Source organism: Parus major, chromosome 1 (genome assembly GCF_001522545.3).
Source record: "Parus major isolate Abel chromosome 1, Parus_major1.1, whole genome shotgun sequence".
In the NCBI taxonomy this organism is placed as follows: domain Eukaryota; kingdom Metazoa; phylum Chordata; class Aves; order Passeriformes; family Paridae; genus Parus; species Parus major.
The window spans coordinates 8361799-8487497 of record NC_031768.1 but is presented as its reverse complement, the minus strand read 5'-3'; the positions used below and the strand labels follow the sequence as shown (position 1 = coordinate 8487497).

Sequence of the window (125699 nt, the reverse complement as noted above, 5' to 3'; positions counted from 1 at the left end):
TTTTTTTTTTTTTTTTCCAGTGACCTCTGCAGTATTTTTGTGGGCTAAGCTAGAGATGAAATTGCATGCTGGCTTTCAGTGAAATAAAAACCATTGGAAGCATTTGTTGTACATGCATTGGCGTCCTGTAGACAAAGGTACCAGTGCTTAAATAACTTATCCTTGCATCCTGTGGACTTTTTTATCCTTTGTATCCCTCAGAGATCTCACATCTTTATATCTGTATCTTTAGATGCAGTATAGTATCAAAGGAAAATAGTTCCTAGGCTGTTTTTCTGTTCTGTTTAGAAATATTCAAAGAAATATATTTTTTTAAAATATTAGCAATAATTATGTCACTGAATTACATGGAAAATAAAAAGGGTTCCTAAATAACTGATGAATGTGTGTGTGTATGTATGTGAGTGTTTGTAGGTTCTAATGCAAAGAAAATTACTTACCCTCCCTCTCCAGCTACCCTTTGCAGATAGGAGGATAGCAGGAGGTGCAAGGAAATGCTGAGTCCATCAGGCTCAGCTCAACATCCAGAGAGCCACTAGAAAATTAACAAAATGACAAAACAATATTAACCCAGGAAGTGTTTACAAATAAACATCAGCATCGCCCATGAGCATCCGACACAGATGTGTCAGACAATCTGATTTTATTCTTTGGCAGGACAGCTGGTTTAATGGATGAAGAGGAAATGCAGAATAGGTGTGTTATTTTGTAGTAAATTTGTCTTTTTTGCTCTCCCACATAAGAATACGTAATCTGTGGAAAAACTAACCAATCAATCCTAATAAAGGTTTAAAAAAGTAGGAGGAATAAATGCAAGAAGATGGGTGGGTTTTTGCTCTACAGGCTAATTCGTATTAGTCACAATAACTTGAATAATGGAATAAAAAGGTGCTTATAAAAGCTTGTTATTGACAGCATGTTGAAAGAAGTTGCAAGCATGCTGAATGACAGGATCAAAACTAAAAATACTGAATAGGTTGGAGAAAACAACAACAAGAGATTTCATAAAAATCAGGACATCAAATACACAACTACAAAATGGGGCCTGATTTTCTAGGCAGCAGTGCTGCAGAGAAAAATAAGTAATTATAACAAATAGGAACCCAGGTATGAAGCCAACTAAATAAATTGAAGGATACCATGAAGGGCACAGAAAGCAGTCATTTTGTTCTGCTTGGTGTTTATCAGGCACTGAATGTAACTCTCAGCCCAGTGTGATGGTGGGATAGACAGAAGAGTAATTCTTCCTGAAGGCAGCACCAAAAGGAAGCTTAGAAAATGTGATTTGTGGAGGAACTGCATTTATTTTATCACCCTTTCCCAGACTTCTTTATAGATGTCTCTGACTGCATTGTGATTTATTGGAAAAGGTGATTAATGAGCCAATGTGTGATGAAAGGTAGAACTAGAAATAATGCCTATAATTAGAACTCAGGGAGATTTATGTTAAGTATTAAGAGAAAAAAAAATCAACGGAAAAGAATAATAAAGCACTGAAGCAGACCTGCTTTTGAAATCACCTCCTCTGGATCAACAACATATTGTTAACATATGCCAAGCATCTAGGTGGCCTTTAGAAGAGGAAGTATTAAATAATGCTTGAGCTAATTTTAGATACAGATTTGTTCAACTTTCACAAGTATCGAGGAGTTATTTTCCTTTCCTAATAAATTCACTATTTTTTATCTAAATTCAATTACCTAATTCACCTTTTTTTTATCTTTTTTTTTTGTTATTTTTTTTTTCCTGAGAGTGACTAATGCTCTTAGTGATTTCACAAGAGAAACACAAAATTTTAATAAGGAGCTAGCACACTTCTTTTCAGGAGGAGTTACCTGATAACATTGCTTAATTCTTTATTATACTATTGCAAATTGCAAACTGGAAAATGTGAATGGGTGGCAGTATAATCAATTCTGAGAACTGTGATAGGAAATGTGAAAAGTGCTGAAAGTGGTGGCTCAGAAATACAACCCTAAATGTGAAAGAACTGTGGGCTTTCATCTTTCAAATGCACAACAGGAGCTTTTAACAAGAACAAACAGTGAGGCTGAAATTACCTGTTGATTAAAAAGCAAATATTTGAAGAGGATTTGGTGCTCTGGAGAGGTGGCAGTCTGTGCAGGCTGTGCAGATCCTACGCTGCCTGAGCGCAGCCAGGAAAAATTGTGAATACTAAAGCAGCTAAAATCGTCTGCCTCCCGTCTGGATTTATCCCTTACATTGTAGGAAACATTTAAACCTCCACATCCACGTTAAACTGTGGCATACAAAATCAGTAGAATTCTGTTCAATTTCTCTTACTTAGTTCCTGAGTTGCACGTGGCTGGATGCTGGAGGAAGAATCACAGAGTGCTGCTCTTGTTCTTGCTCTCTTCCTACACTCACTGCTCACTACCACAGGGATTGGAACAGGGGGCTGGATGGACTCTAGGGATAATCTATAAGGCACCTCTTTTGCTGGCCAGATCAGGGATGCTTGATCCCAGCAGAAAGTTTATTTGCTTTTCTGAGTTTTGGGTTTGTTTTTCTTTCCTTAGAGTTATTTTAATGCTAGTGCAGTGATTTGCTAGAAGCTCTGTGAAGAGCTGAATGGCCACCAAACCATTGTTTAAAAAAATTCTTGGTTCTAACACAGCAAGTCAGAAGCGCTATTGCTACACAACATGAAAACTCAAACAGAAACCACTGAGCTGGGAGGGGGTGAAGAGCACAGCCTCCTTCACTTCCTAAGCTTTGAAACTTGCTTTAGTAGGGAGCAGATGGAGCAGTGTCTTGTCCTTGTGTCAAACCATACAAACATACTGGGACATACAATATGTACAAACACTTGGGATAAAAGATGTTCAACACTTAAAATTTCTACTTAATGGGAAATGCAGACATTTCAGATCTTTGGGTTTCAGCAGAAATTTGAATGCAATGCTGGCTGTGGGAACTGCTCACCTGCTCTCCAAAGGCAAGATGTTTGTTGTGACTTTCATGACAGAACAAAACAAGCCATGATAACAATTTGCACTCTTTCCACTGTGTGCACACCCTGGAGCTAGAGCCACCTGCCAGCAACAAGCAAATATGGCAATGAAGAAGAAGTCTTTGATGAAGGTAGGACAAGGCACTGGCAAGATGTAGAAAGAAATTGTCTAAAGAACTGATTGCTGCTGTGCATGGCAGTGATTAACCAGTGCAATGAACGACCTCAGGAGAAGCTGTTACTTGTCCTTAAGGATGTTTTCAGGATTTTCATGTTCATATAAACTTCCAGAACCTACAAAACTAAAACTGAAGAGGGAAAAAAGAGGGAAGGATATGAGGAAGAGCTGTCCTGGGAACCAGCTCTGCATTATTTACCTTAGCACCAAACAGAAGAAAATTTAGTGACATATCTAGTCAATCCTTCCAGTTTTTAAATGTTACCCAGGCTTAACTTTACTCCTAATTCCTCTGCCTCCTCCCCTCTTGAGCAGCACAAGGCAGGGAATAGGGGCTGGACCACTCTGTCTGTTGGCACTGAGCTTCCACATCAGCTCAGTTTCTTGTGGTCTTTGCTCCACCTTAAAAATAACCCATGTTTGGTGTTTTTCCAAAACCACAAGAAAAAAATGAAATCACCAAATTTTAAGTGCATCCACATAACATTCTTGCCAGTTTTTTATTCAGCATCTAATGGTATGGCATTTTGTATCAGTTGTAGCCAGGAAATGTCAGAAGGGCATCCCCGTCCTGCAATGGTTATTTCCACATCAGTAAAGCAAATAACAGTGTATAAGATCAGTGCACTGGTCATTGTAAAGAGCAACATGTTTTATTTCATTTTCATGCAATTAAAGTCTTACATTCCAGAAAAAGATGGCAGTGTGCCTGTTTTTAATGTTGATAATGAAGCATTTCTAAATTATAAAAGACTGAGATGAAGACTAAGATGTTTTTATGCACAGCACACTGTAGCAAAATTCACAGGCTGGATGTTTTTAAACAAAATCTTTTAAAAACAGTTCCTATTTTCACTTAAATGTTTATACATCATGAAATCTGTCGTCTTCAAACACACATGTTGTGGGAGTATTTGGGCACAAACTCTCAAAATTTATAATTTTACAACAGCATTATGATGACTGCTTAAATAACATTTAAAACAAAACCACATTCCATGTATTTAAAGATATTATTTAATATTATTTACCAGAAGCAAATGAAGAGTTACAATCATGTGAATAGGCTGTCTTGGTACATTTTGATGTTTGCACAAAAAGGTCACTGAAGGTTATTTTCTTTACCACACATGAGTATTTACAGAAATCTTGACAAATGAAACAGTTGCGTCAGAACTCATTCAAATTTCTGAGCCTCCGTAGTCATATGAATATCCTCAATAAGACTTATTTCTGACTTGGTTTTCTGACTGGGGAGGCTACTCTTATATTTAATTAAATAAAATAAATTTAGATTTTAATATGGAGATCACGTATTGTTCCTGAACCATCTGTGATGAATTTTGATTTGAGGGATTAAGTAATTCATTACATTTTGAACAAATAGATCTTGAGCTCTTCTCAGTTGAAATCAGCTAATTTCTTCATTTAAAAAAAAAAAAAAAAGTATAGACTCATGGAATTGATTTGCTTTAAGACTATTTTTAAATTTTGATCACTAGAAATTCCCACTGAATTGCTTTGCACATTGCTTTGCTAATGGCTTTGGAAAAACAAAATATATTCTCTAGCACTCATTTGAACTCCTTGGGAAATAAAGGGGAAATAAAGTCTTTTCCAGCCACACATACAATCATATATTTAGTTTCTGAATCCCAAGTTACAGCTATAATTGGTCCAAAATTGTTAATGCACTATACTTTATCATAGATGTAAAATCCAGTAATATGTCCTAAACGCAGTGTCCCTTGCCTTGGTTAGATATATTCTCATTTTTTTAATCTTACTGGGACAAAGATGTGGCTTTCAGAAAAAACCCAAGCAATAGCATGGAGAATGCCTATTGCTGTGATATGTGCTAGGCTTTTCCTCCAGCATTCTGCTCCTGAGCTCTTCCTGCTCTGTATTTACCACATCGTGGGGAAAACGACTGAAGTGGAGCAAATGACAAACAATGCATCTTCCTCTCCTGCTCCAATCAAGTTGATATTCAAAGGCCTTCAAGTAATACCTGCCAGCCTGCTGCCTTTTTTGTGTCTCTAATTGCTGAGTATCAGTGAACAAAGTGATGCTGGCAGCCGGCAGGTTGGAGCAAAGTGCTGCTCTCAGCTGTGATGTGCAGAGGGAGCTGTGATCCCGGTGAGCTGGGTTCAGACAGCAGCTTGGCCCATGGGCCCAGCCTCGGGCACTGCTGGATCCATGGCCAAGGAAGATGTTGGGCACTGCTGGATCCAGTTCCAAGGAAGATGGAACCAGCTGTGCCTGATGTGGAGGCAGCTTCTAGTGTCTTCTCACGGAGCCCACTCCTGCAGCCCCCCAGCCACTGCCTGCACATCATCCTGCAAACTCAGCACAGAAGGTTTGTGCCATTGCTTGGTACCTCTATGCCAGCACAGGAGGGAGCAAAGTGGGAAATCAGATCCCTGTGCTAAGCCATACATCTGTTGTTCTCTCTGTAGGCAAGAGTTTGCCTATTTCCTAAAAGCAACAGACAGAAATAAAGTCTCTCTCAAGGAGCACCACTGACAGGATCAACTAGCCTAAGACCCTCTGTGTCTTTATTTGAGGCTAACATCAGAGCCCCTTCTAAGTTTACAGATTTTCTCTTAGCAATAATCACCTCATAAGAGTATTACTGTAAGAGCATTTAGCAAAAACATCATGCAAATGAAATAGAAACAAATTAGAGACTTTTTCCATGTCATTGAGCTTTCTAAATGGTGAAGAATTATTTTATAAAATAAATGGAAGTACTTTTTGCTGTGCAGATGTAAGTTTGTCACCCTAGTTATTTCCCCAAACCCTGTTTTAAATGCAGAATGCAGCTTCTCTGTTCCTAAGCCGTGTTTCTTGTCAAGGACAAGTTGAACCAATTTGTTTAAACTAAAATGTCCTTTCAGTTTCTGACCAGAATGAGAAGCACTGATGAATAAATCCTGTCTTAACTGTCTGTTGCTGGTGTTAACAAGTACCTTTGCTTGCAGCAGGATAATTCCATAGAAAGACAAATTTGAGGATCAAAGAGATGGTACACCACGTTAATTCAATAAAACCCTGCTTTATAGACCCCTTTTCTGGCTGGCTTATACCAAAGTATTGCAGTGAGTCAGGATGATGCAAAGACATTGGTGACATATCTTGATTTTAGAGTAGTTCTGTGGCAGCAAACAGAGGAAAAGGATAGTTTTGCCCAAATCCCCAGAAATTTTTGCAATCCATATATTACTGACAGGATCTAAGGGTCCGTGTCTGCATTTTCAGCAAATTAACTGTAGTCATCTTGTAGAGTTTTAGGGGAGTTCTGTTAGAAGAAATGCCATAACTCTTCACCAGTCCAACAAAATTGTTGAGGTTAAGTGTAAAAAAAAATAATTAGGGAGCTAAGAGAAGACTGCTTCTTTTTATTCTCTATTGTGTGGAATTTTAGGAGTGTTCTGAGGTTTTTTTCCTCTGCATTTTCTAAAAAATCCTAAGTCTTGTCAATTGACAATTGGTTAGAAGATGACTAACATTTCATTCTCTTGAACTCTATTCTTGATGAACCTTCCAAATTTTATATGTAGGAAATCAGGTTTCATTAAACAATTCTGAAGTTTGTAGAGGCTATTAAAATTAATTGCAATAAAACATTTGTGAAAACCACAATTATTTTACTGATTAATTTGCTAATTAGTTAAATTGTAGCTAGCTATTTTGAAGTAAAGTTCAAAAAAGTACTTTGGTACATTTAGGATGAAATTATATGTTTGGATCCCAGTCTATGCTTTGCAGGTGCATCATAAATGTTCAAGTTCTTTCAATGTTTTTTTCAGTGTTGCCTGGAGAAATATTTTTCAACATGGAACAACAGGTACCTGGATAATAACTGAACCCTTCTTTATGCAGCACTTCATTCTACAGCTCTGACTCACTTTGCACTGTTCTTTCTTTTGCAAAAAATGGCATAGCTGCCACCAAAATAATTGTTTAAATAAATAGTACACACAGTAATGGGGTTTGTAAGAGCATTCCCTTAGCTTGCATGAGTCCATTCTAGGCAGTAATCAAATACTGGCTTCATACAGTGAGGCACTAATTAGGGCCTTCTCTTATTCTTCTTCTTTTAAATGTACTAAAGAAAAGCAGGAAAGAGTAAATAGATTCCTCATTTTATGCTGTGAGAAAGGGAAATATAAATGTGTTGCTGCATTTGATATTTCTGAGTCTGCTTTTAACTTCTCCTTTGAAAGGAAGAGGAGATGCTGTAATTACTCAGAAAAGCTTTTTGTAAATACCTTCTTTTCTACATCTTTTCAGGGGCTGAAACAGAAATGGCCTTGTCTCAAAAGAGCTAATGTCACCAGTTCTCCCTTCTACATTTCTAAGTCTGTCACATACAATTTTTCTGTTGGTGTAGTAACTAACATTAAAGAAAACCTTTGCAAAGTGTTGCCCTCTTGTACAAGAGGCTTTATTCTTCTTGTATAACATTTCCTGCATCTTGGTTTTGACAATACTTAGAATGGAGAGGAAGAGAAGTCTGAGATCACAGTAAACAACTGGAATGAAGCTCAGAAAATGCCACATTTCTCTCAGAGGGAAGCTTGGCTGTGTGATAAGAAAACCTTTTCATGTCATGTGAGTAAAAACAGTGGCTCAAATAAGCTCAGGGACAAGAACCTCTGACTTGCAGCCCAGTGCCATTGCTACAAAGACAAAATCCAAGTCCTAAGAAAAGCAGGTGGGTCTGGATCACAATTCTACTTGGTTGTACTGATCACATGAAGATTCATAATGTGCACTGAAAAGAAGATTGCTGGGGCTACATCAAATTCTAACAAACCCTGTATGTCACACACTCACCAAGCAGGAATTGTGAAGGAACAGTCTCAAAATAAAGTTAAATTAATTCAGCAGGCATAATAATATTGATGAAATTAAATTGGCTTTTTCCAAGAAGGAGCTCTGAGTAAACTGATGAGTGGTCTGAAGAAGCATGGTGCTATTGCTCCTGAAGCACTTACTGTATTTCTTTTTGAAATATTATCTTGCCTTTTTATTAATTACTGCATCAAACAAGTCATTTTTTTCTAAACATAAATTTGAGGTTTTTTCCCCTTTCAGCTGGAAGCGCAAAGAAGCTTATCAGTATCACAGGCCAAATTAAAATTTTAACAGAGAGTCTTTTTACAGAAATGCCAAAAAGTCCTTAATTTAAAATGCAGAACATACAAGATCTCAAACCACTGGAAAAATCAACCCCAAAAAACAAAACCACAGAAAGAGGACACTTTCTGTGAAATATCTTCCTTAATTTTTTGACTGCTAGATGGTACTTCTGAGGTCTCAGTTTTTCATTAATACCTCCAGGAAATGATAGCTCAAAACCCTGAGCACAGAGTTGGCAAAATACACAATCCTCTCTGCATGATGGCTGCAATTACACTTTTGGAATATAGCCCAGGGAGTGTTCAACTGGACAATGAGAACTTGCATATCTCAGCTTCTTCCACAATGGGTTTTGTTGGTTTTTTTTTTTATTTATTTTTTTTTAATTTTCAAATTCTGCTCCTAGCACATGTATTATCCAGGAGAAAAATGTAAATAGCTGTTCCAGAGTAGCTCTCCCTCTTAACAGGTATGGGTGTTTTTCAAAAATCTCTTTTCTATTTCATGGTGCATGATCTCTTACTCAAAACCTTTAAGTTTAGAAAATTGCTTCAATAGCCTATTTTTCTGATATTTACTGGCAGATTAAGTGCAGAGCACTCAATGCTACCTGAAATGGAAATAAACTAGGTTTTGTTCATTCATGTTATTGAGCTGACCTGTGAGTAATTTGCACAAGTTCTTCCCATTTGGAAGAATTTGTGGCTGGGTGAGCCAGGATATCAATAAATGATGAAGTTTCTTGATCTCTGGTGTATGGAATTAGCAGTTCTGTATCCAGAGAAGAAAACTGACTGCAAAACCTCTGTCCCAGAGGACAAGAGAGTTGTCACAGTACTCCAGAAAAGGGCCACAAGCACTGCAATTCATCCTTAATGAAGCTGCAGTCTGGGACCACAATTGGCTAATTACTGCAATGCAAGTGTTACTGATGGAGATTGGAGTCACCAAAGAAATAGCAACAAGAACTCTTACCTTTGTTCTAAATAGGCCACAGATTTGTGAAATCCTGGTTAACAAACCCCTTGGTTCATGTGGTCTGTTATGGATCACAAAGGGTGATTAATAAATATGGGCTGATATGGGCAATGCCACCTAAATTATATGGGGCCTCCAGTTTCTATGAGTGGCTGCATTCTGTCTCAAGAGAAACACAACAGGTCTGTGATGTTTCCCAGAAATTCTCCTTGTACTTGGATATCTGGTTGGCAATGCTGTACCTGAGCTCTTGATGTGCAAATAGCAGTGAGCCCTTCCTTTCACCAGCTGCCCAAATAACATTTGTAAGGTGAAACTGTAAAAAACCCCATGTAAATCTGGAGCTGGTTTTTTAATACTTTAAATGAAATCTTGTATTACAGAATATATTCACTTGGGTAGCTTTTTAAATAATGATTCACACTGTTATAGAGAGCAATATGTTATTCCAGTAATTGCAGGCAGAGGATGTACCTGAGCATTTAATTTACAGCAGGTCCCTTCAATAACTTCCCCTGAACAAGTCAAAAAACAATTTTATGAGTATCACATGTATCAAACTGAAATTATGTTCCAAAGGTAGTGTATTTTTATACTAGCCAAGTAAATATTGTACCTCTTAATAATAAATTTTTTTCAACATATGCATTATTTGGGAGAACACAAACCCAGTGTTTTTTTTTTAAAATAGTTTGTGGGTAATGAGTAACTTTACACTGCTACTGTACATAAATTGCAAATTTCATGCTATTTTTTTTTATGTGAAAGCTGAGCATGAGATTCTGGTTGCATGCATCAGAAATTTTTGAAAGTTATAAAATTTCACAGCTATGAAAAAGAAAGGCTCAACTATTTTCATGTGGCCTATCTCTGTTTATTCCACCAATTTCAGAATAGTATTTTAACATATAAGGAAGTGCATGTAAGTGCTAAATTAGTTTCCTTATCTTTTTTAGGTGCCTGCTGTGTGAGCTCTTCAGGTACCTGAGGCGAATGAATCATCCAATTCATCTGGATTCATCGAGATGAGGTTTTTACTGTGTTGTTTTGAATTTTGGAATATTTTGTAATACTTTGAGTTGTTTGACAAATCCAGCTCACTTGAACCATTGGAAGTGATGGTCACAAAGTTTAATAAGTGTTGCCTATAGGTGTATGAAGGGCAGCTATGTTGAGTGCTTTTTATTATACTCTTAAATACAGTTCTACCCTTTGGACACTTCCCTCAGGTGCAGATACACCTGTTATTTAATAAAGATTGAAAAAATAAAACTGTAAAGTAAATGCCATTTCTTTTCCCATTCCAAGCCCTTTCTGAGAAATCACAGAATCGCCCCCTGAGCTGCCAGCTCTGCACTACGAAATCCCCTCTGAAAACTAGGAGATGATCCTAAAGGGAATCGCATCCTTCCCAACCCCGTCGGAAAGATGGGGTGACTTGACCTGGGTCCCCACTGTCCCCCCTGCATGGGACGGCAGTGGCACCCGGGGCGGGCGGGGAAGGGGGAGAGGGAAGGGAGATGACAAGAGAGGGACGGGAGAGGGAGGAGAGGGGAGAAGGAGGAGAAGGAGGGAGAGGTGCCGCTGCGAAGGCGCTCCTGCCCTGCCCCGCTCTGCCGGCTGCTCCGCTCCCTCCGCATCCCTGCCTGGCTCCTGCCCTCATCCCTGCCCGGCTCCTGTCCTCATCCCTGCCCGGCTCCTGTCCGCATCCCTGCCCGGCTTCCTCCGGCATCCCGACCCGGCTCCCTCCCGCATCCCTGCCCAGCTCCTGTCCGCATCCCTGCCCGGCTCCTGTCCGCATCCCTGCCCGGCTTCCTGCCCGCATCCCTGACCGGCTCCTGCCCGCATCCCGACCTGGTTCCCAGCCGGCGAGAGGCGCTGCGGGAGCGCGGCTGCGGGGCCGGATCGGCAGCGGGAGAGGTGCGGGGGGACGTGGTGGAGGCGGCTCCGCTCCCGGCGGGGCGGCTGGGCTGGAGCCACCCCCGGGAGCCGCGGGAGGAGCGCGGTGGCGGAGGGGTGACAGGCTGGCTGTCGCGGGGTCGCTGCGAGCCTGCCCCGTGTGAGAGCGGGGCTGTCCGGGCTCCGTGCGGGCTGTGAGCCCCGCTCCAGGAGCCCAGCCCGCGGCAGAGGGACTTCACCTCCCGGCCCCTCAGGGCTGCGGAGCCGGCAGCAGCAGCAGCCCTCGGCGGCGGCAGCGATGCTGCTGCTCGTACGTGATTTGCCTCTCCTGCCGAGGTTCCTGGTGAGTCCGTCATTCTTAATAGCAGCTGTTTCGGGGGGTGCTTTGGTTTTGTTCTCTTTTTTTCCCTTTTCTTTACCCCGAGAGCAGAAGCCGAGGGGGGAGCGGTGCCGGTGGAGACCCTTCTGGAGAACCTCCCGCCGGAGCCTTGCCCCTAGCGGGCAGCGCTGGCCCGGCTCCCCCCGCCGACACACGGTGCTTTGGTGCTGATAACTTGGTAGGGGATGCCTGCATATTTGGTTGGGGGGTTATTTTTGAACTATGCTTCCTACAAGGTGTTACTGTGAAAACCCGAGGTGGTGGATCTTGCCCGTCAGTGATGCCGTCTGGGGTTGTTGTACCGTGGGAGGGATGATAAAGAACGGGCTCGCAGTTGTTCTTTTCGCCACTGGGCAGGTGAGTGGCTCTGTGGCGCCCAGGTGAAGATCTGCCCTTGCTGTATGCTGCCTAAATTTTTCTTCCTCTGAAAAGTATAGTTACTTACTCTTAAATACAATAATATATAACTTCGGTTTTGTTTTACGGCTATACAACAAAAAGAATAAATGATGGAGGCTGAGAACCAATTAGACAGTAGTTTTGGATGCCTGGCAGCTCCTGAATGCAGCTAACCACCACTCATTTCAGTATTTCAAGTGTGGAGTCATAGCATGGGAACAGTTAGGGACTCTGCACCACAGAGTCAGTGATTATTGGAAAGCCTTGGCAGGAAACATTTAAAGTGATTGCTGGGGAAGTAGCCCTTTCAATGAATTTGAGAAGATAGAGGAGCAGGTGGGACAATAACTCCTGAAGAGCACGTGTGTTAATACTTTGCTGTGTGCACTTCAGCTGAGAGATTTGTTCAAGGTGCAGCCCAGTAAGCATTTTAAAGACCCTTGCAGTAGAGATGCTTGGGGCATTTTCTGGTGTTGGTGGATCCAAAAGGAAGATGTGGTTGGATCCTTGCCTAAAAAGGCTGAGGTGAGGGATGACCTCTTTAGTTAAGAAAACAAGGTTTAAGAACAGCCAGTGCTGGAAATTTGAAGTTGGACTTCCTGAGGCTAGACAGAGAAGGCAGTTTTTAAAAATAAAAGAACTCATTAGACTAAGAAGTTCTTAGAGGGCTTTCATGACTAAAAAAACTAAACCAGGGATATTTTCTCTAAAGGTAGGTTTATTTCTAGCAGGACTTAGTATGGGTAAATCTTATGGGCTATATGTCAGGGAGGCCAGAACAAGTGATCATAATGAACCCTTATTGCCTCGATTAATGTACCATCAGGAAAACCCCACCAGCTCTGGGAACATACTCTCCATGCATTCTCTTTCCTTCACTTCCTGACTTCCCTGATGTAAAAGGGCTGAATAATCATTAGAGCAGCTCTGAGGAGAAGAATTTGAGGGTGTTGGTTGATGGGAAGCTCAGCATGACCTGGCCATGTGCCCTTGAATCCCACAAAGCCAAACATGTCCTGGGCTCCATCAGCAGCAGGGTGGGCAGCAGGTCTGGGGGGAATTCTGCCCTTCTGCTCTGGTGAGACCCCACCTGCAGAACTGTCCCAGCCCTGGAGCCCCCAGCATGGGAAGAATGTAAACCTGCTGTGAGTCCAGAGGAGACCACAAAGATAATCAGGGGGCTGGAGCACCTCTGCTATCAGGACAGGCTGAAAGGGTTGGGGTTTTTCAGCCTGGAGAAGGCTCTGGGGAAGACCTTGTAGCACCTTTCACTACCTAGAGGGGACTACAAGAAAGTTGGAGGGGGACTTTGGACAAGGAGATAGAGTGATAGGACAAGGGGTAATGCCTTTAAGCTGAAAGAGGGTTGATTTAGATTGAATATTAGGAAGAAATTCTTCATCATAAGGTTGGTGAGGTACTGGAGCAGATTGCCAGAGACACTGTGAATGACCCATTCCTGGAAGTGTTGAAGGCCATGCTGGGTGGGGCTTTGATCAGAACCTGACCAGTGGGAGGAGGGATGGAAGCAGATGAACTTCTAGGTCCCTTCCAACCCCAGCTATTCTGTGTTTCTGTGACATCAATGGTTAGACTTTCCCTATGGTTTTTTTTGTGTATCTTTAATATAAATTATTCCCCAAGGACAATTAGACCCAGGGGGCTCCATGTTTCTGTTTTCCATCTAAGCAATTACGGAAGAGGAGAGTTGCTATTCATAGATCTGAGTAAGATTTGAGGAATGTGGTTTGTAAGGTTCAGGTGTGGGTACAATTCCCAGACACAATCAAAGTGTTTAAACATTTGAAATTGTTTAACATGTTAACATTTCTAAGCAGCTTTCAGCACTATGTTTACACTTAAGAAATACTTAGTAGGGTGTTTGACTTTTTTCAATTTCATGGCAGTTGAAATCTGAAGTTCTTTAGGGATGAAGAAATGCTTGTTTAACCAAAATTCTATGTGAACTTTTGCTTGTAGCTGTACTTTTTACAGTGGCAAGACAGTAGCCATGAGGAATCTTATTAAACAATTTTCAGTGTGATGGTGTAGTCACCTGTTTTTTGCCTGTCTGCAAAACATGTTTGTATTACATAATGTTCTAAATCTCCTTATCAAGAGAGATAAATTTAATATCTGATGATTAACTACCATCCCTTACTAAGACATTTGGTCTTGTGGGGTGGAGGCAGGAAGGGAATCTGTTTTCTAGAATGATGGCTGAAGACATCTGCAGTGCAGGACTATGCTGTGACTGAGCACTCTTTCCTGGTGTTTTATTGCTGTTTGTCTTGCCTTGCCTTCATTTACTCTGCCTTCTAATCAAAATTTGTTCATAGCAGGGATGAGCATGCTCGTGTGTTTCTTGTCCCAGAGCCTGGAAATGTAGGAAAGCAGAATAGTCAAGCACAGTGGGAAGAACAAACCTTGAAGACCAACATGGATTTGGTTCCAAGGGTGGTAGGTAGGGGGTAATTTCTGGTAGGCACTGGAAGCTCTTATGTGTGTATTTCTTTCAATTTCACAGTAACTCTTCTCAACTCTTAATATTGAAGGAATGCATAAATATATATATACAGTATATAACACTGAAGTTTTCTGCATTCTTTCTGTTCTAAACACTCTGGTGTTGTTGGAAAAAAAACCAGAACTGTTTTAAGCTCATCTCTTAGTCTGTGCTAGGTGTGACTGAGTGATCCTGTTTTGTGGGGCTTTTTATATGCTGGGGCACAGCTTCAGGACAGAATCAATTGCTTGAGAACTGAATTTGTCTGGCTTTTGTTTTGTTTGTTTTTAATATCTCTCTGCCTGAAATTTCTATATTCAATTACTCTAATCTAGACCTTTTTATTTTCCCCATAACTTTTCCCTGGGTATGCTTTTTGTATTGCTTAGAAACAGAAATGGAATCAGAAATGAAACAAAATTCCATTGTGGTTTGAACTATATTCCTCAAATGACTATTAACAGGAAGCTCCTTAAAATGAGCATTTTATTTATTTTGAAGAGAGTTGCTCTGCACCTCCACTTAAATGCACCTCTGGAATACTGAAATTACCTGGGGCATCCCTCAATGTTGACATATCATTTTTTTGTGTGTGTGTGAGAGAGTACCTTTCACCACAGCCTGTTCTCTTTAGGAGTGGTTGTGTTCTGTGTGGAGATGACTTGTGACCTGCATGCAGCTGGACATATTTGTGTCTCTGACCTGGGGCTCCAGTGACTTTTGGGTCACTCTGCCACCTTTCCCCTGTATGAGCCATCCCTGGCAAGCTGTGTAAGCAGCAGTGCATCCACAGGTGGGAGGAAAACACAGCATGAGGGTCTCCAAGTTTTTATATAATTTATAAAATATGTACAGAGATGGAGACAATATAGGAATTGTGTACGGCACCAATATTTTTCCAGGGCTTGAACAGGATTGGAGCTTGGAGGAGATGTTTGGGATTTTTTTATGTGTATAATAAAAGAAGTTGCAAGTGTTGTCTGAATAATGTGGAAGCAAACATCTGTGACCACTGAATATCTGGGAAAAAGTAGTGTTTGAAAGCAAGCCATTTGTCACTTGGAGATTATATTTTTCATTTGCAGTTACTGCATGACACAGCTGAGGACTTTTTGAGCAGTTTTCTGTGCTTTGAATCTGAGCTTGCCTTCTTACTTCTGCAGCCACTGCAGAGCTCTAGAGAAGGTCAGTCTTGGGCAGAGTTCTACTTATTGGTTCTGAAACCTCATTCATTTTCCTGAATCTTTGCACAAAATCCCTGGTGCCTTGTGAGTCAGGGAAGAGAAGAATGAAGGAAATAAGGATCCAAATCCCCATTCTCGCAACATTAAGAAAATAAATAGGCTAATAATGCCAAGATTAACAGGTGCAAATCCATGTAAATTTGCAAGGCTTCAGTTAAATAAATATTCAATTAATTTAACATATGGTCTAGGAATTAGCATCCATTCACTGTAGGTATTAGTGCAGCAATGGGAGTTGTTGCATCATGAGCTGTATTAACATCAACAGCCAAGAACCTGAGATATGCGTGGGGAATGGAGGGTCTTCATCCTGCCTAAAATAATCCAGAATGCTGAAATATGAGGAAAGTGAGTGTTCTTGAAGCCTGTAGGTTTGAAACATATTTGAGTTTTGCACTGAAGATTAATAGCAAACAAACAAAAGCAACACAGCTGCTTGCATGGAAATATTGCACTGCAGAACCCACTTTTTCTAACAGTGCTTTTTAAACTAGCTGTTGTTTCTGTGATGTTTTTCACAGTTGCCAGCTATAAAACAGCTTCCTTGACTCTAGTCATGTCTGGAGTAGAAGTATTTTTGTCTCTCAGTGAGAATTTCTATTCCTTTTTATTCTACAGATGCATTTTAAACCTTTCAAATATTTTAAAATTCAGATGCTGCATTAGTGAAATTGTTGGCATCTTTATGTGGATTAGAGCTCTCTTTATTTTTACTACCTATGTGAAGGTTTAGAGGGGAAAAAAATAATGAGTTTTTAATGGGAATGTAGTTCTTAACTCCATCTAGCTTTGAAACTCTCCCTGTCAGTACAATATGGATGAGTAGGAAGCAGTTAGGAGCAGAACAGCAATTAATGCACTGAAGAATAATGATTTATTAGGTAAGACTGAAAATTAAATTTATTAGGTAAGACTGAAAATGACTGCTAGGGAATTATGGCAGCAAAGAAAGGTGGAGAAGTTTGAGAAACCTGTGCAAACACAAGAGTCACCTGGCTGGTGAGGGATAAGTGAGGAGTGCCCTGGGAGGGGGTGGGAATTCTGTGTGCCATGTGTGATTGTAAACCCTGTGCTTCCATTAGGGAGTGTTTGTTTGGCTTTGACCCTCCTCCATGCAGATGCAGAACCCGACTGGAGTTTATTGATGCCAATTTAACCATGAATTCTCACAGCTGGGCTCTCAGCTTTGGCCACTAGAAATAATATTCCTTTGGATTTCCTGTTTTTCCTGGATGTATTTTGGCAGGGGTTTGTTTTGGTTATGATTGTGAGAACCTTTAATGGAATTATTTAAATTGTATAATCCATGATAAAGTAGAGTCCCTCTTGATCAAGTTTTTTTCTCACAAACTCTTTTTGAGAACACCTCTGATTTTGCAGGAATTTCCTGTTTGCCATGACATCACTTTAAACCACAACCTTGCCAGTGACATTTCATATTTATTGTGGAAGAGAGCAGAAACACATCAAAATGATTTGTGGTACACCGGTTTTGAAAGTGCACATTCTCAATTAAGTGTCTAAATAATTAATGTCATAATTGTTATATTTGAATTGAAATTATGAACTCGCTTCTGATGAATTTTGTGAAAACATTTTAATATTTGGTTGCCACGCCATGTTTCCTAATATGAGAAGACTGTGTTTGGGAGCAAAAGCAGTTAAGAATTCAGTGTCAGGCTTGGTGAAGACATTGATACCTGTAAAAGTTCTCCCTCTGAAAATGCAGTCTGTCTTCTGTCCCATTCCTGTGCCTGTTGAACCTGAAGGTTCTGGATTTCAGTCATTGAACCTCGGCATTCATTCACATCTTGGTTTCTGGTGGGATTGTTCTGAGCCAGCTCTGTTACTAAAGACAGAATAATTTCATTAAATTCATTTTAAACATACTGTAGATTGATTCAGAGGCTCACTATGTCTATAGTGGATCACCTTAAAATGCACAGCAATATCACAAATAATGTGTTTTTTCCTGACTTTTCTCTGTTTAATTGAAAAAAAAAAATGTTTTAACAGCAATAACTGTTTCTTAACTTTAAATCTGTGTGATATTATATTTGATTTGATACCAAAACCAGCCATCAGACAATATGTCATGGATGAGTGCAAGTTAGTTTGGGGTGTGCCATTGTGTACCACTAGCACACCAGCAGCTGATCTCCACTATAAAAACCCCATGAGCTCATGAAAAGTGAGGCACTTTAATTGCACAAGTTAGAATAGTTTTTTTGAACATGCTGTGTGTAGCTCATGTTTTTTTTATTGCTCAAGGATAAAAAGCTAAAAGTATTCCAAGTCTTTTTTGATACTCTTTCCTTTTGATTTGATATGATTCTGCTGATTCTCCTTGGCAGCAGACCACTCCTCATGTATAAACTTGCACTTTTTTTCAAACTGAGTTTGCCTCTGGCATTCTCAAAAAAGCCCCTTTTGAAATTCTGGTTTTTATTAATGTGGAGGGAATGAGACCAGGTTCAAAGTTTTCTCTGTGACATTCAAGGAACAGAGGAATTGCAAGAGGGGCAGGATAATGTATCATCATGTGGCATCCTCACACAGAATCTGAGATTTTTGTTTTGGGTTGTTTTTTTTTTGTCATTGCTGTTGTTTAATTGGTAATTCTAATAACAAAATAAACATAATAAGCAGAAGGCCAGTGACAATTAGCAACCTGTGCCTGTGGTTTAGAAAGAGTTTATTTGCTCCCACTGTATTTCTGCTGAGTTTTGAAGGACCTTGTATATCTGATCAGTTTGTGGTTCATTTTAAAAGCATAGAGAGAAACTTGCTCTTTTGAAAGAGTACATAAAAATAGCAGTGGAAAATACCTCTAATATTGAAATGTATTCCCTGTGGTTTGATGTATTTTGTTTACCAGTGACTATGGATGGTGTAAAAAGAAAATAGGCCAACAGCAATCTAAAAATGAGAATCTTTCAATCTGTCAGTCACTAGTCAAGCAAATGTTTCTGAATTAGCTGAATGTGATTTCTTCTTGTACTATAAAATGTCTATGTCCTGAAATTAAGAGCCTATGACTATATTCTTTGACCATTAATACATTACGAGTTTTCTGCCCTTATTTAAGGGATTCCATGGTGTTGATCCACTCAGCTTATTACTTCTGAATCTCCAGTGAAACCTGATGGAATCTGAGGATGGTGATTTGGTAAATACACAGTATGGTACAGAACAATTTTGGCTTTCTGTCTGATTTTTCTGTTTGGTTTTGTGCACTGCAGTATATAATCCTCAGTAGCAGAGGTTGACTTCTCCCATTGTGTTTTGTAGCCCTGGCATAAAATTAAACATAAATAGAAGATCAGCATGATCATGATGGTGTCATAATGAAATGCTGTGTGGTACTTGAGATGTTTTGGATTCTTTAGAAATAAATATAAATTCTACAAATTATGCTTTTTGGATGAAAATGTGTCCAGTGATTCCACCAAAGGAAGAGTGTACTTTAATGTGCTCAGGGGCTGTGCTCAATTTACTGCAGTTCCCTGGACAACTGAGACCTTTTGGTTTTTCTCCAACAGCTGCAACACACAATTCTATTAAAAGTGTTGGGTTTGAGGGAAACTAAAAATGGAGCTGAAGCCAACTGAACAATATAATGACAATTCAATTTGTTCAGCAGAGCTGTATCAGTTTATATTACCAGAGAGGTTGGATCTCTGCATTTAAAGCAGTTCAAACTGGGCTCTTGTTTCTTGTGGCCAATTCTATCTGGCACAATGGATGGGGAGAGTCCTTTTAGTGTCCTTCCAGACACGAATTTAAATGGTTCATTCCTCACACGTGGACACTCAGTTATATGTGGGAACCCCTGCACATCTGGAAATCTGCTGGAGGCTGAAAGAAGAACTGGGGGCTGGTAATTCTCAATCTTTAATGAAAACCCAAAACTGAGATGTGCATATTCAAGGGGGCAGATTTTTATGTCAATCTTGACAATCAAATTAGGCTTTCTAAGGTTTATGGCAATTCTGCATTGGAAAAACATCTAAATTGGATTGACTTGAGTAGGTTTTAGTCTAGACTGAATGTGAACAGAATGATTGTTGCAGTCATGATGGCTGAAACACAAAGGAAATAGCTTTGAGCTCTAGCAAAACCAGATGGTTTTTCACAGGTCTAATTATTTCACCCTCAGAGTCTCTTTTCCTACCCCTGGTACAATTGCTCTTCAATTTTTTATTCCTGTGGAGCACTAAAGACAGAGTGACTATTTTGCCAAAATACTGTTCCACCTTCCCCACATTAAATGACTTTAATTATTCATGTGTCTAGAGACCTCAGGTAGGGTGGGGGTGAGAGAAGCTGCTACAAAATGGAAATAAACCCCCAAAAATGGAAAAGCAGGCAAGTGGAAAACAGAAAAATAGTATTTAAGGCTCACAACCATTAACTGTAATACGTTTCAATGATGTTTCATGCCCTGTGATAGTGCAGTTTTTCTTGCTCTCTGAGACCAAAACATAAAAGCATTTGCATTATGCCAGAAAGTACAAGAGGAGTGGAGCAAATACCAAGGAATACTTTCATTTTCCATTCTACAATTGTCCATAAATCAAAACTTAAATGAAAGTATGCCTCTATGCTTATTTAATTAAATTTGTGTCTGGATTGATGTAATTACCAGAGCTGATAGTCTAAAAATCAAAGCCAGCTTTCTAAATTCTGTGAAATCTCCAAACTGAGTTGTTTCTATACTGATGCCCCAAGGTATTAGTCTTAGGTTTCAGCGCCTTGTTCTTTCAATCTACAGTTTAATTAACTTTTGCACCATTTATAGTATTGGTTTAGATGAGAAAGTAATCAAAGAAATTTTTTGTTTTGGTGCATAGTGTTCCTTCTTCTAACTAAGTAAATAGTCTCAGCTCTCAGCTCTTCCAGAAGTCTGAATTTCTTTGTTTAAGGATTGAAAAGATGGTTATAGAAGTCTTAAAAGGACCTCCCTTCTGTTAGGAGTGGGGACAGGAGAGCAGGTGGAATTAACTGTTTTGGATGCACGATAAGTGGCATAACCAGCAATTCTTATAGATCAGGTTGCCTGATGCATCTTGCACATAATATATTTTTCACTTTGTATTTATTTTATTTTGTGATTGTGTTTGATTTTTGTTTATTTTTCTTCATATTATTCCAAAATTTCCTGAATTTGACCATTGGGAACTTTGTCTTCATGTACTTGGTAGACTTTGCAAGACTTTTTGAACTTGTATGAGTTATGCCTTCCTCCACAAGCTTAAAACATGGTTTTGACCAAATAAATTTTAACAGCATCTGCAAAAAAATATTCCCTGACAGAAAATGTTTCCCATCCTTTTAATTCTGAAGTCCCTAAGACCTGTGTATGAATTTTTGAGACTGGAAACGGTGTGCATCTATGACAAAGTAAAGCAATGTGGAGGGTTTACTTTTCTGCTCTTTTCAGAATGTTCTTTTAGAATATATCCCTAAGCATTAGTGTGAGTATTTAAAAAAAACCTAATTTTTGATGGGCAACATGGCAAAGTTATTAGGAAATTGGTGTTTCATAATGGAAAAAAACCTGTTAGTTTTTAATGGAGAAGCTTCCTGGCCCACCTGATGTTATATGCCAGGCAGGAAAGGAGGGATCCTATTTGCCACAGAAAATAAAAGGAGAATTTTAGCAATTTGATACAATGTGTGCATTTTAGTGCAATGTCTGGTATACCCATAATATCAGTGAGCCTCGTGGCCCTGGATGTGTTTTTCCTTGCCATAACCCCTTGGAGTTCTCCCTGTGCTGGCTGCAAGCAGAAGCAGAAAGAAGAAAGAGATTGGCAGTGTTTCCTTCTTTGTACCAGCCTGCTGCTCCTCCTGGAGGATTATCCCTTTCCATATTTTTGCATGGGTTTAGGAGTTCTCAGGAGCAGTGGTGAACTGATAATTTGCATCACAAAATATCAGAGAACAAAAGCATTCAAGAAACTTCCCAAGAATTTGGGGGTTTTATAATAGCTTACATGAAAATTACTTGTATAGATAGAACTTTAATTTTAGAAATCTCTGTAATAAATTACTGAGGAGACACAATCCAACTGAAGAGTTGGAGAGAGCCAAGTAATACTAAAACTGCCTTTAAATACCTTTAAATGAATTGTAGTGAGCTTTGCCTGCTACCACAGCAGAAGTGAATAGGTGAAAAGCTGATGAAAATTTCAGAGCTTAGTACAAGAAAGATGTCAGCAGGTAAATTGGTGCATGGATTTTGAGAATAGTTTCATGGGATATTATATATATATATACAAACACATATGAAATATTGTGTAGTCCCCAAAATTCTGCTGACTCTGACAGTCTAAATCCTTCTTACCCAATTCTGTGCCAGCAGGAAAAAGTGAAGTCTGAGTAATCTGTGTCAAAGTGATCAGCTAATCTTCCTTCTGCAGGCTGGAGAGAATGTTCCAGTATCTAGAAGCATTTGTACACTTCATATCCAATCATATCTTCCCTTTGTCTCCACAGCAGGCCATGAGTAATCTTCTTGTCAACTGGTTTTAACAGCAATAAGGCCTGCACTTAGTACATCTAGGAGCAATGAATTAATTTATTAAATCAATTTTAGCCCACACCTAGAGACCTGGAAATCTAATTGTGCCTCTCCTTTTGCCTTCACTGGTAGGACGTCCCTGTTCCCAAACATTTGGACAGTGTATAAGTAATTAACCTTTTTATTATTTTTTTTTTAATTCAAACAGAATATTTTTGAGTATCCTGGCTTACTCACTTCACAAACAATTGAGGAGAACATCCCACATGTGAGATCATCTCCCATTGAGCTCCTCAGTTAGACAGAGACAGCCTCTCCTTTATCTGCCAAGACTCCCAGGGAGTTTCTAATCTGGAAAATCAGATTTTGTTCACTTGTGGGCAAGGTATCCTTGGCCCACACCATCCCCAACCCTCTTGTTTCTCTTCCCCTGATGTGCAGATTGTATCCCTTGCTGTGTCATGGGAACACCTCTGCCCTGAGCTGTGGGATGGGTGCTTGCCAGGAATTTGGCTCCCTGGTGGGCTGCAACCAGGAGAGATGTTAAGGTGTGGTGCTACACAGCAGATTTTATCCTCATCTCATCTGACAGATGTGTGGTGAGCTGACCAGATGTGTTTGCTCACAAACAAAAAAAGGGAAAAGCACTTGGGTTGCTGTGAGGGAGACTGAACATTAAAGCAGCTTAAGGTGGGAGCTGGGTGAATTTAATAGATGAGATTTGACAGCTCTGCATCTCTGATGGTAAAATTCTTCTTAGAAAGGAAAAGTGCAATGTTGAGATATGAAGTCATTTCTATAGTGTGTCTGTTTATTAGTTTGCCAAACCCACTCAGTAACATTAGCAAAATATGTCAAAGTTGGTCATGTCTTGGTTGGGAAATCAATGACCTAAATGATCTTTTCTGTAGAAAAGCACAGCTCAACCTTCAACTATTTTACCTTGCCTTTCCCTTTTGTTACCTCCCCCCCAAAAAAAAAAGTGCTTAAACTCTATTTTAATTCAAGGAAAGCTCAAAATTTTGGCATTGTTAAAGGAGTGTTGCTCCCTGCTTGAACACTCATGTTTCCTTATGGCAGGAGAGCTCACTGAGGATGCTGTGTGCAAACAGCTCAGCATCCTGGGGTCTCTCTGTGAGTGAGGGCTGGAGTTCATACTGTGCTTGACCTACGGGCTGGCAGAGCTGTGCCATCAAACAGGCTGCTAAACAATGCTGAGTTCAACCAGAAAGTTCTTCCATCTGCCATCCTGAATTGCTTCATAATGCACAGTGCTTCTCTTTATAAGAGGCTATGCAGAAATGCTACAGGTAGTTTATTTTTAAATAAAAGAGATGAAGGAGTGGAGGGAGAGGCTGAGAGTCTGAATACATTTGCTAAAAAGTGGCTTGGAGTTTCTAGGACTTATTATTTCAGAGAAGTAACTGCCCTTTCTAAGGGTGATCTGTTATTTCAGAAATGTCTTGCACTTTTCTCAGTAACAAATTAAAATACTGAAGACAATGTTGTCTTCAGATATTTTCAACAAATATTTAACACTGAATTACCCCTATAGAGAGATTGCAGGTTGATAAAGGGATAAGGTTGGCCTCTCATGTTTTGGGGTTGGTCTGTAGGTTTTTGGGGTAAATTTCAAGCAGTTGAGAAACTTCAGTGATCTGTTTCCAAGTACAATCCCCTCACACTGGAGGAGGATGTTTTGTTCTTTCAATCTGCTTTTCATAGCCTGAGGTGTGTTCTTTACAAAGCTGTGCTTCTCATTCAATAAATCACATGTGGCAAAGACAAAGCTACTTTAGTTATGTTCATTGTTATATTTTCAGCTTTTGAACAGCAGGTTCATCCTACATTTTTTGATGTAGGATTTTCCTGGATTTTACTGCTTCTTCTTGTTCATTGTGGAGCCCTAATTACATTCTAACTTCAACTTTTTTTGTTTCACTTTTGCATCTTTTCTAAATCTTACACAAGGAAAAGCTTATAGAAGTATGAGTCCTGTAGTGTCTTCTAAGAAGATGCTGTCTCACAGCTGGAAAGGAGATTTAGCTTATGTGACAGACTTTCTCAGTGTCTCTTGCCATCCTTCTGTGTGGGAATTATTATATTTAGAATAGTGCTGATGCTTTTAAACAAAGGTTACAGAGAAGTTTCAGATTTCCAGTAGATTTTAGATGCTCTGTTGAATAGGAATATGGAAATATAATCTTGTAACTTTGTAAACTTGTAACTGGTTTTCCAGTTTATCAGTTTTCCTCTTCACAATCACTTTTTATTAAACACAGTCTGCTCTACAGTTCTGCACTGGTGTGCATCTAAAAAAAAATGAAGCAGATAAATCTGGGGGATTCCTCCTTAAAAAAATAGGTTTTGTGGCTTTTTGGAGGGGGAAGTATTTGTAGGGGAGGAGGAGGATAAGTGAAGGATTTCTGTTCTCTATAACAAGGTGAAGAATTTTGTACTTCAGGGCATAACACTCAAACTGCTGTGTGTCCATGAGTTTCTTAAAAATAATATAGGGTTATGGATACATTATATACTTGAAAAATCAGGCTGTCTGAAAATGAAGTGTCCAGGCATCAAGATATTTTTGATTACCAAAGTGTTTCCCTTCCTGTCCTGCTGTTAACTTATAGGATTTTGGTTTTCTAAATAAAAATTAATATATAAAATTAGTTATATAAGGATCAGTGTTTGTAAGGTACTTGGATACATGTGTACAAGTATGATATAAAAACTCAAGTCTTCTATTAATTCTGTATTCAGGAGTGAGAAAATGCACCACTAATGAGACATGGGCTATATGCTGAATGGTGGAACTTGGAAGAAATTTTGGGCAGCTGCCTTGCCATTATCTTTCCTGATTGTTGAATGGAACAGAAATCCTGTGGAAAACAAGATTTGTGGTTGTGCACTTTTAAAATCTTTTCATATTGCCAAGTGAACTGAATAAAAATTGGCACATTTTTAAGGTGTTGAACAGTTGAAAGCCTGATGTATTATCAAAAGCTGTACCTAAGACCTTGTGACTTACAGGTTTTGTTTTGTTTCCTGAAGAATTCCAGGAATATCATTCACAATAGAGCAACAGTTGCTTAGGGAGATTGTGCACACACACACAAGCTTAACTGCAGAGGGTTGGAATATTACTGATATTCACAAGTGGTAAAGGTAGGAGTTACTATTGACTTACACACTTATCACTTAGGATGATCAGAAAGAGTTTTTGTTAAGATGCCTTTTTTGTTCGTGTTTATTTACTCTGGTTTCTGGAAACATTCCTGTAGGGACTTTAAATTAAAGAGGAAAAGTGTGTTTGAGTTGCTGTTTTGCAGTAATCATAAAGGAAAGACTAAATATGTAGATAGAGTCAAAACCATGAGCTTTTTTAAAACTGGGGAGGCTTATTCTTCAGTCATAAAATAACAGACTTCTAGTCCTGACAGGTTCTTCCCCTTCAGACTGAGGGGACCCACACGCTTGTCTGTCCCCAAAAGGCTGCATGCAGGAACACAAGGCAGTATCCACTTGGGAGCAGTGTTCTAAGACCAACAGACTGGAAAGAACACTTGATCTACTATGGAATAAATCACAAAAAAATCAGGTTTCCCGCCCTTCCTTAGTCATCTCAATTTATCGTTTAAGGAGGTTTTGTGGTTTTTTTTCCCAGAGTATCTTGGAATACAAGGTAATCTGCCTCTGACAAGATGTACTTAGGAATCCTTTTGAGAGGAATCCCTGCTAGGCTGAGAGCAGGAGCTGTGTCCAGCAGCAAGCTGATACACTCACTGGTGTGGGGAAAATAACAAAACCTACCCTAAACCTCTGCTCTGAGTGAGTCAGTGATGGAATAGATAAATCTTATTAACCTTTAGCCCCTAGTTAAAATTTGTGTCCTTATCACTCCTAAGTACTCCCCGAGGGCACCTATTAAGCTATAGCTGCTGCACATGGTATGTAAGGAGAAGTGCTCAGCTGTGGAACATGGTTATCTAGCATTGGATCACTGGAAAAAATGTACTTCTATTCACACTGAAAATTATTAACCAGGCTTCCATAAATATATCCTGGTCACTTAAAACATGTACTGGTAAATGTGAAACTTGGCTTTACAGTCAAGTTGTGATGGCATGACTGCTGTGGGGTAGCAAGAGGCAGCACCAATGCAAGAGACACCACTCTTAGCAGCTTCTGACTGTGTCCTGACTGTCCTGGAGGTGTTCTTTCCAGGTGAGGACATGGGGCCACCACCCCTTCTGGGCTGGCAGACTTTGGTTGCCTTCTCTGTGCACACTGACTGTCTCAGAGAACTTGTTCTGTTCTGCAAGATTTTTCATAGATCTTCTACAGGAAGGGTGCATCCACTGTGTTTTCTGTCTCACACCCTGACTGCTGAGTACTTTGACCCTCACATAATGATCAATTTTTGTATAATTTCAAGTGGCATAAACTGTCTGTATTGCAAATGTAATTAAAAAGCTGAAACACTTATTATGCAGATAGCTGCAGTAAATCTTGTCCAAAAAGAAGCAGAAAGATGCTGCAGAAAGGTCAAGTTGTGATTAATATCCTATGAATGCAGGTTTGTGCAGTCTTTCTCCTGAATTATTTATCTTTTCCCATTTCACCTAAAAGGTGGTGTCCCAGTGTCATGTTGCCTGTGCCCAGCACTTGTTCTGGAAATTTGGACAAGTAGCTCTAGGATGGGCAGGCAGTCTGGAAGTTCACTTCTAGGTTCTTGAACTCTTTTGTTTCTGGTGCCACTGGAATTACACATCTAGCTGGAAAGAGAGAGATATATATGGCATGTATGCTATGGTAACAAAGGGAACATGTAGTGAAGAAATATGATTAAAGGTGTGCCTGTGCTGGAGTAGGACTCTCTTCTTGAGAGCTTCTGTACCTTCCTGCTGTTTGTACAGCACCCACTACCATTATATTATGGAATTGCCTTGGCAGATCATAACCAGAAGGGTAAATGAGAAAGCTTGTGATCCTTTATTGCAGTTATCTAAAACTGTCACAATATCATGTATATTAGATGCCATTTGTCTGAAAAATTCAGATTGCTGGCAAGGACTGGCCTCAGGTCTTATAAGTTATTTCTGCAATGGACATCTGGCATCTTCTGTCATGCTCTGTAAAATAATGTTTAGCAGTTGCACCCAGGTCCTTCTGGTTTGGAGCACTTCCCCCACAGTGATCCCTTGTGCAGCTTTGAACTTCACTCCTCTGGCGTTGTCCTTGGCTGCTGCTCAGTGACCACTGCTGGAGACTGTGCTGCTGAAGAGCTGTGGTTGTTTTTTGTGCAAAGTAGACCAGAAGCCAGTCTGTTCAGCACTGTCAGCTTCAGCTGTGTGCCCTTGCCTCAGGAGACATCCATCTGAGACACTGGATGGGCTGCACTGCAAGGGCAGAGTTTTAAAATGGCAATGAGAGCCATCCCAGATGCTCATCTGGTTTGAATAAAAATATTTTCAGAGGAATCTGCCACTTCTCTTTGTCATACAGTGTGTGAAAAAGGATGCTGATCCTGTGCTGCTGCTGGCAGACAGTCCATATGGGCTTTTGCTGAAAGGGCTCCTTGGATTCATTGGGGCCCTGAGGAGATCCAGCTGCAGAGTTCAGCTCCTTTCTCAGTGATCTGTCTCTGCACCTCGGCCATAAACAGCACATGGCTGCTCCCCACAGACCATCTCCTGTTACTTTGGGCTGTTCTGGGTAGACATTGTTACAAAGCTCACCTTGGAAAGCAATAGGAAGGCTCCACATAGTCCAGATGTGGATCTGGATCTATTCCTCTGCCCTGCTGGAAGGGATCCTCAGGGCTCTGACAGCTGATGCACAGCCCAGACTTCAGACAGACAGCAGTGTAACCTGTGAGAATACATTTCCTAACTAGGTGTTGGTGGGTTTTTTCCCCTGCCTGCCACAAGAATTTTGGGAAATTATATTCTTATATATGCAGACTTTCAAACCATGTTCATTTTGAGGCAGATACTCTGGAGGAACACATGGATGCATTTAATGGAAGATTTAACAGACCTGTTAGCTTTATTTGCTGTTTGTAGAAAAAGCTTTGTAGCACTGTATTTATTGGAAAACAAAACAAGACAGCACTCCAAGCTCATCCCACTCTCTGATTAAGCTGTTTATATCCTCTGGTAGGTTTCTGGATGAGTGTCCTTGTGGCCAGCCCGTTTTATGCTGGAAATGAGAAGTAGGACACATTTGTTCACATGTTTTGCATGCCTGAGTTTGAGGTAGTCATGCTTCATCCCCTTCACAGTCAGTGGAGAGAAATGGATGCTACCAGACAAGGGCTCCTCTGACCTTTATTAAAATGTTCCTATCAAGATAAGGTGAGTCATGCCCTGGAAATGCCTGTTTCTCTCTGCTGCTTGTGGAGAGGGACTGGAATGATTAGGTCAGAAGAAATAACAGAAATTATAGAATAGAGTTATGGTTTGAATTAGAAGGGACATTTAAAGATTACCCTAGTCCAAAGTCCACAAACAATCCTGATCTCCACCTCTACCCTGTGCAGGTGAATCTCATAAAGATTTTCATACCTCTGTAGAGAGAAGTCGTAATGTATGATGTGATACCTTTGGCATGCATGAAGATCAAACATTTCTTTACATTAAAATGTAAATCCTGTTGCTTTGTTAAGTCAAATAGAAAGTCATTATCAAGAATAGTGGACAATGAGTGTTACTGCTCCACAGTGTTGTGGCAGAGAGGAAAACAAGCTGAAATAATGGGGGAGGGTTCTCATCTCCTACAGACACACACCACATGCACCTGTCCTCATTCAAAGCACTCACACAAGGTTTGTATTCCCTTCTCCCCAAGCCCACAGAAGATTTCACTGGCTTGGTGGGTGCTTTCCCAAATGAGTCCTTCTCTAGGTGTTACTTCCCTCTTCTCTGACTCTGCAGCAGTTCCTCAGCAGTCTTCCTGCAGCCCTTTTGCAGAGCTCAGAGAGAATCTCATTTTGGTTTGTTCATGAAGAAAGCAAAATCAATGACAGATTTTTTTCAAGTGGACTAAACCTCAGATGAGTCATGAGTTTTTCTGCAAAATGAAATGTTTGATGAAGTGAAGGCACTTCCTTTGGAGTACTCTCAGTTCAGCAAATTAGTGGAAATATTTGAATTTGAAGATGCAAATACATTTCTATTGTGTTTGAAGAGTCCTCATCCATTTCTGTCCAACATATCTGCTGCTGGTTCTCTGGTGAGAAAATTCAGCTGGGGGAAAAAAAGCATTTTCTACTTCATCACAGATGAGGCACCTGTAACAGTGCTGCAGTACAGAAGGGATCTCATAACGTGAGACAGTGGTTGCAGCCTCAAGTCCCAGTGGAGACCTTGAGGAGGATGAATAGAGGTTGTGACCAGATCTGACCCGGAATCCACATGAGAGGGGATTTGGGGTGTCCTGTGTGAGCTGCTCCATTCCTGTGTATCCTGGTGTCAGCTCCAACCATGTCATAACACAATATCTATCAATTTAATTTTTAACCTTGTTGATATTATAAAGAGACATTAGTGGTTAGAAAGAAGAATTAGGAATCTTGCTGGCATTGTACTTGCTTTCAATTTCTAAAAGAATTCAGGGCCAAGAAATGATTTCTTGCTCCCAAAACACCATGTCTATTGTAATGTGGGGAAAGGGTACTGCAAATCTTTAGAAGAATTGATAAACTTTCTTCAACTTTTCTTAGTCAAATTTCATAGTGGTGAGCCTTGGTTAAATTCATAATTTATGCAGGTATTAAGCAAAATGTGTAAGGTTGATACTAGAATTTGTTTTACAACTGTGTAAAATCCATTCTATTCTAGACCTCAGTTTACTGCTTTTCTTTCCATTTCATCACAGAAAGTGTAATGATGCAGGGATTAACTTAAGTATATGAAAGCAAAGTTCAGTGCTGAATGATTTGCTGCCGTCACACACACTGTGACTAAGACTGAGATGACTCAAGCCCTAACTCATATTTTCATGGCTGATTTAATGTTGCACAGATGCTATTTGCTTAACAATAGGAGAAATATTCTTCCTTCATTCATTCTTTGATTCAGATCTGTTTGGTTTCTTTGATTTGGCAAACTGATGCATTGACTTTTCTTTCCATTCTTGCCCTGGGAAGTGTCTTCTTTTCTGGCTAAATACTCTGCCAGAAAGGTAAACCATATTTACCCAATGAGGAGCAAAACAAAAGAAACAGGTTCCCACCCTATAATATCATTCTTCCTACTCCTTGCCTCCTGTTTGTAAATAAATTATCTTAAACATGACAGATTCTCCTGAATCCTCTCTTAACACAGAAAAGATTCTGAGATATGTTTATTCCAAAGCATCTCTGAAGGAGTTAAATTCTTCCATTGTTGTAGGATCTGTAGGGAGCTTGGGCTCACAAACAAACTGCCTGGTGTTCCCTCTACCTCTGGTCTGTTCTGCACTTGATCCCCTGCTGGAATGCCTGCTGTGTTTTTCCCAGTTTGGAAAATAAGCCAAGCTGCTTGGGGTGGCAGCCAGCAGTGTCTCTGTAGAGAGCTTTCTCTGGGCAGTGCTGTTCCCTGCTCCTGAGGGCTGTAACCTGACTGCACAGTTGCATGAGCCTAAATTTCTACAGAAAATGTAATTTATTTTTTAAATGCCTTTTTTTTGTGTTACTTAATGCTTTTTATGAGGGCTGAAAAACAAGCAGAGGGAGACCTGTACAAGGAGCAATGTTTAATGAATGCTCAGGCTGTCAGTGCTCAGCTTAGTCCTACTCTCTTATTTGTACAATCAGGCAAGTTAATTTACTGCTTTCTTACACAGCAAGGTCTGCTCTGTAGACTTAATGAGCTTTAAGTTTATTACTGTAGTCTTTAAACACTCATGATTTTGGTTTTGAAATATTATTACAGTAATTGTAGAAATTAGCTATAGCTGGCAGGCGTTGACTGTGGTTGGAGAGATCTGCAGTCCTGTAGGAAGGTACACAGCAGCTCTACCAGACAGCTGGAACTGTGCCCAGCCGAAAAAATGAACTGCTTCTGAGTCCACTGCCTTTGTTTGATTAACAAATCTGAGTTTTTCTAATTACTCTGAAGTCAAACACACTCATACTACACTAGTTAGAAAGCAGTAGACAGAAGGAATCATATTTTCAGCTTTTCTCTCAGCCTGCAATCACTCCAGTGCACTGACACCTATTTGTGTGTGCTTTGAATGACTCTTCAAACAACGTTGCTCTCACTCATACATGATCCTTTCTTTATTGCAGTACATGACTTCCCAGTTCATAAATCTTCCAGCTCTTACATCTAAGGGTCTTTGAAATTCTTAACCAAAGAATCTGCTTACTGTTTACATTGTACTACTGACCAGAGTTCTCACTCAGCCTAATCCACGTGCAATTAACCAAGTGTGGTTGGTTTTCCTTCCTTGCCTCTTGACTTTGGTGTCTTGACTGGCTCTTTCTCACCTCACAAATTTGTTGATTTTGTGCAACAAGCATTTCCTGGTCCTTCAGGACCTGCTGACGCCTGGTTTGCTCACCTGGGTGTGTGCCCTCTGCAAACACACTGCTGGGAAGTGAAGCTGGTCTTTCTTGCTCCTGTTCATGGCATTCTGCAAGCAGCATTCTTAAGGGAGAGCAGGAGGAGAACCAAGCTGGCTGCTACAGCTTCAGCATGGTAAGATTTACATTTGTGCATTTTTACATCTTCCTGCTGTTTTATTAGAATTAATGTGGGAAGCCCTTCCCCTCCTTCCCCCATCATTGGCTTAAATATGGCTGTGGGCCTCAGAAAAAAGAAAAATAGCTGTGGATGTGGACCATGCTTTGGTGGCTACCTACTGATGCCATCTTAGTTTTGAATTTTACTTCAGACCCCCATGTGAATGAACTCAATGTACAGAGAATTTGTGTTTTTAGGCAGCACATATATGATATGTGTCTCTTTTCATGTGAGTATTGAAGCTGTGTGCACTGGATTTAGATTCACCCTGCTGTGATCTACAGTGCCAGCACTGAGCTGGGAGGTGGAACCTGTGGCTTCCTGAAGCATAGGGAAGAGTCAGTAAAGCCATTAATCCTGTTCCTGCAGAGTTTCCAGCTAGGCTGCTGTACCTCATGCAGCTTTGGTTCAAGCTGTGATTGGTGCCTTTTCAGGAGATCATCTATCCCAGCTTCTCAGGTGGCAAAAGTCAATTACAGCCCCCACACCATGCTGCATTCGGCTGCTCTTGTTAGGAATTTCCTTACCAGTATGAAAATACAGTTTATGCCTGTCCTAAATACACCCATGCTAGTAAATATACATAGTGCAAACAGCATTTTTCTGCTGGCAAAGGATTTCCTGCCAGCAGTAGGTGGAGGCTCTGTCACTCAAGCAATGTGAGGCAATGCTGTGGTTCCTGTACCACTGCAGTCAGTGCATGTGGAAAATGTTGCCTCTGTTGCTGAGTCACTAAATTGTTCCATGTCCTGCCTTCCAGCTAAGTAAACCTAATGGTTCAGCAGTGGGAGCAATTTCTTGCATCAGGCAATTTGATGACAGAGCCATTGAAGCAAAGAGGATAATTCCTCTCCCTTCATCTTGCTTCCTTTCAGCTTTGTCTCTAGAGAGCAGGATGCTTCTCCTCCTTCCCAGGAAGATGGGGGAGAGATGAAGCAGAAGTGTTTTGGAGTGCAGATGACTGTTGTCTTGCTGGGCTCGGGAGGATGCCCATGGCAGGAACATTCATGGTCACTGTGCCTGTGGTGACTGCAAACATCACTGACTGCAGTGGATTCACCACAATTCCTGTGGCTCTGGACTGATGTCCCTCCGGGAGGTTCAGTTTTGGGGTGCTGTAATTGTCACAAGCAGATGTGTGGCTAGAGTTAGCAAAAACAAATTGTGTGTTCTTCCACACTGTAATGCTTTTTATTTGCTCCTTTTTTGTTTAGTAGTTGTTGTTCACTTTTAGGCAATCCTTAATTATTTTGTCATGGGAGGGTGAGCAAGTGCTCTCTGGACAGACACAGTACCTGTGTGCAGTGGATGCAGTTATATTTTATATTAATAAGTGTGTGTTATTTCTAATGTATCCTCCCACAACAATAGCTTCAGGGAGTAAAACTCCATTCTAGAGACACATTTCTGTGGGGGTAAGAGAAGTGGCAAAAGCATGGGTGATAGTCTCACTGAGCATCTTTTCTACCCTTCCCTTGAGGCAAGGGAAAACAACCACCTACTTGAGAAGCTCGATTACACACAGCCTTGGGATTATGTCACAGTGGAGCAGGAATGAATGAAGTGTCTCCTTCCTCTGCAAGTCTGATATCAGATCGTTCCTTTAATCTGGTTTAAGAAATTAATGTTCTGTCTACATACTGAATGTAGATTAGAACAAAACCCATCCTTTCAAGGGAGTTTTGCATTTTTCCCAGTGTCCTAACTCATGTTTTAGTGCTCCTCAAATGCTCTGTTATGTGAAATCTTCACTCACTTTAGGATGAAAACAACTACATTTCCTAATCAGCCCCAGGGCTGCTTAATAAAACATCAGAAGTCTGTTAAAAGGAGCATTATCACCTTTTAAAGGCTGGCTGGCTGGTTTTGTTTTTAAACTCTAGGTTGATTAATGACTCAGCTTTTGTCAGCTAATTTATTCTGGACCATTTAGAGAGAGAGCAAAAGTAGCACGGGAAAGGAGAAGAGCAAATTTTCCTATTAAGTCTTAATTTAAAATACAGGCCTGGTCTCTAATAATGTGTTGTCTAAAGCAGGGAAGTTTTAAGTGGTAAGTTATTAAAAACAGCATCTCTTTACTCGTAAGTCTCCTTAACTACAGAGCAAATGTTGCTGCAGGTTGTGATGTCATTGCTCTCCTGTTTAACAACTGTGTGTGCCACAGAAATGCCCAGCACTGACCACAAAGGGCAGGGGGCCAAACCTGGTGTTTCCTTCTGTGAGGTGGGGGATGTTTTGGCACATCTTGTCCCAGCACAAGGCAGAGCAAGCAGCAGTCTTTAGAGCTTCAACACAGAATCTGTCTAACAGGCAGGACTGATGTAGGGTGGAGGACCAAGGATTTTTTACTATATCTGCTTCCAGAGGGGTAAAGATATCTGCAGTATCTTCAGTCCCAAAAGTTAACCTGGCAAGGGTAACATTACCTAAGAATTATAAAAGAATTGGGAAAGCCTGTTTTATGCAGAGTTAACTACTGCCACTACTTCAGCTAGCCTGGGGTACAGAATATGACCTAGGCAGAGATCATGAGTCTAACATGTTTAGAAGGAAGCTTGTCTGAGCAAAGAGGAGTTTCTCTTGAGATATTTCCTGAAGCTTCCTCAAGGAGAGAGTATCTGGTTAGGAAATGGTATTTTTGAGTGGCAATTTCATAGTGCAGCAGATCTGGAAGATGAGGTGAGTCTGGACCTTACTGTCAATTATCTGGTAGGGTAGGTGCACATGTGTTGGACAGGTGGAGGACAGGAAAACTGGGCTGTTTCTCCATCAGGTCTGTTACTGCAGGCTGAGCACAAAACCTGCATTGCTGATGTGCTCAGTGTGCCAGAGCTGTTCCCCCACCAAAGCAATAAGGTAATAGGAGGATGCTGCTTTTTAAGACTCTCATTGGTGAGGTTTACATCTTGCTAATGCTGGGTATGAGACCATTAAACAGGCAGCCATCCTGGTTCTGTAGGAGGATTCTGCTGCTAACTGACAATGTATTTTAATCTACATAAAACTGGTTGAACGCATAAGCAGGTAAAATTGTATTTCCTGGTAGCTGCCAAATCCCTCAGTTAGGTGAAAAGGACAGTTAAAATCCACAAGATTTTTGTCATAGAAGGGACTGAAGGATAAATTCCAAGGAATGTTCAGTAAAAATAGTAAGAAAACCACACAAACCATTGTGAATAAAATTAAACTTCAGTTCATTTTAGTCATTCTACTAGAATAGAATCTACTACATACATATTTTTGTTAATGTGGGTAATATGAATGTAATTTATGTATTTATTATGTTCAGATATTAGTAGTAGTAGTATGTACAGATATAATGTAATTGTCTGTCCATCTGGTAAACTTCATAATGCTCTGCATTATTCTCTGTGTTGCAAACACTGACGTAGTTTCTGTTTGTCTTTACAAACAAGACTGTAATGATTTCTAGTCAAGATTTGCAAAGTTCACCATAATTCAGTTGCCAGCAAGAGATACCAGAATTTTGTTGAATAGACCACTGTGGTTTAGGATTTCATCCCTGTAAGAAACTGAATGATCTTTCAGGTGAATTACATCTGGCACAGGAGTGTGTAGCACTCTCTGAGATTTTGTCTGACTTACCTGGCAGTTTGTGGTCTCATCACTCTTACCAGTGCTTAGTTCTGCTCTGGGCTCTGTGTATTTGATCCTCCAGGTGGCAAATGAAATAACTGGATTCCCATTTGTGGCTTAAAAAACTTTAGATGTCATATGTGCCTCCCTGCATTGAGAGAAAAATCTCCCAGGACATTCAAGGATCAGCAACACATTTAGTCAAAGGGAATGTTTGGGGCTTGTGTATGGTCTTGTAGGAGCACTAATCTCTTTAGAGTTAAAAGAAAAGCTGAGAAGAAATTACCAGATGTCAAGTTAACCTTATCAAGTAGTTTTTCTCTTTCCCTGAATTCCCAGTGCCAGGACATCTCACAAGGTAGAGTGTTCTTGGCATCCTGCTTGCACTGTGGTTGTGCAAGAAGCCCTGGTTACCTGTAGCACATCATCAACCCAATAATGCTACTATCAGAGACAATTTTTAACAAATTAAAAATTTTGTTGTCCTGAATTTCTGATTGTTTCACTCAATCTTTCCCCTTTACCTCTTGGCTTTCCATTTCCAATAAAACCTGGTCCTTTTTTCCCCAGTTAAAAACAATAAATGCTCATGGGAGTAATGCTTCATGTCACCCATGCTACCCCTGCAAGGAAAATCAGCAAACAGAATTTCAGGGCACCTTGACTAGAGATGCAATGACCCAGTGAGATTTGTGCTGATGCCCCATTCTCCCCAGTCTGCTGCTGTTAGGATCTGGTTGGGTTAAAGGTACTGCTTTCACTTTTTCTAGGCAGTTCAAGGAAGAACCTGACCTCATTAATAACAAAGAACAGTTCACATCTTGGATTTCTTCCTTTTGTTTACAAGTAGTTTGGTCTTTTGGTATGAATAGAATTAAATTTTTCAAGAACTGAAGAGCAAACTTAATGGTCCAGCATTGGGTTGTTTTTGGGTTGTTTATTTTGGTGGGGGGCTGGGGTTGAAGTGTGATGTTTTTTCCTATTAAAATAAATGCAGAGAATCAAAGTATTGTTTTCTCTACCTGTGTTTTTATTACTAAGTGGTTGTATGTCTAAGGCAGAAATCTAACCAAAAATAGTTGTCTACAGTTTGCTGGTTTCCCAATTTTCAGCAATAAGAAACTTATAACTAGCACTCCTGGCTTGTATTTCTGCCTTGCATTGACTTGTTGTGTGTTTCAATTTGTGTATCACCTTCCTGTCCCATTTTCTTACTTGATGAAAGCGACCTGATAGTTGGATCTGTACTGCAGAAACAATGAGATTTTTTTCTCTTTTCTTAGGAAGAAATACCAAACTCTTTATGTTTATGTGTGTAAGTAGCCCTTGAGATAACCTGGTAAGTCTGTAGGCCGTTCCTCAGTGGCTTCCAAACCATTATTAGATTTAGCTTTTGTCAAATCTGGTGGTAAATTTGACTTTTGACTGATGGTAATTTCAAAAGTCACCCAGACATGTTTGTTTTGACTTTCAGGTAGTTTGATATAAATATACCCAGTGATTTTGTGGCTCCAAACTACAATTATTCAGGAAACTGATTCTGCACCTGTGGATGCAATCTGAAGGCTTGCAGTGAGCATTGGTCAGGACCCAAGGGCATTCAATAACCTGGAAAATGACTGCCTTTCCCAAGGAGGAAGCAAAGGAGAAACCTTCATTTCTTGTATAGCTGGAAGGAAAAGCAAAACAATCTTGACAGACAGTTAATTTAAAAAAACATTTTTCAAAATACCTCTTGACTGTGTGGATCTTGTAACTCTGACACAAACGTGCCTTTGGACTTGTGCAAATAAATAATTCAAGTATTGATTGGGCAAAGTGGTCATTGATAGAGTGACTGAAGGATCATGACGAAGCACCTGGAGATCATCAATTTGTCATTTTTGCTGGAGCACGAAAGGGAAACAATATTGGGAGTATTGAAGAGAGATGAGTACTTGAAAAAAGTTGAAGATAAAAGAATAAGGTAACCCTTTTTGTTATTGCTTATAATTATATGGTTGGTAGATATTTTTGTGGTACCCAGCAAAAGTTTCTATATGTCTCACATGAGGATGGATGCTGAGAGATGACACAGTTAATTGTGAGTTCAAGTAAATTGTGTTAAAAAGAAAATTGATTGCTAGTATGGTTCTCAGAAAAAAAACCAAAACATGTCTATTGCTTAAAGAGAAAAGTATAAGAAAGATAGCAAGTGCAAAAACACTCAGGAGTGTGTTTTAAATTTCAGATTCTGTAGATTTAGTCTGGTTTGGCTGAATTTCCCCCTGTAAATGGAAAGCTTTAGTAAGGCACTTGAACTCTCTTCCTCTGAGGGGAGCTGCACACAGATCCTGCCTTCAGAGCTGACTGAGGGAGAGAAGTTTGGAAAGATGTCAGAGGGACAGAAAGCTGGCACCTGCCTCTGTTCAGGACCTCCTACAGTGTGGGACAAATGCACGATGGTGTCCTCCCTTCTGTTGTGGTGCTTACAGAACAGGGAGGAGGGACACCTCATTTTGCAAGTGACTTGGATTTACTAATAAATAAAATTTAAAATACCAGGTATTTATCTCAAAAGTCACTGATGGGAGAAATGCTCGTTATTAGTAAAGTCCATGTGCTTTTTTCAACTCAGAAAAGTAAAAATTGAAGTTCAGAGGACAATGTGAGGAGGCAGGCTGAGTCAGCAGTTTTAGAAGGCTCAGTTCGAGTTAGTTCAGCTAAGTATCAGTTCTGGAAAGGTCCCTATGCTTTTCAAAGATAGTTTTTCTGCTTCATTTCACTTCCCCCCACTGCTCTTGTAGTTTCCCACAGTGTTGGTTCTGAGAAAGAAGCTTGGTGTGGATGGATGCAGCACTGGGGGCTGGCGAGGCTGCTGAATATAATGAATGTCAGAGGGAAAATTTCCTGCCCTTGCTGGTTTCTGTCCATGAATCCCAAGGCCAGGCTGTATTGCTCTTCCCTTTGACTTTCTACAAGCATTTTAGACATTGCAAAGGTGTATGCTCAGCACCTGCTGAAGCTTCCACTGTGTAAAACAAATTATCTGTAGATTTATGCAGAGTTAGCCACAGGCTTTGAAAGCTTCTCTCCTCCAGCTGAAGCCAGTGTAAGTGCAATGCCCCTGTGGTGTGCAGCACACTCACCTGGGGAGCACAGTGGCTCACCTAAAAGGAGGGGGTGAAAACTGGCTGCTGCTGCTGCTGCCAGACTGGAAGGAAAGGTGTTTCTTTAAGGTGGTGTGGGAAAATTAATCATTTTGTCTCCTAAATGATTTGTGAGATGAAGAAGAAAACAGATGGAGCACTGTTTGTTCCAGGCATTCTGCTCTATTTAGTAATAAATTAAAAATTTCAAATAAAGTATTTTGGTTTCCTGAGGTGGTGGCCTTGGAAATGTGTGATGTGCCAATAATCATCTGTCAAAGCATCAGTATTGGAGTGCATCAGATCCCCAGATTCCTCTAGCCCCTGAAAGCTTTTTTCTACTATTGTCATTTCCCAATCTCAAATGGAAATTTGAAACTTCTGAGGTTTTGTTGGGTTTTTGTTTCATTTGGTTAGGTTGGGGTTTCTTTTGTTCCTGTTTATTTTTTTTTAAATATGATGGCTTAACTCCCCAGATTTTCTCCTTTTTATGGCATTGTTGGAATTCACTCTGCCAAATCTGCTAAGTCTGGGAACTTTTAGCACCCCTGGAGGGTACAGTTCAGCACAGTCCAGTGAAGTTGCAGTGGTATTGGCTTATTTGGTAAAAATGGAAGAAGCACCCTAAGAAAATACTCAAAATGAAATTCATCTGAAATACAATGTTAATAAGAATAATTAATGATGCAATGTGGTGCTTATGCATACTTCTAGAACCTGTGTACAAACCAATTGGCTTCATATTTATTGTCATGAGACCTTACTTTGCCTGATAACAGTGGAATGTGGTCTATAAAAGATTTCCAGAATATAAAAACTATAAAGAATTTGATGGTTAACTGCTTCCTAGGAGACTTTTTAATTTTTCTTTCTTAGTACAACTTGGCAAGGATCTATAATCATGGCTTATAAGCACACTTCAGAGGAACATTTGTTGTCTTTAAAATTCCATTTAGTACAATCTGTTATATACTTTAGTGAAGTACTTTGCAAAAGAGCAAGTCCCTTTTTATTTGTTTTTGAGGCATTTTCCACTCTGGGAAGATGCTTACTTGTACATTGTATTGTAGAATTCTTATTTTCCTGTTCCATTCTTTCTGAGTCTATCTTGATAATTGTTTTTTTTCTCTTCCTATTAGTTTTCAAATGCCCTTGTAACTTAAAAAGACCTTTCTATTCATTATGAAAGCAATGGGTAAATGTGGGAGGATGTTCTAATAATGAAATTGTTAAGGGTTGTTTTTACTATCTCTTGTGCTTGTATTCTGGAGTGCAGGTGGCTCTTCTTATATTTTTGTTTGATGCACAATTATTTCACCCACATGAGAGAGAAACACAGAAGTCATCAAGTTCTTTTTCTGAGGTCTAGTTTTGATAATACAGATAATCAATCTCCTTAATAAAGATTATGATTTATGTTCTTAATTCTAAGTGTGCACCTTGCATGAGATGGATAAAACTGAAAGTTTTATTTGAATATTGATTTGAAGCTGCTAATAGATTACTTGTAGAAATAACCTACAGTGTTCTAAACATTGCTTTATGATGTGATTTTTTTGTCAGTTGAATTACCATCATGTTTTTTTTCAATTGCTAAGATTATTTGAGTAAAATCATCCATTCTTACCTTAATTATTTTGTTAGGGTGCAAAATGCAAAGTTCCTTTCCATTCTTTATGGAGCACAGCTATGAATGCCGTGTTTTTAGAGGAGACAGAGTAATAATTGCTGTGCTGAGAAAGCAAAGAAGGAACTTGCCAGTTTTGTCCAAGAAAAAGGCTTTAATGGGTTGTTGCTTGAACCTCTCCGATGGCATTTCTGTTGCCAGAAGCTGAGTAAGAAAAGCCCCAGATCTGTATTGACAAGGAAAGTTAGCATTCCTGTCTTTTCATCTGACTAAAATGGCATCTTCTCATCAGTCCAAAGGGATCCATGGGAATAATTTAGGGTACTAACTTCATTATAATATAGGAGAAATTGTTAGCGTGGATACCACCACGTGGTAGCTGCAGGCAAGTACTTTAGGAAAGCAGAAGTTTGAGGACTGGGAATGGGAAGTGACTTATCTGAGTATCCATTTGGGCTTGTTTATAAGCACAAAAAGGTTGCAGGATAACATATGTAATATGGTGCATGGTCTGTGTTTCTGTATATATATAAATATAAATGTATATAAAGGAGAGAGCCCTCGTGTTAAAGAACATTGGCCATCTGCACCTGGAAGTTGCAGAGTTCCTGTCTGGCAGCTCAGACATTTGTGAGGTGTATTTAACACAGCTTAAGACATTGCTGCTTTTTGAATCAAAGACTTTTCCATCAAGGGTAGTTACTATTGCCAGTACACTTGTTTTGCTGTCCTGTGTTCTTTGAGAACCACAATCCTGCAGTGATGAAAGAACTTCTCATGGTGACTAATCTCCATATTCTGGCTGCCATCAGTTTTATTGAGGACTAGCAAGAAACCAACAGTGTTTTGTCTCTTTTTTTTTCAATCTTAATAACCATCTTTATTTGAGAGGGTGAGTGAGTTATCCAGAAAAGGTTTCATCTATGGAAGTTTGTCATCATTATGATATCCAGTATAATTTCAGTTCCCATGCCTCCTTTCCTTCTTTCCACTGGGCTCTGTTCTGCCATTCCTTATGCCAGATCTCTTTTTCTTCGCAAATTTATTCTTTGTTTGTTTCCTTATCAAATTGATTTTGTATTGATTTATATTTTATACATTGATGTTGTCATCAATGTTCTTCCATACTTGGGTGTTCTTAACACAGTTTTTATCACATTGACCTGCTACATAAACAAAATGTGAAAACCTGTGCTTATTAAATAAGAAATACTTCAGGTATTCATATTTTACAGTCCAAGGAGATCTCAAAGGAAGTTTTTAATAGCCCAGTTCTTTTTGTGAACTCTCAGTAATATTTGCTGTTATTTTCAGCATACTGTGCCAGACAGAGAAGGGAATTTGGCTGAGTTTGGAGAAGGTACTTAGGATCAGTCTGGAATGAAAACTGCCTTTCCTCTTCATACTCAAGTATGTGGATGCAGCTCATGCACAGAAAAGTTCTCTAGTATCTAAGTTAGCAGCTGCACAGGTTCAGAACAAGGATGTTTCTATTCATTTGTGCAAAAGAAATTAATTTATTTTTCCTGATAAACTCCTTCATTATAATTGAGGAGGGAGAGGGTTGCCCTTTTTATTTTTAATTAATTTTTTTTGACTTTTTGAACTCTGGAAATTTAGAATGGCAAAATAAAATTAGGTATACTTGGATTATGCTGCTCTACATCTTCAGAGGAAAAAGGAAAATGGGGAGAAAGAAGACCCAGGAGAAATTTGAAAATCAAACTCAGGAATGATGTATGTTATTACATCTAGCAGTTTGAGTGGCTTTTTTAATGGAGAGGAGATGAGGTAGAAAAAAATTCAAAGTACATCGCTTTCTAAAATCCTACTGAAATAGAAAAAAACCTATCCAAACCAATCAGTTTGGTATTAAAAGTTACCTAACTTAATTTAAGTGGATATAGTGCTTACAGAGTTAAAGGAAATTATGGCATTCATTTAAGTAAATGACTTGGGCAAAGAATGTCTTGCCTCTTGCAGCAATATAGCTATTATACTTTTGAGGGATAAATATTCTCTAGAGTAAAGCTTATTTTTAATAAAAAATGGATCTGTTAAGGCTTCTCATTGCTTCCTCTTTGCAGTATTATAGAGATTTGAGAATATCTCATCTCTTGAGGCTGCATTTGTGAACGAACAAGGACCTTTGCCTCATCGCTTTCGGCATCCATAGGGAAGGACCTGATTTCTTTGGGGGTTCCTGTGCCTCAGGTGGGCAACTCTGCCAAGAGCTATGAATTCTGGAGCTGGTTTATTTGGTTGGGTTTTTTGTTTTATTTCCTGCTGTATTTTACATGGGCCTTTTAGACCACCTTTGGAAAGGCTCAGGTTAAGACATGCCAGTGTTACCTGGAATAATGGTTGCAACAGAACTCATCTCCAATGTGCTTAACATATTTTCTCAGACAGTAGAAAGATCTTAATATAAATTCATAGTCTGGAAAAATGGCTACATATTCTGTTATACTTGGCAGAATCAAATTTATTTTTAACAGCTATCTTCCATCAAACAGCCATTGTAATGAAAGGTTTAGAAACTTCAATGAATGATAGGATTCTTCTTCTCCAGAAGCCTATTAAATTGGCTTCTGCTGAGTTTTATTTTCCTTTTCATATTACTAGGAGAAGATTGATAAAGATTAATTCTTGTTTAATATTTGCGATTAAAAATGCCTAACTCCATCTTTAAATGTATACCTTTAAATTATGGAGCATGCAAATGTTAGACTGGCACCAGGAAATTGGGTGTTTGTAATTCAGCTGGTTCCTGCCCTGGGAAATAAATGTAGTGGTAAATCCATGCAGCTACAGGCTGCACTTGTTATCCCTTTTCAGTGCAGTGTCAGCACTGCAGCTCAGCTGTGCTGGCTTAGGGACTGTGCTGATGATGGATTTTTTCAGATGACTCACCCACCTCCTCCTGCTCTTCCTGCCCCTTCAGACAGTTCATTTTTTATTTTCTTAAGATATGAATGTATTTGTTGCTGTCAATCAGGAGTTCAGCTCAACAAATTATAATCTCAAATGGAAGTTCATATCCATTGTATCTGTCTGTGCACTCCTTGCTTTTTAATTTTTCTTTCTTATGTGTTTGAGTGGAGAAACTCTGGGTTGATTTATTTTCTCTCAGTTCCCTGGACGTCATCAAAGGCAATTTATATTCAAAAATAAGAAAACACTTTTCAGAATTTATACTGTTAGCAGATCAGCTATCACCTGATAAGAATTTTAGATTGTGTTACACATAAACAGTAGGAAATACTGTTGTAATCACACTACTGAATAGTAGGAATAATGTGTTTTTAATGTCACAAGGACATTAATAAGTTTTTCAACATGTTGATCTCTAAGCAAACTTCTAAAAGAAAAAAAGCTGTTTATTGTTTTGGGCCTATAGACATTTCCTAATTTTAAATTGGAACTATTTAAAACAGATTTTGTGCCCAATAATACTTTAAACTAAGCTCAAAAGGGCCTGAAAGTTTCAGTGGGGAGGGAGAAGGCTGGAGTGGAAGGAGTTCAGTGGAGGCTGTGTTTCACACCAGACACCTGGATGTGGTGCACAGGACACTGATTATTGCCAAAAAGATGGCAACTACCAATAACTGCGTGTCAAGTTCCTGAAATGCAAAGAGTCATGATAAATTTAAGTTTTTTCAGTAAAAATAAGCCACTGGAAATAAATCCATTATGAAAAATAAACCTTTGCTAGTGCACTAGTATTCTAACCCTTTTGAGATTTGAGGATTAATAATATTCATCCTCTCAGTTACTCTGACACCTGGTAAGGGTTAGGTGCCTGGTTTGCATGCAGACACTCAAGTGCCAAATGAAACTAGAACTGAATTTTTTGTGTCTTTTTAGTTCTTGGGTACGTGATCGACCAAACTTTTACAAACCTGAATAAAAACTAAAAATGCAGTTGTGTCTCAAAAACTCTCTGTTAAACATTCCCTGGTGGTTCTGATGTATAAAAAGTCACAGGTTTGGTGGGAGACCACGGAAAAGATGGGATAGAGAGAGAACGACCAGTGATGAAGTAGAGAACTGGTGGTCAAGTTTGGCAAACAGATTAGGTGAGATTAGCAGGAGAACATTGTGGCAGAGAAAATGGGGGCTACAGGAAGGCAAGGAAAAGTGTGGGTCTGCTGGAACAGAAGACTTGGTGCCAAAGCATGTGGGAAAGGCCAGTGTGCACAACCCTGGCCTCAGTCCTTACAGGCTTGCCAGGTCTTTGGGAATTCCAGCTCCTGAGGTCATTGCAAAAGTCCAGGGCAAGGTGAATTTGAACCTGGAAAGTGCTGCAATACCTCTCACTGTGTGAAAGCACAATCAATCTTAACAAATCAATCTGAACAAATTTCTCTAAGGTCAGCTGGTACTCCAAGCAACCAGGTAGCACAGCACTTTATCTCTGACAGCTTCACATTGCTGGAGGGGTGACAGCAAATCATTAAACTTTTGTGAATATTGTTTGATGTTTGATGTTTAGTGAGATATGTTTATATGTATAAACTTGGTATAAACTTGGTGGAAATTGGGTGTCTTCAAAAGCACCTAAAGGTGTATTTGTTATTCAAGGGGTGTCTTTTGAAAATGGTGTGGTCAGGAGCATTCTGGTGGTGGTGGGTTGCCTTTAGTTCTCAGTCCAGAAGAAGCAGATGAGTTCTTTTTTGGTGTTTGAAGGCAGACTTGCTTGGAAGATGGATCCAAGGATGGGAATTCCAAAAATAAAGATCATCCCCCTTCTCTGTGCACAGTGGCAATACCCAGCACCACTGGCAGTTCTCACAGCATAAGTCACCTGTTTGCATTGGAGCTGACTCACAGAAAGAAAAGAACACATGCCTGCAACCAAAAGCATCTCTGCAGGAAGTGGGGAGATGTAAGATGCAATCAATAAAGTACAAGAAGAGTTAACAAATACCAAGAAGGCATGTGAAGCCTGGGCAGACTTTTGAAGGCTCAGGCATGAAAGGCTGTTTGGATTGCATGTGGGAGAAAGGTCTAAAGCTGGATGAAAAACTCACTTTTGGATAGAGGCCAGCAGAGGAAAACCCTTGACTGGGATTTGCAGTTGTTGCCTGGAGGGATTGGACGTGCCCTTTTTGTAAAGCTGTCAGAGGCTGAGCATCAGGTCAGGTGGCTGCAGAGCAGCTGCTGTTCATGGGATCCCAGTGGGAAGCAAAATGCTAGCCAACCTTTTAGCAAGGCAGTGTTATCCACAAATAACCTAATTCTGTCAGAGCTGTTTCCCTGGTGGCCCAAGCAATGTTCCTGGCCTCCTTTACTAGGCTGCAACCTGCAATCTTTTATTGGTTTTATCTTCCATGTGGTTTTCTTCTGACACATTTTTACTGATCTCTAGGTGCAGGTTTTTAAATCCCCCCTCAAGCATCTATGAGATCATACAGAGACAGTGATTTCAGTGAGCTGGATTGCTTCATGACTGAGAGACTTTGGGGGCCTGATGATGGGCATGAAAGTCAGCATAGGGAAGGGTGGGGTAATGGGGACACAGCAACACCCAGGCATGTAAAATGGAAAGAATTTAGCAGCCACTGAGCTTAGTTACATCTCAGGGTTATTTCCTTGTTAAGGACCTGACCCATTGGCTGTTGAAACTTCAGACTTCAAAATTAAATCTTAAACATGAATATTTTATTCTGTAGAGTCAGAGTGGTAGAACTGGTAGGATCTACAAGTCATACTATTTCAACTGGCATTCTCCTTTTATACTTTGATTGTGGCATCATAATCAAAGTGTAAAAAGCATAACACCACTTCTATTTAGATCTTTTGGTTTGGGCTCTTTTAAGGCTTTGAATAACTGGTGCAGTATTGTATATGTACTCCTAGCTAACTCTGCACTGGTATATTATTTAATGCACACTAATTGCAGAAAATGTTTTCCTCTTTTCCCTCTGTGCATGCACTGGATAGTCTCAGTTCTGAGCTGCTGTCAACCTGGGCTCAGCATGACTTGAATTATTGATAAGGGGCAAGCAAAGATGGTTTATCAGTTGTCCAGAACTGCTCAGCTATCTGCAGTTACTTATGGTCATCTACCAGATTTTCCTCTTGACTGCATGTCTGGCAGCTGGAAGATAGACTTGTTCTGTGTCATGTGTGTGTCAAGAAATACAGCAAATACAACCAAAAAAATTGCACTTACTTATGTCTTGTATTTTTAACACACAGTCTTAATCTGTTAATAAGTTCTAGCAGATCAATTAGTTGAATCTCCAAATTAAAATATTTTATTTTTTTACTTCTAGGAAATTGAAGAATGAGCTTCTGGAAGTGAAAAGGAAAGGCAGAAACCGCCACTCTCAGCAGGAAAACAGCAGGGTCTGTGCTCGCTGCCAGAAAAGCCTGGGCTTCATCTTTGACAGGGGAGACCTGTGCCAGAGCTGCAAACTCCGAGTCTGCAGCATGTGCCGTGTGCTGGGAGCTGATGGGCACTGGAAGTGCTCGCTGTGCGCCAAGATCGCGTAAGTTGGGTGCTTTTTATAACCACTGGTGCCACCATTGTACATCCCCTCAGCACAGAGGAACATGCACAGGCAGCACACAAGGGAGAGCCTTCTCTTGGGGTTTTATTTGCTGGGCTATCTCTTTCCCCAGTTCCAGGCCAGTTTCAACTAGTTTGTTTCCCAAAGACTTGGAAGAATAATTCACTTGATTAGTTCTGTAATATGGGATTTTTTTAGCTTGACTTGATAAGATAACCATGAAGGAAAGGAAAAATGTGTTGGGCAACAAAATTCAGTTATGTATCCTGAGTATACATATAAGGATGATGTAAGGGTAGAGATGTGATAAAAAAGAGAATTGGAGAGATTTTTTAAAACAGGCTTTCAAACTAACAAGATGAGAAATGGAAGGCTTTCTGTAAATTGTTTCAGGAAGTGAACCCAGATCATTAGTTCTGTCAAGAGTTTGGCTACCTAGACAGTTAGTGAAAAATTAATACAGCAGGGCATAGTGTTTAGAGCTTGTGTCTTCTAATTTAGCTTTAGAAAGTTGCATCCATTTTTAAGTAGATGCCTTAACCTCCTCTGCATCCAGTGGGGCACATCCAAAGGACAGTGTCTCACCCTTTAAGATGAAAAATCTTTAAGTGTTTGATTTGTGAAATGGTTTTAAATTGGTAGGGGCCTGGCTGAGCTCCTTGTATTTTGCCTCAGGCAGCTCCTGAGATGATGTCAGTGCTGTGCCTTTCAGAAGTGATGGGGTGCAGGTGAGGTGACAGCATGGAGAACAGCAAACACAGTGCTACCCTTTAAAAATGAAGAAAAGAACAAGGGATTTGTTGACCCTGCCACACTACCTCTAATTTGTCTAAAAACACTGAAAATAATGGTAGCTGTGTTGTTTGAAAGCCGAGACAAGGTGACAGGATGGTAAGTAAGAGGTGGCTCAAGAACAAATAATGTCAAAACCAATTTAATTTCCACCTTTGATAGGTGACAGAGGAGGATCTGTTGCTGTCTCATAACTTGGCTAAAATTAACCTTTTGATATTTTTTCTTGTTCCTTTCTAATAGCCTCACAGATTAGGGTAGCTGTGCCCTGGAATAAATTCTGCCAGTGTGATTGCAGACCTGCCTGGAAAACTGTAAAACTCTGTTCTCAGCATGGTTATGGATATTTCATTGTCAAAAAAACCTCAAGGAAACAAAGCCCAAAAAACCCCCAAAAATGCACCACACATACAAACCAAAAAAACTTTTTTTAAACCCCAGTGATTTAGAGCAGAATATTTCCCGGCTTGTTACTGTTAAAGATTTTAGTTAAGGACCTTCATGCAGCAGATGAATTTTCCAGTTACACCTGCAGGAGACATAAAACTGAGAGGTGCTCCAGGCATGCTGAAGGACAGGATTGGGTTTCAAAGTGATGCTTAGAATTTAGAGAAGTGGTTTGAAGGTAAAGGAAGTGATGGCTCCCTATGGGCATGTGGAAGTACTACATTTGGGAAAAAATGCAGCTGCAGAAATATAAAATGAGGATAAAAACAGCTTCTGCAGCTGTTCCTTGGAAAGGATCTGGGTATTGTACTGGATAAAAGCTGAACATGAATCAACAGAATTTTCCACTGCAGAAAAATTGAGCATCACACAATGATGTACCAGCCAAACTATGGCCTGTAAAACACATGATAAAATTCTATTTTATATAGAGTACCTACCCATTTCTGTGTATCAGAATTCATATTAGCACCTGGAGAAAGTTCAGCAGAAAATTATGCAATTTAGAACACATGATGTCCAGAGCAATAGAAGGAGTTACTAATGTTCAGCCTAGGCAAGAGAAGACTGAAAATACCTGAGTTTTAAATCTACAGAAAGTGGCTTACAGGCTGTTCTATGACCCCTCTTTGGGTAAGAAAAGTAATGTGATACTTAAATTGCAGTGAAAGGATGTAATTTAGGTGGAATGAACATTGGCATAACTTGGAAGGGTTGCAGAAGGTTGTTTTGCAACAGGTTGGCTAAACCTCTCTTGGGGATGATGACATCAGTAAAGATGGTCCTGTTCTGGGGCTGAGAGATGAGTGAGGCAACTTCTCCAAACAGATGTGACCTCTGCTCCTCCTGATTGTGCTGCATTTCTGTGTGCCAAGCAGTGGTCTCAGCAGTCACCTTGACAATTAATTCTGGGTGAAGTCTGCCTCCAGGTTGTTACAAAGCATGGTGTAATTTGTTTATAAAGTGCTAAACTTTCCAAATGCTGGTGTTCTGTCCAGGTTGAGTATCTTTATTAGATTGAAAGCTCTCTCTCCCCTTGCTTTTTGCTCGTATGAAGTGTTTCTGCAAGACTTCATGACAGTTAATGATGTGTAAAATGTCTTTTGTTGCTGGGAGTACACAGAGAGATTATCTTCTGTGTGGGCAGTATGGAGATGGAAGTTTGGGAAAGGCATTTCAGTTACATCATTTTACATAGTTCTCATTTAAGTCATTTCAGTTCTGTTTTTCTACCAAGTAAGAAATGCTGGGGAAACCAGGATTTTTAGTCTTTTTTAATCACAGTTGATGGAGGGGCTGATTAAGTTAATAGGGCCTTTGACAAGATGAAAAGGCAGAAGGCAAGGAAAAGAAAATAATCCAGTGTTAAGAGACTTTTATGCTTTATAAGTAGCAAACAAAAGGCAGGAAGAGGAGAAAAAATATTTTAGCTCTGTAGCACTGACCTGCAGACAGTGTTTTTGTCTGTCAAATTGAACTGGTTTACCATGCTTTCCAAAGAGTCTTGGAAAACTTTTATATTTTTCCCTGTCCTTTGTCCCTCTTTTAGCAGCCTTTGATTATGCTGGTACCTGCATAGACTCTAGTCCCTGCTGAGCTGTTCCATTAGCAGAGCCAGGTTAAACTCTTGTTGTGATATGTCTGCTGTCATATAGACTGTGAGACCCTTAAAAATCAGGGAGAGGTGTTTATGGCCTTTGTGAACCCTTAACAGTTTTGGTGCTGTACTAGCTCATGGCTGAGCTCCCCAAAATGTGCTCCAGAGTGACTTTTAAGTGCTATTTAAGGTGATAGCTATAGCAGTAGCTTGTACAAGCCCTCTTCCTTAGTCATGAATTACACCTGCAGGAATATGTCCAGAAGGGTTTCAGAGCTCTTGGAAATCCCAATTAGTACATTTGGTGTGAGAGAAGAAGGTCTGGTACTGGCTGGGGAATGTGCTCATTCAAAGAGACAACTACTGCACAAATTACTGCAGAAATACCTGAATTACACAGGTATTACAAAGTGGTTGCAGAAACAAATAACTTGTTGTGTCAGTAAAAAGGTCGAAGGTAATATCAGCCAATATCTGCCTGTTGCTTCATTTAATACATTTTGACATTTCTCTCCTTAGGAGGTTTTTGAGTCCTGCCTGTCCAATCCTAATGCTGGAGTTTGGGATGCTTTCAGTACAGTGAAAGGGCATTTTGTCAAATGGCTAGGGTCAAATATTGTTGCTTTAAGAGTTATGGTGGATTTATGTCCAGCTACAAAAAAAAAAGTGGCAAACTGCAAGCATGCTCATTTTGATTTGAAGATTTGAAGAGCAGTAATTTCAAGACCAATTTTATAAATATGTGGTAAAGTATAATATTATTGTCTGAACAAATGAAAAAACCCCATGCATGACATAGTAACATGATGGTGGGTGTAGGGGTGAGATACCAGTTCATTTAATAATACAGTCTCTTTGTTCATCTGTCAATCAACTGGCAACAAGAGAATCTGATTTCTATAAAATAATATTTAGAGCATTTCATCTGCCATTTCTCCAGAGACAGACTTGCCTGAAAAATAGCTTATGGTGATGGGGAAGCTCGTTAAAATACATTAATTACATTCTGAAAAGCTTCCCAAAAAAGAGATTTAGTGAATTTGAGGAAAGACATTTGAATGTGAATAGTGAGAGAGGTTCATCAGTATTTTTAAGTATAACAAACAGATTTACATGTAATTTGCCTTACAGTTTACAGTTACTGTCAGAGGATATCAGAATTACATCACTCAGTTGGATTTTGCCCCTCATGGGTGTTATTACCAGGTAAAATATAAAGTCTCAAGAGAAAGCATTTACAGGTCAAGAAGGATTAGAGCTGTTTTCAGCTAGACCATTAGTTCTCCAGCTAAGGTCAGAGAACAAGACAGTCCTTACCCATGTGATTGTGTTTGATAGTTGTGTTGTTGCACTCTTTAATGAGCCCATATGTAGTGATGCACTTGAAAGAGGAATCTTTCTGTTCTGCATACAAAGCACTGAGGTCATCAGGAGCTTTCAAACGTGGGTGTTAAAAGAGAAACTTTCCATTAAAGTCTCTTTTCTTCCCCCTGCATCTTCTTAAATTATGACCAGTTTCTGTTCTAAATTTGGCAGACAAAATGATCAATAGATAGTATATCAAGGAAATAAAGTTCTTCCAGCTGTCTTCTGAAAGGCAGATTTCACACCTTGATACTGTCTGTATTTCTTATTGCAAGTGTGTCTAGGTATCTGAGAGCACTGCCTTTATATATCAAATGCCTAGGTAGCCCAAGTTATTACAGCAGAACAAAGCAGTAATGGAAAATTTGTGTTAATCTCTGAAATAATTATGCTGTCTTAACATGTCTTGAAAATTCATCAGTATCTCTTAGTAACATTTATTCCCATTAGGAGCCTAAAAATAGAGGCATTTCCAATGTTTTAGTATGCAAATGATTTTCAAATTTCTTATAATTTTAGTAACTTCAGGCAAGTTTGCCTTCTTTTCACAGGGTCAAAAAATCTGTTTAACAGCCTCAGAGCATAATAAAACTTAGAGTGGAATTAATTTATGTTGTAGAAAATATTCTGTGGAATTGAGTACATAGAAAGATGAGGGTATGTGAGGGTGTATGATGAGGGCTTTGGTGTTTTCAAACACAGGCTGCATTTTACCCTGCCTTTGGTTTTGCCTTTTTTCCCACATTTTCTTCCTGAGGAAGTAAAATAACTTGAGGGGATAGAAAGGAAAGTAGGCTGAATCTTTTGTTTCTGCTGTGATTGTGAGTTAGGATGATCAAATGGAAATGAAACTGTTTTACTAATGTGGGGCTTTTCCCTAAAGAAATAATTGAAAGTAACAATTGGATCTGTCCTTCTTAAGTGGTTTTTTTATTATTATTAACTGGGGCATTTAACCATGAAGTGCCTCATAAAAATGAGAGTGGAAAATCTGAATTTTTGACAGGGTCAGGCCTGCCATAGCATAGGTTATGTTCTGTTTTCAAGCAGCATGTCATTAATTTGCTTAGTAGGAGATCACAGAGGGGGAAGAAGCATGGAACCATATCCTGCTCCCTCTCACATGATGATGTGAGTAGGTGGATCAGTAATAACGTAGAAGGACTTTAGCAGATACCTGAAGTATTTGTACTCAATTTAACTGTTTGAATGTTAATTTTCCTAGCTCTTCTGAGCGTAGGAAAGAGCAATCATGCAAAAATTGCTTTTATTACAATTTTTAACACAGTTTTCCTTCTTTCTAGAACTACTCACTTCAGCATCTGTTGAACACCTCAGAAGGCCAGGCTAAATCCTATTTTGGTAGAAATTATACATGTTGTTTACATCATGGGCTACATCTACCTGGGAAAGTAAAGAAAATGCACACACATACCATAATCTGCAGTCAGTATGGACCTTGGGCCCATTTTGCAAACAACAAAGCCAAACCTGCAAACACTGATTCAATGTACTATTGTGCAAAGCTCTTGTTTCTTTTCACCTGAAACAGTTCTTTAGACAGAAAGGGTTCATTTAAATGCTGCATCTGAAATAGTGCATCTTTCTTCTAACTCAGTAGGAGAGACTCCCATTGTCATAATTGCATGAAAATAACATTATTATTATTATAAAACTGTTTAGGTCTTGCTCTTCAATTCTTTGATTCAGAATGTCAAATGCAATTATTAAATTCAAACTTCAAGTCAGAGACTTAGGCAATCATTTGATGTGAAGTAATTTATATTTATGAGTAGTACAAAAAATCTTTTAATAGGTACTCCTGACATGTATGAGTGATAAAGATAACATGAACACTAGTCTTTGTATGAATTGTTCAGCATACATGGAAAATACATCCAGTACTAGTGCACTGGAAATTCAAAGCTGCAAAGCTTGGGGATTTTCCCTTTATTTCATTAGAAAGTGATATTTTTGTAGAAATTATCTGTTGTGTAAGGCAAATTTTGCAAAAAAAAAGGTCTGCAAGCTGAAGTCAGGATCTCAAGACAGTCTTGAAGCTCTGAAGTGAGTGTTGAGGGCTCTCATTTCATGCAGCACTTGCTGGCTGTCAGTGCCTGTTGCTTTTCCCCTTTCCCTGTGGATAGACAGGGCTGGCCAGAGGGGTGAAGCACCTGAATAGAACAAGTGCTCTTCTGCTATATTATTATATTCTGTGCTGTTCTATTATAATATAGCAAGTGCTATTCTCCCTCTGTTAGCCATGCTTTGTGCCTCTGTTGAGGGAGCTGTCTGTGTTTTGCCTCAGACCTCATTCTTCTGGTGAAGTCAGAGCAGAATGGATGTGAGTCTCTTCAGAGTATCCCTGCCAAGGAGCTGGCACCTCATTAAAAACGTGGATCTTAATAACATCAGTCTGATGAAGAGGATGGGCATTCAGTTTGCTGTCATTACCTGAATGGACCCACGGTTCAGCCCTGTCAGTGTAGTGCCTGTCACACCCCTTCACCTGCTCAGCCCTGAAAAAGGGATTTGTACCTTCCTCTTTCCTTGGGACCCAATTTGTGTTTGGCAGCAGCAAATTCCTGGAAATTCCCTTGCTAAGCAAGAGGGCACAAGCTGTGTAATTTGGGGCTGTGTGGTGGGGGCAGGTTGCAGATAGCAGAGTGAGATTAGTAAAAGTAGATTTCTTAGTTCTCCTTTGCCAGAAGATAAAAGAATCAAGTGTTGTTGCCCAAATAAACTAATTTATCCCTTTCCTGCAAAGCTTGTGCTTGGAGGAAGATGAGTATTGGGTCAGTGGTTACACAGGAATGGCAAGAGGAAGGGAAAGTCCTTGTGCACAGCGGTCCTTCCTCACTCCCAGCCTGGTGCCAGCCTTTCCCATCTTGGCTGCTTCACTGCCAGAGAGAGAAGCAGCAGAGGTTGTTCAGAGGGCGTGGGATGGAGTGGGGACACAGAGAGGGAGACTGATGGTGAGCTCTAAGGTCCCATACCACAGTGGAATGGAGGAGAGAAGGGTTTTCTCCAGGGATGGATGCTGAGGGAGGATCTGCCTCCACCAGCAGCACCACTGCTGATCCTTCCTGGCACAGTCCTCCACCTGCCTCCTTCCCAGTCCCCTTCCACAGCTGCCCCAAGCATCCCTCCCTTGTCTGCAGCTCCTTTGGTCTCTCCAGCCCCTGTAGATCTCCCTGAGCTCCTGGTCCTGCTATTGCAGGATCAAATCTCCACATCAGATCACAAAACTACTGGACAGTAAAACAAGCAGATGCTCTGCTCTCAGCCACCCTTCCACCCTGGATAAAAGCCCCTGGGCACCTGTGATGCACCAGAGAGGTTTTCTCTCCCTCATCACTATTCACATCTGGCCAGAAAATGTAGGGACTGGCTCTCCAGGAGCTCTGTGGCAAAGAGCTGCCCCTCCATGAGCCACAGCAACCCAGGTGGGTGTCACTGTCAGGGCTGTGTGTGAAAATAATTGCAAGGTTTGGTTGTAAAAGCCTGGAGCTTTGTGTGAGGCAGCCTCCAACTCTGCTGAAACCCTGGGTGAAGGTCACAGCTCCTTTAGGCTGTCAGAGCTGGGAGAAGGGTGAAGATGCTCCTCTGGGTATGGATGTGGGCAGTGTTCTGTCTGACCTTGATCAAGTTAAGTATTTCTGGTAAGATATCAGGTGAAATCTCCATCCAAGGGGAAAGCAGCGCTTGTGGAGTTTCATGGTCAAACTTGAAAATAACTGAGGAAAAAAATGAATTAACTAAATAGATCATACTGCAATGTGATATGTCACTCACATTGCAATGGAATTCGATGGTGTAATGAAAGGATGGTTTGATATAAAACATTAAACATGCCAGAAGTCTTGGAATAAAATAACTGCACAGAGAAGTGTGTGCTGTGAGGGAATTGTGAAAATACCCGGTCAGAGAAAAATAAAATTTTTCACACCAACAAGGCCAGGCATATTTTTTAATGAAGTGAATCCTTTTCAGTGTTTGGAACCAACAGAAGTAATTTAAAAATTCTTGGTTGAAGCATAAAGATTTTATTTAATACCCTTCATAATGACTGAGTGATTGTGATGATGAATTATGGAGGGCTTTTTCACAAGGAGTCTGCAGCACCAAGATAAGGCAAAAACCCATTTCTATGCTTGTGGACATGTATTTAGGATTTTGATTTTTCTAATTTTTTTTTAGTGAGTCATGAAAGATGCATGATTCATTAACAGGTGAGGACAAACTGATAATATTAGGTTTTTTCACCAGTGTCAGGATGTTATTCTGTAATTTTTAGTATTTTCTGAAGTAAGACTCCATTCAGGCATGACTCAGAAATAACTTAATAGTGAAGATATTGATCAGTGCTCTAAATCCATCTGTAGTAATTTTCATGCCCAAGAGACTGGATGATTTATTTTCCGGTAGAGGTTTGAAAGTAAGTTTTCTTATTGAACAGGAAGCAGGAACATATCTGGAGCTAAATCAGTTTTAAATGTTTGGGGGTTATTAGTTTGTTTATTTGCTTTTTATGAGAGTATTCATGATTATTAGCTTTTTGCCATCAATTGTGTGTAGCGAGGCAGTAGAAATGGTGATGCTGTGCCATAGTGAAACTAATTCAGGAAAAGTCTAACAACCAACACAAAAATATACCCAGCAAAAAAACAGCAATGCCAGTACAGGTTTTGTTTAATTGCTAGTATAGGTAAAAGAATTTGAAGCCAGAAAAAGCAGCATTATCCAGACCAGCAGCAAAGACAAATTTTCATTGTTCTGAGCCACTGACACGCAGCTGACTCACGGCAGCATTGCCATGAGAAGAAACTGCATATAGTGTCAGCATATAAAACCAAAAATGAAAAATACTTATGCACTTGCAGCAGGCTGTCTATAACCACATGGGGTCCATGAACTGCTGACTCATCCAGCAGGAGCTTTGGTGGGGGATCTTTTCCCTCAATCTACTGTTGCTGTTTCTATGTCTCGTCATTTTGGAGATATTGAAAACTGACCCTGAGTAGTTCAAAAAAGACTGGGATGACAGAATGTTCTTTGTTTTTTCACAGTAATCTTGTAAATGTGGTTGAAACACTTCTTTGCCAAGTAAATTTCCATCTACTAAAAATCCCTTTCCATTCTCAAAGTAAGGTGGTATTTTACTGCTAAGTGTCCTATTATTCCAAGCTTTATAGTCAATCTCTTTACATTTTATTTTGAACTGTCAAATGTTGTCCAGAATTGATGAGCCTGGCAGTTGATTGCTGAACTGCAGTAGCTTTGCTTGGCTAAGTTTGTTAATGTGCATGTATCCCTGGCTTTTTTTAATTTTCCTTGTACAGAGAGCTACGGATAGTGACAGGAGAATGGTTTTTTGAGGAGAGATCAAAGCGCTTCAAACAATCAAATCTTGGAACTGATGTTGTCAGACAGTCAATCCTTCACAAATTCCCAGGTAGGGACCTCAAGAGGGAGATTTGCTTGTGCTTTGTAAGTTCAAAACATTGTTTCTTGTGTGTTTGACTTGTATTTTTTGTATTCCAGATTGAAGTATTTTAATTTTTTTATTTGTGCCTATACAGTGATTTATGAATGATGAATATTCAGGAAAGGCCAATATGAAAGAAGTATCTCTGTGGAGATAGGGAGCTGCTGAAAAGCTCACTTTCCAAACAGGTGGACAGTGTTCAGCTGCAAAGCCCAGCAGCAGAGACTCTCAAAGTTCATTCTCAGTTCCTGCCAGGAAGTTTGGCTGTATGGAGAGATCTCAGCCTGGTCATTTTTTTTTTTGGCCTTAGATTCTCTTAGTTGTGATAGTGGTGTGTAAAAATCACTCAAATTTTCTTTTTCAACTGAAGAAGAAAGGTAAATGTGAGCTGCTGTGCTGTCTGCTGGAGCATGGGTTATATCCAGGTTACCTGGTATTCAGACTTTCCTTTTGCCCAGGTATCAAAACAAGCTGCACCTGTAGATTTTAGGTACAGAAAATTGTCTGTCTGTCTTGGCCAAGCACAGCCTGGTGTGTGTGAGCTGCTCTGGTGCCTTGCAGCTACCCCAGGAGTGAGAAATAGGAGTTTTTGCTGAGTGCTGATGGTTTGTACTCAAGCCCTTCACTCTGAACACAGAAGCTGTTAGGTAATCTCTTTCACATGTAGCATTTATTCCCAGTTTTGTCCCCTAGCTTGTAAGGAGAGGGACTGGTTTACTGCCACCAGAAAAAATACATGGTGCAAACCTTCTCCTTGGAAAATACAGACCTTGCCAATATCACCGGGCTTCAGAAGCTATAAAACTGGCAAGTATGTAAATTCTTGATATTATGTCAGTGGTCAAACTGGGTATTTCATTATTTGTTACTTAATAGATATATTGAAAAATATATTTAAGCCATTTTTCCCATACTTTGCTCCTAGTGGAACAAATATTTTAATTATGAAAAGATTCTTTCATTCAACACAGAATATATTGTACATTTGAAAATTAAATTTCAGGTCCTTTGGTTATTAAATATTGTCATTAATAATACAGAAATGTAGTTTAATACAAGAGCTGATAATGAGGAACATTTCAAGCTAAAGTTTTATTTTATTACCAAGATCCCCCAAGGTTTTTTCATTATCTGTTTTTGTATGTTGTTTGACATGTGCTGTGTTTTTTGTGCAGAAATTCACTTTTTATTTTCTTTCCCCTCTACTGCAGACACAGTTTCCAATGCAGATGAAAAAAGACCATTCAAAGATCAACCCCAAGAGAATGAAGAAAAAAAGCCAGATGTACCAGTCTGCTCCTCAAATGGGCACAAATCTGTTTTTAGCAGACCTAGAAAGATTGGGTAAATCCTTTGGTTTTGTTGTTGGCTTTTGTTTTGGTTCCTGGAGGTTTTTTTGAACAGTGATAAATCTAAAAGCAGCTGTATATGGTTGGATAGATTTTATTCTGAGCTTTTCCAGTCTTCCACATCAGCCTCAAACTTCCTGGGATTAGAAAAAGCCTACAATAAGCATATTTATTGTAATTAGATTGTTGTTTCCTAGTAAATGCAGCAGTAATTATCCTTCAGCTATAAAGGAAGAAGAGAAAAAGTCAATTTTCCTTTTGGAATTTTCTTGTTTCTACTTAAAAGTAACAGAGTGTCTTTAAAGACACGCTTGTCAGAGAAACAAATGGAAAAAAAAGTATTTGTAGGACCTGGTTTTTATGTATACTGGTCAGTTTGACTCACAAAACAAGTTTTCCTTTGAACTTCCAGCTGTGAAAGTACAGCCTGAGACTGTCTGTGTGACAGTGAATAAAGAGAGCTGCTGCTGCTCATCTTGCAGGGTTTACCCCAGTTTGGCTGTGCCCTTTGAGGGGCACTCAGTCTCCAGGGACAAAGGTGTGTGTGTGTGCCCAAGTGGTGTCTGGACCTAGCTTGAAGCTATTGGGTGAATGGGAAGAAAATCTGGCTGGAAGTTCATATCATGGCTGGAGCCTCCATGGTATTTGGAAAACTGTTTGTTTGAAAGGAAGAACACATTTTTAGAAGGGATCCTAAATACAGGGCAGGGGGATGCTCTCCATGGGATTTTTACATCTGAGGAGAGATGAGAATGGAATTACCTGATCCAGTGACTCCAGAAACTAACAGAAGTTATTTATCTCTCTTTAATATAAGGGGAAAGAGCATCAGAGCACCTCTGGGCTCTCAGGTTACAGTGAAGAAAGAACCAGCCTAGGGAATCCTTTATAATAGACATAGATTTTGCTCTGAGTCATGCTAAGTGGTAGCCAGAGTAAGAGGGCATCAAAGTTTACTTTTCTAATTCTCCTTCCATTTAAATCCTTTAAGCAAACCAATTAGTCATATTCCCTTACAAGAAACAATTGTTTTTATAATTGTTATTTATTTTAGTGGTGCTGTTTATGTTTGTGGACAGAAGTGTTTTCACTGGTGACATTCCCCATAACAGAAATTTAACCTTACAAGAATTTGGCTTGTTTTCCTGGTATATTTGGTGGCCTCTTTTAGAAAGATTTCATTATTGTTCCTCTTCCTTGCTTATTTCTTCCTCCCTCATGTTTCACGGTCGTGTATGTCGTGAGTGGGTTTGTTGTAGCAAGGTTTTTTGGGGTCAGCTGTGACTGACCATGTAATGAGATAACTTATCAGTCTATTGTGGTGTGTAAGGTCATGAGGAATACTATTACTCTGCAAAATTTCATTTTATTCATTTCTGTCCCATTAGGCCATGTTTTGCAGGGAAAGGGGATGATGCTATGTTTTTTTAGAGATGTCATGTTTGGGGCATTTGATGCATATAATTCTAGAAATATCTAAAGAGAAAGTACATATAGCATAATTTTCTAAAGGAAAATATACACACCTAGTCAAACATACTTTGCTTAGTATTAACTAGTCCCCCAGAAAAAGACATTAATTTTCACAAAAGGCAGCTCTGGTTCTAAGCTCAAATAGAAGGAATGTTTTATTTTTTTTGGTGTCTTAAAATGCAGTTTGTAGTAAATATGATGTTTTTATCCCCAGGAACCAGTTTCATAACCAGATTTGGTGCTCTATTGACCTTTATATCCAGAGTTGTCCATAGTTTAGATGAAATTAATGGACTGTGCGCATGACAACTTTGAAAATCTTTTATTCCCTGCTTTCAATAGGAGGGTTATCAGGGCAGTTACCAAAGGAGAAATTTCTTATGGGGAAGATGAAGGTGAAAGGAACCCAGGCTCAGAGGCTGAGAGCCCAAGTCTGCGTGGTGGCAGATCAGCCCTGTGCTCTGAGAGGTGAGCTGGGGTCTGGGACAGCTCCTGCTGGGACCGACCTGGGATGGGCCAGTGCCCTGGGCTGCTTTGTCTCTTTGGATTCTCAGCACAAATGCTGTCTGAGAAACAGAATTTATGTTCATAAAACTAACAAAAAACACCCAACAAACCAAAAAATTATCTCCACTCATATAATTTTACTGTCCTCGTGTTCAGCTGGTGACCAAGGTCAGTATGTTGTTTTTGTTTTCTGGCTTTCAACTGGTGAGTTGTGTTCATGTTACAGAACTGAGGTTCTTTGTTTTTTTCTTTACTAATGAAATTTTAATTAATCATAATTTATGTTTTCTTTTCCAAAGGCTGTTTGCCCTTCTCTTTCCATGATTATTGTCCCAGCTATTTTATCATTCTTCTGGGCTTAAGCGATCTCTGCTGTTGCCTCTGATGTCATTATAAAATTCCAAGAGCAACATTCCTTTCACGTCCTATATTCAAACTGAAGCCAAAAGCAGCTCACTTTTCCCTTGTTCAGTTGGATAGCCTACACTGGATATAGACCCACATTCTTTGATCAGGTGCACACACCTAGAAATTTTACAATTTGGATTGAAAAAATACTAACAAATTTCTGTAAGTTCTAATACCAATTTCCTGTCTCTGAGCTTGTGTTTCTGAGAGACTCCAAAGAGATATGCAGGAACAAAGGATAACAGGTAAAAGAACCATCATGGAGTTTAGTTTGCACATAGATAAACCTTCTTTTTTAAGCAAGAACTTGCTTCTCTTTGTTACCTATAATTCAAATCCTAATTTCTAGATGTTCTGCAATATGCTTTAAGCTGATATTGGTAATATTCATGACAGTTTGATTTCTTTTTTTTTTCCACTGGGTGCTGCAGTACCTACCAGCCAATCCATCTTTCAAGCTAGTTGTTTTCTTTAATCCATCCAGTTCACTATCTTTTTTCACAAAGCTTATTGGGCCTTCTGTATCTCACCAGACTCATACCTGGCTTCTATGAGACCAGAAGTAGAATTTTTACTGGTTTTCTGCATTTTCATTAAATAGAGTAGAGATGAGTGAGGGATCTAAGAGACAAAACCTGAGGCATCTGGTGTCTGTGCTGCTTAATACTGAGGTTATGCAATGTTAGTAGCTTTCTCTGAGAGTTTATCAGGGTAAGGACAAAGGGATGCTTGTGAAAGGTCTGTCCAGCTCTCTTTGTGTGCCAAACTACAAGAAAGTTATCATGCAATTAACCATAAATGAAGCAAAAAAAATTTGTTTGGGTGGTGGAATTCAGCTCCTGGTAAACTCTCTGTATGGATTTAGGAGTGAAGTAGTCGGTAAAGACAGCTTTTATGTTTGATTGCCCTGCTTCACTTTCACATAAATCATCATTTTCTAGCTGTTTCTCAGAGCCAGAGTGCAAGACTTGTTAAATTAGGGGTATTGAGTCACTATGACAACTTCTTCTCTCCTTGTCATCTCATTCTCACCTGGTGAAATTGGTGTCCTGTGCCAAAGTCCAGAGTAACATTGTCAAAAATTTTACCTACCAGCAGGGAAATCAAGAGAGAATTCTTTTTAAACATTTCTGTTTATGAGAAGGTGTTTTGAGCTGGGAACAGGGAAACCCAGGCCATAAATTCACCTCTTCTACTGGTTTGTTTCTAGTCCAGCAAAGATGTTTACTGCTGAATGCTGTAAATGTTTTTGCTGCTGAATGAAATGAGAGGCTGCATCAAGTCAGGATACTTCTAGGAGAAATAGTGTGGGAATTTCAGGCTCATTTACACAGGCACTCCACCCCACTGCACTCAGGTCTTGTCTATCACAAGGAGAAGCCTGGCACAGTCACAACACCATTTTTCTGTTGTCTACTTAACATGTATAAAATGTGTCAAATCTCTAATAGCAGACTGAAATAAGAACTAAGGACACATTTTAAAATAATTTTCATTGTTTAAAAATGTTTAAAAAGTGCAACAGATTACCCTTTCTAACCCTCAGTGTTCATATGAGTTTACCAGTATTTTCTAACAGAAAATGTTCCATGGAAAAAATTTCACCTGTTTTGATGTTAGCAGCTGGGGCCTGGTGTGCTGGTCACAGATGATTTTTTGTCACTTTTACTAATGTGAAACCTCCAAGAAGACCTATCCAGCCTTTCTAAATTTCTACATTGGTTGAAAGAATCAACCAGTTTGGGTCTAGAGTCATAGCTGCAACATGAACAGGACAGTGAACAAGTTGGTGCTTTTCTGGAGGTAGATGGATAGATAGAGGAAAACACACACACACACACAAGGATTTTAGAGTTTCTGGAGATAGTGCTAGCATTAAACAGGCTGTAGAAGTGTCCAGAAGTGTCATGTTACTGTAGTTTCCCTTTACACCAGTGGAAGAGCCTGGCAGGAATGTTTGATGAGTTGTCCCTCCTCTTGCTGGATGTGGGTGCAGTGTGGGTTGAACAAGGACAAACACAGCATCTGCAGCCTGGACAAGAGCTGCCTGCTTGGGCCATCTGCAGTTCTGGTAGACAATACTTGTGTGACTTGTACTTGCAAAGCAATTGTAATTCATCTCTGCCTATGTTTTTCCTTCCAGGTGATCCCCCAGCTCCCCAGGGCTCTGTTACTCTGGCAAAGTTAGCCCAGCGCTTTTCTTGCAGCGGGGTGCTAGATGAGCTGCCTAGGTGGGCTCACAGCAATAACCCTTCCCTCCTCCTGTCTCCACTGCAGAGGGAGCACTCTTTCCCTGGCCAGCAGCGGTGCAGGAGCTGCTGCAGGACATGCAAGATGCAGAGGCAGCGCTCCCAAGGCTTCCCTGGCGCGCTCTGCGGCGCTCGGTGCGCGCAGCAGGACCGTGGATTGCAGTGGGGTAAGGACAGGGCTGGGCACTGCCCAAGGACAGCTGGCACCAAACCTGGCACTGGGCTGGCTCCTGCCCTGCTGGGGGGGTTTGCAGCACAGCAAGGACCAGCCTGACAGGGAGAATCTGATTTCTCCCCCAGCTCTGCTGGGGCCTGTGGAGAGCTCTGCTAGAGCAGCAGAGCTTGTCATGCTCTTATCAGCCATGTGGTTTTTGGTTTGGCACGCGTTTCTCTTACATCTGAAAAATGCTGTGGATATCCAGCATTAGATAATGAGTTACAGATTCTGAACTGAGAGACACAAGGGATGGGAATAAGCATTTTTTTGGCACTTTAGAGACTTGAGTAAGTGCTATGAAATAAGGATGTGACTTCCAAGCATGCACAATCCAGCATTTTCCCACTGACTCCTAAGGGAAAATCTGCAAGTCCAGCACTTGCAGAAAATCAGGCCAAACTGATTTTAGTGTTTTTTCTGGATTTGGACACTGGGCTCTGCATAAATTATTCGATAATGCAAAATGTGTGATAGGCACGTTATCAGAGCAATTCCTCTTGTGCTATTAGGCCTCTTGGGAGGTATTTACCATTAATGTTTGGAAAAAAGGTTGATGAGTGTTTCAATCAGAGCCCTGTTGAACGCATCAATTTTCTTTCTAACTTCCAGATACTTGGTCTAATATGTTGTCTTTGCAAGTAAAAAAATGTTAGTGTCTATGAAGAGGAGTTTTGGAAGCTGTATATAAGTGAATGGTTGTTTTATTTATTTTCTTGTTGGCGCAAAGACTGACTTGTTTTCCAGTGCATTACATTTGTTTGAAAAATCCATTTAATTTAGATGGAGTTATGTTATTAGCTTTTCTTTCATAGGCAGGCAAGAGGTCATAATGATATCAGGGATATTTGCTTTATTTAAGGTGTTATACTGGCATAATTTAATTAGTTCAAGTGCATTTGGTTTTGCTGTGGCTGAAATCATTATGCTAGTACAAAAAACATAAGTTTTTGTCTTTTGCATTTCTTTTTTTTTTTTCTGAATTCTGAGTTGAGCTTCTAATAGATTTGAGTGTTTCCTTTCCCTGATACTTACTTTGATTCTTCAGCTGCAAACTCAGAATGTAAGCTAGAATTGCATCTTTGTGCAAATTTTATGTATCATCCATGCTAAGCAAAGCAGATTAGACTGGAATCTAAATATATTCAGTAATAGATTGGATGTTAAAGGAGCTTTGGAGTTCTGGAATCTAATAGAAATTATGTTTTTATAAATTAATAATGAGTGAACATTGGTTTTGTGTTTATGGCATGTGCATTTTTCCTATTGGGCAGGACACTGACTTGGAAAATGGCATGATTATTCCAGCAAGTGAAAGTGTACCTGAGGATTTAGTAAAGAGGCACCGCAGGAAACCATCTGGAACACCTTCCATTGCAGTTTCCAGGGTATCTTTGTCATCAGGCAAGTATTAAGTCTGTTCCTTCTTTCTCACAGCCTTTATTATCAGAGGATTGTGCCCATTCTTGTGACTCTGCTCCTTTTGTTCTTAAAACCTGTTGAAATACCAAATGTAAGTTTCATAAACTTGTTCATTCTGAAAACACTTCCTTTTCAGTAATCAAGTTCATGCCCCTTCACAAGTTTTTCATTAAAAAATGGGGATACTTACCCCAGAAACTTTGGTACAATGTTATTGTTAGGTAAATCACATGCTCTTAGAGTTGTTTCAAGATTTCATCCACAACAGCCTGTTGTTCAATCATTCTCTGTCTGCCCCCCTGTATGAAATACTACCTGTATATAAAATTACTCTGCTGCTGCCATTACATTTCACACCCACTTTGCCCACAAACAAATTTGAGAAACAATGAGTGATCAGAGAACAAGCCCCTCTCAGACTTCTCATCTGTTCATTTTTATATGTGATGCTCTGAACCAGTCAATCCATCTATAATTTGCCTCATTTCTTTGGAGGCTGGAAGGTAGAAAGGGCCTGCACAGGAAGGTGCTGTCACAGCCACTTTGCAATAATGGATGGAGATGCTCTTTTTCCTCTCTGAAATGGGAGGCAGGAGCATCCTGCACTGTTCTGCTTCCCCCAGGCACTCAGGCAGCTTCCTACAGGGCTGATGGAGCAGGTTTGGGTTTGCAGGCTTCTCTCTGAAACACAGCAGGACTCACTTTATTGTAGCTGGATTTAGCCCAAAGCAGAAACCTGGTGGTGTATTCCACAGAGCTAATCCAAAGAGGGACTGTTCTTTACCTCAGACATTCCTGCTTGAAAGCTTCGGTTTCTTTGAGAATATTGTTCAGGGCAACTCCAGGCAGAGGTGTTGCAGATGGCTACTTAGGAAGTAAAAAATGTCCCGTTCCTGCTACCTTACAAAATAAAGGCTTTCCTGGGAGATTAGAACTGACCTCATGTTACCAGAGCAGATGGATGCTGAGGAAACCTGTAGGCAACTTGGGAGCAGGCCTCAGACTCTGCATTGTGTCCTCAGCAGATCTCAAAGAACATTAATCTCAGGAGAGTGACCTCTCCTGCCACATCAGCTGTAGACCAGGTGGAAAATGAACAGTTAAAAACCTTTCAGATTCCTATGTGCAGGATCTAAAAGTACTCTCTTCCCCCTTTTCTTTCCAAATACATTGAAACAGTCCAAAAGAAGATTTATATGGGGAGGACAAAGAGGCCTTGAAGAAAGATTTTTTTATTTTTTTTTTCCCTATGTCTTATGCTACAGAGTGGATGAGAGACCTGTAGGACTGAGAGAAACTGCTGGAGCTCTTGAGACTATTTGTTTCCTCATAATTTCTGCACAAGGAACACTGTTAATGACAGAAGTACTTTCTACATCCATCTGTATCCCCAGTTGCTTGATTCTGATGCAGGTGCTGGGGAGGTTTTGGTGGTGGTGGTGGATGTGACAATCACTGTGAACACTTGGACAGGGAGCTTTGCAATATTCCAGGCTGGCAGGATGAAAGTCAAAATCTTGATGACCTATGATATCATCCACAGAAGACAATCACAGTAGATAAATAAATAGTACAGGGGTAAAATTATTGACCAGAAGGCTGAGCAGCATCAGAAAGCATATTTGTCCATTTATCATAATGATGTTCAGTTGTCACAGTTTTTGACAGATAACTAAAATATTGTTTTAAATTTTTTGTTAAAAAACCAATGGGGTTGGGACAATACTTGTACAGAAGTGAGATGGAATATATCTGTACAAACTATAGCAAACATTGGAATTGTTTTTGTTTCCCAGACCGTAGCCGATCTGAGATAGATTTGAGTGAATCATTCTCTGAAGGAAATGAGGATACCCTGAGCATAAGAAGCAAATCTGTACCTAGTGCCTTAGATCAGGAACTGGTGAGTTATAAATATGTAAATGTTCATCTGGTAGAAATTCTGTTTGTTTGGACATGTGAAATCAGGACTGTATGTGTATCTATATAAAGTATGGGTAAGGCAGAACATTCTTCCAGGGATATTTAAAGAGTTTTTTAATAGTGTCATCTTCTGAGTATGTTTGCTATAGAGTGATTTTAATGAAGAGTCATGGCTCCAGTTTGTTGTTAATTTGCTGGGTGTTTGAGTTCACAGATGAAACAAACCTAGCCTGTAAATAAGTTCCAGGCACTAAAACACACATGCTCCAAAATTCTGTTAATGCACATTTTCATAAGTTTAAATTTTGAGGCTGAGAAAGTTCATAGTTTAAAGGCTTTAATATTTGTCTGGTTTGGTTTTCCACTTATCTGTATTTTTAGCAGGAAGGCCCAGCTTTCTGTTCAGGCAATGTTGCTTGCCTCATCTTCCTGTTGACTCTTCCATACATCTCCATGTCTTTTTTTGTGTATTCTATGGACTGCTTTTCCTGTAGTGATTCACAACTTCCATCTCCTCTTCTGCACATATCCAATTTGTAGATGTGCACCAATGCTATAAAAGGATATCCAAGCCTATTAAATATTCATGGGGAGGGATGTTATTTTAATAATTCTTTGTCTAATCACAATTTATTCTAAAATTTCCAAATGTGTGCCTGTAGCTTATGCTTTTTGCCTGTTGTCACAGTCCCACCCTTCCATCTGCTCTTTCCTGAAGAACATTGGCCATGGCAGATGTCTCCCCTTCCTGTAGTGTTGAAATTTTAGTCCTGGTGGAAAATCATGTGTTGGGATTTCCATCTTTTCTTGGACTTGTAGCAGTCAGAGAATGTGCCTGCAGCATTGATTTGGGTTAATTTTTGAGGAATTAACAAAAGACCTTCCTGTGTGTCAAGTGTTGGTGGAAGAAAACCTTCAAAAATTAGTGGCTTATTTATAAATTGTAATAAAGAAAAAGGATCTGTTCCTTATTAAGAAGCCAGAAAATAATGCAAAAGAAAAGTTCAAAATTAAAAATGCAGATTTTATATTCCTTGATAACTGTTCTCTGCTCTAATTGACAGCTACAACATAGATATTTCTCTGAGGCAGCTGCCAGAGATAACAAATCCAGAGAGGTTTTCTGTTCTTTGATTTTTGTGTTCTTAATCAGAGATTTTGTTTCGTATTTTTTTCTTGCTGACTCTGAATGAAATTTCAGATTGCATCTCTGCAACTCTCCAGCTCCTTTGCTAGCACAGGACTCCTCTCCTGTGGCATAACCTTGATTTAGATGCTCTGGAGTCTGGTGTTAATCCCCATTTAAAATGAATTCATAGCAGGAGTCACAAATCTCTGATTTTACCCATATCCTCGCTTTCTATGCCTTATGAAATGGACTGATTGCATTCATCAGCTTTTGTGTTACCATATTCATTTAGGGTAGTTTGTCTCTCAGGAGTCCTTCAGAGTCTTGTCCCATACTCATTATGGATGCAGTGTTTTGAGATGAAAGCTGTATTCCTGCTGGAATTTAGTTTATTTGATGCTAGACACAAAAAGAAAGGTATCTGATGATGGCAACAACAGTTCCTGCAGCCTGAGAAAAGATGGAATTTTACCTCCTTTCCTTCTAGCTGAGGTCCTTCATTCTCTTATTCCTTGGTGATGGGAGCTGACAGCAGTGGTATGGGAGCTGCCACGTGTCAAAAGGACGTGCAGGTTGCTGGAATTTATCAGCAGAAAGGATGGGAAAAGGCTTTTATCTACTTTGGTCCCACCTTCATCAGGGAAACCCATTACCCATACAGAGAAATCAGATGGAAAATGGAATGGATATATTGCTTCTCTAACTTAGTATTGCTTTTGATAGTGAAAAGGGATGAGCCCCAAAACTCACAATTTGTGGTACAGACTTATCAAGGAGCACAGGGAACCAGATAAATCCAGTGTTATGTTCAAGTGTGAGCACATTTTCTAGACAGGTGTGTGTTGAATTCCTGACCAAGTAGTGTTCATTACATGCTCAGCTGCTTTTTTAGGAATAATTGGATGATGTGCATTTCATAGCCCCCACTGGAGCACATGAGATTAATATCCTACTAGCTCTAACTTTAATAAGCTAATAACACCAACCAATTACATAGTTGCAATTCTGTAACACCTCCTGAGAAATATAATCATTGTGGTGCAAAATAAATTAAGAGTGTAAGTTAAATATTAATATTTTTTTTAAGTTTTAAATTTCTGCTTGCAGACAAAAATTGATATTCAGCAGTTGCAAGGACTCTGTGAAGCAATGTCAGTATTTGAGTGTCTATACCCGAAACACCCCAGTCTGAAGATGTTGCCTCACCTTTTTTCCCCCCTGTGTTTTGCCCCATTTGCTACTGTGGGCAAGAAAGTAAACTGTGTTCTTGTTCCAAATTTAAAACTAGACTACATCACCTGGCTTCTGATCTCAGTGAGGGGAGTAGAATGGGTGGAGTGGTTTTTTTGTTGTTGTTTTATTTCAGTTTTTTGTGAGGTTTCACTTTTGAATGATTCAGCTGTCTGTCTCCCTGAAATGGTTTGCTCTGTTGTGCCTAGGTCTCCAAGGATTTTTTCTTTCATTTATTTTAAGGTATCTGTTACTTCCTTGTTTTTTTCTTTGGGGTGCTAACAGTGCCTTCAACAGATTAGAAAGATAAGAGACCAGCAGAGCAAGCTCATGGTAAGGGCTTGAAACTAAGTTTTCTTCAGTATGTAAATTTTGGTGATAGCTTCTTCTGATTTCCCTCTGCTCAACATTCCATATGCAGTAACAATTGGAAAGCAGTAATAGAAAATCACTTTTAGGTGATTTCATACCAGCTCAGTCACTGGAGCAAAGGAGATGAAACACAGAAACCAGTTTTATCTACAGTATGGCAAATGTGCTGCAAATTTTTTTATGTAAACTGTGAATTCAGCTCTCACAGCACTTCCTGCTGTGTTTGCAGATCAGCACAGAAGTCTTTGAGACTCCTGAACTTGAATACAGTTTTCTCTGTTTAGTTTCAGAGTGAGAGCAACTAAGAGCAATAAGCAATAAAGAATGAGGTAGCATCCCTGTTGGAAATAAGCAGTAGAGAATGAGGTAGGTCAAAAGGGGAGGTTTTTATAGCTGCAAAGCAGTTATAAGGAAGTTGAAAATTTGACTTCCATTAAAATTAAAAGCAAAGTTTTTCAAAATTGGCCTGACATAAGGCTTATGGAAACACTGAGATTTCCAAGCTATGCCTAATAAGATTATAATTGTCGTCTGGCACTTTTTTCATATCATTTTAAGTAAAGTAAGTAAGTATTTTAAGAGTCCCATTAGGATCATCAATCACATCTAAAGATTTGGTTTCGATTTTACTTTATTCCTATGTTTAAACAATTAAAATTATTTTTTTCTGTATATAGGTAAAGTTGTTAAACTTCAGTCTTGCTTATTAAAACTCAAAAACCTATATGAAGCTGTGCAATTACTGATTTTCCACGTTTTTATTATTAATACAATACAGTAATTTAATTATTTTTAAAAATGTTTATCAACTGGCTTGATATAAGACATGAAATGTTTGTGTCAAGATTTTCAGTTCCTAAACAGCTGAATCCTGAAACCACTGCTGTCTCCTGCTCTTACACTCTGTGTCTGTGCAGAGATGTGGAAAATGTGAATCAAAATTCCTCTACAGAACAGAATTTGAGAGTACATCATACCATCTTCCTAAAGTGCAAAACTTGTGAAACAAAACTAAGTGACAGAAGCTGACCAAATACAGTGAGGAACAAGACATGACAACTAAAAGCCTGTTTGTCATTTAGGGCTATCTGGAGGAAACAGAAGAAGATATTGATGACATAGTGGCCTCTTGTTATCCAAGAACACATGAACATATGACAAGTGGATTATCAACAGTAAGATCTTGAGTAGAAAACGTGCATTTTCCTTCAACAAAAGACCATATTTCCTCCAGAAAGGAATTTATTTCATGTCATTTATCACATTCATCTTTCATTCTACACTTGAGGAATATCTTTTAGCATTCATCTTGATGCTGAGAAACATCTTTTAGCATAAGATAGACTTTCTGTTATTAATGCTGTTCAAAGCTAAAATGCTGTTCTCTGCAGGGCATGGAAAGAAAACTATTTTGCATACTCATTAGCAGACTTCCTCATATGCTCGGGTTATTATCAAGCTCACATGTGGAGAAGGCAAACCAGAGGTGTTTGCAGTGTGTGACTGCTCAGCTTTGCACAGGAGCACTTGGTCTTAATTAAATTGAAACAAAGAGAGCGAGGCTGTGGGGAGAATTTTCCTTCTCAAACTGCTTTCTGAATTTTTAGGTTCTTGGGACACAAATATTTGTCTATGGGTTTGCATACATTCCACTTCCATGGAATCATTGTCCATCCCCAAAATCAGCTCCTCTCATTCTTCATGCCACCCACATCTGGAGAGTATTTCTCTTTACTGCAGGAGAGAGGTGCTTGGGGATTAGGTTGCTGACAATAAAAGGGATAGCTGCACCTGATGGTAGCAACAAAATTGGTATAAGAAGCCTTATGCTGTTCATTATGCAGTTTGTTATTCACTGGGGGAAAAAAAAGATATAATAAAAGCAGCCTTTAACATGTTTAATTTATTATTATCTGCTGTATACTTCATTTTTGGGATCTGTGGTCAGCTGATAATATCTTCAGGGAGCCCTCTCTGGCCACTCTTCTTCATAGCTTGTGTCCAAAAATAGCTGTGGACAAAGCTGCAACAAACTCTATGTAGAGTGTGTGAGTACTGAAGAGGATGAAGAAGGATGAGCCTAAATACTAAAAGGGAGGAGAAATGGTCTATGACAATAACCAGGGAACTGTCCTTTCTAGATTGCACCCCCATTAGTCTCTGTGCAAGCAGCAAGCAAGGCCAAAGGAATCCCCAATAAATCTCCTGATCACAAAAGATGGAGTTGACTGAATTAAAGCTTGGCCTACATGGGGAGGAGAAAGAGCTGAGAATATTAACATCACAGAGCACTTTGATCTCTTAGATCTGGCCATGTCAGACCATTTCTCCCATTGATTTTTGTAGTTCACAGAAACAGACACAGCAGAGAGTGGGACTCTTCACATCAGACTTGAGCACCTGTAGCCTGTGGACACTGGACTAATTACAGCCACTGAGCCAAGGCTGGCAGTGACTCACAGCCTCCAAGGCCTGCTGCTCCCAGGGATTTTGTAGACAGAATAGTTTTCATTTCCTCTGAATGTTGATAGAACGTTGCAGAGGCTTAAATATTTTCTCTGTTAGGTCACTCAGTAATTAAGGAACTGCATTTAGAGATCCTGCCCTCTGTGCTTAAGGCAGCATTCTGTCCATGGGTTGGGTTTTGTCCTCTGCTGTAGATTTCTGACCTTTCTCTTAAGCAAAGTGAAGCTTCTCCAGTGCTCTAGGTTTGAGTTAATCTCACATCTCAATGCTCCCATTTCTCCTTATTCACCATGACATAATTTTTAATGTCACTGCATGCAATGTAAATGGCAAAGTTGTGAATTGCCAGCTGCTTCTCCCTGCAAGAGCAGGGCAATTTTACAGGTTCATTTCTTTATTCCCCTTAAGTGTATTGATAACATTTCCCCATCATATTTTTATCTTCACTTTTTGAGCCTTCTCACACAGTATGTTTTTTTTATCCTGTGCTGTCAAATGACTGTTAACTATTAAATCACATTGATATAATATTATTAATGAACAGTAGACTCAGAACTGTATGATCCTTTCCCTTTCCCTTTCCCTTTCCCTGCCATGAATATTTGAGGAAAAGAAAGAAATATTACAGAGGGTAAAAGACACTTGAAATCTACCTGCAACATGAATGAGCAAAAATGGAATTGGAAAGTGGCACTGAAGAGAAACTGTACCTCAGTGTTAGTCTTCTATTTTGTGTTTTCCCAATACTATTGCATCAACTGTGAGTTTTCTCTTCATCCTTCATCCTCCACATATTTATGTGGTGTTGTCAAGACCTACCACATCAGTGAGACTAAAATATTCCAGTGCCTTACTGCAGTGATACGATGCAAAACAAATATAATTCTTAGTGAAGTATCAAAATGAGATTGCATCCTTCATAAGTTGTTTTCTACTTACTAAACAGGAATATGAGTATTTTTCTTTGGGATTTTACATTTAGTGTATGCAATGTCCAGTGTAAATGCTGCAGAACAGAGTCTAGGGGTGGGGGATAAAAAGTGAAGTGTATCAAATTTACTAAATTTATATAATTTTCTTTGTGGTTTGCAAGCAATTCAGAAATTGTGTTTACATAAAGTCAAGGGTCAGGGGCCATCTATTTGTTTTGGATCTTCTGTTATTTTATTTTTTTTTCCTAGTCATTTATCCCTTGCTGCCTGCTTACATAAAGACTGAGGAAAAAAAGTATTTAGATTAGAGACAGAAGTGTTTGGAGCAGAAAACAACTCATCCACTTCCTTGTATTGGTATAACCTTGGGTTTTTTTTCTGAAGTGGGTGTACAAATTGTTGCAGGGATAATTTAGGCATTTTTTTAGCACATACTGGACTGGTTAAATTCCCTAAGAGTGTAATGGGATATTTTCTTGTATTTTAGAGGTGGAAATGTATAAATAGTAAATGGAATTCAGCTCAAGGCATGTTAGAAATTGGAGGAAATATGCCACATTGGTTGTTTGTGTTGATAATTCTCCAGTAATTTTAACTAGTCCAGTTAATGGAATTTCAGACTATTATAAAAAGGATATAAAAAAGGACAATTTTAAAATGCATTTTTCTTTTTCTTTCTTTTTTCTTTTTCTTAATTAAGAATAAAGCCAGCCATCAGAAATACATCAAAACCACCTTTTTATTTTTCCTACACGGGGTATAAAATTTAATTTCTGGGTAATAATCACTCACACAAATAACACTTTTTCCTGTCTGTTGTTGTTCACCACATTGACACAGGACTGTTTATCCCTTGAGCCCCCTGTGCTGCAGGGCCCTTGGGCAGGGTGCTTGGAGAGCTGGGTTTTGTCACACACCAATTCTTTCTGTGTGGCCTTTTCCCTGGGCTGTGCTCTTCCCTGCTGCTTGCAAGGAAGGAGAAGGATGAAGACACAGCTCAGAGATCCTGCTCTGGCAAGCAGAGGAGGGAAAATGTGTCCCCCAGTAATGAATTACTGTACTTTTTTCCCCCAGAAAGTGACACATTTCAACATTTTAGTGCAGTTGTCATCTATTCTTATGAGCTCCACAGAGAAACTGCCATTTCTTACAAAGGCAATGATGCTGCAAATAGAGGAATGCTGAGTTTTTGACTGGCTTCAGGGAGGATTGACATGCTCATGCACATGTAAACAAAAATAAATCCAAATGTAATCTAGTATGAATCCAAACCTGCTGAGCTACTGTTCTAAAATATAATTTGTTTATTTTGATACGTAGGTTACCTCATTTTTATGTAATTACTTTGAACCATCCTTCAGCACTTGAAGTGTATGGAAAACACAGAATTTCTCTGATTTTGTGCTACCTTTTTCTTTCTTTATTTCTTTCTTTCTCTCTATGGCTTTGCAATACAAACTTCTTTTACCTTTCTATATAGATAATGACTTCTCACTGCACTTATTCTTTCTTATTGCAGCAGTCTAATGCTCTTTTTTCTTGATCTTTTGCACTGCCTTTTTTAAAGAACTCCCCAGAAGGCTCTGAGAGAAAATGGACATATTTAAATGTTCCTGAAGCAGATGGTGATACTGTGAGTTCTCCTGAATCCTCTGCTCTAGCTTACTCTAAAGGTTTCTCTCTCCTTTCTCCCTTTTTGTTGAAGACTGTACCTGTGTGTCTTGCAAGGTTCCTAAGTGTCAGAATTTAGATGGTTATATATGTTCTGGAGTGATCGTGTTCAGTGACTCAAAAGGAAATGTGTGCCAGATTTCTCAAATGCTTTTGGTTCTGGCAGTGTGCATATTTCTTCAGTTTTCTTTAAAAAATATTCAGTTATTTCCTAAATGTAAACTTTTGGAAGAGGGAATCCTCATAGCAGTAATCTGCAATTTATGAGTGTGAAGGAAGAAGGATCGAGGGATGATTTATTATACTGCAGTGGAAAAACTTGTGGTATTATTGAGAAACTTCTTGACTTTACAAAATTTGTAGCAATGAATTAGGGATTGAATTTTGCTCCTTATTTTAGAATTGTTAATGAGAGACATGTGCTACTTCAGATAAATATGGTTTTATACTATCTCCATTATGGGAAGCATCCTTGTAAGTTTTCCTGAGGGCTCTGTCAGCAGTTGTCCTGTGAGACTCAGTAAAAATGAGGTGACCAGCTCAGCCACAGAAGCGATTTTTTACTTTTTTTTTTTTCTGCTTGGAACTTACATGAGCTTACAATTTATGTAGCCTGTCTGCTCTTCAGTTCATACATTAATTAAAAGGTGGTAATTTAGATTTAGTCATGTTTATAAATAGGTTTGAGTCTTGTAGGGAAAAACATCTGTCTAGACATTTAAACTACTAATAACTACATTTTTTATTCCCTTTACATCAAATCTTGGCAATTCTATTCTATGATCTATCTGTTTCCATAGCAAGTCCTAAAAAAACGTGACAATATTGCAAGGCTGTAGCTTTATGAAAAAGAAAACAACAAAAAACCCCAAGAGATTTTGGAAAAGAATAATGTGTTTCAGCCTCTGAGGCCTCTTTCTGCTCCCCTCCAGACGAGCATTAACAGCATGACGAGTGTGTACAGTGAAACTGGTGACTATGGCAATGTGAAGGTCAGCGGTGAAATCCTCCTCAATATCAGCTACATCTACAAAACGGGTGCCCTCAACATCCTGGTGAGGAGCTGCAGAAACCTGGCCATTGCAGATGAGAGGAAGCAAAGAACCGACCCGTAAGCACAGAGAAGAATTTCCTTGAGCTCTGCTGGGGGTGATCCCCACCACATCCTTCCCTGCCTCTAACCAGGGGCTGGGATTTGAGCCTGGGAATTCCCAGGATCCAGTTGGTACAAGCAGCATTTTGGTGATGGTTTAGTTTGGGTTCCCTGTGGGAAGGGCATTTTCTGTGTGCTTCTTAGGGCAGCATGTACCTGCTCTGGGGGAAAAATAGGATTATTTAAATTACCAATCTGTTTGATAGTAAAAGGGAAAAAAAAAAAAAAAAAAGAAGGAATAGGCAGGCAGGATTGAGTTTCTTTTACTTCTATAATCAAAACTGAAGTATATGAGAGGAGTCATGTTCTGGAGGCAAGGATTAATGGAAATAACTGTCTTCATGAGCCCATATACTCACTTTGCAATTACCATGTTTTCTGAGTTTCTCATCATAGTTTTCAGTATAATGTGTAAACTCTCTCATCAGAAGGTAACTATTAGTGTCTCTAATTGTAATTAATCTATGGTATATAAATGATGAAGCTTTTAATTCTCTTGTATTTTTAGTGTATATTTTATCATATATGACCAGTTGGTAATCATATATGGCAAAAGGGAAATGGTAAGGAAAGCTTGTTGCATTTCTGAGGATAAATAAATTAATTTAGCTCTGCCCTTGTTTATTGATCTTACCTGACTTACACCACCATGTTTGTAGGTGAGGGCCATACCTCTCCATGTTTTGCATATTCTCTGTTACATGTTTACACTCTTTACACTGTGAAAATGAATTTCCTCATATGTTACTGATGCAGCAAAGTCAGGTCTTTGCTCAAACTGTTCATTTTTTATTCTTTGCTAATCCTTTGCTCCTTGCTCTGCAGATATGTCAAAGCCTACCTTCTGCCTGATAAGTCCCGCCAAAGTAAGCGCAAGACCAAAATTAAAAGTAACAGCACCAACCCAGAATTTAATGAGACACTGAAGGTGAGAACAGTTTCTCTGTCAGGCTCTGATGAATGTTTCACTTGTGCTCACAGGTATTTTCTATATGTGCTTCAGTACAGGGATTAGAACTTGGGAGAAATGCCTCAAAAGGGAAGGTGTTTAAGCAAAAGCATCTAGAAAACATATGAGTTTCTATTTCTGGCTTTCAGCATTAAGGAAGGGGTTCTGTTTGGTTCTCCCCTTTACAATTAAAAATTCCATTAGTTTCCATAGATTTGTTTCAAAACTGTTGATGTTCCCAGCTAGCCTGAGCTTAGAGTTGTTAAAGGCACCTTAAAGATTTTATATGCCTGCTCTGAAATAAAGCTGCAGTAGAAGTTCCCATCTAAGTGATTTAGAAGAGAAAATAACATTCTGCAGTAAGATCTGGATTCTTCTGGAAACTTTAACTTATTTCTGAAGCAGAACTAACTTTGATAAGAAAATGTCAGCAACTGCTTCACTATTTGTCTTCTTGAAAACCTGTGGTGAGTTTAATTTTCTATTGCAATGGACTTGAGGACACAGTGCCCACAGCTCTCTCCTTCCTTGCCCTCTACCCATCCCCAGCAGAGAGGATGAGCTCTTCTGAGCCCCTTCTGCACCTCCCTGGCTCTGTGGTGCAGGGGGGAATGCTGGGGCTGCTGTCCCGGCTGTGGTGTCACTGCCAGGGGAATGCTGGGGCTGCTGCCTCTTCACTGCCTCTCTGGCATCTTGACCTCAAGGCTCCTGATGATTCTCTTTCCTGCCAGTTGAAAGGAGGTATCCAGCAGGCTACTTCCTTTTAAGTTTCTCCTGAATTTTTATTTTTTAAATTTCTATTACATTTTAAGTAAATTTCCTATAATAGATGCAAATATATGTTCCATGGCTTGGCTTAGCCTGGCTACAAAACCATTTTGCAGGCGCACACACTCGGTCTGGCCATGCTGCTTGCCAAGGGAGAGCCTTTTTATAGCCTCATTTTTAAATGGTATAGAGTGAATCAAGGCTTGCCTGAACTTGGAAATAAAAAAAAGTATTAGACTTTATTTATCAAGTAATATAGCATTAATATAACTGCTGTGTAAAGATAGGACATAGAAGTTTCTCAAAAATACAAATTGTAACAAAAGGAAGTTACTTGAAATGTGTGTAGATAAGGAAGAGTTGTCATCCCAACTGAAAATCCTGTTAAAAAAAAAGAAAATAAAAAGAATAAAATCTGTCTTGTATCTTCCCTCTTTGATTTTTACTCTGTTGTTGCAGAATATGAGGTTTCTCACAGTGGAACAGTTGGCACTGAGGGTTAGGCATTGTAGATATATCTGTACATAATTAGCCAACTGACTTGACTGTTTCAGCTTTTGGAGAGTGTTTATCCACATCCAAATATTGTTCCTGATACAAAAATAAGACATCTGGGTGTCTTCAGCTAACACTAGAAGGGTGAATGGCAGGGAAATAATGGGCTTTTGTTAAAAAGAGAGTGTGAAGAGCCAGAATTCCAGATGTTTATAATTTTCTGTGCATTTGCTAGACTGCAATGTGAGTTTTTTAATAGTTTGATATATTAATAGCTAGAGATGATTTTTTTTCGTTTTCAAACTCAACAATGGTTTCTGATAGACTCCATGCATGCCTTGCAGATGCTGCTGTACATGTTTTTAGAAGAATTTTTTTGTAAGCTACAAAGAAAAAATTGGAAATGAGAGGATGCTTTCTGGAAAACAGTGTTCAGCAGACTCTCTTTAGGGATAAAAGAACCAGTGGGGTTTCTTTTTATCAACCTAGATGTTGATCTGCTTCTTTTATATAAATTTGTAGGGAATTAACAGGATCATTTTTTTAAGCGTCATAATTTACTATATAGTCATAAATACCCAGTAAATAATAATAATTTTAAAAAGCCACAATAGTGAAAGTGACATAAATTATCACTGAATGTATGCAGCAAAAAAAGATTTCACATTAACATTATGATCTTTCTGGCTAGATCAATCTTGTTTGCAAGGAAAACAAATCTTTCTTTCATGCTCCATTTGTTAAGTGCTGTGGGCTTGGTGAAACTGAGCTAGAGCCATAAAAGGCTCAGTGGAAAATATTATTTCTGCTTATTCTGAGAGTTTCTTTTTGTCTTTTTCTGTTGGTAGTATGTCATCAGTCAGTCACAGCTGGAAACCAGGACCCTGCAGATTTCTGTCTGGCACTATGACAGGTTTGGGCGTAACAGCTTCCTTGGGGAAGTGGAAATTCCATTTGATTCCTGGAACTTTGAAAATCAGGGCGATGAGTGGTTTGTGCTCCAGCCCAAGGTAAGCGTTTCCAGGACTGGTGAAAGTGCTGTGAAGCAAATTTAGCAATAGTTAGTTATTTTTTCCTTTGGAATTTGTTTATAAAGCAGGACTTCATAAGTGTCTAATATGACAATATAAAATATTACTTGTTCTTAATTCAGTAAAAGCCTACTGGTTTTAAAGTATTCATGAAAATTTCACATATGAAGTTATTACTACTTAAAAACAATTTAAAAAAAGCTTTGCAATAAACTGTAAGTTCATCCTGCAATAAACTCCAATAAAAAAATTACTTAGTAAATCCATTAATTTTTTAAAATAGCACTTTCCTACCATTCCCCTCTACCCAACCTTTAAGAGGTTATTAAAGAAATAAGCCTTATTTTTTTCTGTTCAAAATAATAATGTGACAAAACAACTTAATCTCTCATTCACCTTAACTAGAAGGGCACAAGATAAGGCTTCTCAGCCAGAAAATTAACTGAAACAGAGCCCTGTATTTAGTGAAGGATAAGGTGACCTCTGTGCCCAGGGCTCCCCTGCTTTGGCAAAGGTGTTAACTTTTGGAAGAGATTCAAAGAGCTGTTCTAAACTAGAGGATTAAAGGCCTCTGTCTTGCTTGCCTCTGCAGCAGCTGTAATCCCCAGGAATTCCAGGGGTTTAGACTGACATTAAAGAAAGTGTATTTTTCTAGTTAAAAAAAAATAAGGTGTCCAGCTAATATTGTCAAGATTGATTACATGATTTGGTTTTTCTATGTTCATTATATTTAAGGAAATCATATTATCTTTTGAGTTTCAGAAGAGTGTGTTTAATTTTTACCTTTCTGTCAGGTGGGAGATGGATCTGTTTGCTCTGAAATTAATTTCTAGGTAATTTCTTTTAATCCTAATGGGAAAATAACCAAAAAAGTTATGAAGCTGTCCTGCTCAGGAAAATAAGTAATGAGGCATTAAGCATTTCAGCCAGTCCAGCTGGAAAGTGGTATCTGATTATTTCCAAACCCATTAAAGGATTTTTAAATTACTTCTTTTACTGTCAAAGAAAGCAAACACAGAATTGGTCTTGTCTGCCTCCTAAGCTGTTGCCAATAATGTTTCTAAACTTAAAACACTGCTAAGGTTTTTGATCAGCAAGGATGATATTTTAAAAAAAATCAGTTATTGCTTTTTGAATTAACAAAAATGAGACACTGGTTAATATCCACACAAAATACACACTGTTCTCCTATACGGACTGTCTGATGGAGACAGGAATGAAGGAATGGCAATAAAACATTTTCTGGGATTTATTACAGTGCTTTGTTTGTTTTATAAATCATTTAGCTGCTTTAGTGAAAAGGTTGGAGACTTGAAGACATGTTTCTTCTATGAGCATTGAGAGATCTGTTCTCCAGAGGAGTGTGGTTAAGTCAGAAAAAGTAGAGAAAATAGTTCTGTGGCAAAAGAGGGGACAGAGTATATAGTCATGTTATATGTGGGTTTGGGGGACAGGCTGACAAATTTTTTCTGACATTAGGACTTAGACCATTGCTTGTTCACTGGTTGAACTAAACACAAAATAACCTTTGATGCCTTTATGGGAAGCTTGATCCTAAACTTGCTTAGTTTAGGCCATAAGTGAGCTGCCTGACTGGCAAAATGTAGATGTGTAAATTATTCCACAGCCATTTACTACAGGTTTTCTTTAGTCCTTTGTTGTAGCAGCTGGCACTGGACACTGGTGTGAGACAGGACTGTTTTTCTGTCAGTGCAGCAGTGCCTCTGTGCCTCTAAAAATGCTTCAAAGTCTCAAAAGGGCCCTGTTGCTATGACTAAAGTTGTTTTGTTCTCTGTCCTATCCTTGGGTACAGATTTAGCCCCAGTGAACGTGGTCAGTGTCTCAGCCTGGAGTCTGAGGTGAAGGCAATGCTGACCCTCTGCATACACCTTAGGAATTCCTGGTGGGGTTTTTTTGCTTGCTTTCTCTTGGTAATAGAATTTGACCTTCGTGGAGTGTCAGGAAAAAAGCTGAATATGTCTCAGAGTAATACATTCACAGATTAGACATTCCTCCATAAACAGTTCTTTAAAGGCTTCTGTGGTGCCTCTCCCTTTATCCTTGTCCTTTGTCCCTCTAAAGAAATCAGGAAGGATTTGTTCATTTGTACCCAAACCTAAGCACTGAAGCATGTAGAGAAATCATATTTGAAGGGTTGAAGGGGCCTTAGAGATCATCCTGTTCTGATCCCCTGCCATGGGCAGGGACAGCTCTCACCAGAGCAGGCTGCTGAGAGCATCTGAATAGTCCCACCTCCAGCAGTGAAGTTAGATCTCTCTGTGTACCATCCAGTGTTTTTAAAATGCAGTTTCCAACTTCCTACAATGTGAATGGAAGTTCAGTGCCCTGCCAATGAAGGACTAATATTATTTTAGCAAGGATAGACTGAAGAGCATCGATTGCATTTCTCTGGGTAAGATTAAAGCATTTATAAAAAAAAAAAAAAAAAAGTAGAAATTCAGAAACACTAGCTGTGTAGAAAAGGAAAAGGATACTGGAAATAACAGTTTTTAAAATTTTTTCTGTTTCAAAGCTGCACTCTGCTCTCCCTCACCTTTGTTCCCTACACATCTATTCAGAGTGACTCAGGAATTACTTCTCTAAAATGCATGAAACTAACTACTTTCTAAATGCTGACTGGTGAAAATAAGGGCTGACTATCAGCATAAATCAGTTACAGTTTATATACTCAGAAATAAGTCTGAGAGGTTTTTGCTGTTGTTTTTTTTTTTTCACTTACTCATGCTAGGTAACTCTCTTCTCTGTGTGTTCACTGAACAGTGTCTAGTGCCACATGGGTTTATTTTTCTGAGAGCTTGTATTCCCTAGCTCAGACAGCTTTCTAAAATGTGATTGCCTCCAATTTGGAATGCCTAATTATCTGAAGTGGGCTGGTACATCTTGATGGGTTTACAAAGTGTTTAAAACACTACATGGATGCGTTGATATTTTTCAACAGAACTAAAATCAAAAGAAGAAGTTGAATGATTAACCTTGGCTGGATTTCTGGTTGGTTTGTTTGCTTTCTCTTCAGATGGAGGTTGTGACAGATTTTGGGCTTCAATACAAGGGAGAACTGACAGTGGTTTTACGTTATATTCCTCCAGATAGAAACCTAATGCTTCCTCTGGGGCAGTTTCAAGGTAAAACAAACATTAGTAATGATTTTAAAAATCATATGATGATGTTATATTAAAAATCCTTACTTAGAAATGACTTACCAAATAATGGTACTGGTGAAGATTGAAATCATACTTTAATAGGCTTGTTCTTAGAACCACAGAATGTTAAGGGGTTGGAATAGACCTGAAACATCATCTAGTCCCAACCTCCCTGCCATGAGCAGGGACAACTTCCATTAGACCAGGTTGCTCAAGGCCTTATTCAACCTGGCTTCAATACTTACATGAGAAAATTCTGAACCACATGAATGTTTCTTTTGCTTCATCCTTTTCTGTAACACTGAACTTAAGGAGAGAGAAAGGAAGAGGAATATGCAGTCAGTGGTTGATGCAAGGCTCTGACTTACATTTTAAAAAAAATTCAGACATTAGGTAACGTGATCAAGGGCAGCCACTGAGAAATAAATTGTCTGCATTGTAGCCAGAGAGTTCTTTTTTCAGCCAGTCATATACAGTGTTTAGCTGATCAAGTAATAGACTTCACTTAGTTCTTCATGCTTAATTCACCTTAATGTGCCTCCTCATTTTCACCCTTTTTTCACACTGCTCTTCCTCTGCTCAGTCTTACTGTATTACTGCTGCAATTTAGTCCTGTAAAATAGTATTTGAGTTCTTTAGGGTGAGCAATTATTTTCATCAGCAGTGAACAAGGGAAAAGAGCTACTATCTCTTTGCATTGTATTAGCATGAGGAACATCAATCCTTTGGAGTGAGAGCAATCACTGGGTAGCACCTGAGTGCACATGGATATACCAGATGCAGGTAAATCACTGCCTTCATGACAGCATTGCTTGTTAGCATTTGCATTTGATAGATCAGATTTCTTTCTTTCTCTTCTTTTTTTTATGACAGATGATATTCCCTCTACCAGTAGTAAGGTTTACTCAAGGTTGGCTCTCTAAAAGCTCATTGTTGTCAGCTCAGTCCAGATGCAGTCTGCATTTTTTAAAATTAGTACATTTTAACATCACTCCTGATTTTCTTTCCCCTATGTTTTCAGCCTGAATTAGTGTGTACAATCTCTGCTGCCGCCTTAACATCAGCACTGGAAGTGGATTCTGAAAAGAAGGCAGGATTTACTGGGCATGAAATTTTCATGTTCAGCATAGAAACCCTCAAATACTTATACTGGGACAGGAGTTCAGATAGAACATGTTGTTGTGTCCTGCAAGGATTAGCTAGCTAGTCCTTGGTCGAGTTCTTTATCAAATATGGAGTGATTTTCTGCCCTGTCTTAATAAGGAATTCTTTAATCCCATTGCAATAAATTACTTTTAAAAATTTAGCCAATTTACATTTCCAAACCAGTCTTACAGTGTATATATAATTTCTGACTGTAATTTTGCAACATTGTTCTATGCTTAGGAAAGAGAGGCTTCAAAAAAGGAAAAAAAGGAGATTCTCATCTGCCATCTGGAGGCATATTAGAAGTCCTCATCAAAGAAGCAAAGAATTTAACAGCAGTGAAATCAGGAGGCACATCTGATACTTTTGTGAAAGGGTTTGTGGGTTTTTTCCTCTCCTTTTTTAAATGATTGCACTGGATCTAATTTAAGATATGTGTCACATGCATATAAGCATGGGGGTACACAAAAAATTTACATAGTATGACAATATTTTGTTTTTGGTTTTAGATACACAGCATTTTGTGTTGGACACTCAAAATCCAAACTACAAAGAATGCTTGTGATTTGAAAAAATGAACATAATCCTGCATCTCTCATTAAAATGGATTTCTCATATCTGTAGATTATACATTTTAAATATTACATTTAGGAAGTAGTAGGTATCTTAAAACATATTTTCTTTTCCAGCATTTGCTCTGAATACTAGTTTTCAGGCTTGCTGATTTCTAGATATGTTCCAATTCATAGTAATGGTTTGAGTGTTGTTGCTAAATAGGAAAAATCCTGTTTTTAATTCCCTGGTGGAGCTTAGAATGAATATCTTGATCTTCTGTTGTGCTTAAAGCTATCACTCAGCACATACATTTGAAGTAGAGAAAGTAATTGTCATTTTTTTCTGGACAATCTCTTCTTGCACTTTGAGATGGAAACTGGCTCCAGAGAGGTCCCTTCTAGCCAATGTTTTTATGACTCTGTATTTAACCTCACTGAAACAAAAAGTTTGTGGTTGAGACTTGGGGCAAGGATACCTAATTCCAATTTCTTCTTGTGGTAACTGATACTGTAGGTATGAGAATAAATGGAGCACGAATGCAAAACAAGCACTTGAGGTAGATACTTAATACCAGTGGAAGATGGGGTACTGATCCCATTTGAGCCTCTACATGATTGTAATATATTGTGAATACTATGTGAAAATGCATTTGCATATTCATTTTCCTTTTCTTTATCTCCCAGATACCTGCTCCCAGATGACAGCAAAGCTACAAAACACAAAACTCCCATAGTAAAAAAGAGTGTGAACCCTCAGTGGAATCACACCTTTGCCTTCAGTGGCTTGAATTCAAAGGACATACAGAATGTTTGCCTGGAATTGACTGTGTGGGACAAGGAGTCGCTTTCCAGTAATATTTTTTTGGGAGGTGTCCGTTTGAGCACTGGAAATGGTAAGGTCCCATCTGACTGATGCTGCTGTTCTTATTCTGCTCTTTTTCTTTTACCCCATGTGATCCATGTGTGTGGAGGACAGAAATGTTACTGAGTGTTTTGAAAATATATGGGAAGTTGTGGAACTTGAAAATGGAGAAAAGGCAACGGGTAGATAAGCTGTAGATAATTTAGTTCTTTCCTCTGCTGAGACACAGAAATTATGTGTCCATTTGTATTTCTGCACAGTCTAAAAGAACTGTGAATACCTTAGGAAGAATTCCTCAGCATCCCAGTGAGAAGGGGTCAACTACTGCCCAGCAGTGGCCTTTCTGCTGCTGATGGTGTGAGCTGGAAGAGGTGTGAATCTGTTCCAAAAAGTTGTTCGTGGTGCAGTGTGGGGAGGTTTATGAGCCTCTGCCTGTGTGCCTGAAGGAGTTCAATGACAAACTGGTGCTCTCCAGGCGCTGCCTGTTTTCAGTACAGCTCCCTGTACAGGTGGAAGTGTAAAGTGCTTATCATTTCTCTTGTACGCTGCAGTAAATGAGCAGTGACCTTATCCAGCTGCTTCCTAAAATGGCAAATTCCCTCATGTTTTTACAATTGTCAGGTGTAAGCAATGGCAAGGAGGTTGACTGGATGGACTCTCAAGGGGAAGAGCAGCACCTCTGGCAGAAGATGATTGACAGTCCAGGAGCTGCAGTGGAAGGGGTGTTAATGCTGAGATCCAGCATGGGAAAACGCAGACTCTGAAAGACTTTAACTACTGAGGGTGCCACAAGTACCCCTGGCTTTAGTGGTGCCCAGGCTCTTGTCACCTTGCCCATTTGAACATGAGAAGGGTTGTACCCTTTGCCTTGGATATTAAGGCTCTGAGTGAGATTTTAATGCATTCTGCACTTTCATGCTCATGTTTTTTTACCCAGGCTTCTTGTGTGAATTGTTTCTCCTGAAGCCACTGAGAGCTGGATACCTTGTACAGAGATCAGACTGGCTTTCTCTGTCCCTTCTGGTGGCTGGTGTGCAGCTGATGAACATTCTGCCTGTGGGCTGCTCAGAGTGAGCAAATTCTCTCGCTGGTCATTTAGTGAGTAATGTCAGGTTTATGAATCTCCTGGCTCAGAGACAGCCCAGAAGGCAACAGTGGCACAGCACAAGCAGATTGAGAGTCTGTGCTTTGGTGTTTGTAATTTAAGAAGCCATAACGTTATGAAGGACAAGAAACTGTTTCTTTATTGTGTTTGCTTGTTGGGCTGTGCAGAGGTGCAGCACAACAGGCTTGGGACCAAACCCAACCAAGCAGGGCCAATGCTGTGTGCTGCACCCTAGAAACAGACAGCTGGCAGGCAGTGCTGGGGGCCTGGCATCCTCTGGGTATTTTAATGCACGTGTATAAAAGGCAGACTTGGTTCATCATAATCAAAGATCCTCTAATGAAAATAAATCATAACAAATCCTCCCTTTCCAGGACTACACGATGCTACTGTGTTTTTCTTGCAGTTGACAGCTCTAGCCAAGACCTTCTGATGTCATTGAACAGAGGGAATATGTCCACATGCCAGTTCCCATCTGATGTGTTGCTGAGATGAAACACATGCTAGGTTTGGACAGTTAGCTAAAACTTGATTCAACAGATTGTATAGAACAGAATGGGATTAAAACACATACCAAAATGATTTGCATAACTGTAAAATCTTCTCTGAATGGGCTGTGGTCCTATTCAGGCCCATGCACATTAATTATAACCCAAGCAGGACATTTTTTCTCCTGAACATCCCCCAGAGGATGTAGTGATGAGTAGGTCTTGCCCAACACAATCTTTAATCTTATTAACCTTAACAACTGTTCAACAGTAATTTTGTGATTCCTCCAAGTATAAGACAAAGGAAGATCAGGAAACTGAGTGAACAGCATTTCTTCTGAATTTTCCACAATTAGAACACAGCTTTCTATTTATAAATTCTATATATAAATTAATCAGTGGCAATTCCTACGTTTTGATTTTTACCCCAAAGTTTATTACAAGAAATCTAGAATATGAACTGATAGCTAAGCAACTACAACTGGAGATTTTGATATCTGTAGTTGTCCTAGTGTACAATTATGTACATGTATTTAGAGCTGAATTCAAAACCTTAAAATGTAACATTAATTTCTTTCTTTTTCAGATATTTTATGCTGTTTTTTTGTGGGAGTGGCTGGAAACTGCAGGGAAGTTCACAGCCAATCTTCTAAAATCATAATATTATTGGATAAAATAAAGTATTTATTAGTGCTGAAAACAGTAGTTTTAATAATTTTTTTTTCTTCATTTTGCATAAGTTATTTCAAAATTCGGATATGACTTTTAAAAGTCACTGGAGGTAATGTTTGCCCAGATGAAGACTCACCATTTTCTGAAATTACCAAGTCATCTTTGAAAATGAAAATTCTCCTAGAGAATCTCAGATTTGGAACCAAATGTCAGTGGTTAGCCAAGAAAACTGACTTACTTTTCCTTCTTTATATTTTCTTCATTTTCTTCTGAAGTTCAGCTCAAATTGGGTAGTCAGGGAAGTCTAATTTGCTTTTAGCTTTTAATTTTTCTAACCTAAATAATTCTGTCATTCTGTGCTGCAGATGCTGTGAGCTGATAAATAAGAGCACAAATATCAAGCACACAACATTTTATGACCTTGTTCTTATAAAAATAGTCTGTCTTTAAGTATTAATTTTTTATCAGTATCTTCCCAAGTGAAACCAAACCAAGCTTTTGACACCTAAACTACCTCTCTTTAACAGAATTTTTTTGAGTTGTCTTGGTTGTTTGTACTACAAAGCTGAATTTATTTTAGGAACAATGGCATTACATTGACATATTGGCACAAATGTGTTGGGTTTTTTTTTTCTTTTGCTAGAAGTTGTTTCAAACAGATAAACTTTCTGAATCTAAGGGAAATGTTCTTTGAGGTAAAATTCCAGCTCGAGTTGTAGAGGAACGTTGGTCTGTTGAGTGGTTTGCTCTGATTAATTTTGATGGCGAAAATGGCAAAAATAATAACAAAAAAAGCCCTTCCAAGCTGGACCTTGGAATAGGCATTTTTTCATTTGCCAAACTGAAAAAACTTAAAATAATATTAAATTGAATTTGCTTTTGCATGGAGTACAAGTGTTTGCCTAATTTCTGAATGGTACTTCCTAACCTCCTAAGCATGAATATTTTAGGTAAACCACGACTTGGTTTGAAACAAAAAAAAATTTGTATTTCACTGCTTCAACTTCTGCCCAATTTGGTCCTGAGGCAGAGTTTGTGATGAATGGACTCATCTGGGAAGTGTCACCCAGCACATACATGGGCTTTAAGCTCTGCCTCTTCTTTCCAAAATGCCCAAATGTCACTCTGAGCCCACACATGAAATGACAGGCTGCAGTCCAGCTGTGGAAGGAACAGTTTCTCCTGGGAATGAGCTCTGGCCGAGGTGGTGGTGTTTGCCATTGGTGGGGTTTGGGGTAGAACAGTGAAATGACCTCCTGGGTTAGCAGGGACAGTTCTGCAGCATGGTGCCACACTCACCAGAGCCTCAGGGAGATGATGAGCACCAGATAAACGCTGGAGCCATTTGGAAAGTTTTGCTGTTCTCTGATGTTATCAGCTCATTTGTAGGAATCATCTGATTTGTGGAAAATGTCACATTTAATTATGTCTCTTTGTTCTCTTCTTCTGTAAAGGTGGTTTATGGTTTGGAAAAAGAACAAGATGATTAACTGCAGATGTGATTTCTTGTTTCCCGGATATTTGAATTATTTTTCCATAATTGTGTGTCATCATGTACTGAGTGTTACCAGGCTGAACAAAAAAAGACAAAGCCAGGAATTAGACCAAAGCCTTCCTTTTCTATCTGTGTTTATGGTATTGAAGGTGCATGAATGGTTTATTCAAACCTAATTTTTAGGAGGAAATAGCCACAATTTTAACACTGATTCATAAAACTCCTTCTCTGAGTAAACAGATACAGCAGAGCTGATCTTTCATTAATTTTTTTCTACAAAGACCTGAACAACTGAAGCTGCACCAGTGGAGAAATCTGCCCTATGGTAGAAAATGCGTTACAAAATACATTTTACTCTGCTACATATTTTTGTAGCAAGGTTTGTGATTAAACTTTAAGGGTTCAACCTATTAAAGAAGAATAAAAATGCAACTTTTGCTGTAAAAGTTCAAGTTGGGCCAGTAAGCACATCTATAGACAGAACCAATTACTATCAAAAAGAGCTGATGCCGAGGGCTTTCCAAGCCTTGCCAACAGATTTTGGCAGCCAGCCCTGCTCTCTGCTGGTTTTCTCTATCAGTGGTATGGAGGTGGGGGAAGGGACTTCAGGCTTCTAAACCTGCATCCACGTTGAGATACCAAAACCAGGGTAAAATAGGCTTGAAATGTCCTTCCTGCCTCCTCTACTTCCACCATGTTACACTTGGGTGAGATGAGAGGAAAGCTGTAAAGACTGAGGGCTGCTGTTGCCATCTTCCAATGCTAATTCAAGTGCCACTGCTCTCCCTGGATGCTTTTCAGATGCCCCATTTTCATCCTTCTTTTCCAGCTGTAACGGTTTGAGAGAGAAAGCATTGGGATGGTGAGCATGTTTTGATCATGGTACATTAGACTGGAAGCTTTTTCTTCTATGCCTCTTCCAATGCAGATTATGCTGAGGCAGCATGATTGAAGCATTTTTATATATTAATTTTTGATTTTTCTTTTCCTGACTGGTTAATCCCTGCTAAATGCAATTATTCTAAATTGTATTCTGCAAAATATCAACTCAGCTAGAACAGCAGAGCAGCCTTTGAACATCCACTGGTCCCAGTTGATAAAGAGAAATTACAGCAGAGTTTCATTTTAGTCTGGCTTAATTTTCACTTCTTGATGGCTCTGCACATCACCCAGCTTCAGGAATGTAAAGTTTGCAGTTTGCTCTGTAGCATCAATGAGGAGAAAAGCTGCTGGGTCTCTTACAGCTTTGGAGAAGAGATCAGAGTCCTGTTTCCACAGCTGTCTAGTTTGTGGGCTCACACAAGACAGTAAGTTGTACCTGAATCTTTGCAAGGTTCTCTCTTCCCTTTGTTTCAGCAGCCCTGAGCTGGAGGCTCTCCCTGGACATTGATCCCCAGTATCTGGGAGGAGGCAGCATGCAGAGGTGATGGGACAGCCCCACTTGTTTTCTTCTATATGAGGTTAAGACTGAAATTTTCCTTTGCTAACACACAGTACTGATTTTCAGCACCTTGCCACCTTGACAGAAACAAGCATCTTCTGAGAGCAGACCCATGTACTCTATAAACTTTTTTAAAAGGCTGATTTTTAGTTTAAAACTTAAAAACTAGTTTTTAGTTTTCTACCCCCAGTAAAGTTAACATTTGAGAACCCTAGAGAAATGATGGTGAATTCCAGAACAGGATGCAGACTTTCATTTGCAGTGATGCCCTTTACCATAGCTCAGCAGGAGATGCTGAGAAGCACGCTAACAGAACCTGAGCACTGTGCCCGTGAATTTCCTCCCTGATGATTTCATGTATGCAAATGCTATTTAATAAGTGATAATAAATACAGTGTTAATTATACTGTGTATATTGACACTGGAAACTGAATCTCAGCTTGCTTTTTAGGTGACTTTTTAGGTTGCTTTTGAAACTTGCCCTGGCTGCATCTTGACCTTTTATTTAGATTATTTATTTCAGCAATTCTACTTTGTGGCAATAATATTTACATGGCTGTGTGCTACTGTTCCTGACAGCTCTCTGTATATTTTTCAGAATACTTTAATTATGGAGGTTTGCCTAAAGCCAAGCATATTCATTTGTTGCAGCAATTAGAGAATGTCACATATCCCTTGTGCTGCCTTTGTTCTGCTTAAAATCTGTTGCTAGCAATTTGTTTAATTATTCTGGTGGACATGAACAGTAGTAGCAGTAAATGGCACTGCAGTATGTGAAGCTCTGCCCAAATTGAGACAAAGCAATGTTTTCTGCTGAGAACATTTTTGTACTGTGCATTGTACATTGTTTTGTGGACAAAGATGGCTGGTAAGACATTTGCAGATGTTGTCAAAATTTCTGTTATGTCTTTTAAATTAAAATACTGAAACGTTGCTGTGTCTTTGTCTCTCCTAAAATGAACTACAGGAAACTATGTCTCCCAGAAATATCCCATATTATCTCACTGAGGTAAAGACATCACTTGATGACTAATGCAAGGGGCCTGGCATGTCTTCGGAGGTGGGACTCCACTGATGGTGTCTATCTCTTATTTTTTTTTTTTTTGTCTTAAAAACACTTAAAGTGTAGAAATTAAGCTATTTTTTATTTCATAAACATTAAATCTCATTTCTTTTAAATATGCAATTCTAAGGAAAAAAGGAAATATGGTGTTCTCTTCCTCCTTGCTATGAAATTATTTTACATGTATATTAACTCTGCCTGTTCACCAGGTCCTCCCCTCCACCTCTGAATCTCCTGCCTCTTCCCTAGTTCAAGGTCCTGCCCACCTGAAAATCCAGGTATGTTCAAATTGCCTATTTTCTGTCATTTCTGGCCCTGATTTATTTTTTTATTATAAGAAAAATCAACAAGCATTTGACCGCTCAGCTTATATTTTCAGCAGAGTCATGTTCACTCTAACTCACCTCAGAGCTTGGGGCTCTCTTACATCTTGTGGTTCTCCAGTTCCCTGGGCTTTTGTGTCTTGCTGTGCCTTGCCAGTGAGAAAGGAGGCAAACCCTGCTCTTGGGCTCTGGGCTTGTGCTGCCTCTGCTCACTTTGGACAGTCTGGAAGCCTGGCTCAGGTCCTGTGCCTGGGTTAAGGGGAGAGCAGGTCAGCAGGGCTCAGTGGTCTCTCGGTGTGGTTTGGGCACAGGGTCTTTTGCCCTCACTCCACTCTTGTCTAGCTCATCCCTGTGCTGGTTTTGGCCTTTATGGGCAGGTCAGACACCCAAAAAACTGGAAGGCAGCTGCAGGTAGGGGAAGAGCCCTCCTGCTGTTTCTCTGCTCTCTGTACCTTTGCTAAGGGCTGTACTCAAGGAGTTGCTTGAGGGTCTGGAAGACACCTCTGTCACTCCTGTACAACTGAAGTGTAGTTCCTCCTCCCCTTCTCTTTGAGGTGGTAGACAACAAATTCTCCTGGTAAATTTGAAGTATGGGACATCCTAATTATTGAAATTCAGGTTTTGGTTACTTTCTGGCTGCATGGGTGGCAATGGGAGACACGTTGGTAACTAGATATGCACTAGCACATTCTGCATGGACACCGGCATTCCCATTTGTTCCCTCTGTGTTTCACAGAGCATGCAGCAGCTGGGTTACTGCTTGAAAGAGGCCAGAGGAAAAAATGTATGTGCTCTCCTCAGCTGCCCATGTCCCCACTGGCTCCTCTAGCCCAGGCAGCCTTGATGCTCTCTCCTTCCAACATCTGCAGCTGGTTTCCCACTGCTCCCTTCACCAAGCTACCATAAGAATATCCTCCGGCCACAAATGGGGAGAGAGAAATGGGCAGCAGCTACATGGGCTAGAGGATGGTGTGAAGCCCTTTTTGCTTCCTGTGGATGTACAGCAGGAACAGACTGTGGTGTGTGGCTGGGAGTGATCAGGCACTGAGATTGCACAGCCTGAGCTCTATTATGCCCCCACCTCAATTTAAAAAGTGCATTGTGATCGTAAGAGTATTTAAATATACTCCAGGTTACTCTTTAGCCTCTGCATTTTCATTAATTATGTGATGCAGTCTGACTCATGCCCTTATGTAAGTACTGAGCTGTAATGAAGTCCCATGTTCTGGTTGTTTAGAGAAGAGCTGTAAAGCTTCATTGGTGTTTTCATTAAAACACAACACTGTCCCAAAAGGCTTTAAACTTCAAGAATAGGGATGTGCAACTTCAAATTTTGTCTCTCCTCTGGCTAGATGAGGTGTGTAACAGCAGGGGTTTTTCTCATCTATTAGGTGGATTATCAGGTAGAATCTGGGGAAAATCAGGCCCTTAACAAATAGTTCTTTGCTGAGAAACTGCTGCCTCCCACAATTTCTCTCAATAGTTTTGTTTGTAAAAGGTGCTGCACGTCAGGAACAATAATTCTTTTCTCATCTGAAATAACTGAAGTCTTCTGGTTCACAGTCAGAACCTCCAGATTTATGTAGGAACCTCCAGCCCATGACTGTGTCTACACACTGTGATGTGTCACATCTCCTGCCATGAACAGCCTGGAGGTGGGATGGAAAGGATAAGACTTATGGCAGGTCTAATATTCATGTTTTCAATCAGATTTGCATTTTAACAACAGTGATAGGATTAGAGCTATGTCAAGAAGAGCTGTGCTGGTGGTACAAAAGAGACTCCAGCCAGTTTAAGTTGGAAGGAGGAGAATTTTCTGTGAAACCTTTAATAAAAAAGTGCACAGGGATAGATATTGAACCTTGCTTATGCAGTTTTGTTTTTCTGTGACCAGAAGTGTACAGAATGAGTTACTGGAATATATTTGCATATATAAATGCTGGGCTAAAGCCAGAAACACTAAATCCCTTGTTCAAACACTCCCAAAAGGCCATTCTACCAAATCTCTGCATACCATACATGCAGGCTGATTTGACTCCAAAACAGAGATGGCACATGATATTTTTCACTGCTCCCCACAAAAACATACAACAGAAAATGCCAGAAACCTTGTATTACTAATCAAGAACAGCTTTTCTTAATCACAGGATTTTAATAAATGTTCTGTGCAGAATATAACTAGTAATCCAATCACTCCTGCACTCTCCTCCACTTAATTCAATTTCCTGTAACAGCCTAGTGATTGCAATCACTTCCCTGATTGTAGCGATTGTAAAGCCCTGCTCCTGCTCATCCAGTCATGAAAGGTGAGTGGATGCACTGATTACGTACCTAAATCAAAATGGAGAAGCAGCAGATTGGAATTACAGCAATACAGGAGAGAAATCAGACTCATCCAAGACTTTTATTTTTGTAATAGATTTTAAATCATTGGAAATCAGTTGCTCTCCTTTTTCAGTGAGGAAAGTGAGCAGAAAAATACTAAGCATGTGCATGCTGTAGAACCTAAACCAGAGAACTGGGGCCACAACAGTCTGTGGATGGATGTGTCCTTGGGCTGCCTCTGTTCCACAGGCACAGAATTACAGAATGGCTTGGGTTGGAAAGGACTTGTTCCAATCTCCCTCCTGTGGGCAGGGAATCTTCTACTACACAAGCTCCAGAGAGCCCCATCCAACCTGGCCCTGAACACCTCCAGATTCCTGGCCCTCATCACCCTCAGAATTTCTTCCTAAAACCTAAAGTAAACCTGTCCTACTTCAGCTTCAGGTCTTTTCTATCACTGCATGCCCTTCTGAAAATCCCTCTCCAGCTCTCTTGCAGCCCCTTTAAGCTGCTCCCTGGAGCCCTCTCCTCCCCAGGCTCAACAGCCCCACTGCTGTCAGCCTGTCTCTATAGCAGAGGTTCTCCAGCCCTTTGACCACCTCAGTGGCTCTTCTCTGGTCTCCTTCCACAGGTCCATGTCCTTGGTGTGCCCAGCCCTGATTTCCTTAGCCACTGACTGCTGTTAGGCAGCAGAGGGAAGGCAGCCTGGGGTACAGCTGTGTCCACCACCCCATGGGCCCTTATCCTCCTTGTTCCTTTACAGTGGGTTCAGTTTGTTTGGTCAGGTATGGAAGACAAATGGTATTTCTGTGACTTTTGTCACCAATCCTGCCCTCACCCATTATTCCTAACAGCAACACCCAGAAAACCCAGGGCTTCCTTGCCCCTCAGTTGCTCATCCTGGCAAACTTGGCACCACCACCTGCAGAATTCAGGGTGTATCCCGATTTTGGCCTTTGGCACCAGCACTGCAGGGCCAAGCCATGCTTTCATAGCTGCTTTTGAGTGTTCAACAACACTCTCCTAACACTGGGAAGCAGATCATCCTGTTCAGAAGACATAGCATACCCCCACACAGCTCCTCCTTGGCGCTGTCATGCTTCAGTCCACAAACTAGCTTTTGCTAGCCAGTGTCAAGGGTGACTTACCTCTCTTCACATCCACTCCCTCATTAATTCACTTGCAGGACTGATCTTTTTAAAAGAATTTTCTTTCCTTTGTTGTTTTCCTTTTGCCATTTCAGAGGGAAGACCAAATTCTGGTAAGGATTGCTTTAAAGATGCTGATAAAACTGTTCTTTTGCTGACACCACTGTAAAATTTAAAACTCTACCTTTATGGTCAAAGTCAAGCAAGCATTTGGCCGAAAAAAGACTGTGTTCTTGAGGAGCAAGAATGAATAGCACAGATGCTGGAGTGCTAGTCCAGACAGTCAAATTACACATCATACCCTGTGAACAGGCATCCAAACTGTAACTCACAGTTTTCACTCCTCTGAGAAGTATTCTTCGTGCATGATGTGTAGTCCTGCAGTGGATTTTCAAGACTGTGTGCCGTAATAAAAAAATGAATTTTGTTCCTGTTTTGATTACCTCCTGGTATTTTTTTATTTAACGGGGACCTTCTTTTGTTAATTTCAAAGTGATGACTTGCAAACAAGTATTTTCACAGATCTGGAAGTGACAAATCCTTGATGACGTTTCCCTGGAGTAACGTTTCCCTGTCATCAAATCAACAGCCTGGTCTGTCTCCAAGGTGAAGAGGGAGAAAAAAAGTCTGCTGCTCCAAGGCTGCTGGACATTAAAAGCCAGAAGTGTAGCAGGTAAGAACATATGTTCCTATTAAGAACTGCAGTACATGGGCCTTAGTAATTACTGCCCATCCTCTACACTCATCACTGCTCCTTCATCATATTCCCTGTGGCAATGACTTCCACGCTCCTGCTATCACCAATTTTCTCCTTGCTGCTGCTGAAAATCAATGCTAGTGTTGCCTTTGGCTTATGCTTTTTGTCTGTGATTGACACTTTTTTAGTGGAACTAAAAAGTGTACAAGTTGCACTTGTACACTTTCAATGTGAGGCTAATGTCTTTTATAATGGTTTGCAGAAAGATATTGTCAACAAACTTTTGTATCAAGTGACAACTTTAACCCCAAGAGGAATTTTAGACAACTATCTGTTTGCAAAACTACTGAGAGATCACCAGCTACCCACAACCCCTCACAGAAGTAAACGTGAACGCCGTTTATTTCTATATTTAGTGCACTTATATAGGGTTCTACAGGGTCCGTGGGCTAAGCTAGTTACTATTGGCTAATGCAAATAGGTTTACATTTTTTCTCCTGTACACAAGGATATTGTTTTGCTTTACTCTTTCTCCTGCAGGAAGGTTTCAAGGACTTTAGCCTTTAATATCACAACTTAATTCAAAGACTGGTTTGTGCACAGGCCTTTACTAATATATAAAATAAATCAACAATTCCCCCTTTCTCTTTTTGCACAAACCAGGCTTTGGATGTGACTCATTCTATACTTTTATGAAGACAAGATAACATATAACTTAAAGCTGTCATCCCAATTAACACTACAAGTAAAGTCCGTCCCCCTTCTAGCACAAGAGACCTCAACCATCCAGTGATGCCCCAGCTGGTGAACCAACTTCCAATGGGGTCACTGTCTTCTTTCAGGGCATGTAACCCATCCTGCAGCTGTTGTAGTTGCTTATGGATGGAGACTGAATGATCAGTAAGATTCAAGCAGCACATGCCTTCAAACTCCTCACAACCATGTCCTTGTGCTAAGAGCAAAAAGTCAATTGCAGCTCGATTTTCTTTCTTTCGATTTGTAATATTGCATGATGTACACTTATATTGGCTGAAAGTTCACTTAACATTGTGGATGTTAAGTTCAATTCTTTGTTAGTCTAACAAGTGAGCCTTTTTAGAGTTGCTAAGCTTTAATTCATTCAGTCTTCACTTTGACTGTTTGATGTTTTCTATTTTATCAGCTACATTCAGCAATTGGTGTAAGCTTGGATGGAAACAAAGTAAGTTTCCCAAGATAACAGGGTCTTCTATGTGGACTAGCAGGAATCTCATTCCATGCTCTATCTCCACAGATTAGAAATATGGAACTAGGTAAAAGCTTTGGTAATTGTCCTGTGAGATTGCACCGTAAATAAAGGCTTTACTTTCCATGGTAGTAACAAGATCAGCTATAGGGTTGACTGCAGCCCAGTGCTGCATTACTTTGTTGGAATGGCTTTTGTTGGGGGTTCAGACATTATTCATCCACCTGAGGTATTGGTGGAACCTAACAAATTTAATTGTTTTGGGGGCTCTATGGTAACATTGAGAACTTCGATAATTTTCTCTTGCCAGCAGGCTTCAAGTTGTCTTAATGTGAAGCCAACATTGCGATTGCACTCTTGCAACATTGCCAATTGATTCAGTCAAGTCTTGTTAGTAACTAAACCTTTAAATGCTGGAGGATCCCATTCAGGGACTACTATGAGAGAGGTGCAAAAAGGATCTCCAGGTGTGGCTAGGCTCAAACACATTGACCTTTGGCCAGTTCAATGTGCCAGAGTGACCCATATGTTCTGTCACTTTTGGATGTTAGTTAGCAGAGAGTTGGCCAGGACTCTACACAGCACAATTACTATAAGCAGTTTGTTCCATGCAAATGACACCATGCCTGTAGACTCACAATTAAGGCATTCATGTTAAATGAACTTTCAAAGGTATTTACACTAGCTCTTGAAGGGGGAATACTTATACTTTATACTAACATAACAATTACTACACAGGCTAAGCTCTTTATCTTAAACTATTATCTAACTAATTTTAACACACGTGCTCTGGTATATGTACCAGTACCAAGGCTATGTGATGACATCTCTGTTCACTGGATCTCGTGTGTTCAGAGGCACACAGTCTGGTCAGATGAACAGGTGACCTTTTTGAACCTGACAACAAAACACAGACACTTCTCCCCTTGAAGTTAATGAATTACACTAATTAAATGCTTTTAGGGCATCAATTTCCCCTGTTTTTTAAAAAAAATAAAAATGAGATGTACTTCTGTCATACACATCAAGATTAACACAAAACCATATACACAATGAATAAGAATCTATGGCAGTTAAAAATCAATCAAATTATAAACATTATTAATAACATATGTAATATAAAACTACTATTAATTACTAAAACACTGCACCAGCGTCCCATAGTCTGCAAACAAACAGAAACAACAACAAAAAAAAATCAGTGAAGGATTGATAACCACCTCCGGAAATGATTCTCCAAGCCCACTTCAATATTGATCCAGCTGTCATATTAATAGGGTCAAATTGCTGAGTCAAAAAGTGACTCAAATACTGATTTGGTAAAGAAAACATCTGGATCTGTTGGCAAACATTTCATCCAGGTAAAGTCAAGGCTTGGCCAGGGCCTGGCTTTAAACTGGAAAGATGCCTCTTAACTCATTTCTACAACGAGGTTCTCAATAGTAGCAGCTGTGAGATGCTTACAGCACAGCAAACTGTTAAAATGCATTTGTACAAATCAAATGATGAGGAGCCTTAGGTACCTGACCAACTAAGCCATGCAGCAGTTGGTTTAATCTGAAGCCTCTCCCATGGCAGCCGATCCTCAGCAACGGTACATCTTCCTAAAATTCTGGAAACACTGAAAAATAATAAAGCTATAACAAACAAAAACTGCAGAGATTGCAACAACCAATAGAACTCCCGATGAAGTCAAGGGTGTCACAGACTGCATTCACTTCTATCCACAAGCAGGTGTTCATCAGTGTTCTGTCACAGCTGTTTCAGTTGTGGCTATCTTCATTTCTCTAGGAAAATAACTATACTTTGCAGTTTGGACATGTGTCTCCAATAAAACATAAAACAATTTAAATTAAACAATATTTAAACTTAAAAAAAATTAATTATAACAAAAGGAAATAACAAAACTTAACCTTAAAAGAATATCTAAGTTATAAAACTTAAAAACATTCAAGCCTAAACATAATAAATCTTGACTATTCTTAATTCTATTAACATTTAATCTATATTAAATAAAAACATAACTTAATCTTATTCTGTTACTACAAAAAGGCAACTAAAAGTTTGCTATATACCTTTTAAACACAATATAACAGTAACATGGATTCACTATAAAGATTATAAAAATGTAATAAATACATCACAATTTTATGTCATCTAGCTTTGGGAATAACTCACAATAACTGCAAATGTTACTAAAAATACTTATTCATAACAGGAATTTCCCTAGTATATGCTTAAATTGGTTAGGATTTTAAAGTGCAATTTTTCTAGAGCAAAAACACAACAACACAGGATTTGGCAAGTTGCCATTCAGCTTTTGTAGCACTTTTCAGAAACATCAAGTCCAATTCTTAAACTAAAATCCAAAATCCAAATTGGTATATATGCAGTTATATGTGTTTTATATAAGGACTCACATTGAAATTACCTTATTAAAATTGTGGAGAAAACAAGCAAATAGCTAATATATGCTCTAACTTAACTTTGTCTTATACAGTAAAGTTCTCTTAACTAATTATTATTTTTGTGATTGCCGTTTCCCAGATCAGAGCCCTTAAATCCGTCCATACCTCTACCGTAAAGAGCAGTGGGGGCACTGCTAAATGCCTGTGATTATTAGTCCATATAATGAGCATATCCAGGTCCTTTTCCCTGGCTGCTTTGCCTCGTTTAACGAGAATACAAAGAAGCAGTTTTTTAGCTGCCGCAGACTCCACATCCATTCTCCCTGTGTCCATGGTTGGGGGAGGGTAGCGACCCCTCTCTTACTCCTCCGCCTTTGGACTCCCCCAGTGACTCGCCCCCCTTTATCCATGGGCCGCCTATCCGGTACCGATCCAAGGCAGCGTCTATCTGCGCTCAGATCCGCTCCACCAACCTCGGTCCAAGGCTCTGTCCCACCGTGTGTGGACCCACCAAAGCCCCCCTGCCCGCAGGGTGTCCTGCTCAAAGCACCAAATATTGAGAGACCACCAGCTATTCACCACCCTTCACAGAAGTAATTGTGAACGCTGTTTATTTCTATCTTTAGCACACTTTTATAGGGTTCTACAGGGTCCGCAGGCTAAGCAAATTACTATTGGCTAATGCACACAGGTTTACATTCTTTCTCTTATACACAAGGATATTGTTTTGCTTTACTCTCTCTTCTGCAGGAAGGTTTCAAGGACTTTAGCCTTTAATATCACGACTTACTTCAAAGACTAGTTTGTGCAGATAGACCTTTACTAATATATAAAATATTTTTACACAAAACAATATTTATTAATAATAAGAATTATAAACAGTAAGAAATAAACCCCAATTTTACACTGAATGAAACATCCAAAATAAACTCCCAGAAACATGCCACAGTTCTTTACTCTCTGTACAAGAAATTCCATTAGGTAGTAAATCCTACATCCACATTCATCCAGCTGTGGGGTCCCCAGCAGGAGAAAGGACATCAACCTGTCAGAGCAAGTCCAGAGAAGGCCACCGAGGTGATGAGAGGGATAGAGCACCTCTCCTGTGAGGAAAGGCTGAGAGAATGGGGACTGTTCAGCCTGGAAAAGAGAAGGCTTAGGGATGACCTAATTTTGGCCTTCCAGTCCCTGAACAGAGCCTACAGGAAAGATGGAGAGGGATTTTTAACAAGAGTCTGGAATGACAGACAAGAGAGAATGGCTTCAACTTGTAAAGAGTACAGGTTCAGATTAGATATTAGGGAAAAACTCTTCACTGTGCAGGTGGTGAGGCCCTGGCACAGGTTTCCAAGAGAAGCTGTGGATGCCCCATCCCTGGCAGTGTTCAAGGCCAGGCTGGATGGGGCTCTGAGCAACCTGGGATAGTGCAAGATGTCCCTGTCCATAGCAGCAGGGTTGGAACTTGATATTTAATGTCACTTCCAACCCAGGCCACTCCATGATTTAAAGACGACTGAAAGTACAAAAGAGCATTGTGCACCCTTCTATGCAGAGCAGCTACATGGCTGGACAGATTTACTAATACACACAAACATTCACATCAGTGATTAAGAAAGCCATGTTTTGTTTAGCACCAAGGGGAGAATTATGTCAGTTAAAAAAAAATTCACCAACAACTGCAGGCCCTGGAATCCTGAATTAGGGACATGACTGACCAATTTCTGCTTGCAGTTTCATCTCATCTTTTCTCAAGGGGAATTTGTCAATAAGGGCAAAGAGCTCAGCAGGTGTTGCTGGGAAAGGGTAGCGCTCCTTGTCCATGCCGTGCTTGTCCATCACCACGATGTTGAAATTGTAGTGGGGGATCCTCAGCAGCAGCCTGCAAAGTAAGGATTTTGTTAAAGGGCAGCACCAGCCTCTTGAGTCTGAGCAGAGGAAGGTGGGGATGGTCACAGGGGCTACACAGAGTCCAGATGGTTTCAGCATTAACAAAGAGCCAGATAAAGAGGAGGTGCCTGCGTGTGCTGCAGCTCCTGCCTTCACATAAGTGGAGTGTCAAGGTGACTGCACCCAGCTCTGTTCTCTGCCATTACCCACTGCTGTCACAAGAGTGAAACAACGTTAGACAAAAAAGGTAGTGTGAACATTGCCTAAAGAAAACCCTTGTGATGAAGCTTGAGTTACAAGGAAGACTATTCCCTTTCTTGGCTTCCATTTCTTGGCTCTCCTTGGTATAAAAATCACAGTAAGAAAAAGCAGGACAAAATTCTTGAAGTCTGCTTTCACTGTTACCTAAAAGTAATAATCATCTGTGACTCAAATTTTAGAGGAACAAAAGCCAGTGCTAATCACAGAGGAGTCCTTCTTCCAAAGTGGAGGAAGTGGTCATTTGAACTCCTTAAGCAGCAAAAGCTGAGTAAGTAACAAAAGTTTATCTGTAGTCCTCTTTTCATCTTTTGCTTGAAGGAGTAATGTATTAGAAGATCCTTAGATATGAAGTCAGTCAACATTATTAGTGTGGGGTAAATAAATTTGGGCAGCCATGAGAGAATGAGAGAAAGCTGCCATGAAGAAGAGTCTGGGGCATTTTGGAAAGGTGTGAAGCACCAAAATTGGCCTTCCTCAGTCTCCTAACAAGTCTGAGTGCTCTAAGCATAGTCTTGTTGCCATTAGGAAGCTTGGCCATTAAAACTAAAATAAAGATTAAAGCTAAACAATGGTGATAGAAAACCACATTCACCTTGTGCCATATATCATCTAAGAAAAAATGCTCCTAAAAATCCAAATGTTAATCTTCTGTGCTTTCCGAAGTTTTAACTGGAGTACCTGTGCTCATTAGCTTACTGAAATGTCAATTCTGAACACCTTTATTCTTAAGAGTGCATTTCATATTGATTTGAGCACCTTGCAGAACTGGAAAACTATAATTCACACACTAAGCAGCAACAAAGAAAAAAATCAATGGAAAACTAACTTTCACTGAGTGCAGGGCAGGGCATACCAATTTCTGAAATGCAGCCTCATTAAAGGTTGCAGGGCATCAGGGAATGAGGTGTTAAGAGAGCTTATTATTTTCTACAGAGCCACAAGAAAATAATTTCAACTTTAGTAAAAGTATCTTTATTCAAAAAAGGAAGTTTTTTTTTTTTTGCTTTCCTTTTTCTTTTACTGAGAACACGGTTTTTATAATAATTTTTAAAAAATCCCCTCTCTGCTATGTCAGCAATTTTCATTGTCTCCAATTAAAACTTACTCCTTTTCCTCATGCATATCAAAGATTATGTTGCCTAAAATGCTCCTTGACTTTTTTATAAACAGCTCTTTCTTTTCCTGCCAATGAGGCCATCCCTTTTGGCTTTTTTTCACTTCCAGTCCCTAGGAAATGCTGGCATTTGAAGTCTCCTTTTCAAGTGAAAACCAATCCTCTGCCAGTCTAAACCCAAGTCAAAACGGTTTAGGCACTTCAGTAAAACTGCTGATGCTGCAGTCAGGCTGGCTAGGCTGAGATAATTTCCTCTTTGAAATACTGCCCATCCCACTCCAACATGTGGGACTTCAAAGAGTTTCCCCTTTCACTGCCTCCCCTTTAGGCCTGGCCACAAGCACCAAGAGCCCTGGTGCAGAGGATGGGCTGTCTCTGCCATTTGGGGCTGTCCTTGCAAAGCAACTCCAATACGAATACAGACAGTAAAAACACTGAAGTGTTCTCAGTGGCAGCACCCAAAAATACAAACTTATATGCTTATGAACAGAGTCATATTAAATATATAATTAAATAAATTTGCTGTTGTGTTTTAATTTGCTGTAGCTATTACACAGAGAGTAAATAAATCCTCAAGTGTGCTCACCAATATCTACTTTCCAGTGTCTAGCTGTGTACATTCAAGTAGAATACGTGTATTTGGAGAGTAAAATGCAGGGATCACAACAATGCAGCTTGTAGGATAAGGTGCAAACACAACAGCAGTGAGAGCTTCCTTTACCTGAGCTGCAGGGCAAGTGATGGGGGCAGCAGCTTCACTCCTATTCTTCCTATCAGTGCTGGGAAGACACCAACCAACTCCACCACGGTGACGTGTCGCAGGTCTAACCCACACTGTGCCGGCTGCAAGGGTTAAGAGGAGAAAGAGGGGTGTTGGTTATCCCTGAGAGAACAGGGGGATGTTTTGAGTGCGCAGCAAGTGTTCACAGAGTCCCCTCTTCTGAAGTTATTTACATGTTTTCAACTGATTTGAGAGCATACTTTGCAAACATTTAAATTCTCATGGCAGAGAACTGAAGCTTTATGACTGCAGGGGAGGTTAAGTAACAGATTCTCAAATACTCTAAGAAAACCAACACACAGGGACCACCTAGGAAAAAAAATCAACTTTTCCCTAGTTATAAGAAAAAATGTCTAAAGCATTGTACCAATAATCTAATTTGGTAACCAAAGCAAATTATATGAAACAGAAGTTGACAGCAGAAAGTTTTCTTCCATGCCAACTCATTTGCTCACTGTCAAGAGGTGGAAAATGTACTATAGCCATTAAATTCAGTTTGATCAATATATTGAATTTTCTTGCCAAGTTTATGTAATAGGGAAAAGGAGCTTCTTCTTTTTCTTCTTTCTTCTTGTTTTTTTTCTTACATACTACCGTAACATAAGCCAGCAGTTAAAAACATCATCACATTCATATCTCAGTAACTATTTATACTGAATTTTGTTACAACTGGTGAGACAAAAAAACCAAGATAGAAGCACTTGTAGCTGTGAAAGAATACAGGACTAATTCCTTCCCTTCCCCTCCCTGAGGACACACATATATTTTGGAGATCTATCCATAAGTCTAGCAAAAAGCCAACAAGGGCATCACACTTACAACACATAAGGAAAAGTACCAGGTGTTTTGGGTTTTTTGGAACAAAACACCCTAATGTCATCTCAAACACTATGGATGATTTCTGTGCTGTGTCTCTGGTCCTTTGTTTGCTGGTGCACTTTTTACTCCCTTGCACGGTAGTTGCAAATTCTGTAAGCCTGGTCTGCATGAGCTGCTGAAGAGCTGGAGGGTTGGGTTTGGGTTTTTTTAAACCTCTTTAGCAGCAGAGAAAGGGAATTATTATTGAGCATGAGTTAAATAAATCTGGGGAGGATGGAAGGGCCAGAACTGCCTGGGATTCAGTGATTGGTCAGAGGCAGCACAATCCAGAATGGAGCTGAGTTAGTGACTGGGGGATATCTCAACTCAAACCCCTGTGAAAAGGATTAACCTGGAACTATGACTGCTTGAGCCAGATCTTACAGTGGCTACAATATAACAGCTGAAGTTTGTGGATTTATTTTAAACAGTGGAGCTTGTCTTCTTGGGTCTTTAAAGAAAAAATATAGTTGCACATCCACCTCAAATGTGTTTTACCTGCAGCATCCCCAGCTGCATCCTGTAGAAGAAGTTAGCTGCAGTAGGAGTTGAAATAATTAGCAGTCTCCGTTTCTCATAAAATTGATCCAGAAGTGCAGCTGCAGTCCTAACATTCACATTAATATTCATGGCTGGAATAAAATTAAAACAAAAGTTATGAAGCCTACTGAAAACAGATCCATTTCTAGAGGCAGAGTTAGACAGCAGAAACACAAGAACAAGAAATAATAATAATGAAGATATGGGTGAAATTCTGGCCTCATTGAAGCCAACAATTTTACTGCAGACTGTTCCAGCTTGCACAATGGAACGACTCCAGAATGTGACATTTTGTAGAAAGCTTTGAACTAAAAAAACTCTAGGAAAGAGCAGTCAAAGGTGGCAAAGGCTTCAGCCATTAAGTGCAGACTGGGAAGGGTGACAAAGATGATGTTAAGTCTCCTACCTCTGGGACACTGCAGCTGTATTCCACTACACACCCCCTTCCCAAATTCTCACCGCCCTAAGAACCACTTTGCTGGATTCCTCCTGGTGGAGTGGTGAAATACTCACTTACGTGCACAGGTTGGCTCCACTCCTGACCACCCCAAATTGTATTGGCAGACTCGGGCTGGGCTTCCTTGCAGCTCATAGCCACCAGTGCAGGAGAATTCACAGGTAGCACCATAGTTATTTCCATCACCTGAGCACTTGATGTAGCCATTATCTGGGGCATTTAACTTCACACAGCGCCTGACTTTGAGCAAGAGAAAAAAAAAACCAAAATGAAAGACACAGTATGACTCACCATTTGTTACTAAGGTAGCACAGGTCAGTGGAATACCAGTATTAAAGACATTTTTCTGTTTGCTTTCTGTTTTATTAGTCATGCACTTAAAACCCCCAAACAATCAACCTGAACTCCCCCACCCCTCACTCTTACGTAAAATGAAACGTGTGTAGGTGTATACATGTAACAAAAGGTCATGGAGCACAAAGGGCTGAAGCTGAAAACTATGGGTCACTTCTGTATATTCAGCTCCAGAGGTTAACCTGTGAAAGGGCAGCTTCTGCTTGAGATGTGAGCCTCAGTTGAAAAAAATGCCTTCACCTCCTTATTTCAGCAGCTCACAGCCTATGCATCATGGAGAAGCTGGCAGAAGGGGTGTACAGCTGGAGGCAGGGCTGATCAAAGCAGCTCTTCCTGCATGTGCAGGAATGCTGCAGACCTGGCCCCCAGGGTCTTCAGCAAGACTCTGTTTTCTCTTTCAGCATCATCATATGGGTTTATATACAGAGACATATGCACATAAATACAGAAATGAGGAGATTTTCAAATTGGCTACTAAGCCAGGTGCAAATCAGTGTCTGTATTTAAAGGGTAAAACATCATCCTTACCTCTGACTTTAACAAGAAATTTGCAAGTGCCTTTATTTTCAGCTCTGTCGTACACAGTATAGTGGATTTTGTGGTCACCTTCTGGAAAGTGAGACCCTGGTGGCAGGCCTTTCAAAATAACACTAAACCAAGAGATAAAACAAGGCAGACATTCATAAATTCACCAGTATTTATTCACTCACAATGCTGTAAAAGCCTGCAGAGGGATATTTGTGCCATGCTAGGACTGTCTTGCTGCCTGCAGAACAGAAGACTTGAGAAGGAAGAAGCTGGTCACCAGGAACCAGAGTATTTAAATTTGCTACCTACAGCCCACCCTGCTGAGACAAGGAGGTTAGAATGAGCAAGGTCTGCCCCCTTCCTATAAAACAATGCATGGAGTAGCCAAGCCCATCATGCTCAGAGGAACTTAAGCTTCCTTCTCCTTTCATAAGAAGTCAACATTAAAAAAGAAAACTTCCAGCCTCTTACAGCGGGGATGTATTCCCATCTGTCTGCTCTGAACTGCTCCTATGATTGGCATTTGTGACTGTTAATATATACAGAAATGGAACAGAAAGTGAGATTCAGTGTCACAGCATTAGGGTATGGTGATCTACAGCAGCATTTTCACCTGGAATTTGCCCCTGTCCTGCAAACAAGGTGGGAGAATTCAGATGAATAAAACAATCTCAGTATAAAAGCAGAGAGTATGCAACCAAAGAGGTTTCCATGTAATGGAAAATCTTTTGTACTCCTGAAACTGAAGGACTGTGCATTTAAGAAAAGCACTGCATACTCTATAATATAAACAGCACAGTTAAGCAATATTTTATAGAGATGTGACTTATGGAGAAGCTTCCACTGAATCAAGAGCTTGGCTCTTTAGAGCTGACAAAAGTTACTCATATGACAAAGTCTGCATGGGATATTCCCCATTTTTTTGCCTATCATCAGACCTTCCTTTGCCAAAAAGACTTCAGAATTTCTTCATCCTGACATTTTCCAAGTTTTTACTTTACCATGTGTAGTTTCTGATGTTATTAATTGTCACCAAATTGTTACATCAGACCTTAATGGCAATTAAGCTTCTAATTATGTAATGAATTCTTTATGAAATTATTAAATTACAGCAATAAAAGGGCAATACCATTGTCTTTCATTAGTTTTTTTGTATTCACATGAAACTGTAAACATCTTCAAGCTTAACAACTTTGAGCTTCTAAGCTTAACTGGTCCACTAATGTAATGATGTAACTTGCTTACTGATAGAAACCGATTTTCCATGTTCCCACCATTACAATAATCCAGACAGATTGACCTAAATCCCACATGATAAAAGTAGGAAAATCAGAGACAGTGGTACCACCAGAATTACACCCTGTTCTTCTGGAAAATGGGACTATGAAACCATAGAAACTGACAAAGAAATTTTGAAGTGTTATGTGTAGATACAGTGTTTAAATCCATCAAGGCTACAAACAAGAATTGTTAGTTTAAGGGTAACTGAAGAATCCTGGGACATCAGTGGCCAGCACTACTTTATGAAGAAACCTAAAGATGGTTGCAGATATTATTTTGTGACACACCTTGGTTTTGTTTTTTTTTAGACAGTCAAATTTACCTCTTCTGTTACCTCCAATGCACTACTCTGTTTTCACTGTTACGTACAAAAGGTAACTTGGTGTAAGAAAACTTGTTAATTATGAGATTCACAAAGAAGCTCTGGAAAACTTCACAGGTGCAGTCAAAATGCTGGTGGTTTATTCCACCAGCTCTAAATAACCACAGCTGGGTAACCAGCTTCTGAACAACTCACGCCAAATTTTCAGCTTTTCCAGTGAAACATGCAACTCATTATAGAGCAGCGGTATGTAACAGCTATAAAAAAGCATCTTGGATGAATGAAGGGAAAAGGGTACCTGGCCTGCTGAATTGCTGACAAAGGAGTAAGAAGGAGAGGATGCAAACACATAGAGATTTTCACCTACTCCGTCAGAATCCCGTCAGCAGTGTCTCGTCCCTCCGGGGTGTCCCAGAACACTCTGGCTGTCAACTTGTTGGGCTCTGCGGTTTTCTCCTTCACACTTGGGCACTGGAGCCTCGGAGGTTCAGTATCTGTTGAAATGAATATCACAGAAAAGGGCACATGCAGTAGTTAAAGTGATTAAGAACATTTTTAAAGCACGCTGAACATCAATCTGTCTCTGCATGGTAACTTTGCATGTTACTCTTAATATGCTGATTATTTTTCCTGCAGTAATGGCAAAATGAGAAACAGAAGACTGGCAATTACCATTTTGTGGAGAATCAATGCTGCATTTGATTTTTTCCTAGTAACTCCTACAATAATGTCTTATATCAGTAGCCAGCACTACTAGAACAAGCATCCTATCAATACAGCCTCTGGATGTGACAAAAGGATGATTTAGTTTGGTAACAGCCATTTAAAACAACCTCTGTTATACAGTCAGCAGGAAAAGGCAATCTTTCCAGAAGAAAAGACAGCGACATTTCTCAATCTTCTAGAGGAAAGTATCTATTTCAATACATGTTACAGTGCATTAAAGATATAATGGAAATAGTATTCAAGTGAGCATTTTAGCTAACTGATAACCAAAACCAGCTGTACATTGGTTTTTCTTTTCATCAAAATTATTTCAGCAACATGAGGGGTATCCCTCCTCTTACAGTGTGGGGACAGGAGACAGTCTGCTTTGTTACAACAGAATACTCACTGACTATAAGGACTTCTGTAAGTCACTTGTAGAACATATCTAATTAATATATATATATATATCTATATATATCTTTTTTTCCCTCCTTTAAATGAATACATGTTTGACTACTGATAGCCTTTCCTACATGGATCTTCACTGCTGCTCTGCTAAGCCCACATAATTTAGTGCAAAAATGCTACACAATGCAACTGCAGTATAAAAGGGTAGAGGAAAGCCCCTTGTTTTCAAGAGCACTTTAAGTTCACCTCTGATGGTAATTTTAGCCATACTCAATGCCAAAAACTGTGGAATCCCCAGGACAGTTCCATGACATGAAGTTTACCAGCCCATGCCTCTGATCACAAGTAGCATCCCTACTGTACACAGTGCAATTGTTTGTATATCAAAGTTAAGAAATCAAGCAGCCTTTTTGCCTTTGTATTTCACTGCTCCACTCAATTTCACTCCTCAGCTGCAAGTGGGTTGTTCAGCCAGTCCTCTCCTGGCCACTGCACAGGCTACACTTCTGGAACTTCTGAATTACACTAAGGAACAAGTGTTCAATTGTAAACCTCATTATACTGTTAGAATTATGCCTGTGATGTCTGGTCACAAAAAAAAAATCTCTATCCTGCCTATCAAGAGGTCAAAATACAACCTTATTAATGCTAACAGCAGATTTCACTATTTGTATACAGGAACTGTGTGCACACAAGATTTGAAGGAACCTTTCCAAACTATGCATTATTACCGCTACTTAAATTCTAATATTACTATTACTGGGTTACTTGGGACTTGTAATCCTAGGCAATGACTGGAAACCCTACAACAACTACAACTACTCTGCATTTTTGGAATAAAAGGGAAGTGTTAGTCCTAACTTAGCCTCTTTTCTTTGCTGCTTAAGGTACTTGCTTACTTTACTCTGCAATACAGCATCCTTTGTAACAAGCACACCATCTCTGCAAACAGATGAGCTTCTGAATGTGCCAGGAAATACAGAGGACAATATTTTATCATTTCCAAACTTAAAATGTTTTTCTTCCTCTGCCCACACCACTGAGAAGGACAAAGATTGTTTTTGCAAACAAAGAGACACCACAAACAGTCTAGACCTAAGCAGCTCATTTCTACATTTGCACAACACCAAATAACAGGAAACCTGAAAAATATTTTATGAACATCAGGCCACCGTGGAGAGGCTCCAAACCTAGACTGAGACACAGGCATTTTGAGGAAAACCAAGTTATCATACATACAAGACACTAAGAGCAAACACTCTACCACTCACATGCTTTAAATTACTGGTAGCCATTTCAGATGGCCAAAAAATATTTTCTTTTGTGGGTGGCTGCCAAAGCTTTTATCAGAGGCTTCCCAGAAACAAGGGCAGCAGGCTGAGACTTCGCTATGTGCTGAAATTTCATTAGTAGTCAGGAAAGTTAAATCTCAATATTTGTTCCTCTCTCTTCAGATTTACATATATAGGAATACTTCTTCCAGCCAAGGTTCCCAGGAGACCACTGACTATGTAATGAAAATCGCTGGCATAACTAGAGTGAACTAGGCTGAAATTTAAATTAGCTCACTGCAACCATGCTGGTAACTACAATCCTGGATATAATTCTCTGGATATATTTAAGGACCATGATCCCAAGCAAGAAAAACAGTTCATACAACAGGCTTACTTTCAAACCTGTTTTTACTCATTAAGCAGAAGAGAGAGTGACTGACTCCAGCATAGAGAACATGCTGGAAGAGCAGCACAGTAATCACAGGCTAGCCAGGAGTCACTCAGGAATCGCCAAAGGCCATTACAAGCATTGTAAAGTCCTGGCCATTTACACCAGGCTCATCTCTATTAAAGAGATAATGCTTGGATACTCACTCTGGACTGCAAGCACTGAGTGACAGAACCTCGAACCCTTAGAAAACTGTTCTCTGCTTCCTTAAGAGGGACAGTCGCTTTTTCTCCCCATGAACTGGATAAAAAGGCCTTTTGGAATTTATGTGTGCAGGACTTAGGCACTGGCAGGTACCTCAGGATGCAGACCAAACACCCACTCACCGACGCAGGCGGCTGGCCGGCCGCTCCAGACTTTGTTGTCCATGCAGGTGACGATGCGGTCCCCCTTCAGCTGATACCCTGGGGAGCAGTAGTACTCACACCTCGAGCCAAAGTAGGCACCATCCAAACACTTGAAGCCCCCATTGGTTGGCATGGACAGGGTAGGGCAACGCTTTTCTGGAAAAGGAAACAAAGACTTATGGGAAATTCATACCCTCCCTCTAAAGTAATGCGCATGTGGGGTACTACAGAGAAATAAAGACATGGCTGGCAAACTACAAGTGGGAGAAAGTCTTGTTCCATGTGAGGATTTTCCACATTGTTCTCCTTAGCTGCATTTCAAAATATAACCTTATTAAACAGTCTGCTAACAGCAGATCTCACTATTTGCATATAGAAACAGTGTGCACACAAGATTTGAAGGGACCTTTCCAAACTATACAGTATTACCACAACTTAAATCTTAGTATTACTTTTACTGGGACTTGTAATCCTAGGCAACAACTGGGACTTGAAACCCTATGGAACAACTACTTTGCATTTTTGGAATAAAAAAGTTTTAGTGCTAACTTAGCCTCTTTTCTTTGCTGCTTACGGTACTTGCTTATTTTACTCTGCAAGACAGCAGAGTACACTACATAACACTATATAAGCATTAGTGGCCTGATACAATATTTATGAGAAAAGGGATGACAAGTACCAATTCCTCTTTTCTCAGAAAATGTTTTGCTGTAAGAGCCCATTTAGACACCTGATACAAATTGTGTCAACTTAGAAAGTCTAAGATGGGCAATATTTTAAAACAGCTTCATGGTTCTGTCATAAAACTAATCCCACAAATCAAAATCTCATGTTGATAAAACACTCCCTATCTGCCAAGAGTGCTTGTACCACTGAGATGCTTATCATGTCATGTACCCCTGTGAGATCCTCAACAACAAACTAATCTATATCTCCAAACATACTGCCAACCTTTAAAATAAAAAAACAAAAAACAATCTAAAGATCAGTTTCAATGGCAACTGAGAATTTATAGTCTGAACCTGGAGCACAAGTCAAACACACACACACAGATTTTGCAACCACTTACGTTTGCACAGCACCTTCCCAGACCAGCGTTTGCTTGACTGACAAATGAGCTGGTGAGGACCATGCAGTTCGTAGCCTTTCTGACAGCGAATATCACATCTTGTGCCCAGCACATTCTTGTAATATTCCCCTTGAGGTGTCCTGCAGTTTGCATAACCATGTTTCACTTTAATGGGGGAGCACCACGGTGTTTCTGGCACAGAGAAGAAAAAAACCCCACACACAGCAATTAGAAAAATGTAAAAGTTCAGACACATATAAAATCACTTTGTTTAATCACAGTTACAGAGGAAAAAAAAGTAAAAATCCCTCTCATTTCAAAAACCACCAATCTTTAAAGTGAAGAACACTGCAGAGGTGCACTTACCCATGAGGAGGTCAGCCCTTTAAAGACTGGAAGCTCTTTTTTTTAATGACTAACATTAAAGATTGTAGCCATTATATTGGAGGGGCTGAGAGGGCAGATGGGGTTTTACTACACTCTTTGTCCATGGGATAAGTGTGCCACCATGTGGGCAGTTTGATGACAACTGGGCCATTTTCCCCTCTTGTTTTCAAGCAGGCACATCTAATTGCTCTTTGATAAAAGAAGTTAGCATTAGGAACATCTTGGTCTAGCTGCAGTTGTCAGCTTTCCACATTTAGCTTAGTGCTCATTAAAAAAAGTTCTGCTTCCATAGTAATCTGTGCCTTGCAAAACTCAGTGATGGTTCAAGCTCTCCCACAGTTAGAAGATACCACTTACATAAATCATATTGCCAATATGTCACGCTGAACCTGCTCAAACTGAACCTTTATTAACTGGTCAGGGCTTCACTGTAAAATACTCAGGATAGGGGTACTACCAGCTTGTGAGGATTTACCACCACCCTGTGGTGCTGATGAGAACAGTATCGAGTAGAGACTTCCCTCCCTAGCCTAAGTTTCACATCCTTTTGTGCAGCTTTGCCAACAGGGTGCACACAGAAAACAGGCAGCTCCTCAATAGGAGTTTCCTACACAAGCAGTGACTAAGCCTGCCCCTTTCTCAGATCCAAGATTTGAAAAGCACGAGTTAGGAGAGGAGAGGAGAGGAGAGAGGGAGGAAGGAAGGGAAGTATTGTAAAGCAAAAAGAGAAAGATTACAAATCCTGAAATCCTGTGTGACTGTGTGATATGAGGGAGGGGCATGAAAAAACATTTGAATTTTGCATGATGGAAACCCTAAACAAACAAAACACATGAATTTTAGCCTTCACACTTACAAAGTCACAACAACATTAAAAAAAAAATTCTAGATCATGTTTGGCAGATGTTCACTTCTAGCTCAATTCCCATAGTTATTAGGTACATTTTCCTACACTAGTTGGATCAGCTCCATACATAAATAAACAACAATCAGTACAGCATTTCTCATACATGGGATATTTATATTCAATGTGCTATGTCTCTAGGACATAGCTACACTTTCCCAATGGAAACTACACTTTACATCTCTATTTTGCAGTGCTGATCCTGAGTGAACACAAATAGCATCTGCAGACTACAATCAGAAACTAATTATCAATCTTTGCCCTTTTGCAAGGGCACATTTCCTCTAGACTAGTCCATTTCTGAAGCAGTTGTACTGTGATATGCTTATTTTTGTCTTTCACCAATACAAGTAAAAACCCTTTACAAAGATGTGTAGGTGAAATTATTCCCAGTGTCACCAAACACACTGAGCAACAAACAGGCCAGTCTAACAGAACCCCTCAGGTTAAGGGTAGAGTACAGTTCAGCTTTTTGGCTCAGCCACACAATCATCCCAGCTCTGTTTCTTCCCACCTATAAGTCTGTTTCTGAATGTCAAATACATCCTCTGCTATTTAGCTTACAATTATGCGAAGTGCTTTGGTGGAAAGTGGGTTTTGGTTTGGGGGTTTGATTTTTTTAGAACTGTTTCCCATCCTTCACCCTAATCTCTATCCCACAGGTCCCAAAACACCATTTAAAAAATCCCCACATCCACTGACTTGGGCCGTTTTGTTGAGGGACTGTATCACAGTAGCTCCTATTTTTCATGTTTGTTGTGCATCAAATTAAAACTGAGACAACAGATGAGGAGCGTGAGCTCACAGGAACAGAAGTCAACTGCTGAAAAAATGAGTGATGCCAACACCCAGCTCTGTCTCCTTCACTGCTACCCCAGGGCTGCTGGTACAGTCTCAGGCACTACCTCCTACCACTTTCTGGGGGAAGCCACACATCTTGGATTCACAGCCTCTGTCTCATCCACCTCCTGGAGAAATCCTCCTACTCCTGAGCTTTCCCGTAATCTCTGCTTCAGTGGTCTCATGCCCAAACTCTCCAGCTTTTCTGTCCCACTTCTTCTTCCCATGCCCTGAGACCTTAAATTTCAGTTTATTTACACACCCAAGCTTGCAAGACCTCCTTAACTAAGAACTAAGCCTCAGTTTTTGTGCAGAAGGGGTTAAACCTGAAGTTCCTAAGACAACACTGTCTTCAAGAGGAGGACTGGGTGAATGAAAATTCATTTGGGCTGAGCTATCACCCCAGCCAAAGATGTAATCCTTCAGCAAATCAGTTCAAGACATTCATGCCTTGGGTATTTTACATGTATAAACTCCAAATGCACATTTCTGACTTCCTTTCTATGGATGTTAAGAAAAATATGCCTTGCAACATGACCAAGAGGCTAATAAAAATAAAATAAAGAGGGCAAAGAAGCTGTTTCAGGTGCTGCAAATTGCCAGTTTTTCTGCAAGTTTCTGTGGTTTTACAAACACACTTAACAGCTACCCATATATATATATATATATATGTATATTAAAAACAAACAGGTAGCTAGCAGCTAAAAAATGCAGTTTAATGCACAAACACAGTACTGGAAAAGTAAAACCCTTTCCTGTAATGTTGTTGCAGCTACAGTGGCTTACAGAAAGAAAAGCAAGCAAGCAAGCTCCTATACAGGGGCAAAATGCATCTTACAACGAACCAAATTATTCTGCCAGAAAGAAAAACAAAAGCAAACGTGCTTTTGGATGCAGATAACTTGTAAACCTTAGGAGGAACATCTGTTTGATTTAAAACATTATAATGCTTACTCTAGAACTGATTGTGATTAGAAGAAAGTGGGTGAGGCAGGGTTTACAAGCCATTTACAAATATTGCAAGCTAAACCAAGTGATACTGCTGGAAAAAAAACCCTGCTTGAAACTTGAAAAGCACATCAAACAATACAACAAAGCTTCAGATCAAAGTTTGTTTAAGTGAAGGCACATATTGGTTTTGAAAGGCTAAGCAGCTACATAGAGCACTTGTGGAATATTAGGTTTGTGTGAGGCCTCAAGGGGTTACACAAGCTGTTCCCTGACTGAGGGCAGGATCAGCCATGTTCCTGAAGGCTTTGGGGATTATAAAAGCTAGAGGTTTCCCAGACACCTTTTCTGAAACTTCAGCATCTATACCAGGTTCTGTTCAACCAACTGAAATTTGAGTTTTTAGGTACCAAGACCTATATAGTGCTTTTTGGTTTAACAGAAAGTTTGCACCTCAGCACAAAAAAGAACCGAAAAGTCCCTCAATATCCCAGCAATACAATAGCCTGAATTTTCACTTAGTAGTAAAACATTCCAGAAACTCAATTCCATGTTTGAAATCCCTGGAAAACAGGCAGCAAAGTGAAATGGATGAAGCCCCAATGTTGCCTTTAGAGCTATGGATACTGCTTGATCATTACAGTATCTGAGAAATATTAGGAATGAGGATCACCAGAGCAGCAGCACTGGAGCTGTGATGAACACAGGAACTGCTGTATTCAGGAAACCTTTCCTCATGAAATATGACCAGAGATGCCAAGTAGCAGCAAGGAAAGCACTTTCTAAAGCATCATCTCTCCCAGCCCCTTGGTCTTGTTTATAAACCAGCCTCAGCTCAGCCCTTCACAAACAGCACACAAAGTGACCAGCTGTACTGCTGCTTGCTGCTACACCAGCCAACAGAGCTGATCGTTCACCACGAAGGAGGGGAAAAACTCCTTAAAAATGCTGTAGGCACAGAAAATCTTGGATATGTTTTTCTGGGAAGCTGAGCAAGTGGGAAAACATCCAAATGAAGAAAGGAGGGTTTAGTAGGACACTGATTTTCACTCCTCCCAGTAAACTGCAATGTTTTGTTTGCAGATGTCAAGGAGAATGAATCTGTGTGCTGACTTGCACATGTGTACAAAGAAAAAAAAATAATGTTGCTTTTATATGTGAACATCAATTACTAAAATCAATTCAGTTCCTGTTATTGGTAAGTTTTATTTACTAAGAAATGGGCCACACCCAAAATGCTGGATGCATATCTGAGGAGAAGCTCTGAAGTCTGCTACACAGCCCGTTTTTCCTTGCTGTCTTTCTCCATCCCCTTCCCCCCAAAACCAACATAAAGAAGTATGCTAATGAACTGCCTTTTCTGTTCCAATGCTTTATACTCTTACATTCATTGTCTGTTCCTCAACATTTGGCAGTAGTGCTTCCAAACTTGGGGCAGTTTTTAATATCTGTGTGAACGAGTCATTCTGTTTCACTTACCCTGGTGACATTTTGGCTGACATGAGTATAATCCATTTTGGATCACCATACAAAAGGAATTTGCACAGAATCCACATTTTAACTAGTTGCCTGCCCTGGCATGAACTGGCATTGATTTATCTTCACGATCTCTGAGTTAATTTTCTATGTGTCTGCAGAGGATTACATGTTAAAAGGCAAAGAAAAATGACTTATCCTAAATAAAGATTTAGAGAATTACTTGTGTTTGAAATCAAAATTTTATACTTGAGTATTTTACTGGATGGAAGATGAGACATTTATGAAAACAGCAACAGAGCCATAAAAGCTGTGCTTTCCCCTTGGCTATTCATAAATGTCTGAATTATTTTATGACTTACCTCTCATATGGCCCATTGATTCTTTGCAGAGAATCAATAATGTACAAGACACCAATGACCAGTATTTTCAAGTAATCAAAATGGTGACAACTCTAGTATGTGTATAGATTAATTTACTAAAAAGATACACTAACCGCTTAAATTACATGAAGCGATACCTTTCTTTAATGTCTAGGCTTCTGAGGGAAGCCTTTTGGCAGAGAAGAGTGATATTAAGACAAAAGCAGACTTTTTAGAAAATGGACAAAGCAAACAGAATATTTACTGGTAGTAGCAAAAAACTTCTCACTCATGCTGAATGGCAAAGTCTTCCAGAATAGGGAAGAAAATCGGAATTTGCTTTTTAAATATGCCCATCCATTCACTCATCCAGCTACATAATTTGGTTTTGGAATGCACACATGCATTTGTTAGACACGCTTCACTTGGCACTTCAGGTAGCAGGTTTACATCTGAAATGCAAGCAATTTTATGGAAAAAAAAAAAGCAATGAAAATCAAGTTCTCTTGCATGTACTTCTATACATTACCATCTGTAAGCCCAGGTTTTGACTCAGCTTATCATTGATGGCTGTGTTAGCATGTATGGATAAGAAAGAGCTCTTCCTGATTTTCATAATTCAACAACCTGATCTCCGAGGAGCAAAGGCAATGTAAAAGTTACTTACTCAGGTACATGAAAGAGCTGTGATCAATAACTGGTCTAATTTCCATTGTTAAAAACAGCAGAAATTAAATCTTGATCTAAATATCCATGAGAAAAAACATGGAGCTGGATCACCAAGATTGTATAATCCACAAAAAGAAAAAAGAATGAAGCTTTCTGTCAGCAAGCAGTTGATCCTCCTTAGCACATAAGCAAAGCATTCACCTTTGTATCTACTGCGTGCATAAGCATCCTCATCATCTTCAAGGAGTGAATATCCCGATCCTACAATACAAAAGAAGAGAAAAAAAAACTGCAGCAAGAAAGGAAATATAAATTAAAAATAAAAGAAAGCTTTGAGAAAAGACATGCAAGATTAGGATGCAATAATCTATGCAATGTCATCAGCATGGGCTTCTCTGAAGCTCAGTCATAGCAGACCCACTTTATAGTGAATTTGGAAGGGGCAAATTGATTTGATAATGAAGTGAAATAGTAAATTTCTCTCAGTGGTCCCAGAGAAATGATGTGCAATGTTAAGTGTCACATGCCAGGTCACAGCTCCTCTGTCACAGAGAGCCCACCTACCATGTAGGTGATCTACTGAGCAGAGAGAGCAGAGCAGGTACAGGTGAAGGGCCTCATCAGAGGTTTCACTATAAAGTGGTTCCATAGTGTCAATGGCTGTTAACAGCCATCAGGCCAAACAGCAGAAGTAACATGTAAATAATGCAAGTACAACCATCCTTAATGATCTGTAAGATCCTCACACCAAGAACAAGTTACACTCAAATCAAAATGACAGTTTCAAGCATTCTTCTGGCATTGTTCAAATAACGAGACAACAAAGCTCCATACTTTTAAAACCCTGTGCAATGGCTGAAAACTTAAAATAAAGGTGAAAGCTGCTTTCTAAAAACCAGAAACCAGTTGGAGCACTACTACTCAAATAATCCATCAATAAAACAAAGCAGTTGGGAAGAAAGCCTTCAAAATTCCCTAAACAACACTTATTTAAAATTAGCAACTTCAGAGCATGAAGTCTAGTTTAAATTCTAGATAAATGTTTCCTACAAAGAAGGGTTCATACAAATTCCCCCTTTGAAATATCCTTTTAAAAACTTTGCATGCAATAGGCAGCTACCACAGGAGCTGCTCACGTGGTATCTCAAGCATTTGGTGTAATTTCATCACCTTTTCTTGACTTCTGAGAGTATGGTCTGTACAAGCTGCTGCTTAAAGTTAGACAAAATTATTTAATTCAGGCACCTCAAAAAGCTACCGATTCCACATGCAAAGCATGCAACTGTTGAGCAAAAATCAAAGCCAAGAGCTTTATTTCTGTCAACAGACTCCATTTCTTATTAAAAAACTCAAAATATCTGCCCAGAAAATGATGAAACTTGATTTCTTACTTTACCAGACTCAAGAAAACCCAGCCCATGCATCTGCAGCTGCTCTATGGAAGTATCTTCCTCAACACTGGATCTCTGGGAATCCCTCCACTAGTTTGAGCTGGGACCTGAAGAAGCGAATTTCCAAACAACTTCTCCTCTGAAACTGAGGGACTTATACACAACAAAGTCTTTTTTATCACTTAGTATAATTTCTCTGGATTTTTTTATATTTATTGTTGAGGTTCAATTTTGATACCTAAACACTGACATCTGAGAGACTTCTGAACACAAAACCAAACTTTTTTGCACTTGAAATCTGACTGCATAGCAAAAAGAGCAAGCTGTGATCCTGAAGGCTTCAGGAAGACCTTGATACGTAAATGAATACCGCTCTAAGCATCAATTTTTCTGCCAGAAATCGGAATTTTCTTAGCTAATTACTCACTTTGCGGGTTATAAAACTATTACCTTAGTGTTTTCACTAATAATTGTCCAAATTTTAGTGTGAAGTGACTTTAGCGTTTAAAATTGGTGAATCGTAGAACTATGTGAGCTCTTAAGCAAATGCCTTCCCTTAGACAAGAAACAACTAAGTGCTTTTGAAAGTTTTCTAAGAAAAACTGGCCTTAAAGAGTTTATTCATTACTTTTGCTCTGAAACAAGGCTCTTGATGGAGCTCGACATCTCCCATTTCCAGGTCATTTTCTACCTCAAAATGAGAAGTGAGTCAGGTCTCTTCCCTAACAAAAAATGTTTTCTCAATAACCACAAGAGGCTTGGCTTGGGGAGCCACAGGAGAGGTCACCACTTCATCTCCATTTTCTCAGCCACAAATCAAACTGTTTCTGCTTCACACACATTCAAAGTCAAGTCATGTAGGACAAAGCATTGTTCTGTGTTGAAGTCTGAGGTATAGCAGGTTCCTGCCAAAAACAGGTGGGGACTTTGTTCTGGCAGATGTCAAGCAAAATGCATGAAATAACACTTTAATTTTAAGATTTATCTATGGATTTACATAATTCTGTGTATGTCTGGAAAAAAAAAGATTTCTTCATTCACAAAATAAAGTTCTGTCCCTATTGCAAAAGTTCACCTGTACAGGTCTGACGTCAAGATCAGGGCACAAGAACATAGTGCCAAGCCAGGCACTGCATACACATGAACAACACTTCACATACTATTGTGCTATAAATCCTTTGTAAGACAAAAAGAAGGAATGTGACACAAAAGAGGCAGAAGAGCTATGCACACTTGCTTTCCCAGGACTGACATAAGAATTATTTAGCTCTTTTGAGTTTAATTTAAAGTAAGCTATAGACAACAGCATAACACATTAAACCGACCTGAAACTTTTCAGCTTACTGCCCTGAAACAGGTCAAGTTCTGGAACACAAGTCCTATAAGGAATTGCTGAGGAAGCTGGGTTGTTAGTCCTGGAGAAAAGGAGGCTCATTGCTCTCTCTAACTCCCTGAAAAGGTGCTGTAGCCAAGTGAGGCATGTCTCTTCTTCCAGGTAATAACCAACAGGATGAGAGAGAGGAAAGAGGCTCAGGCTGGGCCAGGGGAAGTTTAAAACAGCTATTAGTAAAATTTTCTTCACTGAAGGGGTTGTCAAGAGCATTGGAACAGGCTGCCCAGGGAAGTGGTTGAGTCAGCATTCCTGCAGGTATTTAGAAGATACCAAGATGTGGCTCTTAGAGACATGGCTTAGTGGAGTATTAAAAAGAGACATTCTGGAAAGCCATTTTACAACAATCATTTTTGGGGTATAAGCCCATATCTTCTGCTTCTATAAACTGACCTTACCCCAAAGAGCACTTGAAGAAAGTGCGTCTGTCTGAAGAAAGTCACTCTGTCTACCTTAGTGTATTTTTTATGCTGCTAAACTAATGGATTCCTGATAAGGACCTTGAAGGAAGATTCTGAGAAAGCATGGCCTCATGCCAACTGCAAAGTTCTGGCAGGGAAAACAGCGGTGAACACGACTCGCGGGGAAAGCAGAGCCCGGTGCTGTCATTTCTATGCTAGAACTCAGTGCCGCCCCCGGCCCGGCCCCGCTCCCCGGCCCCGCCGCCCCTTCCTCACCCTCGTACTCCAGGCTGGCCCGGGCGCCCAGGGCGAGCAGCGCGCCGAGGAGCAGCCAGCAGCTCCCCATGCTCCACACGGCGGCCCCGCCCGGCCCGGCGCTGCAAAGGAACAGCAGCACCAGCAGCAGAAGCAGAGGCAGGCAGAGGAGGAATGGGACGGCGACAATTCGCCGAGCGGCCCCCGGCCGAGTCTCCTCCTCCCGCTGCCGGCCCCGCCTCGCCTCCCGGGAAGACGCTCGGGCGTGTGGGACCTGCGGGGTCTCCGCTGTGGATTGTGCCGAGTGCTGTCACTTCCGAGGGGCTCCTGCTGCTCTCTGCCCTCCGGGAATCGCCGGTGGTGCCCGGTCCGGAGATGTGAGGGGTCCCCGCTTGGTCCGTGAGCCCGGAGCTGCTGCGCCGGCCCTACCTCAGCCAGGGCACCGAGCGGGCCGGGACAGCGTGTCTGTCCACATGCCTTCCCATAGATCACAGAATCAGCTGGGCTGGAAAAGACATCTGAGATTATCGAGTCTAACCCATCACTACCATGTCAACTATAACATGACACCAAGTGCCATGTCCAGTCTTAAATACCTACAAGGAGAGTGACTCCTCCACCTCCCTGGACTGCCCATTCCTTTGTGTCATCACCCTTTCTGTGAATACAAATTCTTCCCAATGTCCCTGCCCTGGTGCAGCTTACAACCATGTCCTCTCATCCTACTGCTTGTTGCCTGGTGGAAGAGATCAACCCTCATTTTGTTACACCCTCCTTTGAGGGAGTTGTAGAGAGTAGGTGCCCACTGAGCTCCTTTATTCCAGGCTAAACCCTCATCCTCTCCTCACAGCATTTGTGCTCCGCCCTTCCCAGCTCAGTTCCCCTTCTCTGGAAATGCTCCAGCCCCTCAATGTCCTTCCTGAATTACAGGGTCCAGAACTGGACCCAGCAAGTGTCACCACTGATGTGGCCTCACCAGTGCCCAGTACAGGGGGATGGTCACTGTCCTGGTCCTGTTGGCCACACCATCGGTGACACAGACCAGGTGCCTTTGGCCTCCTCGGCCCCCTGGGCACACCTGGTCCGTGTTCAGCCACTCTGCCCCAGCCTATAGTGCAAAGATCACCACATTTACAACTTTTTTAATGCTGCTGGGAAATGGAGAACAGAAAAAAACCCTAAAAATACAGCAATAATAGCCAATTTCAACTGCATGGCAGGTTTCATAGAATAACAAAAAGAAGAGAGCAAATGAAAAACAAAAAACAAACCAAAAGCCACCTCACAACTATAATGACACTGTGTCTTGAGCACACCAAAACAACATGAATTAAATGAATTCAGGCAACATCTTATGTAGTCTGTGAGCACTGGCTACTCTTAATACTGGGAGGAAAGTGAAAGCTCCTTTCATATTTAACCTATCCTTCAAATCAAAGAAAAAATGCTTGAGAATTCCTCCCATTTTCAAGAAGTTCATCAGTTTAAGCATGTGTTAGGAATGACCACTTTCCACCAGTAAGTCTGTAACATCTGGATTTAGTTCCTCCAATGTTTTGCCTCAGAGTTCTACATTCCACAGTACCTGAAGGCATATCAAATATGTGCCATATCAAATATGTGAATTTAAAACCTTAACTCTGCTGCAGCAAACTGAAGAGCCTCTTGCAGTATGGCCGGGCTAAGGTCACTCTTAAGACCTCAGAAGTCCGGAAGAAGCACATGATGGGGCAGAAAAGGCACAAACTGGTCACAATGTTCACATTTTGTGCGTAAAAATATTTGCACTCATTTTTATGATGGTACTAGAACTGGAAATCTGTGTTTTTCATCTCATTCTTTACTGGTTGAACATTACACCCCGGAGGTCTGTAAAGTACATGTTTAAAAACCATCTGCTTTGGTGGAATCTCAGTATTTGTTCAAAAACTGCCTGCACAGTCAGGTGTTTTGCTGCATCTGGTCTGTGGAGCTTAATACATATATATATATAAAATATTATATATATATAATATATATATATAAAATAGAAAACAATATATATATAAATGTATGTATGTATATATATATATTTTTTTTGTTGTTATAGAAATCCTACAATCATAGAATGGTTTGGGTTGGAATGGACCTTAAAACATTGAAACACAACCATTTTGTATTCAGCAATAGTTGTGCAACTGAGAAGCAGAAGATATCGAGAAAATCATGGCATGTTCCTGAATGGCAACCAAGTTAATAGCCCTATGTGCATTTTATTAGCCCAAATAATTAACTTCCAGAGATGTTTAGGGATTTCCCTGCTCATATATATGTATAAATACACAGGTGTATAGCACATATTTGAGTTTCCATGCACAGCCACAAGCTCCAGTCCACTGTTGTGCTTCTATTCCTTGTAGGTGTACTGTCTTTCAGGCACAGAAAGTAATCCTACACCAACCCCTCAGGGCTGTACACAGATTAATTCACTGTGTCTCAGTATTGATTAAGATGCAATCACCGTGTTTTAGCACACAGGTTTTAACTCGCTCCAAGAGAGATGCCTCATACAAGATCCCATCAAAGAACAGCTCTTTCAAAGTCACAATCAAAGCACAACTGAAATGCAGAACAGAAAACTTCTGAATTATCAAGCTCAAAAAAGGTCAGAGATGCCTGAAGTTTGCATGCCAGCAGTGTCTTATGCTTTGTGAAGTAAAACCACCCAATTACACAGAAATCATGAATTGGATTAGGAAAATGCAGGCATGGGTTCTTTTCCCAAAAGATAATCTCTTTTTGCCTCCCTTGCCATCTGTGACCCAATGTGACTATGAAGAAACATTGCAGCTGACACCAAGCCATGCAGGTGTTTCCAAATATATAAATTACATGTGAGACAGCTATTGCTTTGCATAGAAAGCAGCTAACAAAATAAAACTTGTTTCATGTGTTGGCAAATACTGTGCAACAAAACAAGCACTACTCCTGGCACAAGGAGTTTCCTTCCCTTCAATGAAGTCCCATTTCCAGAAGCAGGTAGCCATGCCCATGCAGTTTACTATCAGAAAAATCAGTGGTGGGATGGAAACTGCATGGACACAGAAGTTAATGCTAGTCCAGAAAAGCTCTTTAAAATGCAACTGAACCCTGCTTCCTTTTATGGACACATGTAGATATCTTAGATACAGAAAAACCAAAGCAAAACACTTTCCACCGCTGATTTTGGTTTATTTTTCCCACTCCAGACTGGCCATAAAAAGTGGAAGTGGCTCAAGTGGCTCTGACTCAATGCAGGCAGAAGTTCTGTAACACAGCTGCAGTCAAGGGAAAGCTGGCAGACATAACAAGAAGCTGCAAACCCCTTTGCCAACACATTCATATGATCCAGGAACCTTAGTGCAGTCCCAGGCTGCTGCTGGATACCTTGCTCCACTGGAAATTAATTTGCTTTCACTGTAATCATGTGTTTAGTGTTAGAATGAGCAGTATGTTCAAATGGTGCTTGCAGTTTACACACTTAAATGGCCAAAGGTTGTTTTTTTAAGTACTATTCACTTGAATCTGTGGCGAGAGAAAAAAAAATTTAAAAAAAAATTATCTTTATTAAAATTATGTCCTTATATTCAATGAAAAAAAAAAAAAAAAGAGACATTTCCAGAACACCACTTATGGGAATGCTAAAGAAAATTCCAAAATCCTAGTTTTGGAAATTCTGTTTTGCCCTGAATTGCTCTTGCAATGTGACATTTTGGGTGATTCAACAGGAAGTGAGGATTTAATTTAATTTCAAGTATCAAATGTACATACATCTACGTATTGGGTTTTCAACAGAAAATTAAAGTGAACGTACACCAAAAAAAGTTAAATATATGAATGAAAGGCTTCTGCTACTGAAATAAAGCATTGAATACTGTGTAGGGAAAAAAGGAAGCTCAATAAAGATACACTTTGGAGTTAACATTGGTACAACTTCAAGAAAATTATCAGTCATCTCCTTTGTTGATCCATGTTTCCCACATAAGCCATGCTCCCTTGGTTGCTGAGCTGTATGAGCCACAAGGTGCCACAAACATTCATCAAGATGGGCTCAAGCTGGGAGCTGGACTCAAAGGGAAAAATCTGAACATTACATATATGAATAGTGCCCTCAAGTGATACTGATTTTCAACCCAGTGAGTTGGTTTTTGTTTGTTTTGGCTCATTGCCCGAAGTTTTAAATAACAAGGAGTGGAGGAAAAAGAAGAGGTTAGCTTCCATTACTTTTTAGCTGCCAAGAGAAGGTCCAAAAGCCTCTTTCCTCCCTTATAAAGGGCGCCACCTCAATGAAGATCTTTCAATAAAGTGAAATTCAGCAAAAGAAAATAAAAACTGAAAAGACAGGCAAACAAAAGAAGTCACTGATCATTTGGAAAGGCACCTAGTTGTGCCGGCTGGAGACTAACAGGGAGGAGACCAGAGAAAAATGTTTCCTTTGTTCAGGCTGTGAGAAATTCAAAGTCTGATTTTTCCTTAAGGCACTCCTCAATAACACTAAAAAATTTAGTGGCACCATCTCTCTTTATGATCAGAAACTGTCACAGGCTATTACCAGAGAAAGGATGAAAAGTGTCATGAACACTGAAATGCAAATCAATTCAGCTAAACAAAATGTACATCCTTTAATTGATAGTTTTAAGGAAGGTAAGTGCTGCATTACATCTACACAATACACAGCTATTTAGCTGCATACTGCAAAATATATTTGTTATCCTGAACACATGTGGATGTGTCCATGCTTTCTGTTACACCTCAACTCTGCCTAAGCCTTCACCAGGTACAGCAGCTATGCGGTTGTCTATGAATATAGAAGAGTATTTTATGCAGCAGAATTTGCACTCTGTGACTGATGAACTACCAGAGTCTATGCAAAGGCTGTTTTCTGCAGGGGCTGTGAGGTGTCAGAGCCCGGAGCAGCGTGGGCACGTCTTGGTTGTTATTCTGTACCACACACATCATCACTGCCATCAGGAGTAAGGGACTCTCACTTCTGGGAAGAAGGGAGTGACTTTGAGTGGAAAGAAGAGAAATAATTCCTGTGAACATACTTCAATATGGTTTTTTTCCCCCTTATATTAAGAAATTTAGCACAGGCCTACATTTTAGGAGCACACTGAAAACATAGAACAGGAAGTCATCTATAGAAGGCCAACAAGGGACGGAAAAGAGGTAGAGCTACTAGTAACTGTTTAATTAAATAAAGACATTTTAAGCTAAAAGTCTCTCTAATGAGAAGTTGCAGATTTTGGATAACTTTCCAAAGGAGGAGATTGAAAACTAATCCTGATCTATTCTGAATTGGTGGCAGACGGAAGAAATGTATTTCTTTTTTTCCTTTTAATACTGACACTGGAAACTGGCCCATCTCAGTTTCTAACTTTTAATACCCCAGATGCACTGGGGTTTTTTATCCTTGAGAGACATTATTTCTGAAGCTCTGCCATTTTAAAAAGGTCTTTCAGATTTTTTAAGCAGACTAAAAGAAAGGCTCCCTGTGAAAAAATCTCAGCTTCAAGTGTCAGACATTACCACAACACTTGAAAACTAGTATCAGGAGCTGCATGTAATCCATGGCAAACTCTCTGAGAAGTTCCTAGAAAACAGAAGGGGAGTGGAAAAATGTGATGTTACTGACAGTGATCT

At 39.8% G+C, this 125699-nt stretch overlaps 3 protein-coding genes across 12 annotated transcripts in view; 2 read left to right on the top strand and 1 right to left on the bottom strand.

The window, feature by feature from the left end:
- Positions 1-10981: 10981 nt before the first annotated feature.
- On the top strand, positions 10982-90122 carry SYTL5 (synaptotagmin like 5). Of its 5 annotated transcripts, XM_015646848.2 has the most exons (18): positions 10982-11520; positions 37037-37528; positions 46599-46814; positions 56379-56491; positions 57736-57868; positions 59689-59814; positions 62539-62677; positions 63999-64128; positions 65943-66049; positions 69883-69975; positions 73766-73831; positions 74802-74980; positions 75848-75950; positions 78083-78244; positions 81300-81408; positions 82813-82948; positions 83811-84019; positions 84610-90122. In XM_015646848.2, exons 2-18 carry the CDS (start codon positions 37410-37412, stop codon positions 84750-84752), a joined length of 2283 nt encoding a protein of 760 aa, XP_015502334.1. In that variant the 5' UTR covers positions 10982-11520; positions 37037-37409; the 3' UTR covers positions 84753-90122. The 5 variants fall into 5 exon arrangements, with proteins under 5 accessions (XP_015502334.1, XP_015502375.1, XP_015502368.1 ...); XM_015646889.2 differs by lacking the exon at positions 69883-69975; XM_015646882.2 differs by lacking the exon at positions 73766-73831.
- Positions 90123-98972: 8850 nt separating this feature from the next.
- Positions 98973-120522, bottom strand: SRPX (sushi repeat containing protein X-linked). Of its 6 annotated transcripts, none has more exons than XM_015641690.2 (10): positions 120060-120522; positions 116803-116889; positions 111016-111207; positions 109926-110102; positions 107129-107255; positions 105159-105280; positions 104337-104516; positions 103778-103911; positions 102362-102483; positions 98973-100257 (listed from the first exon to the last, which is right to left on the bottom strand). In XM_015641690.2, exons 1-10 carry the CDS (start codon positions 120127-120129, stop codon positions 100077-100079), a joined length of 1392 nt encoding a protein of 463 aa, XP_015497176.1. In that variant the 5' UTR covers positions 120130-120522; the 3' UTR covers positions 98973-100076. The 6 variants fall into 6 exon arrangements, with proteins under 6 accessions (XP_015497176.1, XP_015497138.1, XP_033368018.1 ...); XM_015641652.2 differs by having other exon boundaries at positions 116803-116862; positions 120060-120520; XM_033512127.1 differs by lacking the exon at positions 120060-120522 and adding an exon at positions 116600-116675 and having other exon boundaries at positions 116803-120022.
- LOC117244470 (nascent polypeptide-associated complex subunit alpha, muscle-specific form-like) overlaps positions 120213-125699 on the top strand; it is an 18344-nt gene continuing 12857 nt past the window's right edge. The window contains exons 1-2 of the mRNA XM_033514832.1: positions 120213-120415; positions 120969-121083. Of these exons, the coding sequence (XP_033370723.1) occupies positions 120213-120415; positions 120969-121083 (318 nt within the window). The remainder of the gene's footprint in view (positions 120416-120968; positions 121084-125699) is intronic.

Bases quoted from the DNA above. Each gene is read 5' to 3' on its own strand.
- SYTL5 (XM_015646848.2), top strand. From the start codon at position 37,410: ATGACGAAGCACCTGGAGATCATCAATTTGTCATTTTTGCTGGAGCAC. The intron at 82,949-83,810 runs GTTTGTGGGTTT...TTTATCTCCCAG, and splicing joins TCTGATACTTTTGTGAAAGG to ATACCTGCTCCCAGATGACA. The intron at 84,020-84,609 runs GTAAGGTCCCAT...TACAATTGTCAG, and splicing joins CCGTTTGAGCACTGGAAATG to GTGTAAGCAATGGCAAGGAG.
- SRPX (XM_015641690.2), bottom strand. From the start codon at position 120,129: ATGGGGAGCTGCTGGCTGCTCCTCGGCGCGCTGCTCGCCCTGGGCGCC. The intron at 110,103-111,015 runs GTAAGTGGTTGC...TTCCTTTTCCAG, and splicing joins TGGGAAGGTGCTGTGCAAAC to AAAAGCGTTGCCCTACCCTG. The intron at 107,256-109,925 runs GTGAGTGGGTGT...TCATTTCAACAG, and splicing joins CCGGCCAGCCGCCTGCGTCG to ATACTGAACCTCCGAGGCTC.